Here is a 121896-nt window from a genome sequence, read left to right as displayed (position 1 = left end):
GAGTTAACATCGACACATGACTTGTTTTTTCAAATGTTGCTGTTTAAGGACTGAACCAAGGACTCCTGCTGATACTGATGTGAAACTATTTTATTAATGACGATGTAGCTGGATTGCGGATTTTACTAATGATAATGTAACTTTCATAGATAGCATTTTCAATATCACAATCTTGAAAAAATGACATTTAAAACTGGTTAAAAAAAGTTATTGGAGATGCAGTTGGGTAGTTAGCTTTCACAAAAAAATACTAATGGTAGGTCAGCACTAATGAGGGACACATTAGCAAAGCACATTTACTTTTGATAATTATTGAAATTATGAACTATGATTCAATCTCAAGACCGGAGCCATGGATTATGCATTTCCTTTGTCCATTTTATTAATCAGCAGCCTTTACAATTAGAAAAAAAACTTTATTTCACAGAAATCTTAGGGAAGGGGTATTCCACATAACCTATCAAACTCTAAATTCATAACATAGTCCATGTTTATGTCCCCTCTTTCTTCGTGAGATAAAAACGGTCAGTTCCTTCTTGTTCACTCCCGTTTGGAGCAGTCATTCCCTAGAAGAGAAAATACACCTTGTAACTATTCCATGCAGAACCAATATGACGTTCAAGTGGAGGGCACACAAATAGCAATGTCACCTTAAATCTCAAATACAGTATTCAAAAGCATGATAATGGCAAAATAGTCATACTACTACCATAGGAAAGTCCCAAATGTATCCTGCATCAACTTTGTCACCGGGTCAACAGAAACCTCTTGCTAAAGCGGGTGTTGTCTTCATGTCCTTAACCCCTTCACTGCCATGGACATAATGCTATTAAAGAACGAGTTACTTACCTTCGGTAGTGACTTTTCTGGTGGATACATTAGCTACCTGTGGATTCCTCACCTAATGAATACTCCCATTGCGCCAGCATTCGACGGAAATCTTCTTCCTAGCTTCTGCACGTCGACGAGGACGTCACAGTTGCCCACGCGACGCCGTCTGACATCACAGGCAATAAGAGGTCCTTGCCGACGTGCCGACGTCAGTACCAACATTTTTTACGTGCCTGAGAATAATAGGCCATTGAGATGAAAGAACAATAGTAATATTTAATGATATTCCTAACAAACACATCATTCTGAGAATTCAACCTACCATTTTTTTTTTTAAAACAAGTAAATAAATATATGAACTATATATATATATATATACATATAAACATATATACATAATATATACAAATCCTCAAAACCAAGAGGAGCACACTCAAGAATTACTTGGTTAGACCAAAAAGGCAACGGGGAGGAAGGTGGGACCGTGAGGAATCCACAGGTAGCTAATGTATCCACCAGAAAAGTCGCTACCGAAGGTAAGTAACTCGTTCTTCTGATGGATACAACTACCTGTGGATTCCTCACCTAATGAATAGAGTCCCAAAGCAGTACCGCACTCGGTGGTGGGTGCCTGAATGGTCAAACCAAGAAATCCTGCAGCACTGACCGTGCAAAATGGCCATCCCTTCTGACCTCAGAGTCCAAGCAGTAATGCTTCGCAAAAGTATGAAGGGATGACCAAGTTGCAGCCTTGCAGATGTCGACCACAGGAACACCCCTAGCCAAGGCCGAAGAGGCCGACTTAGCTCTGGTGGAATGAGCTCTTATACCATGAGGAGGATCCTTCTTTGCTAAAGAGTAACACATTTTAATGCAAAGAACAACCCACCTGGAGAGTGTTCCCTTGTGGACTGCCTTTCCTCTCCTCTTTCCCACGTATCCGATGAAAAGCTGATCCTCCAGCCTGAAATCATTTGTCCTGTCTATATAAAAGCTTAGCGCCCTCTTTGGGTCCAAGCGGTGTAGTCTCTCTTCTTCCTTTGACGGATGAGGCGGAGGATAAAACCTGGATAGAGTAATTGTCTGGGCCAAATGAAAGGGTGAAACAACCTTCTGAAGGAAAGCAGCCTTGGTCCTCAACACCACCTTATCCCCATAAAAAGATGTATAAGGGGGTTTTACCGATAGAGCCTGCAACTCACTCACTCTCCTTGCAGAGGTAATTGCAACCAGGAAAACCATTTTAAGAACCAATAAACTTATGGGGCAAGAATGCATAGGCTCAAAAGGGGACCCCATAAGGAAAGTTAGAACCAAGGTCAAATCCCATTGAGGCATAATGAAAGGAGTTGAAGGGAATTTATTCATAAGGCCCTTCAAGAATCTAAGTACTATTGGGGATTTAAATAAAGAAGGCTGGTCTGGAAGACAAAGAAAGGCTGACAAGTAACCCTTAACAGTAGCCACTGCACAACCCCTCTGTGCTAAAGACAAAGCAAAAGATAAAACATCTGACAAATGAGCACGTAAGGGATCAATCTGCCTCTCTCCACACCAAACCACAAATTTAGACCACCTATTAGCGTAGATAGATTTAGTGGAGTGTCGCCTGGCCGATAAGATAACATCCACTACATCAGGCGGGAGAGAGAAAGAACTCAGGTTGCCCCGTTCAATCTCCAGGCATGAAGGTGCAGGCTCTGGAGGTGGGGGTGTAAAACCTGCCCCTGCGACTGCGAGAGGAGGTCTGCCCTGAGAGGGAGACGGAGCTGAGGGCACAGTGAGAGTTGGAGAAGGTCCGAGTACCACACCCTCCTTGGCCAATCCGGAGCAATTAAGATGACTTGAGCCCTGTCTTGGCGAATTTTCCTCAACACACGAGGAATCAAGGGTATGGGGGGGAAACGCGTAAAGCAACTGGTCGCACCAGGTCATCTGAAACGCATCCCCAAAAGCTCCTTGTACCGGATACTGGAGGCTGCAGAATAACGGGCAGTGCGAGTTCTCCCGGGTGGCAAACAGATCTATCCCAGGAAACCCCCACATCTGGAAGATTAACCGGACTTGATCTGGATGGAGACGCCACTCGTGATCGGCCGAGAAATGGCAACTGAGATTGACCGTACGTACGTTCAAGACTCCGGCCAGATGATTTGCTACCAAGTAAATCTGATGGTCCTTTGCCCAGGACCATAGCCGTAGAGCTTCTCTGCAGAGAAGGTACGACCCTACCCCTCCCTGTTTGTTTATATACCACATCGCGGTAGTGTTGTCCGTCAGGACCTGAACCGACTGACCACGAAGGGATGGGAGGAAGGCCTTGAGAGCCAGACGTACAGCCGGTAACTCCAACAGATTGATATGAAACACCTGTTCTACTGGAGACCAAAGTCTCTTGATCTCCAGGTCCCCCAGATGAGCTCCCCACCCTAGAGTGGAAGCATCCGTTATTACTGTGGCCACAGGCGGAGCTTGCGAGAACGGCCTTCCTCTGGAAAGATTGCCGTCCGCAATCCACCATTTCAAATCCATGGCAGCATCTCTGGAGATTCTCACCGAGCCTTCGAGATCCCCTTTGTGTTGAGACCAGTGCCTTCGGAGGCACCACTGAAGAGCCCTCATGTGCCAGCGAGCATGCGTGACCAACAGTATGCAAGAAGCAAACAGACCGAGCAGACGTGGGACCTTGAGGACTGGACTGACCGCTCCACTTTGAAACATTGGAACCAATGCCTGAATGTCCTGAATCCGCTGAGGCGGAGGAAAGGCTCGGTTCAATGTTGTATCCAGTACTGCCCCTATGAACAGGAGGCGCTGACAGGGCTCTAGGTGAGATTTGGGCACGTTCACCGAAAAGCTCAGGTCGAACAACAACTGGGTTGTCGACTGCAGGTGATGCAACACGAGCTACGGAGACCTGGCTTTGATCGACCAGTCGTCTAGATAAGGAAATACTGCTATCCCCTTCATTCTGAGCTCTGCCGCAACCACCGACATCACCTTCGTGAAGACTCGAGGTGCTGAAGTAAGACCAAACGGGAGGACCGCAAACTGATAGTGCTGCGACCCCACCACAAAACGGAGATACTTCCTGTGCGACTTGAGTTTCGGGATATGAAAGTAAGCATCCTGCAAGTCGACAGACACCATCCAATCTCCATTGTTCAGCGCCAAAAGCACCTGAGCTAGGGTCAGCATCTTGAACTTTTCCTGTTTGAGGAACCAATTCAAGATCCTTAGGTCCAGGATCGGTCTCAACCGACCATCCTTCTTGGGAATCAGGAAGTACCTCGAATAACAACCTTGACCCCTTTCCTGCTCTGGAACAGACTCCACCGCGCCCTTTGAAAGGAGGACTTGAACCTCCTGTTCCAACAACAGGAGGTGTTCTTCTGAACAATAAGATGGGTGGGGCGGGATGGGGGCGGAAACTCCCGAAAGGGAAGGGTGTAGCCTTTTCTCACAATGCTGGTAACCCAGGAGTCTGAAGTTATGACCTCCCACTTGTGGAGAAAATTCAGTAACCTCCCCCCTACAGGAGTGGAGTGAGTGGGAATTGGTGGAAGCCTAAGGCTGCTTCCCCTGCTGCACCCCTCCAGAGGAAGAGGAAGAGGCAGAGTGCTGCTGAGAGGCTCCCCTGGTACGGACCCTACCCCTCCCTCTAAAAGATCTATAGGAGAGAGCAGAGGTAGGCTGCTGGAATTTCCCTCGAAAGGAGGAGGAGGAGGAGCCACTACCAAATCCTCGAAAACCTCCTGAACAAATCTGGAGGAGGCGGAAGAAGTGGCTTGCAAGTCCAGCGACTTGGCCGTGGCCCTGCTCTCCTTGAACCTCTCTAAGGCCGAATCCGCCTTGGCACCAAAGAGCTTGTCCCCATCAAAAGGAAGGTCCAGTAGGGTCGACTGCACATCCGAGGAAAATCCTGAGTTACGAAGCCAAGCCTGCCTCCTCGTAACTACAGCAGTGCCCATTGCCCTAGCAACCGAGTCAGTTGTATCCAACCCAGATTGGATAACCTGAGTTGCAGCTGCCTGAGCGTCCAATACTAGATTTAACAGCCCCTGTGGGACCTCCGTATGCGTTGATGCAATCTCGTCCATCAGGGCATAAATGTACCTTCCTAAAATACATGTAGCATTGGTGGACTTCAATGCCATGCTACATGAAGAGAACACCTTTTTGGATGCCATGTCCATCTTCTTGGAGTCGCTATCCGAGGGCACAGATGGAAAAGAGCCAGGAGCAGACCTTGCCGAGCAGGAAGCCTGGACCACCAAGCTTTCAGGTGTTGGATGTCTGGTAAGAAAACCAGGGTCAGCCGGTGCAGCCCGATACCTCCTAGCCACAGATCTATTGACAGTTGAAGAAGACCCTGGCTTCTTCCAGACTTCCAAAACAGGGTCCAGCAGCGCCTCATTGAACGGCAAAAGTGGTTCTGCCGATGTAGATGCCGGGTGCAACACCTCTGTCAACAAATTCTGCTTGGCTTCAGTTACCGGCAAAGGAAGATCCAAGAAGCTAGCTGCCTTCCTGATAACAGAATGGAAAGTGGCCGCCTCTTCTGTATACTCCCCAGGAGATGACAAGTCCCACTCGGGGGAAGTATCTAGGCCAATAGCAGTGTCCAGCCCATGGAGACCCTCACGAGAGTCCTCAATCTCTCCTTCCTCCAGGTTTTGTCTCTGGTACTCCTGCTCTTCAAGGAGGCGGAGAGCAAGCCTCCTCGAGTGCAGCCTCTCCTCTATCCTCGGCGTCGAAATGGCGTCAGCGGATGTCGAAGAACGACGCCGGTCCTCGGATCCGTCCGACGCCGGATCTACAGGCGCCATAGGTCCCTTCGGCGCCGAACGAGGAGTCGGATGGAGAGAAGACTGCTTCGGAGTCACAGGAGGTCTAGACGGCGCCACTGGTTGAAACATCGAAGCCGCCGGAGCCGAAGTCTCAGGAGCCACCGGAGCCGATACCGGCGCCGAGCCCACGTTCCCCAGGGGGAGAAAGGGCATAAAGGGTGCCGGTCGAAGCGGAGCCGGAGCACCCATGTTGAAGGCCAAAGGGCCCGAAGGACCAGCCGGTCCACCACCTGGAGCCATCTGCTGGAAGATGGAAAACATTGCATTTAAAAATGCGGTACTATCAGCTCCAGGGGCCGGGAAATCCGGGTACTGGGGTGCCTGGTTCGAAGGTGACACCGACGCCGGTCTCGACGTCTGCAACGACGGAGAAAACATTTGAGGCTGCGGAACCTCAAACACTGAAGGTGGTTGGCCCGACGACCCAGGCGAAGTCGGTGAGGCTGGAGAAGGCAACGGCGTTGATGGATGGGGAGTGACAGTGGGACTGACCTCCCAAGTCTTCCGACGTTGAGTTGATGGTGACCTCGACCGAGACCTCTCTTTACTCGACCGGCGCCGTGATTCTCGATGACGCCGGGAGTCCCGATGACGCCGATGAGACTTCGGTGACGAGGATTTTTGATGATGTCTCTTTGCCTTCCTTTTCGACTTTGCCAGAAAAAGCTTAGCCTCGCGCTCTTTCAGGGCCTTAGGATTCATATGTTGACAAGAATCGCACTTGTCAACATCATGATCGGAACTAAGACACCACAAACAGTCAGAATGTGGGTCCATTACCGACATTTTGCCCCCACACTCACGGCAGGGCTTGAATCCTGACTTTCTTTGCGACATTGTAATCTCAAAGAAAAAATAGATCCAAAAAACACACTGTAACTGTCGAACAGCAACAGTAGCTCCCTCGAAGATAACTGTTTTGAATGGCACGGAAAAAAGTGAACTGACGTCCGCGAGGACCTCTTATTGCCTGTATGACGTCAGACGGCGTCGCGTGGGCAACTGTGACGTCCTCGTCGACGTGCAGAAGCTAGGAAGAAGATTTCCGTCGAATGCTGGCGCAATGGGAGTATTCATTAGGTGAGGAATCCACAGGTAGTTGTATCCATCAGAAATAGGCCGATCTGCCCCCAGGGAGGGCAGAAGCCATTAGGCACCAGGGATGTTTTTATTTATATTGAGAACAGGAGAGACCCCTTAGGCAAGGGTTGTTCCCCCCCTCAAGCAATTTTTTTAAAAGACCATTTCTGCCCCCCCCCGGGGGCAGATTGACCTTTATTAATTAGGCCGATCTGCCCCTTTTGGCAGGGGGTTGGGTGCAGAAGCCACTAGAAACCATGTTTTTTTTTTTGTTTTTTTTTTAAACCTTTATACTGATAAGGGGTGCAACCCCTTATGCAAGCTCCCAAATGGCCTAAAGTACAAATTACTTACCTTTGGTAACGAAATATCTGGTAGAGACATATTCTAGTTGCAGATTCCTTACCTAAGAATTTCCCCCCAGGCGTTAGACTGTATCCGGAGATTTTTCTTCTAGCAATACCCTTGGGCGTCTGTAGGTGGCGTTGTTCGACTCCGCAGGCATCGGCTGATGCCTTGATGACGTCGGGAGTAGTACATGGACGCCGCCCTCGCGCAGTGATGTCAGTTTCTTTTAACGACTTTCCACGCCAGAGCGCAGAGCCGCTAAGAACACTGAGATTGGTGCGACAGAGCTAAGGACCTGAAAGGGGGAACACCTGTCCCTAGAAATAATTTCGCAAAGCGGGGAGGATGGGTGGGCGGTAAGGAAGCTGCAACTAGAATGTGTCTCTACCAGATATTTCAAATACCGAAGGTAACTAACCTGTACATCTGATAGAGACTTCTAGTTGCAGATTCCTTACCTTAGAATTGATACCCAAGCAATGCCACCCTATGTGGTGGGCTGCGAACAAAGATCATACTAGAAAGTCTTGCAGGACTGAACGACCAAAGTAGCTGCCTCGACGGACCTGACTATCCAGGCAGTAATGCTTATCAAACGTGTGCAGGGATGCCCATGTAGCTGCCCGACAGATATCCAGGACAGGAACTCCGCGTGCTAACGCAGTGGAAGCCGCAGTTTCTCTGGTGGAATGAGCACGCAAGCCTTCAGGAGGTTGCTTTTTAGCCAAAGTGTAGCACATTTTGATGCAAAGAAGCACCCATCGAGAGATGATATGCTTTTGCACCGCCTTCCCTTTCTTAGCACCCACATAGCCAAAGAGTTGATTGTCCACCTGGAAATCTTTAGTACAATGGAGGTAGAACACCAACACTCTTTTTGGGTCCAGACAGTGGAGTCTCTCCCCTTCTCATGGGAAGGGTGTGGGAGTGTGTAGAAGGTAGGCAAAGTGATGGACTGGCCTACATAAAATGGTGTAAATACCTTAGGAAGGAATGAAGCTCTAATGCGTAACACCACTTTGTCAGGGTGTACAGACAAGTTTGGAGGCATTGAAGAAAGCACCTGGAGCTCACTCACCCTGCAAGCAGAGGTGATAGCGACAAAGAAAGACAGTTTGAATGCGAGGATCCGCAAGGGACAATTATGCATTGGCTCAAAGGGGGTACACATTAAATGACTAAGTACAAGATTAAGATCCCACTGAAGCATAATAAATGGAGTGGGAGATAATAAGTGGGTGAGCCCTTTTAAGAACCTACTGACAATAGGAGATTTAAAGAGTGAGGGCTGATCAGGTAACCTTTAAGGGTGCCCAAAGCAGAGCCCTGCTGGGCTAAATAATGAACAGAAGAACCTCTGACAGAGGGGCACAAATGTGATCAACAGATTTGTTGGTACACCATGCCACAAGATTTATTCCAACGACAGGCATATACAGTTTTAGTCGATGGATGCCTGGCTGCCAAGAAACATTGCAGACTTTGGGTGGAAGGGCAAATGCATTCAACTGTTGCAGCTCAATCTCCACGTATGAAGGTGGAGGTTGGACAGGTGCCGGTGGAGAACCGTCCCCTGCTGCTGTTACAGAAGATCCGCCCGAAGAGGCAGTCTGAGTGGAGGATAGATGGACATGCTCAATAGCTCTGGATACCACACTCTTCAAGCCCAGTCCGGAGCCACCAAGATAACTTGGGCCCGGTCGTACTTGATTTTCTTGAGAACTCTGGGTAGAAGAGGGCTAGACGGGAAGGCGTACAGGAGGCTGGAGCTCCACTCGAGATGAAAAGCGTCTCCGAGCGAGTGCCGTCTTCGAAAATTCCAACGTGCAAAACAGCTGACATTGCGTGTTCTCTGCGGAGGCAAACAGATCTAACCAAGGCTCTCCCCACTTGAGACCTTGCGTCACCTCCGGATAGAGACGCCATTCGTGATCGACTGTGCGTCGGCGGCTGAGTTTGTCTGCTCTGGCGTTGAGAGCCTGCCAGATGTTCAACCATCAGCGTAATGCCCTGATATTCCAGCCATGTCCAGAGGCGTAGTGTTTCCTGACAAATGGTCCAGGACCCTACCCCGCGTTGTTTGTTGGAGTACCACATGGCGGTAGTGTTGTCTGTGAACACCTGCACCACTTTCCCTTTGAGAGAGGGAAGGAATGCTTTTGACCTAAGCCTGATTGCCCGGAGCCCGGAGCTCCAGCATTTTTATGTGGAGCCCCGACTCCGCCGGAAACCAGAGGCCTCTGATTTCTGCTTCTCCCATGTGGCCACACCAACCCACAAGTGACGCATCTGTCACTATAGAGAGATCTGGTTGGGGAAGGGAGAGGGATCTGCTGTTGACACAATTTGGATTCTAAAGCCACCACTGCAGGTCTTTCGCAGTCCCCTCCGAGATCTGGACCATGTCTGAGCGATTTCCCTGATGCTGCGCCCACTGGAACTTTAGGTCCCACTGCAGAGTGCGCATATGCCATCTGGCATGTTTACTAGCAGGAGACAGGAGGCCATGAGGCCCAGCAGGCTCACACTCACCGAAACCCAAGACCGAGGCTGAAAGAAAGATCTGAATCATAGCCTGAAGGTCTTGGACTCGCTTGTCTGGAGAATAAGCGAGAAATTGCACTGTATCCAGAACAGCTCCAATGAAAGTGAGCGTCTGAGAGGGAGTCAGGTGTGACTTTGGCACGTTTATAGTGAACCCCAGCTTGTGCAGGAGGTTCGCCATAGTCTGAAGGTGAGAGACGACTGTCTGGGGAGAAGGCGCCTTCAACAGCCAGTCATTGAGGTAGGGGAAAACTGAGACCCCTAACCTGCACAGATGAGCTGCAACCACCGCCATCATTTTTGTGAACACCAGAGGGGCGCTGGTAAGGCCGAAAAGGAGCATGGTAAACTGAAAGTGCTCGTGACCTACCATGAATCATAGGTAACGTCTGTGGGCAGGCAGGATGGGGATGTGAAAATAAGCGTCCTGCAAGTCCAACGCTACCATCCAGTCTCATGGGTCTAAGGCAGACAGAACCGGAGCCAGGGTGACCATTTTTAATTTCTCCTTCTTGAGGAAGTAGTTCAGGACCCGAAAGTCTAGGATTGGATGTAAGCCCTTGTCCTTCGTTGGTATAAGAAAGTAGCAGGAATAACAACCACGACCCACTTCTGGCACAGGGACTCTTTCTATAGCTCCCTTGGCCAAGAGCCATGACTTCCTGGTGGAGAAGCACAAAATGATCCTCCGGAAGATGATGGAAGGATGGTGGCATGTGTGGTGCTGCAGATTCGAAAGGAGGGTGGGGAGGAGTAGCCCTTCCGAATGATCTGCAAAACCCACCCATCAGTGGTGATAAGTTCCCAGTAGGGCAGGTGATGGCGGATCCTGCCCCCAACTGGGTAGGAGTGACGGGACGGACTAGGAGGGTTTGGAGACTGCAGCAGGGGGGGGGCAGGGAGGGCAGAGGTGGAATGGACAGACCTAAGGTTCCCTGTCTCACAGCCACGTGGAATTCCGCGACCTCGGCCATGCATAGGCTACCCAGCGTGCGTGGCACGGTGGCTGGGTTGAGGACATGACAGGGTGCCCCTTCCGTGTTCCACGAAATGGATGAAAAGCTAAATGCGGTGGGCGAGTGGCAGAGGAAAGACCGAGGGACCGGGCCGTAGACTGGGAATCATTGAATCTCTCCAAGGCAGAGTCCGCTTTGTCTCCAAAGAGACGGGTGCCATCAAAGGGCATGTCCATGAGTGACTGTTTGACATCCCCCGAGAAGCCACAAGTGCGTAACCAGGCATGGTGCCATAAGACCACTGTTGCAACCGATCTGCCCAGAAAGTCTGTCGTATCCCGCCCACAACGGATAGCAAACTTTTCTGCATCTCTCCCATCTTTCACTGCTTGGGAGACGATAGCACGGGCCTCCTCCGGTATCTGCGGCAGGACTTGCGCAACTGTAACCCACAGGGAGTGGGTATAACGTCACAAAAAACATGCAGTGTTCACAGACCGCAGTGCGAGGCTGCAGGAAGAAAACAACTTCTTGGCAAATTGTTCCAGCCTTTTGGATTCACTATCCTGGGGTACGGAAGGGAATGTGCCTGAAGAAGTGGAAGCCTGGATAACACGACTCTCAGGAGTGGGGTGTTGGGACAGGAATTTTGGGTCGGTCGGTGCAGGCCAATGGCGGCTAGCAATAGTCCTGTTCACAGGAGCCCCTGTGTTGGGTTTGGACCATGTACCCAAAAGGACATCGGTGAGGGCCTCATTGAATGAGAGAAGGGGTTCTGAAGTAGAAGCCCCAGGCTGAAGCACCTCAGTCAGGAGATTAGACCTGACTTCCACAGTAGGTAGCTCAAGGCTGAGGACCTCAGCTGCCCTACTGACCACCATACTGTAAGTTGCTCCCTCCGCCGTAGCCACAGTAGGAGGAGATAGCATGCCAGTGTCAGAAGTATCCAGACCACTGGCTTCGCCCAAATCCTGTTCCCAGTCCACAGCATGGTCATCCTGGTATTCATAATGGTCCAGGGATCCATCCAATTCCTCCCCATAGGAAAAAGGGTCCGAATCAGACCTTGGGTGAATAGGCCCCACTGAAGCCGATGGTGCTGTCGACCGATGCCTCTCCGAGTCGTCTGGGATAAATTCTTGTTCTCCTCCAGGGGAACCCACAAACTATGGGTACCTCTCGAATCCCTATGAAGTTGGCAAAAAATATAAATAAAAATAAATACGTTTAAAAAAAAAAAAAAACGCACATTTGGCATGGGTAGCTTATGTGGCCAAAAAGTAATGAAAGCCTAAGCACGAACTGCCCCGAATAGCCAAGAAAACGCCTGGCACCTGAGGGGGAAAGGCCTGGCAGAGAAGCAGTTAGTAAAATGTAAAGTTTGTTATTAAAGCTGGGAAATGTTATATTCGGTGTTGTGAGGATCATGCTAGCCGCAGACACCTAACCTTAGAATCGATACCCAAGCAATACCATCTCCGGTGGTGTGTTTGCAGACCAATTTCAAAGGAGTAAGTCCTGATGGTGCAAAGGGGCAAAATTCTCATTTTTATGGACCTGGGCCTACCTGGCAGTAGTGTCTGATAAACGTGTGCAGGAAGCAGACCCTACTGACTGGCAGAGGTCCAGTAACATAACTCTTCATGCCAACGCAGGGGTCGCATCTTGAGATCTGTTGACATGAGCCTGCAAACCTTCACATACATCAAAAATTCATAAATATCTTACCCGGCCTGCAGAGCGATTAGACCGAATCTACTTGACCTATCTGTAATATACTTGACCCTCACACTGTTGTTAAGTTGTGTGATCCTAGGCAATATTTTATTTAGCTGTCATTTTTTCATTATCGTATATGAGAGCACCTTCAAATATGAAAGTTCAGCATTTCTGCTGTACAAAAAACCCTTTTTGATTTAATAGGCCAAACGTTTGCTTCATGCATATTACAAATATAGCCCACATTAGGCTACACATGAACCCTGGCTTGCCTCTTAGTTCACTAATATCATTGTCATCAGGGTGGGGGCAGAAATTTGTTAATTCTTGATAAAGATCTCAGTTTAAAAAAATATATTGCTAAAAAGTGATATGGTTGTGCACTGTCATTTTCAAACATTTTCCATTGACATAATACATTTTCAGAATAACCTTCGGTAATAATTTATCTGGTAGAGACATTTTCTAATTGCAAATTCCTTACCTTTGGATTTCTCCCAGGCGTCAGACTAGATCCGGAGATTTTTTTATTATCGCAGTACCCTTGTGCACAGTCAAGTGGTGGCAATGCTTTTTCTGGTGGATACATTTGCTACCTGTGGATTCCCCACCTAATGAATTCTCCCCATGCGCAGCATTAGACGGAAACTTCTCTCTCTAGCTCTGCACGTCAGGCGAGGACATCACAATTGCTTGACTCCACGCGGCTCCGCTTGACGTTATCGTGGCAATAAGAGGTCCTCGCCGTCGTGCTGACGTCAGTTCATGCAATTTTTTAGGTGCCTTTGAAACATATAAAGAACATCGACAATCTACACCCTTTAAGATTAACAAGAATAAACTTTATAGAGAATCTTCATCTAAAAACTTTTGCACAGTTCTTTAAATAAGGGCACATACCAACATGAATGGTTTGCAAACTTGAAAATAACTTGAATGTGAACTATAAACATATATACATATGTAGAAACATTGAAACTCAAGTGCACACCCAAGGCGATCCTGGTATGACCAGACAGACAACGGGGAGGCGGGAGGGACCGTGAGGAATCCACAGGTAGCTAATGTATCCACCAGAAAAAGCGTTACCGAAGGTAAGTAACTTGCTCTTCTGATGGATACAACTACCTGTGGATTCCTCACCTAATGAATAGAGTCCCAAAGCAGTACCACCTCGGATGGTGTCCGTCTGGTCAAACCAGGAAATCCTGCAGCACCGACCGCGCAAAATTGCCATCCATTCGCACCTCTGCATCCAAACAATAATGCTTCACAAAGGTGTAGAGGGAAGACCAAGTCACAGCAGTGCAGATGTCCACCATCGGAACACCTCTGTCCAAAGCCGATGAGGTTGACTTGGCCCTGGTGGAATGAGCCCTGATCCCCTCAGGAGGATCCTTCTTTGCCAATGAGTAACATATTTTAATACAAAGAACGGCCCACCTGGAAATCGCTCTCTTGTGGAAGGCCTTCCCCTTCCTCACGTATCCAATAAAGAGTTGTTCATCCAACCGGAACTCTCTCATCCTGTCGACATAAAAACTGAGAGCCCTCTTAGGGTCCAAACAATGGAGTCTTTCCTCCTCCTTAGATGGATGCGGAGGAGGGTAGAACGTCAAGAGAGTTATTGATTGTCCCAAGTGAAATGGAGACACCACCTTGGGGAGGAAAGCCACCCTGGTCCTCAAAACCACCTAATCCTTATAAAAAGTGGTGAAAGGCGGGTGAGCAGAAAGAGCCTGCAGTTCGCTAACACGTCTAGCCGAAGTGATGGCCACCGTTTTGAAAAACAAATATCCTAATGGGCAGCAATGAAGTCAACACCAAATTCAAGTCCCACTGCGGCTTAATAAAAGGCCTGGGAGGAAATTTATTAGTAAGCCCCCTCAAAAATCGAACAACCAAAGGAGATCTGAATAGGGAGGGCTGATCTGGAAGATATAAAAAAAGTCGAAAGGGCCGAAAGATAGCCCTTAACCGTGGGCAAAGCACAACCACGCTGAGTCAATGACAACGCGAACAACAAAACATCAGAAAGATGGGCACTTAAGGGATACATTTTCTTCTCCCCACACCAACGAACAAAATTAGCCCACCTACTTGCATAGACCAACTTGGTGGAGTGTCGTCTGGCTGATAAAAGAACGTCCACCACCTCCGGTGGGAGAGAAAGGAACTCCGGTTGCCCCGTTAAATCGCCAGACATGAAGCTGCAGGCTTTGGAGGTGGTGTGTCGAACCTGCCCCTGAGAAAGGAGGTCTGCCCTGAGAGGGAGACGGAGCGGCGGGTACAGTGAGTCGGAGAAGGTCTGCATACCACACCCTTCATGGCCAATCCAGAGCTTTCAGAATGACTTGGGCCCGGTCTTGCCGAATCTTCCTCAAAACCCGAGGAATCAAGGGTATGGGAGGAAACGCGTAAAGCAACTGGTCGCACCAGGACATCTGAAACGCGCCCCCCAATGCTCCTTGCATCGGATACTGGAGGCTGCATAACGACTGACAATGCGCATTCTCGAGTGGCAAAGAGGTCTATTCAGGGAAAAAAAAACATCCGAAAGATGTAAAGAACTAGATCCGGATGCAGACACCACTCGTGGTTGTCCGAGAAGAAGCGACTGAGCTTGTCCGCATGTACGTTTAGGACCCCGGCCAAATGGTTTGCCACTACACAAAGCCGATGGTCCCGCACCCGGGACCAGAGTCGCAGAGCCTCTCTGCAAAGAAGGTACGACCCTACACCCCCCTGTTTGTTGATATACCAAATTGCAGTCGTGTTGTCCATCAGAATCTGAACTGACTGACCGCAAAGGGAAGGGAGGAAGGCCTTGCGGGCCAAACCAATCACCCGCAGTTCCAGCAGTTTGATATGAAACCTCTGCTCTACTGGAGACCAACGACCCTTGATCTCCAGATCCTCCAGATGAGCTCCCCACCCTACGGTGGAGGCATCCGTTATCACCGTGGCCACCAGAGTTGGCTGCGAGAACGGCTTCCCTTGAGAAAGGTTGCCTTCCACAGCCCACCATCGGAGATCCGCTGCAGTGTCTCTGGAGACCCTTATCGATTCCCCGAGATCTCCTCTGTGCTGAAGCCACTGCTTGCGGAGGCACCACTGAAGAGCCCTCATATGCCAGTGTGCATGCGTGACCAACAGAATGCAAGAAGCGAACAGACCGAGCAAAGGACCTTGAGGACCGGAACTACTGCTCCTTCTTGAAACATTGGAACCAGCGCCAGAATGTCCCGTATCCGCTGTGGCGGAGGAAAGGCTCGATTCAATGTTGTGTCCAGAACTGCCCCTATGAACAGGAGACGTTGAGAGGGCTCTAGGTGAGACTTGGGCACATTTATTGAAAAACCCAGACTGAACAACAACTGGGTTGTCAGCTGCAGATGACGCAGCACAAGCCCCGGAGACTTGGCTTTGATCAACCAATCGTCCAGGTAAGGGAATACTGCTACTCCCTTCCTCCTGAGGTGTGCTGCAACAACTGCAATCACCTTCGTGAAGTCTTGTGGTGCGGAAATAAGACCAAAAGGAAGGACCGCAAACTGGTAGTGCTGCGATCCTACCACAAACCAGAGATACTTCCTGTGCGACTTGAGAATGGGAATGTGAAAATAAGCATCCTGCAAGTCGACCGACACCATCCAATCCTCCTTGTCCAACACCAAAAGCACCTGTGATAGAGTCAGCATTTTTAATTTCTCCTGTTTGAGGAACCAATTCAAAATCCTCAGGTCCAAAATAGGCCTCAGATGACCATCCTTCTTGGGGGATCAGGAAGTACCTGGAATAACACCCCTGACCCCTTTCTTGCTCTGGAACCAACTTCACTGCACCTTTCAATAATAGGGAGAGAACCTCCTGTTGTAACAGCAAGAGATGATCTTCTGAACAAAAAGGAAAGATGGGGAGGGAAGTGAGGCGGAATCTCCCGAAAGGGAAGGGCGTAACCTCTTCTCACCAAACTGATGAAGTCTGTTGTTATGGACTCCCATATGGGAAGAAAGAGTGAAAGCCTCCCCCCTACCGGAGAGGTATAAGAAACAATGGTGAGAGTACTAGGGCTTCTTTCCTTGAGGTAACCCTCCAGCGGAAGAGGAAGGGTGCTGCTGCTGGGTGGCACCTCTTGTGCCGACTCTACCCCGCCCCCTGTATGAGCGATAAGGGAGGCTGGAGGACTGCTGCGATCTCCCACGAAAGGAAGAACCTCTTCCAAAAACATGCAGCCGTCTAAGAGATCGAAATGGGGTAGCAGCAGCCTGCAGACCCAAAGATCTAGCTGTGGCCCTACATTCTTTAAAGCGCTCTAGCGCAGTGTCCGCTTTTGAACCAAACAGTTTTGCCCCATCAAAGGGCAGATCCAGCAACATAGACTGGACGTCTGTCGAAAATCCGGAAGTGCGTAACCACGCATGCCGTCTAGAGGCAACGGAAGTCCCCATGGCTCTTGCAATAGAGTCCGTGGTATCCAGCCCTGTCTGAATAACCTGTGTAGCCGCCACCCGAGCGTCCGAAAGAAGACTACACAAGTCCTGGCACATGTCCGGAAGTACAGTCTTCGTCGCATCCATTACGGCATGGATATACCTGCCCAGAATACATGTTGCATTGGCAATTTTAGAGCCATGCTGCAAAAAGAAAACACCTTCCTGGCCGATTGGTCCATCTATTTGGATTCCCGGTCCGAGGGTACTCCCAGGAACGAACCAGGGGCCGACCTCGAAGAGCAGGATGCTTGCACCACCAAGCTCTCTGGTGAAGGGTGTTTGGATAAAAACTCTGGGTCCCCAGGCGCAGATCTATAATGCCTGGCCACCGACCTACTATCAGCCAAAGAAAAAACAGGCTTCTTCCAAACCTCTTCGATCGGATCCATCAGGGCTTCATTAAATGGTAAAAGAGGATCCACCACGGCTGTAGCAGAATGCAAATCCTCAGTCGAAAGGTTGGTCTTCACCTGCGCCGTCGGTAAAGGAAGATCCAGAAATGCTGCGGCCTTCCTAATAAGATTGGTAAGAGGCTGCCTCCTCTGTATATTCATCAGGGGAGGCCAGATCATATTTGAGAGGTATCAAGACCACTTGCTGTGTCCAACCCAGGGAAATCACCCTGGGGGTCAGTGATCTCCCCTTCTTCGAGGAATTGCTGCTGATATTCCCTCTCCTCTAAAAGTCTAAGTCATGGAGCAGAGCAACGTCGGTGAATGGCGCCGGGAAGGCGTCATGACAGGTTCTCCGGATCCACCGACGCCACAGATGGATCCATCAGCGCATCCGATGCCGACATCCGACCTCTCGGCCCCATCACCTCCAACACCAGCATCAAAGGTCTCTCCCTCGATGTCGAGGGCTGCACTGTCGGCAGAGGGGCCTGACTTGAATCCCCAGCCAAACAAAATGGCATAAACGGCGTCAGTTTATATGGAGCTGGAACGAGATTGAAAGCCAGGGGACCAGTGGGGCCAGCCGGCGCACCACCTCCCGGAGCCATATTTTGAAAAATCTGGAACATGGCATTAAGGAATGCCGCAGGATCCGTACCCGGAGCCGAGAACGAAGGATAAGCCTGTGGAGCCGGTGCCGGGCTGGACTCTTCAGGTTCAGTATGCACCGGCGAAGCCAGATGACTGAGGATCCACAACTTCAAAGACTGACGGGGCCGGGTACGTTTGCGGCGTCGCAGGTTGAGGGGGACACAGTCGGACTCACTTCTCAAGACTTTTGGTGCCGGGACGATGGTGACCTCGACCGACTTCTGGACTGACGTCGGGAGTCACAATGACGTCACTTCTTATGAGATGACTTTCCAGAAGAGGACCAATGGTGCCGCTTCCTCTCCTTCTTGGACCTTGCCAAGAAAAGCTTTGCCTCGCGTTCCTTCAATGCCTTCGTATTCATCTTTTGGCAGGATCCGCATTCTTGGAAGTCGTGATCGGAACTGAGGCACCAAAGACAATCATTGTGCGGATCAGTCACAGACATGCAACCTCCACATTCCCTGCAAGGCTTGAACCCCGACTTTTTCGGAGCCGACATCCTGGAAATACACAAAGTATACCTTCCGAAGAGCTAATGATACAGGTAACAGAAAAGTAACCGTTATCGAAGGCACGGAAAAAAGTGAACTGACGTCAGCACAGCGGCGAGGACCTCTTATTGCCACGATGATGTCACGCGGAGCCGGGCAATTGTGATGTCCTCGCCGACGTGCAGAGCTAGAGAGAAGTTTCCGTTGAATGCTGCGCATGGGGAGAATTCATTAGGTGAGGAATCCACAGGTAGTTGTATCCATCAGAAATGCAGTTTTAAGAATAAGGAGCCGCACAGAACAGCTGTGTAATGGCTCAAAGGAAGCACATATCAGCTAAGTAGGAACAACATTAAGGTCTTACTGAGGCGTGATAAAGTGGGGGGGGGGTTACAAATGGGTAAGACCATTAAGTAATCTACCCACAAGAGGAGACTTAAAAAGAGAATGTTGGTCCGCCAACATTAGGGAGGCTGAGAGCCGCCAAGTAACCTTTAAACAGTGCCAATGCAGAGCCCTACTGGGTGAAAGATATGATGAACCAAAGAACTGCAGAGAAAGAAGCGGGGGTGGGGGGAGGGAGTCGGTGGAGGAAATCAAGAGACTTGTTTCTACACCATGACACAAATTGATGCCGACAAGCGTATATCATTTTGGTGGAGGGACTCCTGGTTGCCAAGATAAACTCACAGACTTCGTGTGGAAGGTCAAAAGCCGTCAACTGCCGCCGCTCTATCGCCACATGGAAGGCGAAGATTGGACAGCTTCAGATGGAGAACCATCCCCTGCTGCTGCACCAGAAGTGCCTCCCTAATTTGCAGTCTGAGTGGAAGATCGGTGGCCATGCTCAATAGCTCTGGATACCGTACTCTCCGTGCCCAGTCTGGAGCCACAAAGATTACTTGGGCCAGAAGTGGTATTGGCAGGAAGGCGTAAAGGAAGCCCGAGATCCACTCAAGACTAAAAGCGTTGCAGAGCGAGTGCAGTCATGAAAACTTCAACATGCAAAACAGCTGACATTGAGTGGTCTCTACAGAGCCGAACAGATATAACCAAGGCTCTCCCCATTTATGAAAGAGACCTTGCACCTTTTCTAGATGTAGACGCCATTCTAGATCGACTGACTCAATGACTGCATTTGTCTGCTCTGACGCTTGGGGATCACACCAGATGTTGAACCACCAGTGATATGCCCTGATGTGCCAGCCATGTCCAGAATCACAGAGCCTCTTTATAAAGGGTCCAGGACCCTACTCCACCCTGTTTGTTGCAGTACCACATGCCAGTAGTGCTGTCTGTGAACACTTGCACTACTTTCCCTTTGAGAGAGGGAAGTATTTCAATGCAAGCGTGATTCCCTGGAGCTCCAGAAGGTTGATGTTGGGCCCAGAATCCGCATGAGACCAGAGGCCTATGATCTACGCCTCTCCTATGTGGCCGCCCCATCCCAGTAGTGAGGCATCTGTCACTACTGAGATATCTGGTTGGGGAAGCAAGAGATCCAGATTCCAAAGCCACCACAGCAGATCTTTCACAGTCCCCTCCGAGATCTAGACCATGTCGGAGAGATTAGACTGATGCTGTGCCCACTGGAACTTAAGTCCCATTGCAGAGCCCGCATATGCCATCTGGCATGTGTCACTAGCAGGATGCAGGACGCGATGAGGCCCTGCAGCCTCTGAGTTGTTTTCACCGAAAGCCAGGATAGAGGCTGAAACATCAGAATCATAGCATGAATATTCTTGATTCGCTTTTTGGGAGGATAGGTCCGAAACTGCACTGTGTCCAGAACAGCCCCGATTAAACGGAGCATCTGATAGGAAGTCAGGTGAGACTTTGGCATGTTTATAGTGAACCTCAATGTATGCAGGAGGTTCGCCTTAGTCTGAAGGTGGGAGACAACTTTCTGGGGCATGTCTGCCTTCAACAGCCAGTCGTCGAGATAGGGGAAGACCGAAACCCCTAACCTGCGCAGATAAGCTGCAACCACCGCCCTCACTTTCGTGAACACCCGAGGGGTGCTGGTAAGGCCCAAAGGGATCACAGTAAATTGAAAGTGCTCGTGATCTACTAGGAATCGTAGACAGTACCCGTGGGCAGGCAGGATGGGAATATGGAAACAAGCACCCTGCAAGTATAACGCTACCATCCAGTCTCCTGGGTCTAAGGCAGACAAGACATGAGCCAGAGTGAGCATTTTGAACTTCTTCTTGCAGAACAGAATGAGGGCCCGAAGGTCTAGGATAGGACATAAGTCTTTGCCATTTTTGGGCACCAGAAAGTAGCAGGAATAACAACTACAACCTACTTCTGGCACAGGGACCCTCTCTATGGCACCTTTGGCGAAGAGAGCCGTGACTTTCTAGCAGAGAATTGCCAGATGATCATCTGGTAAGGGGCCGTAAGATGGAGGCATGGCCGGTGGGGATTACCCCCTTTGTATGATATGCAAAACCCACCTGTCTGTCGTGATGGTCTCCTAGTGGGGCAGGTGAATGCGAATCCTGCCACCAACTGGTATATGAGGGTGGGTACAGACTAGGAACGTTTGGAGGCTGCACCAGGTTGGAGTGGGCAAACCTGTGTTTTCCTGTCCCATGGGCCTGCAGGATTCTGCATCCCCGGTGGCTGTAAAAGGGACACAACAGGAAGCCCGTTCCGTTGCCACGAAAGGGGCAAAATATGGACTGTTGGTGGTGAGGTGAAACAGAGAGGCCAAGGGATCGAGCCATAGCCCGGCACTCAAACCTCTCATGCGCCGAGTCCGCCTTGTCCCCAAAGAGACAGGTGCCATCAAAGGGCATGTCCATGAGGGTCTGTTGGACATTTCCTGGAAAAACAGATGCCCTCAACCAGGCATGGCTCCTCAAGGCCACCGTCAACGCATCCCATTTACCTGTAGAATTGGTTGTGTCCATTTCACAGGGAATGGTGAACTTAGCTGCATCTCTCCCATCAGCAAAGGCTTGGGAGATGTTAGCCCGGGTCTTCTCCAGGATCTGTGGCAGAACTTGCACGACCGTATCCCACAAGCAGTGGTTAAAGCAGCACAAAAGGCATGCAGTGCTCACCGACCGCAACGCCAGACTGGAGGAAGAAAACCTCATCTTCTTACCAAGTTGGTCTTTGATTCTCTATCCGGGGGAGTGGAAAGTAATGCACCAGATGACAATGATGCCTGGATGAAAAGGCTCTCAGGTGAGGGGTGTTGGGCCAGGAATTTAGGGTCGTTTGGAGCAGGCTGATGGGGGCGAGCGATTCTACTGTTTACAGGAGCCCATGTTCTGGGTCTGGACCAAGTACCCGGAAGGACATCAATGAGGGCTTCATTGAAGGGGAGGCTCGGCGGTAGAAGCCCCAGCTTGAAGCACCTCCGTCAGGAGATTCGTCCTGACCGCTATAGTGGACAGCTCCATGTCAATGACCTCAGCCACCCTACTGACCACAACAGAATAAGAGGTTCCCTCCGCCGTAGCCACGGTTGGAGGAGAATGCATGCCAGCGTCTGGAGAAGTATCTAGACCATTAGCTTCACCCTATTCATGTGCCCAGTCCAAATCAGGGTTATCTAGCTGGTATTCTAAAGGGTCCAGCGTCCCCTCCTATCCTTCCTTGTATTTGTACCCATAGTAATAAGGGTCCAAACCCAATCTGGGGTGAGAACCACATCGAAGTCAGAAGCAGCGTCAGCAGGCGCCGTTCTTTCTCCAGGTCATCGTGGGTAAGAATTGGGTCAACGTCGATCGTGTGCACCACCAATGTCGGAAGCACTGATGACCTAGCTGGTGTCGGGGAAGGTCGCGATGGCACGACCAGGGTCAGCAAGGATCCGGAGTGACCACTGGGGGCAGAGGCCAAAGACGCTGGCGTGGAACCAAAAGGGCCCTCATATGAACCCCTAGGCCTCGAAGGTGCCACAGAAGGGTCAGAATGCCCAAATATGAGGCGCATGGCCTCAAAACTCCTCGACTTTGGCAAGGGTCACCTTGGCTCACGGAAAATTGGGGAGGTGCGGAGCACAGCAAGGACACTCCTCCCACGTCGCATCGGCTGAGCGATGCGGTGAAGTTGGAAAACGCCTGGCCTTCTTTGACGACTTCTTTCTCTGACCTGAATGACACAAATATTATGATGATGAGTGGTGGTGACTCCGCGAACAGTCTCAAGACACTCCTCATGAGTGACACCATGAACGATGCAGAGTCGAGCGTCGGGCCTTCATGAGCTTTAGGGACCGCTCCCTCAAAGCCTTCGGGTGCATGGCCTGGCACTCAAAGCACAACTTCGGGTTGCACTACAAACACAAACGGACCGGATGCCGATCTGTCCCCGACATCATATGGTGACAGGCCTCTCAAGGCTTGAACCCGTTCTTCGGGGACATCATGATGCGCCAAGGGTCAACACAAAAAACAGACAAAAGGGTCCAATACACTTAAAAAATTAACAGGGTATCTCTTCTCCAGATCAGCGTGTGGCACAGAAAAGAACGGACGTCACTACGCCGATTTCCTCAAGTAGTGGAACTAAAATGTTGTGGATGATTGCATGGCAAAGTAGTGGCTTATGGAAGGTAGGTATCCATACACAGACTTTTGAAAGGTTTCCCTAATGGAAGGTAAACCTCAGTCAATTTCGAAGTACTTAACTTTTGTATGATACAACAAGATACAAGTAGGAAAATACAGGTCTGGTTGAGATGGGAACTGGGGGCAGCAAACAACACTCTACAGCCTTTTCCCCTGCTTAGGTCAGACTTTAGAATGACAACATGGTTGAGCCTTTTTTGGGCGTTTCAGGTATGAAATCACAAAGTGTCCTTTTCACCCTTGCTACGTTCTCCAGAACATATGAAGTGGAGGCTGCCGCTTCTGTAACAGTAAGACTTTCAATGACAGGCAAAAGAAAGTGAAGGAAAAACACAAGACTTCATGTGGTTGTCTGATGAGGAACAAAATAGGCAATGTACTTTACCCTCTGGATTTGGAGGATAAACAATTTCTAGCACCAAGAAGTTTTATGACTCACATTGTATGGATGAAGAAACTGGTTCTTATCCAGTCCGCCCAATGAAATCAGGTGATCAGAAGATGAGCTGGAATCCAAAGGCACCTAACAGTGAGCTGTAGCCTCGGAGTTCTGAGCAGTATCCACCAACTGATTGGGAGTAAGAACCGCAAGTCCTTAGGATTCACAAAACCTATTGGTCCTTGAGGTGGGCAGAAGACTTTAGTAGGAGTGTGAACCTCTGGGGCCATGTGTAGGAAGTTGGCTCTGTGTATACTATTTCAAAGTATGAAATAGTCTGCACAAATTCCAAGGTTTCCCCTTAGAGGTAAGATGGTGGCAAAATCAGATAATATTAATGCACTATTTGTGGTAGTGTGGTCGAGCAGTAGGCTTATCAGAGAGTAGTGTTAAGCATTTGTTGTACACACACAGGCAATAAATGAGGAACAAAGACTTACTCCAGTCCAATAGGTTTTTATATTGAAAAATATTTTCTTAGTTTATTTTAAGAACCACAGGTTCAAGATTTACAGTTAACACTTTAAATGTAAGGTACTTCACTTAGATACTTTAGGAACTTTGAATAAAAGCACTATCATATACAGTGTTTGTAAAAATGGCAATAAGCTATTTTCAAAATGGACAGTGCAAAAATCAACAGTTCCTGGGGGAGGTAAGTAAAGGTTAGATTAGGAGGTAAGTAAAACACTTACAAGTCTCAGTTCTGGGGCATAGGCAGCCCACCGTTGGGGGTTCAAGGCAACCCCAAAGTTATCACACCAGCAGCTCAGGGCCGGTCAGGTGCAGAGGTCAAAGTGGTGCCCAAAACACATAGGTGCCTATGGAGAACAGGGGTGCTCCGGTTCCAGTCTGCCAGCAATTTAGTACCTGCGTCCTTAGGGGCAGACTGGGGGGGATGGAGGAGGGCCAGGGAGGGAGGATTGGGCGCACAAGTAGGCATACAAAATACACCCTCGGCAGCACAGGGGCAGCCGGGTGCAGTGTGCAAAGCAGGCGTCTGGTTTCAATGGAGGGACCTGGGGGTCACTCTAGTGGTGCAGGCAGGCACAGGGGGGGCTTCTTGGGACAGCCACCACCTGGACAAGGCAGAGGGTCACCTGGGGGTCACTCCTGCGCTGAAGTTCGGTTCCTTCAGGTCCTGGGGGCTGAGGGTGCAGTGTTGGTTCCAGGCGCCGGACCCTTGTTGGAGGTCGCGGTCAGGGGGCGCTTCTGGATTCTCTGCAGGCATCGCTGTGGGGGCTCAGGGAGGGGTCGTCTCTTGTCACTCACTGGCTCGCAGACACCGGGTAGTCCTCCCTGTAGTGTTTGTTCTCTGGATCTTGAGCCGGGGGCGTCGGGTGCAGAGTGTGAAGTTTCACACTTCCGGCGGGAAACGTGAAGTCTTTGAAAGTTGCTTCTTTGTTGCAAAGAAGTAGCTGGTTTTGAACAGGGCCGTTGTTCAAGGCAGTTTCTTGGTCCTTTAGTCCAGGGCAGTCCTTTGAGGCTTCAGAGGTCGCTGGTCCCTGATGGATGCGCCGCTGGTTATAGGTTTTCGAAGTTGGAGACAGGCCGGTAGGGCTGGGGATAAAGCAGTTGTGGTCGCCAGTCTTCTCTGCAGGCTTGTAGGTCAGCAGTCCTCCTCGTTTCTTCAGGTTGCAGGAATCTGATTCCTGGGATCTGGGGTGCCCCTAACTACTGAATTTAGGGGTGTGTTTAGGTCTGGGAGGGCAGTAGCCGATGGCTACTGTCCTGGAGGGTGGCTACACCCTCTTTGTGCCTCCTCCCTGTGGGGAGGAGGGCACATCCCTAATCCTATTGGGGGAATCCTACAAACTCAAGATAGAGGATTTCTCAAGGCAGGGGTCACCTCAGGACACCTTAGGGGCTGTCCTGACTGGTGGGTGGCTCCTCCTGGTTTTCCTCATTATCTCCTCCAGCCTTGCCGCCAAAAGTGGGGGCAGTGGCCACAGGGGCATGCATCTCCACTAGCTGGTATGCCCTGTGGTGCTGTAACAAAAAGGGGTGAGCCTTTGAGGCTCACCACCAGGTGTTATAGTTCCTGCAGGGGGAGGTGTGAAGCACCTCCACTCAGTACAGGGTCCCCATTTGGCCAGCAAGTTGTCTGGTTTGTGGCAGGGACTGGTCAGCCTACCTCTAGAAGTCAGGTTGGCGTTCAGGGTGCATCTCTAAGATGCCCTCTGGGTATATGTTATAATAATTTGCACACTGGCATCAGTGTGCATTTATTGGCCTGAGAAGTTTGATATAAAACTTCCCAGATTTCAGTGTAGCCATTATGGAACTGTGGAGTTCGTGTTTGACAAACTCCCAGACCATATATTCTTATGGCTACTCTGCACTTACAATGTCTAAGGTTTTGCTTAGACACTGTAGGGGCATAGGGCTCATGCAGCTATTCCCTGACCTGTGGTAGCGTGCACCCTGCCTTAGGGCTGTAACGCCTGCTAGAGGGGTGACTTACCTATGCTACAGGCAGTGTGAGGTTGGCATGGCACTCTGAGGGGAGTGCCATGTCGACTTAGTCATTTTCTCCCCACCAGCACACACAAGCTGTGAAGCAGTGTGCATGTGCTGCGTGAGGGGTCCCCAGGGTGGCATAAGACATGCTGCAGCCCTTAGAGACCTTCCCTGGCATCAGGGCCCTTGGTACCAGGGGTACCAGTTACAAAGGACTTATCTGAGTGCCAGGGTTGTGCCAATTGTGGAGACAGAGGTACAGTTTAGGGAAAGACCGCTGGGGCCTGGTTAGCAGGGTCCAAGCACACTTTCAAATCATTACTTAGCATCAGCAAAGGCAAAAAGTCAGGGGGTAACGATTCCAAGGAGGCATTCCCTTGCAACTACCCTCTAATAAGCCTAACTGCTCGACCACACCACAAACCGAGCATTATTATTATCTATTAATGCCTCTGTCAAGCCTCTTGGGGAACCCCTGGACTCCGTGCACAGTGTATCTCATTTTGATATTGTACAGACAGAGCCAGCTTCCTACAGTAGGTTTGTAGGGGGCACCTCTAAGGTGCCCTGTGGGTGCATTTATTATTACATTCATCACAGGATTCGGTGAGGGTTTATCAATACAAGATGTTTGATAAGAAACATCCCTATCTTCAGTGAAGCCATCATGTAGCTGGGGAACACATAATTACCGGTATCCAGCACATGTACCTAAATGCTTCCCTGGTCACATGCTATGCCGGAGAATTAACAATGACATAATGGGGCATATCTGCTCACGCTGTCACATTTATTATAATGCACCCTGCCTTAGGGCTATAAAGCATGACGGAGGGGTGACTTGTATATAGTGCATGCAGTGTTAGGGGACACTGCACATATGCTGCGTGCCATGTAATCTTCTCATTTTAATTCCTCACCAAGCAACCAACCTGCAATGGCAGTGCAGTGTGCACTTGGTGACAGGGTCCTCGAGGGTGGCACAATCTGTGCTGCAGCCCTCCAGGGCTTTTCTTTAGGAACCCATGCCCAAGGTTCCAGAGGTACCGTTTACTAGGGGCTTAGAGTGATAGTGAAAGGTTCTGCCAATTGCAAAAACAACTGTGCAGTTTTATGTCAAAGAACACTGGCACCGAGGATCTTCTTAGCAGGAACATAGTGCAGGTCAGTCTAAGTTGCATCTAAAAACCAGGCAAAAAGTTGGAGGGGGGGAGAGGTGGTACAGCAAACAGAACACAGCTCCCTACAGCATGGTAGTCCCAGCCTCTACTTTACCAGGTGCATTCCCTTCTGCATCCCTGGACAGGGAATCCAAGATGATAGACCAGCTTGGGAACAAGATGTTTACTTCCATCAGCCTGGCATTGAAGTCTGTGCACACCCCATACTATTTGGCCCGTTTTTAAGATACCTTACGGGAGGATATGGTTGCACAAGGACTGCCACAGGTCACAGAGGCGGCCAGGGCCAACCTCCCCAAGCAGTGAAAGACTGGAGAGGTACGGAAGATAGGTGTGTACTGGATAGGACTGACTCGCTGGGAGGAGCAGTTTCGTCAATGCTGGACTTATGGTGCAACGCCAGGCTGACAACATCTGGCTTTCCGAGGGATGTCCAGGCAAACCTTGAACATACCCTTCGACTGGACTGGCTTGTTTGGAGAGAAGGCTGACTCGATGCTGGAGCGCTTCAAGGACTGTTGGGCTACGTCCAAGTCCTTGGGCCTCTAAGTAACCCCTCATACACAGTCTGCCTTTCATCCCTCATGGGAGGGGCGTACCAACACACCAGCCCTATGCCATCCACCATCCTGCGCTGGCTCTACCAGCTAAGGGAGGACATGGGTGCTGTTTCTTCAGAACGAGGGGGTCTGGAAGACAGAAGCTGTCTGCCACCATGCCCCTGGCAGCTGAAACCTCAAAGTCCGCCTAGTTTGATTCTGCATTACCATGCATGCCCAGTTCGAGGTAGAATTCAGCATCATCCCCTCCACTGGCAGTCTGTTACATCAGACGCTTGGGTTCTGCAGATAATTCGGAAGGGCTATGGCCTGCCTTTTCAATTCTTCCCTCAACAATACTACCGGCATATGAACGGCTGGTGAAGGATCATTTGTCTATGCTCTGACATGAAGTTACAGCTCTTAGCCAAGGGAGCTATAGAAAGGGCCCCATATCAGAAGTAGGCAGTGGTTGGTATTCACGCTACTTTACGATACCCAAAAACAACAAGGGTCTTCGCCTTATTCTAGACCTCCTAATCGTCAATCTCTTCCTCAAGGAGGAGAAATTAAAGATGCTCAGGTCTTGTGTGCCCTAGACCAAGAAGAACGGTTGGTAGCACGGGTTGCAAATTCTTTTTACATTCACATCCTGCCTTCCCACATACGTTAACTGTGGTTTACAGAAGCTCTTCAGGTGTTCACCAAGGTGATGGCAGCAGTCACAGCTCAACTGCGCAGGTCAGGGGATTCAGTCTACCCCTCCCTGGATGACTGGCTGTTGAAGGCATCCCTCGCCCCAGACTGTCCTCTCCCACTTACAGACTACAGCAGACCTCCATGCATTCGCTGGAGTTCACTATAAACATACCAAAGTCACACCTGACTCCCTCTGAAACACTCGTCCATCAGAGGTGTTGTGGATACAGTGAAGTTTCGGCCTAATCCTCCCGAGCAGCGTGTCCAGGATATTCAGGTTATTATACCGATGTTTTGGCCTCTATCTTGGGTTCGGTGAGACGGACTTTGAGGCTGCTGGGCCTCATGGCCTCTTGCATCCTGCTGATAAATCATGCAAGAAGGCATATGTGGTGTCTGCAGTGAGACCTGAAGTTCCAGTAGGTGCAGCATCAGGGGAAACTCTCGGATGTTGTAAGGAAATGCCTGCTTGGCATGGTTACCCCCTGACGTTTTGCCTTTGCTGATGCCAAGTTATGACTTGAAAGTATGCTGGGACCCTGCTAACCAGGCCCCAGCACCAGTGTTCTTTCCCTAAACTGTACTTTTGTCTCCACAATTGGCACAACCGTGGCACTGAGGTAAGTCCCTTGTAATGGGTACCCCTGGTACCAAGGGCCCTGATGCCAGGGAAGGTCTCTAAGGGCTGCAGCATTGTCTTATACCACCCTGGGGACCCCTCACTCATTGCTTCACAGCTTGTGTGCTGGTGGGGAGAAAATGACTAAGTCGACATGGCACTCCCCTCAGAGTGCCATGCCTACCTCCCACTGCCTGTGGCATAGGTAAGTCACCCCTCTAGCAGGCCTTACAGCCCTAATGCAGGGTGCACTCTACCACAGGTGAGGGCATAAGTACTATGCCCATACAGTGGCCAAGCAAAACCTTAGACATTGTAAGTGCAGGGTAGCCATAAGAGTATATGGTCTGGGAGTTGTTCAAACATGAACTCCACAGTTCCATAATGGTTACACTGAAATCTGAGAAGTTTGGTATCAAACTTATCAGCACAATAAATGCACACTGATGCCAGTGTGCAATTTATTGTAACATACACCCAGAGGGCATCTTAGAGATGCCCCCTGAATGCCAACCAGAATTCTAGTGTAGGCGGACTAGTTTTTGCCAGCCTACCACAGACCAGACATGTTGCTGGCCAGGAACAAAGCCTGTACTGGGTGGAAGTGCTTCTCACCTCCCCCTGCAGGAACTGTTAACACCTGGAGGTGAGCCTCAAAGGCTCACCCCTTTTGTTACAGCACCACAGGGCATCCCAACTAGTGGAGATGCCCGCCCCTCCGGCCACTGCCCCTACTTTTGGCGGTAAGGCTGGAGGAGATAATGAGGAAAACAAGGAGGAGCCACCCACCAGTCAGGAAAGCCCCTAAGGTGTCCTGAGCTGAGGTGACCCCTGCCTTTAGAAATCCTCCATCTTGAGTTTGGAGGATTCCCCAATAGGATTAGGGATGTGCCCTCCCCCCCACTGCGAGGAGGCACAAAGAGGGTGTAGCCACGCTCCAGGACAGTAGCCATTGGCTACTGCCCACCCAGACCTAAACACACCCCTAAATTCAGTATTTAGGGGCTCCCCAGAACCTAGGAAACTAGATTCCTGCAACCTAAACCAAGAAGGACTGCTGACCTGAAGCCCTGCAGACAAGACGTAGACGACAACTGCGTTCGACCTAGCCCTACCGGCCTGTCGCCTGATTCAAAGAAAACTGCAACAGCGGCGCATCCGACAGGGACCAGCGACCTCTGAAGCCTCAGAGGACTGCCATGAACCTAAGGACCAAGAACCTCCTGTGAACAGGGGCCCTGTTCAAAACCAGCTACTTATTGGCAACAAAGAAACAACTTCCAAAGATTGCACATTTCCTGCCGGAAGCGTGAGACACTACACTCTGCACCAGACCTCCCCGGCTCGAGATGCAGAGAACCAACACCACAGAGAGGACTCCCCGGCAACTGCAAGCCTGTGAGTAGCCAGAGACGACCCCCCTGGGCCCCCACAGCGACGCCTGCAGAGAGAATACAGAGGCTCCCTCTGACCGCGACTGCCTGTAACAAGGGACCAGACGCCTGGAACCAACACTGCACGCGCAGCCCCCAGGACCTGAAGGAATCGAACCTCTGTGCAGGAGCGACTCCCAGGAGACCCTCTGCCGAGCCCACCCAGGTGGTGGCTGTCCCGAGAAGCCCCCGCTGTGCCTGCCTGCAACGCTAGAGTGACCCCCCCCCTCTCCCCCCCCGGTTCCTCCATTGTTTTCAACCTAAAACCCGATGCCTGCTTTACTCACTGCACCCGGCCGCCCCTGTGCTGCTGAGGGTGTACCTTGTGTGCCTTCTTGTGTCCCCCCCCCGGTGCTCTACAAAACCCCTGTGGTCTGCCCCCCCAGAGGACGCGGGTACTTACCTGCTGGCAGACTGGAACCGGAGCACCCCTGTTCCCCATAGACGCCTATGTGTTTTGGATACCTCTTTCCTGTGCACGTGACCAGCCCTGAGCTGCTGGTGTGGTAACTTTGGGGTTGCCTTGAAACCTCAATGGTGGGCTGCCTATGCCCCAAACTTGAGACTTGTAAGTGTCTGTCTTACCTCCAAAACTAACCTTTACTTACCTCCCCCAGGAACTGTTGATTTTTGCACTGTGTCCACTTAAAATAGCTTATTGCCATTTCTACAAATACTGTACATGATATTGTGTTTATTCAAAGTTCCTAAAGTATCTACGTGAAGTACCTTGCATTTAAAGTGTTTGATGTAAATCTTGAACCTGTGGTTCTTAAAATAAACTAAGAAAAGCTATTTTTCAATATAAAAACCTATTGGCCTGGAGTAAGTCTTTGAGTGTGTGTTCCTCATTTATTGCCTGTGTGTGTACAACAAATGCTTAACACTACCCTCTGATAAGCCTACTGCTCGACCACATTACTACAAAATAGAGCATTAGAATTATCTCTTTTTGCCACTATCTTACCTCTAAGGGGAACCCTTGCACTCTGTGCACACTACTTCTCAATTTGAAATAGTATATACAGAGTCAAGGTCCTACATATATGTACTCCCTTAAACACACTGCAACCTGCCCATGAGGCTACCAAGGGCCTACCTTCGGGGTGCCTGACAAGTAGTAAAAGGGAAGGTTTAGCCTGGCAAGTGGGTAAGCTTGCCAAGTCGAATTGGCAGTTTAAAACTGCACACACTGACACTGTAGTGGCAGGTCCGAGCCATGGTTACAGGGCTACTAATGTGCTGCAGGCCCACTAGTAGCATTTGGTTTACAGTCCCTGGGCAACTCTAGTGCACTTTACTAGGGACTTACCAGTAAATCAAATATGACACTCATGGATAAACCAATCAACGGTACAAGCTCTATAGGGAGCACTTGCGCACTGATTAGAAGTGGTGAAGTGCACAGACAATAAACCATCAAAAACGGACCAGAAAAATATTGTAGGAAGGCAGCAAAACATTTAGGGATAACCCTGCAAAAAGAGCCATTTCCAATATCACACCTGCAGGAGCTGATGGTGAGCCTCAAAGGCTGAAGCCTCTTGTTACAGTGCCATGGGGCACTCCAGCTAGTGGAGTTGGCCGCACACGGACAAAGCCCCACTTTTGGCAGCAAGTCCATCAGGAAAATTATGGAAAGCAGGGAGGAGTGACCCCCCAAAACTCACCCCTCCCCCTGCCATCCAAAGCTAGGGCCATCCCTAGGGTGTCCAGAGCTGAGCTTGCCCCCCCCCCTTCCTGCAGAATCATCCATCTTAGTTTGGAGAACAGAAACCAATAGGGTTAGGTTTGCGTCCCCCTCCCCAAAGGGAGTGGACACAAGAACGGGGTGTAGCCACCCTCTGGGACAGTAGCCATTGGCTACTGCCCTCTGACCCCTGTAACCCCCCTAAATCTAGGATTTAAGGGCTTCCCTGAACCCAGCTCATGAGATTCAGGCTGACCTGACAAGAAAGAAGAAGGACTGCTGAGCTGAACCCCCAGCAGAGAAGACAACGACAACTGACTGCCTCAAAAAACCTGCACAAAAACAGTGAGGCATCCAGTGGGACCAGCCACCTCGACCAAGTTATAGAAGTCTGTCCTGCACCCAAAAGGACCAAGAACTGCAGTGGACAGTGGCCCTTTCCAAGAAGGAAACATCCAGGGACTCCGGCACACCTCCAGACAAGCAAGTCCTGACCACCCTGCACCAGACACCCTACGGCCGGTGACCACGTGGCCCAACCAGCTAAAGAATCATCAGGTAATTGTGAGCAAGTGCCCACCCTGGGTTGACCTTTCGACCCCTCCACAAAGATGCCTGCAGAGGGAAGACCGAGGACCCCGACCCCTGTCCGCAAAAGCACTGGATGAATATACCCGCACTGTGAGAGACTGGCACCTTATTGCATTACTCCCCCACATTTTTGCCTGGTTTCCGAATGCAACTTGGACTGGAGTGCACTGGGATCCTGCTAACTAGGTTCCCGGTACCAGTGTTCTTTCTCTAAAACATTTTAAAAGTGATTGGGTACATCTTTAGCTACCACTACAAGTCCCTAGTAAAAGGTACATAGGTACCCAGGGCATGCAGTACTTTGGATAAGCCCCTGGTGGCAGTGGCACTGATTGTGCCAACCTCAAGGGACATGCATCAAGATGCGTACAGCACTGTCATAGCAGACAGAGTCTCCTGCTGCAAACTTAAAATACAAACTCTACTTGGCACACTACCTGTGTGCCCGGTCCACCGTACACTGCATTAACTATGGGTAAGACACCCCTATAGCAGGCCTTACAGACCTAAGGCAGGATACTCCATACTATATGTGAGGGCACAGCTGAATGAGCAGTATGTTCCCACCGTGTCCCTGGCAAACCTGGAATATAGTGAGTGAATAGAGCTGCCATTTTAATGTATGTGCTGGACACTGGCCAACACGAGATTCCCAGCAAAATAATGGCTACTCTGAACCCTGGGTTGTTTGGTATCAAACCACTCCGAATGTTAAATTCAAACTGGTACCAGTACTGGATTTATAATAAAATGTACCCAGGGATCACCTTAGAGGTGTCCCCTGCAAAAGCCAACTATCCTGGCATATTTTCTGACTGGGTTCATCCAGCCTGCCACACCCACATTGTCCATATACAAACCTTGGTGGAGAGCCCCGTCTCCCTGGTTCGTTAACCAATGCCCTACCTTGGTGGAGGAGCTAACCACCCACTCCCCCAGGAATGTGCAAAACCCCGGTAGTGAGCTTCAAAGGGCTACAGCCCCTGAAACTCGAGCCTCCAGGCCTGCTGCTAGCATCTGAGGGGTTGCCACTTTGCAAAACACCCACTTTTTGAGTGAGCAAAGGTGGGAAACCACACAAAGATTAGGAGTGGCGGCCTAGCATGCACCACCTCTAAGGTGTTGTCTGCGAAGTGGACCCTCAAATTCAGTTTCCTCCATCTTGAAATGGAGGAAACTAGCCAATCAAGTTTAGGGAAGTCACCCTTCCCAAAGAAAGTGGACACTAAAGTGGGTGGAGCCACCCATAGGTAAGTGTCCCATTGGACATTACCAGGTTTCCCCTAGAACGCCCACTGAATTCTGTATTTATTGGACATCCCTAGAACAAGAAATCAGATTTCAAAATACAAAGAAGACCTGCACCAAAGAAGATCCAAAGCAAGAGAACTACGGACCTGTTGCACAAGAAAAGGCGCCAAGCCCTGCCTGCTGCACCCACGACCTGCAAATTGCTGCTGTGGAGGAGCTGGACACTGGACCGAGCCCAAGAAACCCAGGTAATATCCAGGCTTAAAGAATCACGCCAGATATCCCTTTTGAGTGGAGGCACCACTCAAAAACCAAGCAAGATCCAATAAGCCAGTGAAGGTCGCTTCACTGGCTGGCCGATATGTCCACAACCGGAATTTGCAGCCGGACCCCACGACACACTAACTACTGTCCCGGACGTGACCTACAAGTGTGCCAAGATTGGTGGCACTGTGCCCTCCAGTGGCCGAGTTACGCCAATTCCCTGGGACAACCTCAAACCAGCTCCCCAAGAGCTGAAAGGATCAGGAGGAAGCTCCTGTAGAGGGACTTTAATAACACCCTGGGACCTACCACCAGAATGCTCACAGTGTCCTGTAAGCAGCCAGAGAGAGACACCTCCAAAAGGACTCAGTTGCGCACAGCTCTGGATCTCACCCCGCATCTGGCCGCTCTGCGTCCGCAACAAGGAACCAGCTGTGCTCCACTGATCCCCAAACCCTTGCGACCTCGACAGCCCAAGGGGACCCCCAGAAACCATCTTTTCCAAGTGGGCCCTACAGGTGGCCCTGTGCCAAAAGCGTTTCCTACGCTCCTCCCGCCGGAAACGGGAGCCGCAAGAGGCTCTCCGGCTGGTGCAAGGTGCCTACTGACTGCTGCGACCACCCTGCAAAAAAAAAAAAGAAAAAAAACACAAAAGAGACTGGTATTATTATTGATATATATGTGAAATAATATCTATTGATGTAATTACATGCAAAGAGAATCTTGTGATTCTAGAAATAAACAAAATTTATTTTTCTATATAAAAACCTATTGGTCTGTAGTTCAGTCATTAAGTGTGTGCTTCTTCTATTGTGTCTGTGTGTAGAACAAATGCATTTGTAGTATCTACTTTAGCCTCTGTGGAACACCTGGAGTCTGTGCATGTCATTTTGATATAGTATATAAAGAGTGAGCTTCCTACAAAGGGGGACTGACTGAGTTGGCGAGGTAGCATGTTCAAGGTCTGTGCTGCGATGTAGGAAGAGGATCTCCCTCTGGCTGCATTGTTACCAATTCTAGGGGTGGCAGCAAGGGCAACTTGTGCAGAGCTGAGTTACCAGTCTCTGTTTGGGTCTGAGAGACTCAGTTGGTGCACGAGTCGCTGAGTCTGAGTGGCTCTGTGAGTGTGCGCATGAGTACCTCAGTGAGTGTGAGTGCTTGGGGATTCTCTGAGCAGGTCTGTGTGAGTTCATGAGTGCCTCTGTGGGTGTATTACTGGGTGCATGAGTATGTGAGTATTGTAGGAAGCAGCATATATAGTGAACCAAAACGAGGTACACTGCGCAAAAAGTCAAAGCAATCAGAGGAACAAATTACATCCCAAATGCTCCTTTTTTCGGTAGTGTGGTCAAGCGACTCCTACGGTAAGTGAGACACACACTGAAAGAAATCACACCAATTTATAGTAATAACATGTACTTTTATATAAAGTCTGATATTTTGATTTATGAATTTTTACAGCTTGCAAAACTTGATACAGTGCATTTTTCAGATGTGGTAAAGTTATCCTATGAAGGAAGAACTAGCACTGCATACAGGTATAGTAAAGCGACTTACGTGATCAATCTCCTGGACTTCGGCCACACGGACCATTCACCTCAGGCAGCAGGGTGCATGGGTACAGCTCAGCGTCAAGTGCCCCATGTAAGTCTATGGGGACCGGTTTGGTCACAAAGTTGCTTGAGGGATGGATTGGGAGTCCACATCAGAGGAACCCACGTGGGTTTCGAACCTTGAGACCCTTAGGCACGTAGGGACACCACCGATCCACTTCACCTCAGGCTGTGGGGTGCAGGTGCAGTGGTGTTTTATCGCATCAGGTCTGGTGCTGAAGTTCCTTGTGGTTGTAAGGAGCCCCGCAGAAACAGTCTATAGGCATCGACTTGGGGTTTAGTCCGAACAAGCCAACAAGTGGCCTCAGGTCTCACGAGGCAGAGAGATGTGGGGACAGCCTTGGTCCTCTTCTCCTAGGCCCAGGGCAGATGGGTGCAGAGGTGTCCTGAGACATGGGGTCTTTGTCATTCACTGTTGCTAGGGGTCTGCAGAATCAGGCTGCAAACGCTGTCAGGAAGTCCACATAGGGCAAGCTCTGGGTAGGCTGTGTCTGAACGGCCTGGGGACCATGGTGACACCACTGGACCACTTCAACTCGGGCTAGGCAGCTCAGCTGCAGTGATGTTGCCCAGTGTTGGGTTTTTGGCAGTCAAGGTCCTCATGGTTCTTCCTTGGGTGCCTGCAGATGCAGGGCAGCAGCTCCTGTAATCCAAAAGAGTTCTTCTTGGTGATTTGTGTAGCACGGACAGCGCTCCCTGATTTTTGGAACCTGCAGTGGCAGGACAGGTCAGATGCTCCTCAAGGGCCAGGCGCAGCAGGCTTGGCACCACGTCAGTCGTGCTTCTTAGGTCTATGGTTTTGCAGTCTTGTTGCACACTCCTTTTGTGTCATGGAAGAAAGTCAGAGAATCTGTGTAGGAAAGTGCCCTTGTTGGCATGGTTGCCCCCCACTTTTTGTCTGATATTGGTGATAACTTGACAGAGCGTGATGGGATCCTGCTAACCAGGCCCCAGCACTAGTGTGCTTTCCCAAAACTGTAGCATTGTGTCCACACAACAGCACACCCTTGGTACACAGTTAAGTCCCTTGTAAAAAAGTACCCATGGTACCAAGGGCCCTGTTAACTGGAAAGTCCCCAAGTGCTGCAGCATGACTTATGCCACCCTGGGGACCACTCACCTAGCACATGCACATTGCCATTGCAGCTTGTGCGCGCTAGTGCTGAGAAAAAGGCAAATTCGACATTGCACCTCTCAGTGTGCCACACCACAAACCACTGCCGATGGTATACGCAAGTCAACACTCAAGCAGGCTTTACAGCCCTAAGGGAGGGTGCACTATACCATAGGTGAGGGCATACCTGCATGAACAATATGCCCCTAAGTGTCTAAGTCCATTCTTAGACATTGTAAGTCTAGTGGGGCCATATTAAGTATATGGGCTGGGAGTTTGTCATTATGAATTCCACAGATCCATAAACTAAAGTCTAGAATGTTTGGTATCAAACTTGTCAGCACAATAAACCCAAACTGATGCCAGTGCTGGTTTTATTGAAACATGCACCCAGAGGGCATGTATTTACCCATTCCTTTAATGCAGGACTGACGGGTCTGCGCCAGCCTACCACGAACAGACAAGTTTCTGATTCCATGGGGTGAGAGCTTTTGTGCTCTCGTAGACCAGAAACAAAGCCGACACTGTGTCCGTGCTTCACACCTCCACCCTGCAGGAATTCTAACACCTGGTGGTGAGCCTCAAATGATCAGGCTTCTTACCTAGAAGCAGGCCTGATTCTGAGTGCCCCCAGTCTCCATAGGTTCCCACTGTAAAACCCGGCAGCAACGTTGACCTCTGCATAAAGCCAGCCCCGTGTGGCTGGTGGAGGGTGCTTGGCGCTAACTCAAACTCAGATCCATGGTATTATAACCCCCAGAGAATGGAACTGTAGGTCTGGTACTTACCGCCATAACTGTACTTTCTTTTATTCCCTACGGAACTGTTACTGAAAATTGCAGTGTGTCAACTTTTAAAACATATTTGCTATATTCACATAAGCCATTTATATTGCCAAATGAAAACAAATAGGTATTGATACATATTTTGGATACTTACTTGTAAATGTGCTTTCCTTGCAAATTGAATCTTGTGGTTCTAGAAATAAATGGACAAAAACAAGTTTTGGTATCTAAAAAGAACTGCCCTGAAATTAGGGCTTTGAGAGCATGCTTCATTTATTACCTGTGTGTACAAAAAATGCTTTGCACTACGCTCTGATAAGCCTAACTGCTCGACCACAGTACAACAAAACAGCATTAGAATCATATTTGTTGCCTCTAAACTCTGGTGAATCCCTGTACAGACTATGGGGTCATTCCGACCCTGAAGGTTCATGACCGCCAGGGCCGGGGACCACGGAAGCACCGCCAACAGGCTGGCGGTGCTTCCAGGGCTATTCTGACCGCGGTGGTAAAGCCGCGGTCAGAAAAGGGGAACCGGCGGTTTCCCGCCGGTTTTCCCCTGGCCCAGGGAATCCTCCATGGCGGCGCTGCTTGCAGCGCCGCCATGGGGATTCCGACCCACTTCCCGCCAGCCTGTTTCCGCCGGTTTTCACCGCCAGAACCAGGATGGCGGGAACGGGTGTCGTGGGGCCCCCTAATAGGGCCCCACAAAGATTATCAAGCAGACAGTGAAAATCGCGACGGGTGCCACTGCACCCGTCGCACCCCTGCAACTCCGCCGGCTCCATTCGGAGCCGGCTTCCTCATTGCAGGGGCTTTCCCGCTGGGCCGGCGGGCGCCCTTTTGGCGGTCGCCCTCCGGCCCAGCGGGAAAGTTGAAATGGCCGCCGCGGTCTTTTGACTGCAGTGCGGTCATACGGCGGTGACCGCATGGCGGGCGGCGACCGCCGCCCGCCGCGGTCAGAATGACCGCCTATATCTCAATTTGATATAGCATATCTAGAGCCATCTTCCTACAATCTTGTATCAGTGGTTCCCCTAAATAGTCAATTTAGGGGAACCGGTATTGAGAGTGAAGGGTAGTAATCACTGGAGTACTGTAGGAATCTGGCCTGGTGTGTGCTAACTACCTATGGTATGATCACCTTATACAAGGTCCATGTATCCCTTATGAGTGAAGTGGAGTTAGTGTCAAGGAAGCCAGACTCTCTAAAGGTAGCTGTGGATAAGTAGCCAAGGCTTATTTAGGAGACACGCAAAGCTCTCATGCAATACCACTGTAGTCATACAGCACTTACACAAATGAAAGAAGGCACTCAGTGCTACGAAAATAGAGGCTCTTTATTAGAGTAATACAAACACAAACACTAGTTATGCAATACTCTAATTGTAGCTAAATAAACATACTATACATGTACAGTAACAATCAGGAATAGGCTTAAAAAGCAATTGAGAACACTGAAAAACCGCAGACAAAACTCTAGACCAGGGGGAGTGGGGGTGGGGGTGGGGTGGTGTTGGTGTTAGGTGGATGCAGGAGTTGGTTGACGGTGGAAAGAAGACGGTCAACACTGGGGCAGGTGAAGAGTTCCTGGCTGATGCGGTCGAGGTCCCACGCTGGATGAAGGATTGCAGTCAGTCTGTGGAGTGAAAAAAAACACATACAAGACCTGAAAAAGGCAAATATCGCAGTTGCTAGCAGTGGAGCTGTTGGGGACCAGGAAGGCCAAGTGAGGGAGAGAGGGAACTAAACCCACAGGGGATGTCCGTAGCGACCCTCGGCAGTGCGGAGAGTCCAAAGAAGAAGATGCAGCCCACACAGATGACTCACAGGCAAGGAGCACAGGAGTCACGGTGAGGCCCATGCAGGACACTTAAAAAGGAGTCCCACATCGCTGAATAACCATGCAAAGGGCTGAGCGTCACAGGGAAGAGTGATGTGGACAGGAGCAACACAAAGACTGAAGTTCCCCTAGAGGCGGTGCCATCAAGCCTTGTCAGTTGCAAGAGACACTATGCATGGAGAAGGGAAGGTCCTACCTTCACCCAAGTTGGACAGCTGGTAGGGAGAACGCAAAGGACCACCAACTGTGATGCAGGATCCACACAGTTCCATAGAAGAGGAGATCCATGCAGCCGGTCATCATTCCACGGGAAGTTTGCTTCTTAGGGCAGACTGAAGACTCGCCACCCTCATATGATGCACAGCTGGGGAAATGTTGCAGTTGCTAGATGAAACCAGAGAAACAATGTTGGAGAGCAGAGGCGTAACTGTAGATGCGGACTGTAGGTCCCTGTGGAGTCCAGCTGCGGTTCGAGAGGCCAGAAGTTTCAGTAAACGATGCAGATGATTCCTGCTGGAGTCTTGCATGTCGAATCTGGGAACCCACCCATGAGGAAGACCCTAAATAGCCCTGGAAGGGGAACTGGTCACCTAACCACATGGCCACTAAGATGCCCCCAGAGGCCTCTGCCCACCCTAAGGTCAAGATGGCAGAATCAAAGGGCCATCTGGAGGAGCTCTGGGCACCAACCCTGGGGTGGTGATAGACAGGGGAGTGGTCATTCCCATTTCCATTGTTCAGTTCCAGGACAGAGCAGGGATTAGGGGTCCCTCAACTGGTGCAGATTGGTTTTATGAAAGGATGACACCAATGGTGGCCATCAAAGCATACCAGTGGCTTGGCGAGGCTACCCCTCCCAAGTCATTTAAGACCTTTTTTCTACCCAAAGGCAAAGGGTGTTGCCTCCGTCACCTAAAGGAAATTCTTTTGTTCTGCCTTCCTGGACTACAAGTCGGAAACGTTTGATAACAAACATGCCCATGTTCAGAGTTACCCTTATGTAGCTGGCAAAGGTAGTGACCTATGTCCAGTACACGCGTGAAATGACATCCCCGCACTAATGAAGTCCAGGAAAATGGAGATGAGTCTATGGGGGAATCTCTGCTCATGCAGGGGTGCCCTGCGACATCGGTACTTGCAGCAGGCCCTCTGGGCTAGGAGGCCCTGCCTTATGAGTGACTTACAGGGACCTGGTGCAGTGATCTTCAGTGAAAGGGTGCATGCACCTTTACATGCAGGCTGCAATGCCAGCCCTGCAAACACATTTTACATAGGTCCCCATGGGTGGCATAACATGCTGCAGCCCATGGGGAACCCCTGGTGTCTCCCCGCCCTGGGCACCATATACTAGGGACTTACATGGTGGCACCAGTATGCAAATGTGGGAGGTAAGAAGTCATAGCAAACAAATGTACATGTCACGGTTTCGGGCAGGGCTGATCAGGACTTTGGTTGGGACACCCCTTGAGGTCACCGAATATCCTACAGAGGTAGTGTACTGTGGCAGAAGAGCAGCTAAAGGCATACACGGAAAGGACAGCTATGGATAGGCACAGGAAACAGGAAAGTAAAAGCAGAGCAACCCTTGTGTGAACAAACAGGAAACGGATTACCAGTGGACAAACACGCTGGGGTTGTACACAGAGTAAGGCGCAGAACCTCCCACAGTGACAGGGAATCTCAATGCCTCTGTGCAGTTTGCTCTTACAGATAGTCACCCTGCCAGCCCCATAGAAAGGAGGCAGCAGAAGTGATTCTGTCTCTGGACCCTAGAGCACAAACAAGGATAGTACTTACATACACAGGACACGCTCTTGTGGGTCCAGCTGGAAACACAGTGGCGATTCCTGAGAAAACAGCAATAGCACACTGTCACTGTTAGGCACGAAATACAACGTATAACACTGGACAAGGATGGGGGCTGGAATTGCCTCCTGGAAACCCAGTACACAGGAGGACACGTATACACTGGTGAAGACTGATAGAACACTTACCAGACACAAAGAACCAAGAAGAAACAGAAACAGAAGGGAACAAACAAAGAGGCAGAGGCAAGAACTAGGAACAGGCTCAGGCTGAAGCAAAGGCGGGACTAGGACTTGAAAACAGGGCGCAAACTTCTGGCTGGTACAGACAGAGACAGGACTGGGAAACTGAGAACAGGCTCTGGCTGGAACAGGCAAGGACAGGACTGGAATACAGGGAGTAGGAAATGAGCAGTAAACAGGACTGGGAAACAGAGAGAAGGTTCAGGCTGAAACAAGGCAGGAGCAGGGCAGAGAAACAGGGAGCAGGCTTTGGAAGAAACAAACAGGTACAAGGCTAAGAAGTAGGGAGCAGACTCTGGCTGGAACAATCAGGAGCAGGGCAGAGAAACAAGAAACAGGAAACAGGATCAGGCTGGAACAGAACAGGAACAAAACTGGAACACCATCCGACAAGGGGTCTGTAACACAAAGGAATTGAAGTCCGATGCACGACAGGGAGCTTGAGGAAATGGCTGCTTATAAGCAGTTCCAAGCTGGGCTGCACAGGAGAGGTTTCAGGTGTGTGTAGTTTCGGACACTTGCAAGTCCTGGAGGAGAGGATCCAGTGAAAAGGAGCAACTGGACTTCTCCCATTGAAAACAATGGGAAACGGAATCCGGGTTTTCCTGACTACCAAGCTATGCATTATGGGATTTGCAGTCCCAAGAAGCAAATGTAGTCCTACACAAGTGTACCGTGGAGAAAAGAGAAACAAACAGGAGTCAGCAAGGGACTCTAGATAGGTGTTCAAGGTGATTCCCAGGCTTCTGACAGTCCCCTTACAGCGCCCCCTGGAAATGGGACGACCGAGTCGTAACAGTATACCCCCTCCCACCAGTCCGCTCAAGAAGAGAAGGCGATCCTTTGGCTGAAAAAAGTTGAAGAGGAAAAGCCAAAGCAAGAAAATCCAACACCAACCTTGGTGGATAGGTTTACAGTCCTGCCATAGGTGAATCTTCCAATGAGCAAAGCATGTATTAATCCCCATATGGGCTCCAATGTCTTTTCTCTTTATTGTTCGAGTGATATGGGAGGAGTGCATGGAGTTGGTTTCTGATGAAGTGGATTCAGGAGCAAGGAGATCTGGAATTGCATCATGGGAGGTATTCTTTAGGACTTTAGTTTCCTGGTCAGTACCGTCTTCCTTAGAGGAGATAATTGGCGTGTTAGTAACTGTAAGGTCTGTAACTCCTTCCGACAAGCAGGATATGTCTGTTTCTGCAGCAGTATTTGCATTGATTGTGGTCTGAGGCTTGCAAAGCATAGAGACTTGGGAGACATGGGTAACTGGTGTTCTCAAGGTAAACATGAAAAAGTCAGAATTGTCTTTCATCTTTGATGACATTGGAGTATCAAATTCAGGAGCAACAGGAGTTTTCATGTCTTTAGAAACTGGATTAACATATGAAAATGTAGAAGTTCCACAAACTAATTCTTTAGGGTGATCTTCAGACAAGACTGGGATTTCTTCATTGCAAGTGCTCTGTGGTGTGTTCATGGTATCAGAAATGGTTTCTTTGCAAGGCGTTTCTACTACAGGTAGTTGATCTTCAACTCTGTTAACACTGAAAGGTTGTTCTTTGGATTGAAATAGAACTGGAGTCTCTTCAGAAATCACCTTTACACTGTTACCTAACTTTTCAGCTCTAGCCTTTGAATTGATGATGGTTTCTTGCAATAAAACACTAAGAACAGTACTTATCATCAGATCTTCGAATACAAGATTCAAATTCAAGTCTTTAGTTTTAGTGGGAAATATTACATCTTTCAGCACTTGAGCTTCGGTTTCAGATTGCTGGTTTTCAGGAGTCTTTAGTTTCAGGGACACAGCAGGTGACGTTTGTGTGGCTGGTTTTACATCAAGATCAGATACCGGTAGCTCAGAGATCTGTTCTTCACTAATTGTGGAGCTGGAAACAGGATACACATTGGCAGGGATCAGCAGGTCAGGATCAGTGGTTGAGGCTGCAACTGTGTCCAGTTCTAGGAGAAGGCTCTCATTTCTTATGACAGGCTGTTTAGTTTCAGATTGCTGGCTTTCTTCCTTTTCTGAAATCTCCACGATTTGCTTTGACACAGAAGAGATTTTTAAACTTTCTGAGAAGTCCATTACAATCTTAGTAACTGCGGGTATTTCTTCACGGTCAGAAAAATCCATTAATTCTCTTGAAACAGGAACTGTCTCTTTATTGTCTGAAAGTTCTATGATATTGTTTGAAAGGGCAGGAGTATCCCCACAATCTGAAAATTCTGGTGTGTACGTCATTTGAACAGCACTATCTGCAGGTTTGTTCACGGCAAGGCAGGAACCACTGTCATCACTAGATTCAGATTCTTCAACACTGTTGCACAACTTGCCATTAACCTCCAGTAAAGTCATATCTTGGTTTCTTAAGGTGCAGCTATTGTAGTCTGTATCAGAACTCTCTTCTTCCTTTGGCTTTATTTGTTCTGATAGAGGGGCTGAGACACTTCCTTCTGAAGACTCTGATCCATCCTTTGAATCAAGAGGTGTCAAATCTCTCAGAGATTCAGTCAACTGTACAGGAATTTTCACTGGAGAACTACAGGCTGAGAGAGAGTCTGAGGAAGAGGCTGATATATTTATAACTGGAGCTGTCTTTTGACTGTCATAAATAGAAGGGACAATCTGCTCGATAGAAGTCTTTGGAGAGGCACACAAAGTAGCATACTGTTCTTTAAGCCAAAGCTAGTGATCATTTTCTTTTTTCAGGTTTTCAAATTGCCTTGCAGTAGTTTCCATCAGCTGCTCTGTTACTTCTTCTACCTTACAGATAAACAGAATGTCTGGTTCTGCCAACAGTGAAATATGCATTGATGAAAAGAGCCCATGTGCAAGATTTCTTGTGTATGTTACAACATATTCATCATAGAAGTCTGATATCTGCCTTTTAATCTGCCAAAACTGCTCTTTTAGTGTGTGTATGTCCATATTGTTATCAAACCACTCAGAATACAAAAGGGTTTAGCAGAGCTTTTAGGGATTGAGACTGGTATATTATCATCCAGTTTGGGAAGAGCACAAGCTTTTTGAATTGAACTAAGGAATCCCACAGTCTTTACTGATCCCTTAGATACAGGGTCTAGCCTGCTGACTTGAAAACTCTGAGGGACTGATAGGTCTTTATAAGAGTCAGCACTGCACTTTGAATTCTGAGAAACTGGCCTAGATGGGCTGAAGCACTCAACAGAAAACAAGGGAATCGGTAGTGTGGCTTCTTGAACAGTGTCAGGGTTCTTTGTTTTGGCAGAGTGCTGGAAGTGAATCTGGGATGCACTAGCATGAGGCAAGGAATTAACCAGGTTTTCTTGAGAGTAAATGTCTTGTGCAGAAGTAGCAAAAGCACTTTCACTGTTAGGAACATTCTCCCCTGTTTGAGGTAATAGAACCTCCAAAAACTCATTATTACTTTGTAATTCTTCTACAGACAGGGATTGGGGGTCATAATCACATATATTATAATAGCTGAACATTGAGGAATCAGCAAGCCACGCAATGTAGTACTGCATTTGCAATCTTTGATTTTCTTTAACAAGTCTATCCTTTAAACTAAGGCCTTTTTTAGAGGTCTTCTGAGAAAGTCTAGGTTTAGAAAGGGGTGTCTTAACATGATAGGAAAGCATTTTAGGTTTGTGTGTGCCTTTACTGCCAGGGGAGCTTGAAATGTTTGGTTCGTGCATTCTGTCACGGTTTCGGGCAGGGCTGATCAGGACTTTGGTTGGGACACCCCTTGAGGTCACCGAATATCCTACAGAGGTAGTGTACTGTGGCAGAAGAGCAGCTAAAGGCATACACGGAAAGGACAGCTATGGATAGGCACAGGAAACAGGAAAGTAAAAGCAGAGCAACCCTTGTGTGAACAAACAGGAAACGGATTACCAGTGGACAAACACGCTGGGGTTGTACACAGAGTAAGGCGCAGAACCTCCCACAGTGACAGGGAATCTCAATGCCTCTGTGCAGTTTGCTCTTACAGATAGTCACCCTGCCAGCCCCATAGAAAGGAGGCAGCAGAAGTGATTCTGTCTCTGGACCCTAGAGCACAAACAAGGATAGTACTTACATACACAGGACACGCTCTTGTGGGTCCAGCTGGAAACACAGTGGCGATTCCTGAGAAAACAGCAATAGCACACTGTCACTGTTAGGCACGAAATACAACGTATAACACTGGACAAGGATGGGGGCTGGAATTGCCTCCTGGAAACCAGGAGCCAACCCCAGTACACAGGAGGACACGTATACACTGGTGAAGACTGATAGAACACTTACCAGACACAAAGAACCAAGAAGAAACAGAAACAGAAGGGAACAAACAAAGAGGCAGAGGCAAGAACTAGGAACAGGCTCAGGCTGAAGCAAAGGCGGGACTAGGACTTGAAAACAGGGCGCAAACTTCTGGCTGGGACAGACAGAGACAGGACTGGGAAACTGAGAACAGGCTCTGGCTGGAACAGGCAAGGACAGGACTGGAATACAGGGAGTAGGAAATGAGCAGTAAACAGGACTGGGAAACAGAGAGAAGGTTCAGGCTGAAACAAGGCAGGAGCAGGGCAGAGAAACAGGGAGCAGGCTTTGGAAGAAACAAACAGGTACAAGGCTAAGAAGTAGGGAGCAGACTCTGGCTGGAACAATCAGGAGCAGGGCAGAGAAACAAGAAACAGGAAACAGGATCAGGCTGGAACAGAACAGGACAGGAACAAAACTGGAACACCATCCGACAAGGGGTCTGTAACACAAAGGAATTGAAGTCCGATGCACGACAGGGAGCTTGAGGAAATGGCTGCTTATAAGCAGTTCCAAGCTGGGCTGCACAGGAGAGGTTTCAGGTGTGTGTAGTTTCGGACACTTGCAAGTCCTGGAGGAGAGGATCCAGTGAAAAGGAGCAACTGGACTTCTCCCATTGAAAACAATGGGAAACGGAATCCGGGTTTTCCTGACTACCAAGCTATGCATTATGGGATTTGCAGTCCCAAGAAGCAAATGTAGTCCTACACAAGTGTACCGTGGAGAAAAGAGAAACAAACAGGAGTCAGCAAGGGACTCTAGATAGGTGTTCAAGGTGATTCCCAGGCTTCTGACAGTCCCCTTACAGCGCCCCCTGGAAATGGGACGACCGAGTCGTAACAGTACAGGGGGAGTGCACTGTAACTGGGGTCCTGGTTAGCATACTGACAAGCAAAAAGTGGGGGTAACCATGCCACAATAAGGGTACTTTGCTACAGCTACATACCCTGGAGTCACAACACCCTGTAGATGACCACTTTCTGTGGGGAGTGGGCAACACCATGTCCAGAGGTCCTAAATTCCACCAGACACAAGTAGAATTTCCTAGGCTGTGTCCATTTCAGGCTGGTCACCCTAGGGGTGTGTCCAGCCTCGAAATGCAAAATGCCTCCTACATAGCTAATGTTCCTGAATATCCAGGTGCCAGATGGGGTCTGGGGGTGGGCATCTCCCTCTCAGAGACTAGATCTGTCTTGGAATGCAGATCATGCTATGGGAAGGGGTGTCCAACACCTCACCCTGAGAAGCTTTGTGTCTGACCTCCAAAGAGCAAAGGATCTCACCCCTGGATCTCACTCTAGTCTGTTGGTGGCAAACTGGCTAGAACTGGTCAGTTAGCTCAGAAGCAGTTGTTATGTTTTCAGGAGGAAACTGTAAGGTACACTCTGGATGCGTGCATTAATAAATCCATCGCCAGGGCTTATAAAACATGAGAGGTTCAACATCCCTATTTTCATTGAAGACATCATGGAGCTGGGTAACTCGTATTAATCAGTGGCCAACACATCTATTTAAAATGGATTCCCTGTTCACCTAATATATCTAAGAAACGACAGACCTAGCAGGGGCATATCTTCTCTTGCAGATATGACCACGCATATAATAATATGCACCCTGCCTTAGGGCTATAAGGCCTGCTATAGGGGTGACTTACAAATATTACATGCAGTGTTTTGGGGACATGGCACACAGTCCATAATTTATGTTGCGTTTTCACTTTTAGGGGGCACCTTGTCAAGCAGTCTGCATGAGGTCAGTGCTGGGTCCCTTAGAGAAGAACAAGTTCTGCTACAGCTCTTAGCAACCCTCTGCAGTACCAAGGCACTCTAGGTAACACTTACTATGGGACTTAGAAGGGTGCTACAGAGCCTTATCACTTGGGATCAAGGGATCAGGTGTCTTGTTTTGGGGAAAGACTGGCACTGGGGACCAGCTTACCAGGAAGCCAGTGAACTTCAGTTAAAGCTGCATCAAAACTTGGCAACAAGTTGGGAGGGGGCAAGGGACGGACAGCTAAGTACAAGTGTGAGTATGACTTTTTTGTGATGTTCGTTAATTGGTTGCAATGTTACACAAGGAGGACGGGCTGGGAGTTGAGATGAATTTGTGAGTATGGCACGTGGTGCCAAAAAAATCTTGCCATTGAATGTATTATGACCTTGGCCTAAGTTGTTAAATATAGGGCTGCTCAGTTCCAAGGCAACCAAGACTTACTTGATTTCACCTTATCCCATTTTCTTCTACCGTCCTACTCTTCCTTTCTCCTTATTTTATCCTTGCAGGTTCATTTTCTTCTCTACTTTCTCCTGGTGATTGCTTCTCTATGACCCCGTTCCCCTTCCCATTCTGCCTTCTGCTCTTTGGCCAGGTCACTGGCACACTGGTCTACATTCTAAATGTTTTAACATCTCATTTTCAGGGATAGGCAGGTCTTTCCATTATTGTAACACGGGAGCAGCTCACTACTATTCATGGAAATAATATGTGTGACACCCTCACATTTACAATATATGAGGTTCTATTTTGATGTATGTAGGAAGTTGGCTCGGAATATACTATCTCAAAGTGAGAGATAGTGTGCACAGAGTCTAAAGGTTCCCCTTAGAGGTTGATAGTGGGAAAATTTGATAATTTGAATGCTCTATTTTTTGGTGGTGTAGTTGAGCAGTAGGCTTGTCAGAGGGTAGTGTTAAACATTTGTTGTACACACACAGGCAATAAATGAGGAACACACACACTCAAAAGACTTAACTCAAGTCCAATAGTTTGCCTGCAGAACATCAGGATCCCTCGGTGCCGGCGAAAAGTGAGGGCTACTTTGAGCGACCTCAAAAACTGAAGGGACCAGTGACAACTCCGGACTCTCCTGCTGAGGCGTGACAGTAGGACTCATCTCCCATGTCTTCTGGCATCGTGAAGATAGAGACCCCGACCTCGATCGGCTCCGCTCCGAACGGCGCAGAGAGTCATGATGACGCTGCTTCTTATGCTTTTTGGGAGAAACATGGAAGGAATCCTTTTTATGGGCCTTCTTTGCTTTGGCTAAGAAGAGCTTCGCCTCGCGCTCCTTCAGAGCTTTTGGATTCATGCTCTGACATGAAGAGCAACCTTCCACATCATGCTCTGAACTAAGGCACCAAATACAGTCCGAGTGGGGGTCGGTCACTGACATCCGACCCCCGCATTCTCTACACGGCTTGAAACCGGACTTCTTCGGAGGCGACATTGTAACCACCAAAAATCGTTACAGTTAACAACGAGCCAGGAAGAAAAACCATTGGCGTCGAAGGCACAGAAAAAAGGAAAACTGATGTCAGTACGCCGACAAGGACCTCTTATTGGCACGTTGATGTCAGACGGAGTCACGTGGAGCCATGCCATTATGACGTCCTCGTCGACGTAGACAGCTAGGAAGAAGACTTTCCGTTGGATGCTGGCACAAGGATCCAATTCATAAGGTGAGGAATCCACAGGTAGTTGTATCCATCAGAAATATATTTTAATTTATTTTAGAACCACAAGATTCAACTCAGGTTACTCACGTTATCGCAGTCGCCTGGGAGTCCCCTCTGCGGTATTTGTTTTCTGGAGCTCGAGGTGGGGGCATTGGATACAGAGTGAGAAGTCTCACGCTTCCGGCGGGAAAGGAGAGTTCTTTCAAAACTTGCAAAAATGTTGCAGTGTCCTCAGAGGTCGCTGTTCCCCGACAGATGCGTCGCTGTGCAGTTTGAGTCTGGGGACAGGCCGGTAGAGCTGGAGCCAAGTCAGTTGGTGTTTCCGTCATATCTGCGGGGCTTTCAGGTCAGCAGAACTTATTTGTGCAGGTTGCAGGAATCTGATTTCCTGGGTTCAGGGTCGCCCCTAAATACTCAATTTAGGGGTGTGTTTAGGTCTTGGGGCAGTAGCCAATGGCTACTGCCCTTGCGGGTGGCTACACCCTCTTAGTGCCTCCACCCTGAGGTGATGGGGGCACATCCATATTGCTTTTGGGGGCATCTTCCAATCTCAAGATTGAGGAATTATAAAAGTTAAGCGTCACCTCAGGGCACCTTAGGGGCTGTCCTGACTGGTGGGTGGCTCCTCCTTGTTTCCCTCATCATCTCCTCCAGCCTTGCTGCCTAAAGTGGTGGGGGAGTCCATCTCCACTAGCTGGGATGCCCTGGGGTGTTGTAACAAAAGGCATGAGCCTTTGAGGCTCCCCGCCAGGTGTTACAGTTCCTGCAGGGGGAGGTGAGAAGCATATCCACCCAGTACAGTCTTTGTTCCTGGCCACAGATTGACAAAGGTACTCTCCCCATGTTGCCAGAAACTCGTCTGGTTGTGTCAGACTGGCAGAAACTGGTCAGCCTAGCACTAGGAGTCGGACTGGTATTCCGGGTCCCTCTCTAAGATGCCCTCTGGGTGTATTTTAAAACAAATACCACAATGGCATCAGTGTGCATTTATTGTGCTGAGAAGTTGGATACCAAACTTCTCATATTTCAGTTTAGCCATTATGGAACTGTGGAGTTTGTGTTTGTTAAACCCCCAGACCTTATACTCTTATGGCTAACCTGCAATTACAATGTCCAAGGTTTTGCTAAGACACCGTAGGGGCATAGTGCTCATGCAGCTATTCCCTCACCTGTGGCATAGTACACCCTGCCTTAGGGCTGGAAGGCCTGCTAGAGGGGTGACTTATCTATGCCATAGGCAGTGTGAGGTTGGCATGGCACTCTGAGGGGAGTGCCATGTCGACTTAGTCATTTTCTCCCAACCAGCACACACAAGCTGGCAAGCAGTGTGTCTGTGCTGAGTGAGGGGTCTCCAGGGTGTCATACGGCATGCTGCAGCCCTTAGAGACCTTCCTTGGCAACAGGCCCTTGGTACCAGGTGTACCATTTACAATGGACATATCTGTGTGCCAGGGCCGTGCCAATTGTGGGTACCAGTTAGGGAAAGAACACCAGGCAGATCTTATCCTCCAAACCCACCCTTGCTGCCATCCACAGAATCAGGAAGAGCACATCTGAAGGCAGATGCTTTTCTTACCTTGTAGCCCAGTCAAACACGCTTCCACTCAAACTCAGACATGCAGACTCACTGAACCAGCTCACAAAGGATCTAAAGACATGGATCGCAGAGTGTGCAGCACGTCCGCAACAGCTATTTGAGCCTCCATGGGTGATAAGCCGCCCTTTAAAAGCGTCTGATTGCTCAAATGACTGATGTGTGCAAAAATACCTTTATTAAGAATGAAAAACTTGCCGAACAATAGCTTTACAAGTATGTCTCAATAAAAACATAAAAGAAAAGAAATGTTTTACCTAGAAGTTATTTTGAAAGATTAGCAACACATAACTCACCCACTGTTCAATATCAGTCATGTTTGGCCACTAGAAATGGCTGCCAATACTCTTTTTAGTTTTGTTAGTTCCAGAGTGACCTCCAATTAGTGAAGAATGTAACTTATTAAAAATGTGTTTTGCCAATTCTTCACCAACGATAACTTGTGCCTTCTTCCCCTTTCCTACAAAGAACACCTTTTCACCTAATTTTCCAAAAAAACATGAGAACGTTTAAAGGACGATTTCTATTTACTGCAGATGTTGCACGAGAGATACATTAAAAGCACGTAATATATATATATATATATACACACACACACACGCTAACAATCATTTAAAAAAATAAAATATAATGAAATGAATCAGACTAAACAATATTTGTTAACACATAAGTAGGTAGATCAATATAATTGAAAGGATCACCAATTCATGAAGCTTCATTCAAACAAGTACAGTAAATTGTATGAATGTATAACAATTTTCTAATTCCAAAGTAATTTGAAAAATAACTTACCATCAATGGTGATTTTTTTGGAAAGTCTCCGTAATCCATGCTTCATTATTTTACTGAAATCATCAGGGTACACATTACTGCGTATATAAAATTCAGAATCTGGTTGTACTTTGTAGCATCCATTGTTCTTTACAATAACAAAATAAATATAAACTGAAGAAAATCTAAACATCGTAATAGTAAAAAAATAAAATCACATGGATGAATATACGTTAACAAAGGTAAATAATGTGTTCCTCTGATTGACAATTTGCACCCACACATTCGTTTTTTGAGAATGGATACCATAATCATATCTCTCCACAGTTGCTGCCTCCGCTCTGGTGGGAGGAGCACATAAGCCATCAGAAGTCTGCTTCTTCGCCAAGGCATTGCACCTTTTAATAGGAAGAAAAAGATAGTTGGAGATGGTCCTCTTCTCTCATCAGCTTGCCTAATTTTCACAGCATTTAAGCAAATAAAAAGCTGATCATCCATTTAGCGTTGTTTAGTACAATGAATGACCGCTGTGGGTCAAATATATGTAAGAATGAGGAGGTAGAGAAAAAGTCGTCAGGACAATATTTAGACCAACGTGAAAGAGTGAACACTTTTGGAAAAAGAGAACCAGCTTGCCTCAATAGATGGTAGTTAAATGTGTGGCTACAGAGAGGGTTAGATGCTCGTTAGCCCTTATGTAAGAAGTAATTATGGGAAAAAAAGAATATTGTATCGTCAACAAACCTATAGGTCCTCATTACAACCCTGGCGGTCGGTGTTAAAGCGGCATAAAACAGCCAACAGGCCGGCGGTAAAAAAAATGTAATCACAACCGTGGCGGAAACCGCCAACATAGACAGCCACTTTAACACTCTGACTGCCACAGTGGTACAAACAAACAGCATGGTGGTCACCACCAACAGACAGGCGGAAGACAATGTATCGCCCACAGTATCATGAGAGGCCAATCCGGCACCTTTTCAGGGGCGGATTCAATGCGAACAAAAACACGGCGGAAAAAGAACTTGGAAGGAAAAATGCTCACCTCTACACACCATACGAGGAACCAGGATGCCATGGAGCCGGAACTCCATATTCTACCAGCCATTGTCTTCCTGCTCCTCTACCAGGAGCACGAACGCCAGCGGCGAAGACCACAGTGAGTACTGCACCTACGACACAGGGGAGGGGGGAGAGAAAAGAGTGACACACACACGCAACACCCCCACCCTCACCCACTACAACACACAAATACATGTTGATACATTACAGTTACACCCCCCAAGGCCCCCGGAAGAATGCAAGGACAATGGAAATGATTGTAACGATTCTGATCAATAAAAATCCAGTACTCATAAATATATATACACACTATTAACAAATATATACACCAAGAATTAAAGTCCATGTGCTGCACATACATTGTCCGTGGACCACTGGGCCCAAAATACATGGGCGAGGCCCACACAAGATATCCAATCAAAACGGAGCGAACACTGCAGGGGCATCAGATCGAAATACAACAGGCACCTCAAGGGGGAAGGGAAGGGGGGGCACCTCAGCCGGATGAGTGCACAACGCCAGATCCATGAGGGGGCTCCATGCCCATTGATGTATCCTGGGGAGTGCAACGCCACAGTCTCACAAGTCTTTTCAGTGGGTGGTTTGCCCACTGCTGCATCCTGGGGAGTGCAAAGCCACAGTCTCACAAGTGAATAACAGTCTCCACTGGTTCTGGAGGGGGGTTTGTGCCCAGAGTGCTTCATCCTGCCAAGGACTGAGGTAGTGGATGCTTTTCTCCACTGGTTCTGGAGGGGGCTTTGTGCCCAGCGTGCTTCATCCTGCCAAGGACTGAGGTAGTGGATGTGAATCTCCACTGGTTCTGGAGGGGGCTTGGTGCCCAGAGTGCTTCATCCTGCCAAGGACAGAGGTAGTGGATGTGAATCTCCACTCACGGTGGGCAATGGAAGCTGTCCAGGCCCTTGAAACTGAACACCAGCTTCGTACGACTGACCACGGAGGATGGCAGCCATATCTGCGGTGGTGCCACTGGCATATGTGGCGTGTCCACTGGCGGTGATTGTGGCAGCCTCAGTAGCGGCGGTGCTTGCGGCGCTCATTGGCCTGCAGTGCTGGTGGGTGGCTCAGTGAGCGTGCTGGTGGCGGCGGTGTCCTGGGACGCGGTGATGGTAGCGGCGGTGTCCTGGGAAGCGGTGCTGGTGGTGGCGGTGTCCTGGGAAGCAGTGCTGGTGGCGGCGGTGTCCTGGGAAGCAGTGCTGGTGGCGGCGGTGTCCCGGGAAGCAGTGCTGGTGGCGGCGGTGTCCTGGGAAGCGGTCTTGTCCGCCGTGCAGGTTGGCGCGACTTCCCTTTCTTTCTGTGCCCCTTCCCCACCTTGGATGGTGGCGCAGCTGTCTTCACACTCCCAACTGTAGTCCTGGGAGAGCCCTTGGTGGCAGGTGTTTTGCCCTTCTCCCTCCGGGCTGTGGCCAACTTCTTATGTTTCTGAGGTGGGGGACTGTCTGTGGTCTGGCTCCTTGGCACACTGGCTGCCCTGCTGCTTGGCGCACTCCAGAAGCCGGTTACTGCTGGCACCACTGTTCCCGTTGATGTGGTGGCTGAGGTGCTGTGTTGTGACCTGGAAAGGCGTGCCATAGGGGACGGAAGGGGTGGGGGAGGTGAAGGGGAAGAGGTCAAGGTTTGACAGGAAAAGTTTTAGACACACTGGGAAGGGTAGATGGAGGGGGTTTGGGAGTGGAGGAAGAGGTAGTGGTTGTAGGAGGTGTACATCTGCTGAATTTGGGTGAAGGTGCATGGGCTGGAGGCTGTTGTGAGGTGGATAGGTGTTGGGTGGGTGGGTGCCTGGGTTTGTGTACTTTGGGAGGAGGGCTCACAGACTCACTGGGAGAGGAAACTGGGGATGTGTGACTGGTAGTGGTGTGGTGAGTGCACATGAGCGGTGTGTGGTGATGGACGTAGTGGCTGAAGATGTAGTGCATGCAGGTGTGAGTGGAGACGTGACAGGGAGGGATGAGGGAGACGAGGAGGAGGGGGACACAGTGGAGGCAGTGGATGTTGGTATGTCTGCATGGGTATGATGCTTGTGTGAGTGCCTGTGGGATGTGTGGTGCTTATGTTCGCCAGAGCTACCCTTGTGTGTTGAGGTGTGTGCATGCTGGTCTGATGGTGTGCTTGGGATAGGCTGAGGTACAGGGGATTAGGTCTGGGTGGAGGAGGTTGGAGGGGGGGAGGCTGGACACAGGGACAATGGCTGCCATCAGTGCTGAGGCCAGCGTATGAAAAGCTTGCTGTTGGGCTGCCTGACCAGAATGAATGCCCTCCAGGTATGCATTTGTCTGTTGCAACTGCCTCTCTACACCCTGGATAGCATTCAGAATGGTAGACTGCCCAACAGTGAGGGATCTGAGGAGGTCAATGACCTCCTCACTGAGGGCAGCAGGGCTGACAGGGGCAGGGGCTGAGGTGCTGCTGTGAGGGCTGTGCTGGTGGGGGGGGGGGGTGGCGGCTGTACCTGTAGATGCAGGGGGCACAGAGGGGCCCGCCACCGCAAGGGAGCTCCCATCAGAGGAGGAGTCCGTGTCGCTGGTCTCAGCTCCTGTCCCCGGCGTGGAACACCCCTCGCCCGCCGTTTCGCCCTCCAGGGCCATGTGGGATGCAGCTCCCTCCTGCTCCGGTGCCACTGCTCCTCTGCCTGATGATGCTAATACACACAAGAACAGGTAGACCACAAAAAGGTGGGGAATACAGAAGAAAGCCATGTTCAGTGCATGCAATACCGCTACAGTTGGCGGACACTACAGACACAGCAGCCCTCTGCACTACGCCATGCACTTAGAGTTCCCTAATTAATCACAGGGACATGGGGTACAAGGCCTATGCCCGACTGCTGCACACATGAGTCACAGGAGCCTGACTAGGTGTAGATGGCTCTTAACACTGGTGGGGTGCCACATAGCCTGCCTTACAGAGGGAACATGCCTACAAAACTCTTCCTGGCCAAAGGGTACCCACAGCCCACCTCCCCCAACCAGACACCTCCAATGTGCGCTGAATCAGCTGAATGAGAGTGTACTCACCCCCTTGTGGCTGCTGTGATGCTCAAGCGCCCATCCAACTCCGGGTACGCCACCGCCAGGATCTGGAACATCAGGAGTGTCATGGTGCGACGGGCACCCCCTCTCCCCCAACGTTGGGAGGCCATCCCCAGATGGGCCTCCGCTGTCTTCTTGCTCAAGCGGCGAATGTCCTCCCATCTTTTCCGGCAGTGGGTGCTACGTCTGTGGTGGACACCCAGGGTCCTGACTTCCTTGGCGATGGCACGCCAAATATCCTTCTTCTGGTGGGCGCTGACCTACAGGAATAGGACAGGGGAAAAGGAGAAGATATAACCGTCTGCACAGTCACAGTCATTGGCCCGCATTCCTACCCTTGCCATGACACACATACACTCACTGTCGTTTCATGCACGTCTAATTCTCCCCTTCCATCTTCCATCCACACAGGCATTGCCCATACAGCATGCTCACAGTGTACTTACCTGTTTGTCTGGAGGAAGGTAGAGCAGCGTGTACGGGGGGAGGACCCCATCCACTAGTTTCTCAAACTCCTCCGTGGTGAAGGCAGGGGCCCTTTCCCCAGACACATGAGCTATTGTCTCTTCCAGACTGAGGTCACAGCAGCACTTGCAGTGTAGGTCATCTCCTGTTGAACATCAGGTATCAAGTGAGTGAACAGATAGAAAATGGCGGTCACGTCCGCTGCGGTGCGTACCGTCACCGCCAGCGTACATCGTCATTGGCTCCTGGGACCCATAGGGCCCAATGTTAACCAATGCAGGATTGCGATGCGGTCTTCGACCGCCTATTGCGACGGTGTACAACACCAGCGCAGTTACCTCATATCCCATTGTCCCACCTTACAGGTCAGGCAGCCGCCATTTCAGGGGGCCACATGGAATTATGTTTAAATGCGTCACACATACCTAGGCCTTACATACACACTACTGTAAGACAGGCACATATCGGATTGAAAAATAGGTGCAATAAAGTTGTGTTTTCATACGTCAGTGTTGGCTGACCCTCTGCTCGCTGTTCTCCTCCACAGAGTACGTCCGCTGGGGCAGGTGAGGAGATGGCGGCATCCTCCGGTGTACAGACTGCTGGTGGACCTGTTGACAATGGAAGAGCGACATGTAATTGTCACCTACAGACTGGACCGGGCCACAATCCATGAACTGTGTGCCCAGTTGGAGCCAGACCTGATGTCAGCTATCCGCCATCCCACAGGTATCCCCCCCCCTATAGTGCAGGTGCTGTCAGTACTCCATTTCCTGGCAAGTGGGTCTTTTCAGACGACAGTGGCCATAGCCTCTGGGATGTCCCAGCCTATGTTCTCCAACGTGTTGTCCAGAGTGTTGTCTGCCCTGCTGAAACACATGCACAGCTACATCGTGCTCCCTCAGATGGAGGATTTGCCTACAGTGAAAGGTGACTTCTATGCCCTGGGACATATCCCCAACATCATAGGTGCCATTGATGGGACACATGTGGCCTTGGCCCCCCCCGCAGGAGTGAACAGGTGTACAGAAACCAGAAGAGCTACCATTCAATGAATGTGCAGATGGTGTGTTTGGCCGACCAGTACATCTCCCATGTGAATGCCAAGTTTCCTGGATCAGTGCATGACGCTTACATTCTGAGGAATAGCAGCATCCCTTATGTGATGGGGCAACTCCAGAGGCACTGTGTGTGGCTATTAGGTGAGGACATGGACCCTATACATTGTGACTAGGTGTCTGGGAATGGGGTTGCCCCTAAGGGTAAGTGTGTGTCTAACAGTTGTAACAACATTTGCAGATGTCTCTGGCTACCCCAACCTGTCATGGCTACTGACCCCAGTGAGGAATCCTAGGACAAGGGCAGAGGAACGCTACAATGAGGCACATGGGCAAATTAGGAGGGTTATAGAGAAAGACCTTCGGCCTCCTGAAGGCCAGGTTTAGGTGCCTACATGACGGGTGTTTCCCTATTCTACGCACCAAAGAAGGTGTGCCAGATCATTGTGGCCTGCTGTATGCTGCACAACTTGGCTTTGCGACGACAGCTGCCTTTTCTGCAGGAGGATGGTCCTGAAGGAGGTCTTGTGGCAGCTGTGGAGCCTGTGGATAGTGAAGACGAGGAAGCAGAACAGGAAATCGACAACAGAAACAAGGTGATTCATCAATACTTCCAGTGAGACACAGGTAAGACGACATCACTGCCTGCTACATCTGATACACTTGTTCTACCTCTCATCTGTCTGTCACTTTCACCCAGTGTATGGACCCTGATTTGTCACTTTCCATTTCGATTTCACAGATGTGGGTCCCACTGTGTGACCTCTGCTATGTTTCCTCATGGACAAGAGCTGTGTGACATAGGTATGCTGACAATACAATGGATATTGCTATTTTCCTCATTTATTGCAAATACACATTTGTGAAAGCACAGACTGACTCCAGATTGTTTTGTGATTTAAGTGTGTTTATTTAAGTGCTAAATAGTGGAGGGGGTTGTAAAATGGTCAGGGGTGATGGTGGAGGAATGTCCATGGCAGAGTCCAGTCTATTTGTTTCACAGGTGCATTGTCCAAAGGGACATAGGAAGTGGAGCTGGGGCAGTTGGTGGATGGACAGGGTGGCAAAGTGGGACAGAAGGATGACAATCAGGGTGGTCTTATTTCTTGACGGGGGTCTTGGCATCGTGCTCTGTCTTTGTCCTAGATCTCAGGGACCGCTTGCGGGGTGGTTCTCCATCTGCAGGGGGTGGGGTGCTGGTGTCGAGGTCCTGTGGCGGTGCCTCCTGTCTACTAGCGCCGGCGGTGGGCAGTTCATCGTCCAGGCTAGTGTCAGGGGCCCCTTGTTGTGCCACAGTGTCCCTCCTGGTGTTCACGAGTTCCTTCAGCACCCCTACAATGGTGCCCAGGGTGGTATTGATGGATCCGAATTCCTCCCTGAACCCCAAATACTGTTCCTCCTGCAGCCGCTGGATCTCCTGAAACTTGGACAGTACTGTTGCCATCGTCTCCTGGGAATAGTGGTAGGTTCCCATGATGTTGGAGGGCCTCATGGAGAGTGGGTTCCCTAGGCCTGTCCTCCCCCTGTCGCCCAGCAGCCCTCCCAGTTCCCCTGTGTTCCTGGGCCTCTGTCCCCTGAACCGTGTGCCCACTGCCAATGCCCCCAAGTCCCTGCTGTTCTTGGGGTGGTGGGTTAGCCTGAGTTCCCTGAAGTGGTGGACACACTGCTGCTTGACGTGTCATGGGGACAGAGGTATGGGCCCGGTGGGTGCTGGTGTTTCCAGAGGGGGGAGGCTCTGTTGTGGCTTCTGCCAGTGTGAGGGGAACCGACTGTCCTGAGGTCCCAGATGGGCCGGGCTGGTCATCTAGATCCAGTTGGACAGAGCTGCTGTCATCAATGTGGGCCTCTTCTGTGGGTGGAGTGGACATGTCTGGAACATCCTGTCCGGTGACGTTGGTTAGGGGTCCTGCAGGGGGTTTAAAGGCATAGTTTATCTGTGTGTTCCATGGTGTGCAATGGGTGGGTGACCCTGTACCCCAGTGGTTGCATTCCTGTGTAGGAGCTTGTGTGCTTGATGTTTAGGGGTCTGTGTGGGTATGTGCAGTGGACATGCATTTATGATGGGTACCCATGCTTTGTTGTTGCATGCAGGGCCTGGTGTTGGGATGTGTGGTTTGTGATAGTGGGACATCTGTGAGGAGTTGGAGTGATGGGGGGTGAGGGTGAGGGTATGTGATTGCATGCAAGTAGGGTGGGGGATGAAATAGTGAAAGCTTTGACTTACCAATTCCTCCAGCTACTCCTGTGAGGCCCTCAGGATGCAGTATAGCCAAGACCTGCTCCTCCCATGTTAGTTGTGGGGGAGGAGGTGGGGGTCCGCCACCAGTCCTCTGAACCGCGATGTGGTGTCTTGAGACCATGGAACACACCTTCCCCGTGGGCCGTTCCACCTCTTACTGATGTTATCCTGTGTTTTTGGGTGCTGTCCCACTGCGCTGACCCTGTCCACGATTCTGCGCCATAGCTCCATCTTCCTAGCTATGGTGGTGTGCTGCACTTGTGATCCGAATAGCTGTGGCTCTACCCGGATGATTTCATCCACCATGACCCTGAGCTCCTCCTCAGAAAACCTGGGGTGTCTTTGCGGTGAACATGGGGTGGTGTGGGTGATGTCTGAGGTGATGTTTAGGGGTGTGTGGTGTTTTGTGCGTGGATGTGTGTGTGATGGTGTTTTGTGCCTCTGTATGGTGTTGTCATCTTTGCTGTGCTGTCTCTCTGGCCTTCGTCAATATTTTACGTAGTAAGGGTTTGTGGGTGATGTGGGAGTGGTGTGTGTATGTGTATAAGGCGCGTGTATTTGGAATTGTCCAATGTGGTTGTGTTTTGTAAGAGAGTGTATTTTGAGCGCGGCGGTGTGTTATCGCAAGTTTATCACTGACCTTTGGTGTTACCGCCAATGTTGTAATGAGGGCCATAGTGATTAGGCTCAAATGGAGTTCACGAGAAAATCTCCCAAAACAAATGTAAGATTTCAGTGTGCTCTAAAAAAACATGTTTAGGCTGCTAGTGAAACAAGCTGCTTGAAATACTATCGACAGCTGGTGACTAACATGGAAGATCGGTCAGGCACCCGCAAACAGGCTGGAAACACTGAAAGATAACCTTTGTTTGTGCTAAAAAATGACGATAGTTCCACGCCAATGAGCTGACACCACCATCATCAGTTTTGTGAATACACGAAAGAGGATCACAGTAAACTTAAAAAGCTACTTGCTCACTTTGAAACACAGTTAACATGTGTGAAAAATTCAGGATGCGGGTGTGTGAATAAGCATTGTGAAGGTCCAGCACTACTATAAAGTATCCTGTTTGAGCACTGACAACACCTCAGCCAGGGTGTGCATTTAGAAATGGTCTTTGTGGAGGTAGCTGTTGACTGACCACAAAAAAAAAAGGACCTTTTAGGTTTTTTTGTGCACAAAGAAATGAAAAAGAAAAAGAACCACAACCTATCTCTGGAGGTAGGACAACCTACTCTGCGCTTGTGCAGAAGAGAGATGGAAACACCCGCTGGAGCAAGGAAGATTAGCTCTCCATCAGACACTGAATGAACATAGCAACAGGTCATGAGCTTCGCAGGTTTCTAAACGTAGATGACCACTGCTGTTGCTTTTGCCATCTCCATTCCTCCCAATGACTCCCTCCCATTTCTGTTAGTCAGCACAAACCTTGGCACTGAAAAAATAAAAAATACCAAGCCAAAGGCACTTTACCGTCAAGTCTGCGAAGATCCACATCCAGAGCCGATCCCAAATAGCCTGCTCTTCCTTGCCAGCACCAAATGTTGCGGCGTTAGTCACACAAGCGCAGAACATTTTGATAGCTGCCTGTGGATCTTCCATGGTGTGTACAAGCTTGAACTTTCTGGTGCAGAGCCTGTGGGTGTCTAAAACTGAAACCTTATAACAGAGGGCACAAAAACGCAGAGACCTCAGCCAGATTATGTTGTGACTTTAAAGACTCATATTGACTAGCAGGCTGTATGTCACCAAACTAGACTGAGGAATAATAGTGGTTAAGAGACAAAGAGCCCACACAAACAGTTGTAGACTACAATTCTAAGAAAGACTATTATTTTGCCACACTATGTTCTATCTTGCGTGTGATGTTTAATTAAAAGACAAGTATTAAATGGAACATTTGTTGTACACACACGGGCAGTAAATATGAACACACACTCAATGACTTAACCCGAGACCAATAGGTTTTTTATATAGAAAAATATTCTTCTCTTAATTTACTTTAGAACCACAAGATTCTGAATTCAAGTAAGTACATAAATTGTAAGGTACTTGGCATAAGCAAATATAGAACTTGGAATGAAAACAGTAAGGTACACAGTTCTGGCAAATATGCAAATAACCTATTTTAAAAGAGGACACTGCAAAATTCAACAGTTCCTGTAGGAGGTAAGTAGAAGTTAATTTAGCAGGTAAGTAAAGCACTTACAAGTTCAGTCTCCAGGGCATAGACAGCCTACTGTTGGGGGTTCAAGTCAACCACAAACACCCAGCACCAGCAACACAGGGCCGGTCAAGTGCAGAGGTCAAAGTAGCATAGGCGCTTATGGAGAAAAGGGGTGCTCCGGTTCCACTCTGCTAGCAGGTAACTACCTGCGTCCTCTGGGAGCAGACCCGGGGAGTTTTGTAGAGCACTGGGTTGGGGGGTGTCCCAAACAGGCGCACAGGGCCAGCCAGATGCAGTGTGCAAAGTAGGTGTCAGGTTTTGAATAGAAATCAATGGAGGGACCCAGTGGTCACTCTGGTGATGCAGGCAGGGCATGGGGTTCTTCTTGGGCCAGCCACCGACTGGGCTAGGATGAGGGACGCCTGCTGGTCACTTCTGGACCGGTAGTTGGTTCCTCTTGGGCCTGGGGGCTGCAGGGGCAGTGCTTCTTCCAGGCGTTGGGGTCTCTGTTACCAGGAAGTTGCGGTGAGGGGGAGCCTCTGGATTCTCTCTGCAGGCTTCACCGTGGGGATGCAGGGAGATTGTCTCAGGGTGGCCACGTCGTTGGAGTCACCTGGGGGTCCACGCTGCAGTGTTGGTTTCTCTGGACACAAGCTGGGGCGTTGGTGCAGAGTGGTGGGGACTCACGCTACAGGAGTGAGGTGGGTGTCCCTTTAAAGATGGTTTCTTCCTTGTTGTTTGACAGAGCCCATATCCACTAGAGTTTTTTGGTCCTTTGGGTTGAAGGGCAGTCCCCCGAGTCGGCAGAGGTCGCTGGTCCCGCAGGATGCGTCGCTGTTGCAGGTTCTTTGAGTCTGGAGACAGGCAGGTAGGGCTGGGGCCAAGTCAGTTGTTGTCTCCATCTTCTCCACGGGTGTTTTGAGGTCAGCAGTCCTTTAGGTTTTCAGCAAATCTGAAATCCTGGGTTCAAGGTCACCCATAAATACTGAGTGTAGGAGGGTGTTAGGGCTGGAGGGCAGTAGCCAATGGCTACTGACCTTGAGGATGGCTACACCCTCCTTGTGCCTCTCTTTGGGGAGGGGGGCACATCCCTATCCTTATTGGGTAAATCCTCCAAAACAAGATGGAGGATTTTCCAAGGAGGGGGAGGGGGTCACTACAGCTCTGGTCAACTTAGGGGTGGAACTGGCTGAGGGGGTGACACATCCTTGTTTTTCTCATTATCTCCGCCGGACTTTCCGCCCAAAGTTGGGGCTGTGTCCAGGGGGCGGGCATCTCCACTAGCCAGAGTGCCCTGTGGCAGTGTAACACGAAGCCTGAGCCTTTGTGGCTCACTGCTAGGTGTTACAGTTCCTGCAGGGGGAGGTGTGAAGCACCTCCACCCAGTGCAGGCTTGGTTTCTGGCCTCAGAGAGCACAAAGGCTCTCACACCAGGAGGTCAGAAACTAGTCCCTCTGTGGAAGGCTGGCACAGACCAGTCAGTCTTGCATTGAAGGATTGGGTAAAATACAGGGGGCATTTCTAAGATTCCCTCTGAGTGCATTTTGTAATAAATCCAGCACTGGCCTCAGTGTGGGTTTCTTATTTGGAGAAGTTTGATATCAAACTTCACAGTGCTCAGTGTAGCTATTATGGAGCTGTGGAGTTCGTTTTGACAAACCCACAGACCATGTTCTTAATATGGACACACTATATTTACAATGTCTAAGAATGGACTTTGACACTGTAGGGGCATATTGCTCATGCAGCTATGCCCTCATCTGTGGAATAAAGCCCTAAGGCAGGGTGCATTAAGGCCTGCTAGAGGGGTGACTTACGTATGCCAAGGCAGTATTTGGTGTGCATGCCATCCTGAAGGGGATGCCATGTCGACTTTGCCTTTTTATCCCCACCAACACACACCAACTGCAATGGCAGTGTGCCTGTGTTAGGTGAGGGGTCCCTTAGGTTGGCACAACACATGCTGCAGCCCTTAGGGACCTTCCCTGGTCACAGGGCCCTTGGTACCACTGGTACCTTTTGCCAATCAATCAATCAATCATTAATCAATCATTAAATTTATAAAGCGCGCTATGTACCCGTTAGGGTTTCAAGGCGCTGAGGGGGGGGCAGCTGCTATTGGTCGAAGAGCCATGTCTTGAGGAGTCTCCTGAAGGTGAGGAGGTCCTGGGTCTGGAGCAGGGAGGTCAGGAGTGAGTTCCAGGTCTTGGCGGCGAGGTAGGAGAAGGATCTGCCGCCGGAGGTCTTGCGTTGAATTCGGGGAGCGATGGCGAGGGAGAGGTTGGCAGAGCGGAGTTGGCGGGAGGGGACGTAGAAGTTGAGTCTGTTGTTCAGGTAGGCGGGTCCGGCGTCATGTAGTGCTTTGTGCACGTGGGTGAGGAGTTTAAAGGTGATCCTCTTGTCCACGGGGAGCCAGTGGAGGTCCTTCAGGTGGTGGGAGATGTGGCATCGGCGGGGTATGTCGAGGATCAAGCAGGCGGATGCGTTCTGGATGCGTTGGAGTCGTTTGATGTCTTTTGCTGGGATGCCTGTGTAGAGTGTTGCCGTAGTCAAGTCTGCTACTGACAAGGGCCTGGGTCACCGTTTTTCTGGTTTCCGTTGGGATCCACTTGTAGATTCTGCGGAGCATGCGGAGGGTATTGAAGCAGGAGGAGGAGACTGCGTTGACCTGTTTGGACATGGTGAGAGCGGAGTAGAGGATGAAGCCGAGGTTGCGTGTGTGGTTGGCAGGAGTAGGTGGGGGACCCAGTGCGGTGGGCCACCAGGAGTCGTCCCAGGCCGAGGGGGAGCGTCCAAGGATGAGGACTTCCGTCTTATCGGAGTTTAATTTCAGGCGGCTGTTTCTCATCCATTCGGCGATGGATTTCAGTCCCTAGTGGAGGTTGGCTTTGGCGGTGTGTGGATCTTTAGTAAGGGAGAGGATGAGCTGGGTGTCGTCGGCGTAGGAGAGGATGCTGAGGTTATGCTGACGGGCCAGCTGTGCGAGGGGTGCCATGTATACGTTGAACAGCGTTGGGCTTAGCGAGGAGCCTTGGGGGACGCCGCAGATGAGGTTGGTGGCTTCGGAGCGGAAGGGTGAGAGTCGGACTCTCTGGGTTCTGCCGGAGAGAAAAGAGGAGATCCAGTTGAGGGCTTTGTCTTGAATTCCGGCTTCGTGGAGACGAGTTAGTAGGGTGCGGTGACAGACCGTATCGAAGGCGGCGGATAGGTCTAGGAGGATGAGGGCTGAAGTTTCGCCGTTGTCCATTTGCTGTCTGATGTCGTCTGTGGCGGCAAGGAGTGCAGTCTCGGTGCTGTGATTGCGTCTGAATCCGGATTGGGAGGGGTCTAGGGTGGAGTTGTCTTCGAGGTAGTGGGTGAGCTGTGCGTTGACGATCTTCTCGATGACCTTCGCTGGGAAGGGGAGAAGGGAGATCGGGCGGAAGTTTTTGAGGTCGTTGAGGTCGGCCTTGGGTTTCTTGAGGAGGGCTTGGATATCGGCGTGCTTCCAGCTGTCCGGAAAGGTTGCGGTGTCGAAGGATAGGTTGATGATCTTACGAAGTTGGCGGGCGATGGTGGAGTCGGCTTTGTTGTAGACGTGGTGTGGGCAGGGGTCTGAGGGGGATCCTGAGTGGATGGAGTTCATGGTCTTTTGGGTTTCGGCGTCATCTACGTGGGTCCAGGTGGTGAGGCGGTCGGCGTGGGAGGAGTTGTCGGGGGTGGGGTCTGGCGGAGGTGTGGTGTTGAGGCTGTCGTGGATGGCGGCGATTTTCTGGTAGAAAAAGGTGGAGAGTGCGTCGCAGAGTTTCTGGGATGGTGGGACGTCGTTGACGTTGGCGTTGGAGAGCTCCTTCACGATGCAGAAGAGTTCCTTGCTGTCGTGTGCGTTGTTGTTTAGGCTTTCTGTGAAGTGGGAGCATTTGGCGAGTCGGATAAGTTGGTGGTGCTTGCGGGTGGCTTCCTTGTGGGTTGCGAGGCTGTCGGGTGTGCGCTCGAGAAGCCATTTTTTCTTGAGTTTCTGGCAGGTGCGTTTGGAGGTGATCAGTTCGTCTGTGAACCAGGCTGCTTTTTTCTTTTCTTGGTTGACGGTGGGCCTCTTGAGTGGTGCGAGGGTGTTGGCGCAGTTGAGGAATCACTGTTGGAGGTTGATGGCGGCGGAGTCCGGGTCGGACGGTGGGTTCTTGGCGAGGGTGCTGGTTAGTTGGTCTTCGGAGACTTTTCCCCAGCGGCGGTGTGCCGGTAGTGGGGTGCGGTGGTGTTCGGTGTTTTTCTTGAATGTGAAGTGGACGCAGTGGTGGTCTGTCCAGTGGAGTTCGGAGGTGTGGCTGAATGAGATGTGGTTGCTTGCAGTGAAGAGTGGGTCTAGGGTGTGACCGGCGATGTGGGTGGGTGTGTTGACCAGTTGTCTGAGTCCGAGGTTGGAGAGGTTGGTGGTCAGTGATGCAGTGTTGGCGTCGTTGTTGTTCTCCAGGTGGAAGTTGAGATCTCCCAGGAGGATGTAGTCCGTTGAGGCGAGGGCGTAGGTGCTTGCGAGGTCGGAAATGGTGTCACTGAAGGGGGCTCTTGGTCCTGGAGGTCGGTACCAGGGACTTATCTGTGTGCGAGGGGTGTCCCAATTGTGGAAATAATGGTACATTTTAACTGAAAGAACACTGGTGGTGGGGCCTGGTTAGCAGGATCTCAACACACGTCAGTACTCAGTAGAGTCAGCATCAATAGCAGGAAAAAAGTGTTTGGGGTAGGTGGGGGTTGTGGACTGCAAAAAGGAGGCATTTTCCTACAGAGGGTGTGTAAGCTTGTTGAGGAGACAGCGTTAATTTGTTGTGTTATTGATAGGGAAGCCAAGGGTAAAGGCCAGGTTATGCAATTGGTTAATGTGGGTGGGGGCATTAACATGAGTGGGGGGGGCCACCAGGAGTCGTTCCAGGCAGAATGGGGTGTAGGCAATCACAAGCATTTCTTGTCTGAGTTGAGCTTGAGGCAGCTGACGTCCATCCAAGGGCAGACTGCTCTCCTCCCATTGGGAAAATGCATCTTGGCTTGAGCAGAGTCGTCCGACATGGAGAGGATCAGTTGGGTGTCATTGTCGTAGGAGACTATCTTTACCTCGTGTTTGATGATCTTAGCGAGCGAGCCATGTAGAGGTTAAAAAGCTTCTGGCAGTGTGTGGATCCTTGGGCTACTCTGCAGCAAGTGTCTAAGTTCTGATGTGAATGGCGGTAGTCTGACCCTCTGTGTTCTTCTGGTGAGGAAGAACCAGATCCAGCTCAGGGCTTTGTCTCCGATGCCAGCGTCGAGCAGCCTGTCACAGAGGCTGAAGTGGGAGACTGTCTAAAATGCAGTAGAGAGGTCTAGAAGGTTGAGTGCGGCAGTGCCTACGCTGTGCAGTATGATGCGTATGTTGTTGGTGGTGGCCAAAAGTGCAGTTTCGGTGCTGTGATTGCTTCCAGATCGGAAATGGGAAAGTTCTAGGATACGGTGTCTCTCGAGGAACTCTACGAGTTCCTAGTTGATGGTTTTTTCCGTTACCTTGGCTGGGAAAGTGAGCAGAGACATGGGTCAGTAATTCTTCAGCTCCCTAGGGTCGGCTTTGGGTTTCTTGAGTAGCGGGCGGATTTCTGCGTGTTTATAGTCTGAGGGGAATTTGGCAGTCTTAAACGATAGGTTGATGGTTCAGAAAAGCTCTGGTGAAATGATGGGAATGACAAGCTTGAGGATGTGATGAGGGCATGGATCGGAGGGTGCTCCCAAGTGGATGGAGTTCATTATTCTTTGGGTGTCCTCTACAGTAATGGTGGTTCGGCAGTTCGTATCTGGGGGGGGAGCAAGGTCCATGGTGCTGAGCGGTGAAGACGGGCTCTGTATGCTGAAGCCTTTGTAGATGTCCCAGATCTTACAGTGAAAGAAGGTGGGGAAGATCGTTGTGGAGGTCTTGGGAGGGAGGGATGGATGAGGTTTCTGCCCTGCGGTTCGTGAACTTTTTGACAAGGATGAAGAGCTCTTTGATATTGCGAGTGCTGGTGTTGAGGCATGCTTGAAATGCATCTTTTTGGGTGGCTCGTATGTTCTGGTGGTACGTTGCGTCAGTATTTTTGCAGGCGGTGCGGTTTGGTGGATTTGCGGAGGCTCCATTTGCATTACAATCGTCTGCAGGCGCGCTTGGATTGATGTAGGTCTTGCGTAAACCACTTGGGAGTTTTGCTATGTAGATTCCATGCCAATTTCCTTAGGGGGGCTACATTGGCTGCACATTCAGAGTCAGCGCTTTAGTTTGCCTGCGGATTCATTGCAGTGGTTGACAGCGTTTGGTGATCTGTGCTTCCGTGACTATACCCCAATGTTTGCCAGGGGGTTAGGGAATGTGGTGGCGTGCAGTGTTTGAGTAGGTTAAGTAGATGCACTTGGTCAAGCCAACAGTGTTTGGAGGTGTGGATGAAGGTGAGGTTGTCCCCTGCTGAGAGAATGGCGTAGAGGATGTGAAGGGGTTTGTGGGTAGGGACGATGACTAGTTGTTTGATGCCGAGAATTGTGGGGTCGTACAGGATGTTTGATGTATTGGGGGTCATTTAGGGTATCAAGCTGTAAATCGAGATCACAGAGTGGGATGTAACAGGAGGAAGTGAGTGCTTGGAGGGGCAATGAGGTTGACAATGTCTTGTAAAGACTGGGGTTGAGGTGCAGGTGGCCTGTAGATGAGGGTGCCACGTAGGAAGGTGTTTCGGTTGGTCAGGATGTGGAAATGTAGATGCTCATGCGTTGACAGAATGCGACTAGATGATGAAAGGCGGAGGTTGTTCTAGTAGATTATGGCAATGACACCTCCAGGAAGGTTGGCTCTGTCCTTGTGTATGATTTTGTAGTTGTGCGTAATGGCCGTGGCAATGTCCGTGGTAGCTGCAGGGGTGATCCAACTCATAGCGAGATGGTGACGTCCAGAGCTGTTGAGTCGAGGTCTCAGACTTGTAGTGCATGCTTGACGAGGGAGCATGTGTTAAGGAGCAGTGAGGAATCATGGGGTGGTACTTGGGAGTATGCTGGAGCAGGCGCAGCAAGAAAATGATCCATGTTTGTACATGTGGTCTGCTTGGTGGCATGCTGATGATCTTATGGGGTTGAGGGCACGTAGAGTGCTTGCGTTAAACCAGCAGAAGGGGTGAGAACCAGGGTCCCTGGTGCTCGGTGGCGTCCATGCACAAACAGGCTTCCCTGTGGCGCACTAGCGTGGTGGCCGTCGTTAAGGAAGAGAGGTATGGAGGCAGTGGTCCAGCGATAAGGAGGTGGGAGAAGCGCTTTGCATGGGGCAGGTGGGGATGCTGGGACACCAGCAGTGCGGGGTAAACACAAGAGGGAGAAAAAGAGAAAAGGACAGAAAAGCAGCAAGTGAAAGGGAAAAAAAGGTCCAATTATTATGCCCAGCGGTGCCTCTGAAATGGGGGAGACTTAAAAAAGAGGCCTTTGAAGAAAGTGCAAATAGGACAGGAAGTACAGTGACTAGTTGCAGACTCGCTAAGGGAGATTATGCATCCATGTGTGGGAAGAATAGCCAGCCGATTTAGATGTGCCAGCTGCACCATTTCATCCTGCCAAGGGTGGGCCATCAGGATATTTATGATCCAGTCACACCTGAGCTTCCTTGGCGTGTGCCTGTCTGGAGGGAATGCACAAGAGATGATGCGTCACCCACCCAAACATGTAGACATGCCAGTAGGCAGTAAATAATTAAGAAAATAATTCAGCCACACAAATTAATGTTAGACTTGACCATAAGTTGTGATTTTGAATTGCGAGTCCATAGACACCAAAGTCCAAATTTTGTTTTATTCAATACGAAATTAGACAGGCTGCTTCAAGGTAACCCTGATGTTAGCTTAAGTGAAAGTTAGGCCTTGCAGTGGTGAAAGACAAGTGTAATAGGTTTTGTATTACCACAACAGGTTAAAATTAAAAATACACGTCCAACTTGCCCCTGTCCTTTGATCTGTCCCAGGCCCACTAAAGGGGTTACATATGTTTTAAAAATAAAGGTTTGAACCTGGAAAGATTTAACTTGACAGATCAAAATGGAAGTTTAGAAGTGCACACACAGACTCTGGAATGACAAGCAAGTATGTTGACGTACTACTTAATTGGGATGCGCAATCATTACTGTGGGCGCACTAGTAGCCTTTAATTTAAAAATCCAGGGCATAGGTAAGTACAATTTATTAGGGACTCATAAGTAAATGAAATATGCCAACTGTGTTAAGCATACATCACCATATTTTAAGGCAAGAGCGCATGCACTTCAGCACTGGTTAGTAGTGGTAAAGTGCTCAGAGGCCCGACAACAAGAAAAAGTCTGAGAAACAGAAGGAAGGCCAACATTTGGGGGTGAACCTTAAGAGAAGGACATTTGACAATAAGCAAAACGCAAAATACATACAGATATTGTATTTGATTCTCATTTTTGAACCACTGTAACAATGTGTCCTGCAGAAAAAAATATAAACTAAGCAGATAGGATAGATGCTCGTACAATATACCAGTAGACTGGACTAACCAATTAACTGAAAGAAGAAATTGACTGCCCATACACAATTAAGTTCAGCTGCTAACTGTACATCAACTATATTAACAGGGGAGCTATACTATATGTGAGTTATACTAAGTATGATGATGTACCTCAACTAACCAGTACCTCACCTACTTATCTCAAATGTCCGTAATACAAATGAAGGTCACTCTTCTTTCCATGAAAGAAACAGTAATGGGGCAGATGTCAGACAATACAAGATCGTATAAATCCTCTGAAAAATTGCCATTTAATTTTGGAATCCTTGAGAAACACTGCACTGGTCGCCACCATACTCTACACCACTCTACTCTGTACTAATACATTCTGCACCAATACACTCTATTCCACTGTATTCTATGACACTGCTCTGCCCCATGCCACTGTACTCTACGCCAGTGCACTCTAAACAACTGCACTGTATGCCGCTGCCCTTTACTCTGCACCACTGTACTCTATGCCACTCCACATCACTCCACTGACACTACAAAACTGCACTCTACACCACACTATTCTTTACTACTGCACTCTATGCCACTACACTGCATCACTGCACCCTATGCCACTGCACTCTAGGCACTATACTCTGCACTGCACCACTCTACGCCACTGCACTCTGCAACATGAGTCTACTCTGCACTCTATGACACTGCACCACTCTGCATTACTGCACTCTCTGCCACTCTATTGTATGCCACTCTACTCCACTCTATGCTACTCTACCACATGCCACTGCACTCTAAACTACACTGTACACCACTACCTTCTACTCTGCAACATTGCACTCTCCGCCACTGTACAGCAATTTACTCTGTACTACTGCATTCTACGCTACTGCACTCTATGCCACTCTACATCAATCCACTCTACGCAACTGCACTCTACAGCACTATAATCAACTCTGCACTGCACCACTCAACACTACGCCACTGCACTCTCTGCCATGCAAGTCTACTCTGCACTCTATGCGACTGCACCACTCTACACTACTGCACTCTGCCACTCTATTGTATGCCACTCTACTTTGTCCCATGCCACTGCACTCTACGCAAATGCACTCTAAACAACTGCACAGTACCCCACTGCACTGTACTCTAAATGAACTTCACGCCACTATGCCACTAACTTATAGCCATGCTAAACAGCAGCCACTCTGGTCAAAACACATTGCCAAAGCCAATAACTCTTGCGTAGACAAGACCTATTGGCTTTGCCAATGCCTGTTAGTACTATGAGGTAGGAGGTCCCTGAAAGAACTGTGAATGTGTAAGTCCTTGTTTTAAACATGCAACTGATGCCTCGTCGGGGTAGTAAACGTTATATAAATACAATTACATCATAATATAGGCTGCTACAAAATGTGCAAATACATTCCAGTTAAATTTAAAAAAAAGTGTTTTTCAAATACAGATTTGATTAATATATAGTTTATACCTAGTACTAACATTATTTATAACAGTCTAATAAAACCACACACTCCACAGCTTACCTTGGAACACCATTACAGTATCTCTCTGAAAGAAAATATCTTTGCTATTAGAAAACTTCAAGTGACTCCTTTGGTTAAAGTCAATGCAGGTTTTCAAGCCCCTTTATGTTCGCAGATTTACCAGTTGCCCACGTTTGCATTTCTTCAGGGAAGGAGACCCCCTGGCAAGAAGGCAGTTTTTTATCTATCTGCCCCTCCCTGCCTCTGAGCACAGGAGACCCCCTGCCTTTCAGTCCAGTTGGGGAAACTAATCTGCCTGTAATTTGGCCCTGCCTCCGTTGTCCTTTTGGTGAAAGGCTAAAATTACGGACAAATACCATCCCTTAACTCTTTCATTGCGGACAATGGGCGGCAAGGCCAAATTACAGGCAGTCCGTGGAAATTACCGACAGGTGGTCACCCTAATAACAGTAACATTCATGCCTGCGCGCCTGGCCCCACCTAAACAGAGGCTCGCATTTCATAATGGTAATCGCGCTAACTGCCATTTATTTAGTGCTCACAAAATGCGTGCGGCGTCCCGAGCTGCTTCTAACGGCCCAATGCGGTGCCGCGACGCAGCTCGGGAACAGGTAACTAGTAGAAGGGCAGTGACACAAAAGAAAGTCAGTGAAAGAAGAAAGCCGAGATTATATATATAGAATATATAATCGGCACGAGTACTGACCTTAGAGAAGGGGTAGCGCCGCTCCGACGAGTCTATAACGCGGTACTGCTGCTCCGACCGCAATCTATTGTGCCCCTGCCAATGCCGACCGTTAGAATGAAAAACGCGCATGCGCATGTGCGTCATCTTCAATAAAATTCAAAGCGCGCATGCGCTACAGAAGTGCCCGTTGAGGGGAGCAGTTCCAGACGGCGAAATTGACAAAATCGCCGGTGCGCATGCGCACAGTTGTGCGCATGCGCACATAACAGAGCCGACCCGATTCGGACGGGGAGCGGCTAAAGACAGAACACCGGCCATGCTTGTGCGTGGAACTGCTACCGCCGAAAGCGAGAAACTAAAGAAGGACAAGCAACCGGATGTTTTTGCGGTTAAGGTGCTGTGACGATTCCTGTCACTCACTATAAAACTAAGGAGGAACGCCCCTCATTTGCGTTACCTGAGGGCTGTCACGCTTCTCCGCTTTAGCTGAACGGTTTAACGTGTTATGATCAGAGTTGCCACCAAACGTCCTTTTTAAGACCGCGGTATGACCGGTATCCTGAAATCCCAACTAGTACAAAAAAACAGGTAAATTGCAGAAAGGTGATATTTTCCCCTTATCAGTACATACGTGTACTAACAGCAACCATCAAAAGAAAGCACTTTAACCCCTTCGCTGCCAGTCCTTTTCCCCCTCAGGTGCCAGGCCTTTTTTTGGCTATTTGGAATAGTTCTCACTTAGGCCCTCATAACTTTTTGTCCACGTAAGCTATCCATGCCAAATTTGCGTCCTTTTTTTCCAACGTCCTAGGGCTTCTAAAGGTACCCAGAGTTTGAGTTCCCCTTAAGGAGACCAAGAAATTAGCCAAAATAGAGCGAGAATTTTGTTTTTTTCAAAAAAATGGGAAAAGGGCCGCAGAAGAAGGATTGTGTTTTTTTCCCTGAAAATGGCATCAACAAAGTGTTTGCGGTGCTAAAATCACCAGCTTCCCAGCTTTCAGGAACAAACAGACTTGAATCAGAAAACCCCATTTTTCAACACTAGTTTGTCATTTAACTGGGACATACCCCATGTTTATGATTTTTTGTGCTTTCAGCCTCCTTCCCCTTAGTGGCAGAAATGGATGTTAAACCAATGCTGGATCCCAGACAGCTAAACATTTCTGAAAAGTAGACAAAACTCTGAATTCAGCAAGGGGTCATTTGTGTAGATCCTACAAGGGTTTCCTACAGAAAACAACAGCTGAAATAAAAAAATATTGAAATTGAGGTGAAAAAAACAAAACATTTTCTCAATATTCTACTCTGTAACTTGTTCCTGCAATGTCAGATTTTTTAAAGCAATATACCGTTACATCTGCTGGACTCTTCTGGTTATGGGGATATATAGGGCTTGTAGGTTCATCAAGAACTCTAGGTACCCAGAGCCAATAAAGGAGCTGCACCTTGCAATAGGTTTTCATTCTATACCAGGTATACAGCAATTCATTTGCTGAAAAATAAAGAGTGAAAAATGGGTATCAAGAAAACCTTTGGATTTCCAAAATGGGCACAAGATAAGGTGTTGAGAAGCAGTGGTTATTTGCTCATCTCTGAATTCCGGGGTGCCCATACTAGCATGTGAATTACAGGGCATTTCTCAATTACACGTCTTTTTCACACACTGTCTTACATTTGGAAGGAAAAAATGAAGAGAAAGACAAGGGCCAATAACACTTGTTTTGCTATACTGTGTTCCCCCAAGTCTCCCAATAAAAATGGTACCTCACTTGCCTGATGCTTGAAACAGGAAACGCAACATGGACACATCACATTTTCACATTGAAATCTGATGTGTTTTTTGCAAGGTGCCTAGCTGTAGATTTTGGCCTGTGGCTCAGCAGGCACCAAGGGAAACCTAGCAAACCTGTGCATTTTTGAAAACTAGACACCTAGGGGAGTCCAAGATGGGGTGACTTGTGGGGCTCTGACCAGGTTCTGTTACCCAGAATCCTTTGCAAACCTCAAAAGTTGGCCCAAAAAATACTTTTTCCTCTCATTTCAGTGACAGAAAGTTCTGGAATCTGAGAGGAGACACACATTTCCTTCCACCCAGCATTCCCCCAAGTCTCCCGATAAAAATGCTACCTCACTTGTGTGGGTAGGCCTAGCGCCGCGACAGGAAATGCCCCAAAACACAATGTGGACACATCACATTTTCCCAAAGAAAACAGAGCTGTTTTTTTGCAACGTGCCTAGCTGTGGATTTTGGCCTTTAGCTCAGCTGGCACCTAGGTAAACCTACCAAACCTGTGCATTTCTGAAAACTAGACATCTAGGGGAATCCAAGATGGGGTGACTTGTGGGGCTGTCACCAGGTTTTGTTACCCAGAATCCTTTGCAAACTTCAAACTTTGGCTAAAAAAACACTTTCTCCTCACATTTCGGTGGCAGAAAGTTCTGGAATCTGAGAGGAGCCACGAATTTCCTTCCACCCAACGTTCCCCAAAGTCTCCCGATAAAAATTATACCTCACTTGTGTGGGTAGGCCTAGTGCCCGCGACAGGAAATACCCCAAAACACAACATGGACACATCACATTTTCCCAAAGAAAACAGAGGTGTTTTTTGCAAAGTGCCTACCTGTGGATTTTGGCCTCTAGCTCAGCCGGCACTGATGGAAACCTACCAAACCTGCGCATTTTTGAAAACTAGACATCTAGGGGAATCCACAATGGGGTGACTTGTGGGGCTCTGACCAGGTTCTGTTACCCAGAATCCTTTGCAAAGCTCAAAGTTTGGCCAAAAAAATACTTTTTCCTATCATTTCAGTGACAGAAAGTTCTGGAATCTGAGAGGAGCCACACATTTCCTTCCACCCAGCATTCCCCCAAGTCTCCCGATAAAAATGGTACCTCACTTGTGTGGGTAGGCCTAGTGCCGCAACAGGAAATGCCCCAAAACACAACGTGGACACATCACATTTTCCCAAAGAAAACAGAGCTGTTTTTTTGCAACGTGCCTACCTGTGAATTTTGGCCTTTAGCTCAGCCGGCACCTAGGGAAACCTACCAAACCTGTGCATTTCTGAAAACTAGACATCTAGGGGAATCCAAGATGGGGTGACTTGTGGGGCTGTCACCAGGTTTTGATACCCAGAATCCTTTGCAAACTTCAAAATTTGCCTAAAAAACACTTTCTCCTCACATTTCGGTGACAGAAAGTTCTGGAATCTGAGAGGAGCCACGAATTTCCTTCCACCCAGCGTTCCCCAAAGTCTCCCGATAAAAATGATACCTCACTTGTGTGGGTAGGCCTAGTGCCCGCGACAGGAAATGCCCCAAAACACAACATGGACACATCACATTTTCCCAAAGAAAACAGAGGTGTTTTTTGCAAAGTGCCTACCTGTGGATTTTGGCCTCTAGCTCAGCCGGCACCGATAGAAACCTCCCAAACCTGCGCATTTTTGAAAACTAGACATCTAGGGGAATCCACGATTGGGTGACTTGTGGGGCTCTGACCAGGTTCTGTTACCCAGAATCCTTTGCAAACCTCAAAATATGGCCAAAAAAGACTTTTTCCTCTCATTTCAGTGACAGAAAGTTCTGGAATCTGAGAGGAGCCACAAATTTCCTTCCACCCAGCGTTCCCCCAAGTCTCCCGATAAAATTGGTACCTCACTTGTGTGGGTAGGCCTAGTGCCGCCACAGGAAATGCCCCAAAACACAACACAGACACATCACATTTTCCCAAAGAAAAAAGAGCTATTTTTTGCAAAGTGCCTAGCTGTGGATTTTGGCCTCTAGCTCAGCCGGCACCTAGGGAAACCTACCAAACCTGCACATTTTCGAAAACTAGACATCTAGGGGAATCCAAGATGGGGTGACTTGTGGGGCTCTCACCAGGTTGTGTTACCCAGAATCCTTTGCAAACTTCACAATTTGGCTAAACAAACACTTTCTCCTCACATTTCGCTGACAGAAAGTTCTGGAATCTGAGAGGAGCCACAAATTTCCTTCCACCCAGCGTTCCGCGTTCCTCCAAGTCTCTCGATAAAAATGATACCTCACTTGTGTGGGTAGGCCTAGTGCCCGCGACAGGAAATGCCCCAAAACACAACATGGATACATCACATTTTCCTAAAGAAAACAGAGGTGTTTTTTGCAAAGTGCCTACCTGTGGATTTTGGCCTCTAGCTCAGCCGGCACCTAGTGAAACCTACCAAACCTGCGCATTTTTGAAAACTAGACATCTAGGGGAATCCATGATGGGGTGACTTGTGGGGCTCTAACCAGGGTCTGTTACCCAGAACCCTTTGCAAACCTCACAATTTGGCCAAAAAAAACACCTTTTTCTCTCATTTCGGTGACAGAACGTTCTGGAATCTGAGAGGAGCCACAAATTTATTTCCACCCAGTGTTCCCCCAAGTCTCCCGATAAACAATTATACCTCACTTGTGTGGGTAGGCCTAGCGCCCGCGACAGGAAATGCTCCAAAACACAACGTGGACAGATCACATTTTCCCAAAGAAAACAGGTGTTTTTTGCAAAGTGCCTACCTGTGGATTTTGGCCTCTAGCTCAGCTGGCACCTAGGGAAACCTACCAAACCTGTGCATTTTTTTAAAACTAGACACCTAGGGGAATCCAAGATGGGGTGACTTGTGGGGCTCACCAGGTTTTGTTACCCAGAATCCTTTGCAAACCTCAAAATTCGGCAAATGAAACACTTTCTCCCCATATTTCGGTGACAGAAAGTTCTGGAATCTGAGAGGACCCACAAATTTCCTTCCACCCAGCGTTCCCCCAAGTCTCCCGATAAAAATTATACCTCACTTGTGTGGGTAGGCCTAGTGCCCGCGACTGTAAATATCCCAAAACACTACGTGGACACATCAAAATGATCAAATACAAAACTACCTGGTTTTGGGGTGGTGGGGGACACCTGCGTTTTTGGTCCTGGGCTCAGCATCCATCTAGGGAAACCTTTCAAACCCAGACATTTCTGAAAACTAGACACCCGAGGGAGTCCAGGGAGGTGTGGCTTGCGTGGATCCCCCAATGATTTCTTACCCAGAATCCTCAGCAAACCTCAAATTTAGCTAAAAAAGCCCTTTGTTCCCACATTTCTGTGTGGGATCACTGCACCAGGACAAATTTCCTACCACCCAACGTTCCCCTCAGTCGCCCAGTAAAAATTATACCTCACTTGTGTAGGTGGGCCAAGTGCCTGTGACAGGGAAGAGCCAAAAACATGTTGCAATTGAGGGGGAACCAAAGCGGGTCCAAAAGGGCAGTTTGAAAAAAAACATTTCTAGGCTGACAGGTGCAGCAGAATTTTTATTGGTATAGATGGGACAATGTTGGGTGGTAGGAATTTTGTGGATTCCTGCAGATTCCGAAAGGTTCAATCACAAAAATGTGTGAAAAATGTGTGATTTCCAGCAAAGTTGGAGGTTTGCAGGGCATTGTGGGTAAGCAAATGGTGCAGGGTGCACGTGAAGCACACCACCCTGGAAGCAACCAGATGTTTAGTTTTCAGATGTGTCTGGGTCTTATGGATTTTTCTACATGGTAGCGTCCCAAAGTCAAAAAAGTGCAGCCCTCACCATTCCAAGTGGGACGATTTTGAGAGTTACCAAGCTCTCATGGCCCAAAAGTAAAACCAAAACCCAAAATAATCGAATGTCTTCTTGCTTGCTGTGGGATAAAATGTTTTAGTGTGCAGGGGGAGAGCTGAAAGACTGTTATCCCCTTCAATTGGGGTGGGGGCATAACCAGGCCCATACTGGTTGGTAGCCACCACCCCACTATTTTTTTTTATTTTTTATTCCATGCCATCTAGTAGACTTTCTGCCCCACCGGGGTGTGGATCGGGGGTAATTGCCCTATCTGCTCACTGGTGGGCAGAACAACTTTGGGCTCATTTATTTAGGGTGGGGTATGGCCATACCCCCACCCTCTTATTTTGAAAAAAAAAATCCCTGGTCTATGGTGGGCTTTCTGCCCCACCTTGGGGGCAGATGGACCTTCCAAAAATAGGCCGATCTGCCACCAAGGGGGGCAGATATGGCCAACAGTAATGTGCCTCCATGGGGAGCGACCCTTGCCCAAGGGTCAGCCCCCCCAAACAAAACACACATATCCATACACACCAATCCCTGGTGTCTAGTGATTTCTGCACCCCTTGGGGGCAGATTGGCATAACAAAAATAGGCTGGTCTGCCCCCAAGGGGGGCAGAAATGGCCTAAATACAATTTGCCCCCCAGGGGAGAGACCCTTGCCTAGGGGTTCGCTCCCCATACATAAAAACATAAAGTAAATACAAATATATATATATCCTTAGTGTCTAGAGGTTTCTGCCCCCCCTGGAGGCAGATCGGTCTAATTATATTAGTGTCAGCGAGACCGGATCCTCAGGGTTTGTGCCTGTTCCCAATATGTCCACCTCTTGGCAGCTCCAAACTCTACTAGCTATTATAGCACTGAGTTAAAGAATGGCTAAGCGGGGGATGGGGTTTAGGTAGGGAACAGCGGGGAAGGAGACCTGTGGAAGCAAGAGTTAGGAACACAATAGCAAGGTCATTCACATTAATCTTCATGAACTTTGTTTTAACTCTTTATGCTCTAATAACATGAGAGATCAAGAACTTTTCTATAACGTGACCTTTTTATAATCATACTCTGAACATTGAGCTTTCTCAAGTTAATCCTTAGAATAGCAATTACATCACAAGAGTCAATGAGTACATTCGTTCCCAAAGAATTAACTGCTATGGGATTCATGAATTATACTGTAGAATAGGCAAACTGACTAAACTTATTTTGTCTAGAAAGATCACACTCTGTTTGATCTAAGTTTCAAGATTCAATTGCCCAGAAATTATTGCGCACCTTATTGCCAGACTGCGCATCAAGACTCAAGTACCTGGAATGATCGTGCGCTCTGCCGATCTGAACTGCAAGGGTTAATTGCCAAGAATGAATCGTGCACACTGTTGCCGATTCAACCATCAAGATTCAAATGCCTTGAAATGATTGCGCACTCTGCTGATCTGAATTGCAAGGGTTAATTGCCAAGAATGAATTGCGCACACTGTTGCTGATTCAACCATCAAGATTCAAATGCCTTGAAATGATCGCGCACTCTGCCGATCCGAAATGCAAGGGTTAATTGCCAAGAAGGAATCGCGATCACTGTTGCCGATTCAACCATCAAGATTCAAATGCCTCGAAATGATCGCGCACTCTGCCGATCCGAACTGCAAGGATTAAGTGGCAAGAGTAAATCGCACACACTGTAAATCACAAAGCCAAAAACTCAAATGTTTCTAGAAAACGGAGTAGAGGCCTATCCCGAACTCCGCCTTACCGCCCTGCTTGAAGATCAGCAAGATAATGAGGACAGGGCCAGGAAATGTCCAAGTAGGCCTCCGGAACAGGAGCCCTGGAAAATGCTGCTGCTATGCATCGGGACCTCTGAATAGTGAGCACGTGGAGCTGGGCTGGGTTCCTTAAATAGACCCAAGCCCCGCCCACATGCCACACCCAGCCAGGCTGCAGAAAAGGCTTGAAAATGAACAAGCTTGAAAATGAACAATACATTACAAACATCATTAATGACATTTCAAGATAAATACTAGTAATGCAAAAAGTTAATATGCAATATCATCACACAATGCATGAATTATTACATTGCATAAGGTTTGTCGTTTTGCATTATGTTGCCCTTAGAGGGCGTACTGTCCTGGTGTTGACAGTACTCCCCCCTTCCGAATGCGCTCTAGGGCCTGGTTTGTCTGGGTTTAGGCAGTGAAAACGCCGCACTAGTCGTGGAGCATGAATGTCAGATGCTGAGACCCATGAGCAGTTCTCTGGACCGTACCCATTCCAAGATATTAGATACCAGAGAGTACGACCTCTAAATTTTGAATCCAGGACCTGTTTTACTTCGTATTCCAGTTCTCCTTGTACCAGTACCGGAGTTGGTCGAGAGCGAGTTTTCTGGAAAGCTCTTTTCAGGAGAGAAGTATGAAACACTGGATGAATACGTAGTGATTTTGGTAACTGTAGTTTATAGGTTACTTGATTGATCTGTTGAAGAACTGTGTAAGGACCTATATATTTGGGATTAAACATATGTCTTTTCTTGAAATCAATGTGGCGTGTGGAAAGCTGCACTCTATCTCCTGGCTTATATTGTGGTCCCTCACAATGTTTTTTGTCATAATATATTTATACTTTTGTTTTGCTTTGTTCAGATGTTGTTGGATTTGTTTCTGGGTTTGATGGCGTTGTGTTGTTTCTGACACTGCTGGTGTAAGTGAACTTTCTTGTGGAATTGTGATTGGCAAAGTATCTGGGTGATAACCAAGCAGACCAAAAAAGGGCGTAGCTCCAGTAGAAGTATGATACAAATTATTGTAGGCCAGTTCAGCTAACCAAATCATTGATACCCAAGAAAGGAGTGCTTTTTCAGCGTAAGCACGCACATATTGTTTCAATGTTTGATTGAGTCTCTCAGTTTGGCCATCTGTTTGAGGATGATGACTGGTAGATAATGTAGATGTAACTTGCAGTGTATTGCACCATGTTTTCCAGAAGTTAGAGGCAAATTGTGATCCTCGATCTGAAAGAATTATTTTTGGTAATCCATGATAACGGAGCACTCGATTTAAAAGTATTGTTGCCAATTCACTGGAGGTAGGTAATTTCCTGCAAGCAATGAAATGTACATATTTTGTGAGACTATCTACCACTACAAGGATTACTGAGTGATGTTGAACAACTGGCAGTCCTGTAATAAAGTCTATTGATATGTGTTCCCAAGATCAGAGTGGAGTTGGGAGAGGATGTAACAGTCCTTTTGGTTTTGAATGACTTGTCTTGGTACAAGCACAAACTTCACAGTTAGTTACCATTTGTTTGACGTCTTTTGTCAAAGTAGGCCACCAAAAATATCGTTGGATTAGTTCAAGTGTCTTAGGAATACCTGGATGACCTGTCGTAGGTATAACGTGCAACCAATGAAACACTAATTTGCGCAACTTGGTAGTGGGAACAAATATACATGCATCATGGAAAGGTAGGCTTTGTTTGATTAATATTTTTGGGGTCTGCTTGAGCCCATTTCTGCCATTTTTCGATGGTGAAAGAATTACGATTCTTTCCCCAAAATCTTCAGTTTTGAGGATACAAAGGATTTTGTCTGGAGCAGTGATCGCTCGTGGGGACTGGACTGTGGGTAACAAGGTAGAGTCTTGTCTGGACAAGGCATCCGCTTTGCAATTGTCTTTGCCGGGACGAAAGGTTACCACAAAATCAAACTCGGCAAAAAACAGCATCCATCGTAATTGTCGAGGAGTCAAAAGTCTAGCTGAACTCATGAACTGGAGATTATGATGATCTGTGTTTACTGTAATAGTGTACTTGGCGCCTAGCAAATAGTGTCTTCACTCTTTAAAGGCATCACGGATTGCTAGAAGTTCTTTCTCAGCAATGACATAATTTTGTTCCACTTCGTTTAGTTTTCGGCACATGTAAGCTACAGGGTGTAACTGACCAGTATCTTTGTTGCTGTGAAGAAAAGGGGGGAAAATTATAGGGATAGGCGCTAACAGAATATCACCAAAACATATCTTAACAATAGATAGTAAATACGGTGCTCCTGAACGGAGGGTCCTCCCAACACCTCCAGTGTTTCTCCAATAGGAAAAACCAAATTGATTCAAAAGGCCAGGGCACTCGTATGATAGTAAGATAAGAGTCTGTGCAGTTAGGTTCTTGGTCTTCAGAGAATCAATATATAATCCAAACAGAGTTAAAGTTCAGTGTCTTTATTCTTGTGCGAGGTTTTCATACATGTTCATCACATCAGAAAGATTCCATATGTGGTCATCACAACAACATCCAACAGCCAACACGTGTTTCGTCTCCGAGAAATTAATCTCATTGACTTCCTCAGGGCAAAGTATAAGTAAGGTGTTAACATGAATAAATGGCTTATCCTAATCAAGTAAAACTCTTCAAGCTAATGTACGATCAATAGAGAAAGAGAAGTGGAAATCACGTGACGGGGGCAGAACACTATTATCCCCGAGTCTTCGTGAGGGAGTACTCATAAGTCAGCAAGTATGGATCCAAAATCTTTTACGGTGCGATCTATAAACAAAACAGTTCTTTTGGGTAATTTCTTGTGTTGGGGGCGCTGTGACTTGCTCCCCGATAATTAAGCTGGCGTGTATGTAGATAAAAAGGACGTGTAAGCCCTCCGTCTCATCTAGAGGTATAAGGTATAGAAGAGACACAGAGTAAGGTCTCAGGAGTGTGTGTGAAACTCCTCGGCATGACGGCATGCGATAACACTGCACCGATTGCCACATCTGAAGCATCTGCTTCTACTATGAATGGACGTTCAGTATCTGGGTGAGTCAAGACTGGGGCAGTGGAGAAGGCTTCTTTTAAGGTTGAAAAAGCCATGTCAGCTTCTGGAGACCATACAAATGGTTCTTTCTTTCGTAGTAACTTGGTCTGTGAGAAGTGGTCTATGAACCTGCGATAGAAATTTGCAAAACCAAGGAAGCACTGAACATCTCGAACAGTTTTTGGGATTGGCCAATCGGATACTGCTTGCACTTATCTTTCTGCCATGACCATGCCTTGAGGGGTAAGGATAACTCCTAAAAATTCAACGGTGGTAACATGAATTTCACATTTGCTCAATTTGCAATATGAATGATGTTTCCAAAGTGCTGTGAGAATCTTTTGGACATGTTGTACATGTTCTACTTCGTTATCAGAATAGATTAGAATATCATCAATATAAACTATTGCAAATAGATCTAGATATTCTCTAAGGACATCATTCAGAAAGAATTGGAATGCTGCTGGGGCATTACAAAGTCCACAGGGCATGACTGTGTATTAAAATAGACCATGGTGATCATTACAACATTGGCGGTAAAAGCCGCTTACCGCCGTGCAGAAGACCGCCAACACACCGCCGCGGCCACGGAATTCCGCCACAGCTATTATGACCCACATCTCGGAATCCGACAAAATTCAGACACCCACACAACTCCGCCACACCAAAGGTCAGTGATAAACTGGCGAAAACAAAACCTCCACCGTCACGCCAACAGAAATACGCCCACACTATCACGACCCACGAATCCACTCAGCGGTCTTTCAACCGCAGTATTCCATTGGCGGTACACACCGCCGCGCTCAAAATACACACAGTTCTACAAAACACCGCCACATTGGACAATTCCAAATACACACACCTGAGACACATACACACACCACTCCCACACACCCAATACAATATAAAACACACACCCACATCACCCAAAAACCCCTACGACCACTATTGCAGAGAGAAGGCCAGAGAGAGACACCATCATCCACAAACTAGCATCCACAGGTACTCAACACCATCACCCACACAACTTCCACGCACAAACCACCACACACCACTACATATCACCATACTTATCACCACACACTCCACCCCACACATCACCTACACCACCCCATGGCACGGCAAAGACACCCCAGGTTCTCGGAGGAGGAGCTCAGGGTCATGGTGGAGGAAATCGTCTGGTTAGAGCCACAGCTATTTGGAGCACAGATGCAGCACACCTCAATTGCAAGGAAGATGGAGCTATGGCGAAGAATAGTCGACAGGGTCAACGCAGTGGGACAACACCCAAGAAATCGGGACGACATTAGGAAGAGGTGGAACGACCTACGGGGGAAGGTGCGTTCTGTGGTCTCAAGACACCACCAGGCGGTTCAGCGGACTGGCGGCGGACCCCTACCTCCTCCCCCACAACTAACAACATGGGAGGAGCAGGTCTTGGAGATTCTGCATCCTGAGGGCCACGCAGGAGTCGGTGGAGGAATGGACTCTGGTAAGACAAATCTTAACTATTACATCCCCCACCCTACCTGCATGCCAGCACATGCCCCCACCCTCACCCTCACCCCCAGCACTCCAACTCCTCACAAATGAACAATTATCTCAAACCACCCATCCCAACACCAAGCCCTGCAAGCAACACCAAAGCATGGACACCCATCACTAAAGCATGCCCACTGCACATACCCATACAACCCCCTAAACCATCATCACACAAGCCCCCAAACAGGAATGCCAGCACTGAGGTACACGGTCACCCACCCATTGCACACCATGACACACACAGATGCAATAATCATGCTTTTCCACCCCTGCAGGACCACTACCCAACGTCACCAGACAGGAGGGTCCAGACATCTCCACCCCACCCACAGTAGAGGCCCACAGTGATGACAGCAGCTCTGTCCACCTGGATGTAGATGACCAGCCCGGACCATCGTGGGCCTCGGGACAGTCGGTTCACCTCACACAGGCACAGGCCACCACAGACCTTCCACCCTCTGGTAACACCAGCACAGCACCCACCCAGCGGGCCCATACCTCCGTCCCCAGGACACGTCAATCAGCTGTGTGTCCACCACTACAGGGAACCCAGGATAATCCACCACCCCAACAACAACAGGGACCTGGGGGCAGTGGTAGTGGGCACACGGTCCAGGGGACGGAGGCCCAGGAACACAGGGGAACTAGGAGGGCTGCTGTGCGACAGGGGACGGACAGGCCCAGGGAACCCACTCTCCACGAGGCCCTCTCCTCTATCATGGGAGCATACCACCACTCCCAGGAGACGATGGCAACGGTCATGGCCAAGTTTCAGGAGACCCAGCGCATGCAGGAGGAACAGTATTTGGGGTTCAGGAAGGAACTCAGAACCATCAGCTCCGCCCTGGGCACCATCGTAAGGGTGCTGAAAGAAAAACACAACACAAGGAGGGACACTGTGGCACTCCAAGGGGCCCCTGACACTAGCATGGATGATGAACTGCCCACCACCTCCGCTGGCGCTAGTGGACAGGAGGCACCGCCACAGGACCACCACACCAGCACCCCACCCCCTGCAGATGGAGAACCACCCCGCAAGCGGTCCTTGAGATCAGGAACAAGACAGAGCACGATGCCAAGACCCCCGCCAAGAAATGAGACCACCCTGATTGTCAACCCACTGTCCCACTTTGTCACCCTGTCCATATTGGAACTGCCCCAGCTCCACTTTCTATGCCCATATGGGCAATGCACCTATGAGACAAATAGACTGGACTCTGCCATGGACATTCCTCCGCCATCACCCCTCACCATTTTACTACCCCCTCCAATATTGAGCACTTAAATAAACACACTTAAAGCACAAAACAATCTGGAGTCTGTCTGTGATTTCGAAATAGTGAATTTGCAATTACAGTTACAAAATTTCCAGGAAATAGTAATGTCAACATACCGTTGTCACACAGCTCTAGTCCATGAGGAATCTAAGCAGATGACACACGTTGGGACCCACACCTGTGAAACCGTAAGGGAAAGTGACAACTCAGTGACCATACACTGGGTGAAATCGACAGACAGGAGAGAGGTAGAATTGTAGTAGGCAGGAATGTATTCTCACCTGTGTCTCACTGGAAATATTACTGGATGACTGAGTCCCTGTTGTCAATGTCTTCTTCCTCTGCTTCCTCCTCAGCACTGTCCACAGGCTCCACAGCTGCCACAACACCGCCATCTGGACCATCCTCCTGCAGAAAAGGCACCTGGCGTCGCAAAGCCAAGTTATGAAGCATACAGCAGGCCAGGATGATCTGGCACACCTTCTTTGGTGAGTAGAATAGGGATCCACCTGTCATATGGAGGCACCTAAACCTGGCCTTCAGGAGGCCGAAGGTGCGTTCGATCACCCTCCTAGTTCGCCCATGTGCCTCATTGTAGCATTCCCCTGCCCTGGTCCTGGGATTCCTCACTGGGGTCAGTAGCCATGACAGGTTGGGGTAACCAGAGTCACCTAATAGCCACACACAGTGCCTCTGCAGTTGACCCATCACATAAGGGATGCTGCTATTCCGCATGATGTAGGCGTCATGCACTAAGCCAGGGAACATGACATTCACATGTGAGATGTACTGGTCTGCCAAACACACCATCTGTACATTCATGGAATGATAACTCTTCCGGTTCCTGTACACCTGTTCACTCCTGTGGGGGGGGACCAAAGCCACACGGGTCCCATCAATGGCACCTATGATGTTGGGGATATGTCCAAGGGCATAGAAGTCACCTTTCACTGTAGGAAAGTCCTCCTCCTGAGGGAAAACGATGTAGCTCCGCATGTGTTTCAGCAGGGCAGCCAACACTCTAGACAACATGTGGAAAACATAGGCTGGGACATCCCTGATGCCATGGCCACAGTTGTTTGAAAAGACCCACTTGCAAGGAAATGGAGCACTGATAGCACCTGCACTTGAGGGGGGATTCCTGTGGGATGGCGGATTGCTGACATCAGGTCTGGCTCCAACTGGGTACACAGTTCCTGGATTGTGGCACGGTCAAACCTGTAGGTGATGATCAAATTTCTTTCCTCCATTGTCGACAGGTCCACCAGTGGTCGGTACACTGGAGGATTCCGCCATCTCCTCACATGTCCCAGCGGATGGTGCCTATGAAGGACAACAGCGATCACAGAGTCAAACAACTCAGAGGTATGTACCCACAGTCTAGACAGAACACGATTCATACACAAATTCTGGCCTGTATGTGTGTTGAGAGTAGGCCTAGGTATGTGTGATGCAGTTGGTAATTAGGCCATGTGGGCCCCTGAAATGGAGGCTGCCTGACCTCTAAAGTGGGACAGTGGGATGTGAGGTAACAGCGCTGGCGTTGTACACTGTTGCGGTAGGCGGTCGAAGACCGCGGCGCAATGCTTCATTGGTTAACATTGGACCCTATGGGTCCCAGGAGCCAATGACGATGTACGCCGGCGGTGATGGTACGCACCGCCGCGGACGTGACCGCCATTTTCTAGCTGTTGAATCACTCGATACCTGATTTTCGATAGGAGAGGACCTACACTGCAAGTGCTGCTGTGACCTCGGTCTAGAAGAGACAATGGCTCGTGCGTCTGGGGAAAGGGCACCTGCCTTCACTCCGGAGGAGTTGGAGAAGCTCGTCGACGGGGTCCTCCCCCAGTACACGCTACTCTACGGTCCTCCAGACCAACAGGTAAGTACACAGGGAGCATGCTGTATGGGCTATGCGTGTGTGGAGAGGGCTGGCTGTAAGAAGCAAGGGGGCAGAATTCAGCGTGCATGAAAGACGGTGGGTGCATGTGCCACATGGCAAGGGTAGGGATGGGGGCCACTCACTTTGTCGGTGCAGTTGGTAATGACTTCTCTTCTTCCCCTGTACATTTCATGTAGGTCACCGCCCACCAGAAGAAGGATATTTGGCGTGCCATCACCAAGGACGTCCGGACCCTGGGGGTCCACCACAGACGGAGTACCCACTGCCGGAAAAGATGGGAGGACATTCGCCGCTGGAGCAAGAAGACGGCGGAGGCTCAGCTGGTGATGGCCTCCCAACGTGGGAGGGGTGCCCGTCGAACCATGACCCCCCTGATGTTCCGGATCCTGGCGGTGGCCTACCCGGAGTTGGATGGGTGCTTGAGGGCATCACAGCAGACACAAGGGGGTGAGTACACTCTCATTCTGCTGACTTTGCGCGCAGTGGAGGTGTCTGGGTGGGGGAGGAGGGCTGGGGGTTTCCCTAGGCCAGGGCGACTTCCGTAGGCTAGGCCCCTTCGTAAGGCATGGCCCTGTGGCCCCACCTCTGTAGAGTGCCAAGTACAGGTATTCATGCCCCTGTGTCATCTATGTGTGCAGATGTCGTCCATAGCCTTGTAGACCATTCCCCAGGAATTGCACTGCAGAGCCCAACAGCGCGACGTAGTGCAGGGGGCTGCTGTGTCTGTCTTGTCCGCCAACGGTAGCGGTAATGCATGTACTCAACATGTCTTTCTTCTCTTTCCCCCCCTTTTTTTTGCGGTCTCCCTGTTCTTGTGTGCATTAGCATCATCAGGTGGAGCACGAGAGAGCTGCATCCCACATGGGCATGGAGGCCCACACTACAGACTCAGAATACACCAGTGGGACGGAGGACGAGGGGAGCACCAGGGCGGTCACAGGATCTGCAACCAGCGACTCGGACTCGTCCTCCGATGGGAGCTCCCTTGTGCAACATCTGTGCCCCCCACTTCAACAGGTACAGCCGCCACCCCCCCACCAGCACCGCCCTCCCAGCAGCCCCTCAGCCTTCGCCCCTTTCCCTCTCACCCAGGAGGGTGGGCATCACCTTCGCCCCAGGCACCTCAGCCCCTGTCCCTGTCACCTCTGCTGCCCTCAGTGAGGAGGCCATTGACCTCCTCAGGTCACTCACTGTTGGGCAGTGTACCATTTTGAAAGCCATCCAGGGTGTAGAAAGGGAGTTGCAACACACAAATGCATTCCTGGAGGGCATTCATTCTGGTTAGGCTGCCCTTCATCGAACCGTTCAGACTCTGGCCTCAGCACTGATGGCAGCCATTGTCCCTGTGTCTAGCCTCCCCCCTCCAACTTCCTCCACCCAGACCCAATCCCCTGTACCTCTGCCTATCCCAAGCACACCTTCAGACCAGCCTGCACACACCTCACCACACAAGGGAAGCTCAGGCAAACATAAGCACCACACATCCCACAGGCACTCACGCAAGCATCACACACATGCAGACACACCAACATCCACTGCCTCCACTGTGTCCCCCTCCTCCTCGTCTCCCTCCTCCCTCCCAGTCTCGTCTACACTCACACCTGTATGCACTACCTCTACAGCCACTACGTCCCGCACCAGCACACCCAGCAGCACACCCCGCTCACGTGCAGTCACCACCCCAACTACCATACACACGTCCCTTGTGCCCTCTCCCAGTATGTCTGTGACGCCCCCTCCCAAGATACATAAACGCAGGCACACACCCACCCAACATACACCCACCTCATGACAGCCTCCAGCGCATGCACCTGCACCTGCACCCAAAGCCACAAAAGTTACACCTCCTACAACCTCCTCCTATTCCTCCACTCCCAAACCCCCTCCAGCTACCCGTCCCAGTGTCTCCAAACAACTTTTCCTGTCCACCCTTAACCTATTTCCCACCACCCCCCGTCCAACTCATAGGTCCCGTACTAGCACCTCAGCCACAAAATCACCGAGAACAGTGGTGCCTGTTGTCACAGGTATGTGGAGTGCACCGGCCACCAGGCCAGCCAGTGTATCACGGAGCCAGAGCACAGCCAGTCCCCCCGTGAAGCACCAGAAGTTGGCCAGTGCCCGGCGGGAGAGGGGGAAGACTCCAGCCACTCAAGCCGATCACAGGGGTCCCGGTGGGAGTGTGGACTCTGCTGTGACTCCTCCCAAGGTGGGGAAGGGGCAGAAGAAACCTGCAAAGTCTGGGAGGAGCAGCACGGCGGAGAAAACCGCCATCATCCCCGCTGGGCAGGAGGGCCCTGCCTGCCCCATTGTCGCTGCCCAGGAGGGCCCCACCAGCCCCATCGTTGCTGCCCAGGAGGGCCCGCCAGCCCCATTGTCGCTGCCCAGGAGGGCCCTGCCAACCACAGCCCAGCTGCCCAGGAGGGCCCCGCCAGCCACAGCCCAGCTGCCCAGGAGGGCCCCGCCAGCCACAGCCCAGCTGCCCAGGAGGGCCCCACCAGCCACAGCCCAGCTGCCTAGGAGGGCCCAGCCAGCCACAGCCCAGCTGGGCAATGAAGGACCGCCAGCCCCAGCCCAGCTGGGCAATGAAGGACCGCCAATGCAAGCACCGCTGAACAGGGCAAGGACCGCCAAGGCAAGGACCGCTGAACAGGGCAAGGACCACCAAGGCAAGCACCGCTGGACCGCTGAACAGGGCAAGGACCGCCAAGGCAAGTACCGCTGAACAGGCCAAGCACCGCTGAACAGGGCAAGGGCCGCTGAACAGGGCAAGCTCCGCTGAACAGGGCAAGGACCGCCAAGGCAAGCACCGCTGAACAGGGCAAGCACCGCTGAACAGGGCAAGGACCGCCAAGGCAAGCACCGCTGAACCGGGCAAGCACCGCTGAACAGGGCAAGGACCGCTGAACAGGGCAAGCACAGCTGAACAGGGCAAGGACCGCCAAGGCAAGCACCGCTGAACAGGGCAAGCACCACTGAACAGGGCAAGGACCGCCAAGGCAAGGACAGCTGAACAGGGCAAGCACCGCTGAACAGGGCAAGGACCGCTGAACAGGGCAAGCACAGCTGAACAGGGCAAGGACCGCCAAGGCAAGCACCGCTGAACAGGGCAAGCACCGCTGAACAGGGCAAGGACCGCCAAGGCAAGGACCGCTGAACAGGGCAAGCACCGCTGAACAGGGCAAGGACCGCTGAACAGGGCAAGGACCGCCAAGGCAAGCACCGCTGAACAGGGCAAGTACCGCCAAGGCAAGCACCGCTGAACAGGGCAAGCACCGCTGAACAGGGCAAGGACCGCCAAGGCAAGCACCACTGAACGGGGCAAGCACCGCCAACTCAAGCCGCGCTAGCCCATGAGTGGCAGGGGCAGTGACTCAACAGGGACCGTCACGGGGTGAGTGATGCACTCTGGGCACCAGTCCCCCTCCAGAACCAGTGGAGACCTGCATCCACTCCATCTGTTCTGCACAGGATGAAGCACTCTGGGCACCAGCCCCCCTCCAGAACCAGTGGAGACCTGCATCCACTCCATCTGTCCTGCACAGGATAAAGCACTCTGGGTACCAGTCCCCCTCCAGAACCAGTGGAGACTGTTATCCACTTGAGAGACTGTGGCTTTGCACTCCCCAGGATGGTACAGTGGGCAAACCACCCACTGGAGAGACTTGAGAGACTGTGGCTTTGCACTCCCCAGGATGGTACAGTGGGCAAACCACCCACTGGAGAGACTTGAGAGACTGTGGCTTTGCACTCCCCAGGATAGTACAGTGGGCAAAACACCCACTGTAGAGACTTGAGAGACTGTGGCTTTGCACTCCCCAGGATGGTACAGTGGGCAAACCACCCACTGGAGAGACTTGAGAGACTGTGGCTTTGCACTCCCCAGGATACATCAATGGGCATGGAGCCCCCTCGTGGATCTGGCGTCGTGCACTCATCCGGCTGAGGTGCCCCCCTTCCCTTCCCCCTGAGGTGCCTGTTGTATTTCAATCTGATGCCCCTGCAGTTTTCTCTCCGTCATGTTCGGGTATCTTGTGTGGGCCTCGCCCATGCGTTTTGGGCCCAGTGGTCCACGGACTATGAATAGTGCAATACCTGGACTACTAATCGTGGTGTATATTTTGTTAATAGTGTATATATGTATATATTTGCTTACTGAATTTTGATATATTACAATGGTTCCACTCATTTCCTTTTGCCTTTGCATTCTTCCGGGGGGGGGGTTGTGGGTGTTACTGTAATGTTTGGCTATGCATTGGTGTGTGTGTTGTAGTGGGTGAGGGTGGGGGTGGGGATGTTGCGTGTGAGTGTCCCTGTATTTTGCCTCCCCCCTCCCCTGTGTCGTAGGTGCAGTACTCACCGTGGTCTTCGCCGCCGGCGCTGGTGCTCCTGGTACAGGAGCAGGAAGATCAGTGTAGGAAGAATATGGAGTTCCGGCTCCATGGTGTCATCGTTCCTCGTGGAGTGTGTAGAGGTGAGCATTTTCCCTTTGAAATGGCTGTTTCCGCTGTGTTTTTATCCGCGGTGAATCCGCCCCAGAAAAGGTGGCGGATTGGCCTGTCATAATAGTGTGGGTGGTACACTGTCTCCTGTCTGTCTGTTGGCGGTGACCGCCGCGATGTTTGTTTGTACCGCCGTGGCGGTCTGAGTGTTAAAGTGGCTGTCTTTGTTGGCGGTTTCTGCCACGGTCGTAATTGCTAAATTTTTACCGCCGGCTTGTTGGCGGTCTTACCGCCGCTTTAACACCGTCCGCCAGGGTTGTAATGACCCCCCATATCTAGTTTTAAAGGTGGTTTTCCACTCGTCGCCTTTTCTCATCCTGACTAGGTGGTAAGCTCCTCTTAGGTCTAACTTGGTGTAAATTTTGGCTTTTTTAACTTGGTCCAACAGTATAGGGATCAAGGGTAATGGGTATTTATTCTTTATTGTGATTTTATTTAATCCTCTATAGTCTATACAAGCCCTAAGATCCCCGTTAGCCTTGGGAACAAAAAAAAGAGGAGATGCTGCAGGAGACTTAGAAGGGCGGATAAACCCATTAGCTAGAAATTGATCTAAATAGTTTCTTAGATATTGATTTTCGTGTTCAGACAGGGCATACACACTAGGGAGTATAGCACCAGGAGTGAGATCAATTTGACAGTCATAGGGTCTGTGAGGTGGCAAGTTTCCTGCTTCGTTTTTATCAAAAACATCAAGGAAGGATGAATACTGCAAAGGCAGCGTTACATCTTTTTCAGCGGCTGTGGCTATGTGGGATTTGTGGGAATCTGTGACACTTGATGTCTGGAGGCATTTTTCTTTACACAGAAATGAAGAAAACGTGATTTTCCTTTCTTGCCAATTTATTAAAGGATTATGGTAACTTAACCACGGCATTCCTAGAATAATTCCATACTGAGGAGCATGGATCACATCAAAGATGATCTTTTCTACATGTTTGGTGTCTTGATTTCCCCCTTTACAGATCACAGACAATGGGAAGGTCTGCAGAGTCACCGGACCTCCAGCTAGGAGTTTTCCATCTACAGCTTGTATTATTTCTGGTGTTTTTTTCTTCTTACATGGGATCCCCCATGTTTGAATCAATTGTGCATCGATAAAATTACCAGTAGCCCCGGAATCTACTAAGGCTTTCTTTAGATAAGTCTTTTGTTTTACCAGTACTTCTAGATCTAATTTGAAATGTCTTGACTCGAATAAAACCTTTTTAGTATCTTGTGAAGGGTCCACGGTTACATCCAAGAGCAACCCTTCCTTACATCTTGGGTGTTCTAGTTTTCCTTATTGATCTGTGTATTTGCTACAACCTTCTTGGTAGGGGTTTGTTTACTTTTTGGTTTTGCTGGACATTCTTTAGCGAAATGGCACTTTCGACCACAATACAGACATTGTTTGTTCTTTTCTACGAAGATCTTTCTCTTCTTTCATTAAGGGCCACCTGATGGTTCCTATTTCCATTGGTTCATGATTGTGGTCTCCATGAACTTGTGATTCTCTATGTTCATGAACACGCCAGGAATTTTTCTCAGTCTTTTTACGTGTTCCCCGTCATTCTTAAAACAAGATTTATCAGATCTTGACAATCCGTGGGTTGAGGATCAATCTGTGCAAGAATGTCTTTTAACTCATCTTTGAGTCCTTGATAGAACAGGGCTGATCTCTTTTCGTCAGGCCAGCCTGTTTCTGCTACCAGCCGATTTAAGTTAGCCAAGTAAGAGACAAGATCCTTATTTCCTTGTAGCAATTCTAACAGTTCTTGGTCTGCGGACAGAGTAACTGTTCTTCGATCGAAAACACTTTCAAATTCTCAGACAAATTCTCTCCAGTTATAAAGCAAAGGATTATCTCAACCCACAAGAGGTATTGCCCAGGTGGCCGCGTCTCCAGTCAAATAAGAAACCAAGAAGGCCACCCTAGATTGGGGTTCAGGGAAGGTGTTTGGTCTACAGGTGAAATGCAATTCTACTTGAGTCAAAAAGGATTGTACCTTCTGAGGATCACCTGAAAACCTTTCTTGGTGAGCCAAAGGAATTGGTGTGGGAACTGTGAGTGATAAGTTAGTTGGAGGATTCCCTCCTGAACTTTGAGGAGGAGGATTAAGCCAACCCGCACTCAAAGGACTTTGCTCCTTCTTTCCCACTCTGTCTTGTAACTGGTCCACCCTTTCTGCTAGATTGGTTGCTATGTTTTTAGATTTGACTACATCCAATCGAAGCTGCGTAATTACCTTAAGTAACTCATCCAATGTGGCCATATTGAAAACCTAGCACAAACCAGGAGGATAAAAATTAGTGGGCTCACTATTCTGTCAGGGAGACCGGATCCTCGGGGTTTGCGCCTGTTCCCAATATGTCCATCTCTTGGCAGCTCCAAACTCTACTAGCTACTATAGCACAGAGTTAAAGAATGGCCAAGCGGGGATGGGGTTTAGGTTGGGAACAGCGGGGAAGGAGACCTGTGGAAGCAAGAGTTATGAACACAATAGCAAGGTCATTCACATTAATCTTCATGAACTTTGTTTTAACTCTTTATGCTCTAATAACATGAGAGATCAAGAACTTTTCAATAACGTGACTTTTTTATAATCATACACTCTGAACATTGAACTTTCTCAAGTTAATCCTTAGAATAGCAGTTACATCACAACAAGAGTCAATGAGTACATTTGTTCCCAAATAATTAACTGCTATGGGATTCATGAATTATACTGTAGAATTGGCAAACTGACTAAACTTGTTTTGTCTAGAAAGATCACACTCTGTTTGATCTAAGTTTCAAGATTCAATTGCCCAGAAATGATTGCGCACCTTATTGCCAGACTCTGCATCAATACTCAAGTACCTGGAATGATCGCGCGCTCTGCCGATCTGAACTGCAAGGGTTAATTGCCAAGAATGAATCGTGCACACTGTTGCTGATTCAACCATCAAGATTCAAATGCCTTGAAATGATAGCGCACTCTGCCGATCTGAACTGCAAGAGTTAATTGCCAAGAAGGAATCGCGCACACTGTTGCCGATTCAACCATCAAGTTTCAAATGCCTTGAAATGATTGCGCACTCTGCCGATCCGAACTGCAAGAGTTAATTGCCAAGAAGGAATCGCGCACACTGTTGCTGATTCAACCATCAACATTCAAATGCCTTGAAATGATTGCGCACTCTACCGATCCGAACTGCAAGGATTAAGTGCCAAGAGTAAATCGCACACACTGTAAATCACAAAGCCAAAAACTCAAATGTTTCTAGAAAACGGAGTTGAGGCCTATCCCGAACTCCGCCTTACCGCCCTGCTTGAAGATCAGCAAGATAATGAGGACAGGGCCAGGAAATGTTCAAGTAGGCCTCCGGAACAGGATCACTGGAAAATGCTGCTGCTCTGCACCGGGACCTCTGAATAGTAAGCAGGGTGGGCTGGGTTCCTTAAATAGACCCAAGCCCCGCCCACATGCCACACCCAGCCAGGCTGCAGGAAAGGATTGAAAATGAACAAGCTTGAAAATGAACAATACATTACAAACATCATTAATGACATTTCAAGATAAATACCTGTAATGCAAAAAGTTAATATGCAATATCAGCACACAATGCATGAATTATTACATTGCATAAGGTTTGTCGTTTTGCAATATGTTGCCCTTAGAGCGCGTACTGTCCTGGTGTTGACAATTAGGTCGATCTGCCTCCAAGGGGGGGCAGAAAAGGCCTTAAAATATTTTGCCCACCCGGGGAGCGGCCTTGCCCAAGGGGCACTCCCCTTATGCGTAAGGATAATAAAAAAAAAATCTCCATGGTGTCTAGTAGTTTCTGCCCCTGGGGGGGGCATAAATGGTCTAAAAACAATTTGGCCACCCAGGGAGCGACCCTTGCTGAAGGGGTCGCTCCCTACACATAAAAGAAAAAAAAAAAAAAAAATGATCCCTGGTGTCTAGTGGTTTCTGCCCCCCCGGGGGAAGATTGGCCTAATTATATTAGGCCGCTCTACCCCCAGGGGGGCAGAAATGGCCTAGAAACAATTTTTGCCCCCCCCCAGGGAGCAACCCTTGCTGAAGGGATCACTCCCTAAACATAAAAGAAAAAAAACGAAAACAAAAAAAAATCCCTGGTGTCTAGGGGTTTTCTGCCCCCGGGGGGGCAGAAATGGCCTAAAAATTATTTGCCCCCCTGGGGAGCGGCCCTTACCCAGATTTACCACAGAGTTTTCCAAATTGTTTGACAGTTTCTGCCAAGAGGCAGCCATAGCCTGATCAACAGATAGTTGTATAAAATCATTAAGATTTCCCTTCAGAACGTCTTCCTCCTCTTCCTGCGATAAATGGGACAGAGAACTGTCCATGGTAGCAGCACAGCAAACAAGTACCTACACTGAGGTAGGGAAGGGTTAACCTTCTCTCACAGAGAGAGAAAAAAGTGCTGCTAGACTCCGCCTATGGGCGGGACAGGAAAGCTTGAAGCAAGTATAGGCAGGAGAATACACGCCTACCAAGGAGTCGGTCGAAAGGAAAACCAGCTTGGGCTGAGAAAAGTAAATAAATACCGGAATGAAGCGAAGGGGCTCCTGCTGAGAGAGGTACAGAGAAAGCTTTCTCCACACCACGCGACGGCAGAAATGCTGACGCGTGCTGAGGAGAAAAACAGACCGAAACGGCCGTTAAGCAGCGAGCGTGCGGTGCGAGGGGAAAGAATGTAATGCGGCTTACGAGCCGACTGAAAACAAAGGCATAATAACGTGAGAAAGTCATGAAAACACAGCGCTTGCACAAAACGCACTAGTGATAATATAATAATGTGACAGAAGGAAAAATAATACTTATCTTGACTGCGAGCAGCAAGAAAAGGGGGCTGTTCTCAGTCAAGATAGATATTATTACAGGGGATTTTAGTGATTGGTGCATTACTGGAAACTACTTTTACATTCCCATTGGCTGTTCTTTGTTTGCCTTATGGTATTTGTAGTTTATTCTTGACTGGAGCGGCCATGAAAAATAAAGAAAAGACTATTGCATAATAGGAGCCTCCGGTCTTGCCACAAAATTTCATCTTTTCCTGTCATATTTTGGTGGTCACTGGAGGCTGCTGACATGAGAAATCGCAAGTCTTTGAGGAGGGACGAGAAGATGATTGCCCTACCTCGAGTTGTGTAAAGGTCTGAACAGAAATTGGAAAATAAGGCTGGAAAAGTATTTTTCTTTTTATGTCCACTGAATGAAAAGTCTTGCAAGCATTTTTGCCTCGCATGTCAACAAAAATCAAATGAAGTTAATAATAGCAGAGCAGCCTGAGAAGATATATGGCCTCAATAAAGGAGATAAGCAATGCGTAGGATGTGTAGGATGTATCTGAGGGCTGGCAGGGAGGGGGCCTGGAGAGAGAGAGACTCCAGATGAGGCTCTGCAAGTTTCACATCATTGCGTCTAGGTTTAGCAACATTCTACAAGAAAGGGTATATTATGGCTTTCGTGAGCAGTGAGCTAATTGTTTAGGCACCAGGTGTTTTTTCTGTAATATAAGCTTATTTTTGGAGCCAGAGGTAGACGAGACCAGCACTGGAATAAAGTCCCAACAAATGTCAGTGATGTGATTGGAGGTGGGAGGAGCAGAATGCTGCAATAAAACGCAGGCAGCTACCAGCATAAAACACCCACAGTGAAAAATGAGCAACAAAGAGATGACAAAAGTACTCTGTCACGGCAACAGATAAAGAAACCAAAGTGCAATAATACAGTAGTTGGTCACTGATCCGAAATACAAGAAGGAGGGAGAAAAAGGCAGAACTGACCACTACTGAGCAAGAAATTTTAAAGGACACTGCAACCAACAAATGAAATTGCTTTAAGCCATAACAAGTTTACTAAAAGAATAAACGGGGTCGAACACATACGCTTGACCTATATAGGACCTCAAGCGCCTCTTATTTGATAGACATCTTGGTTAATTCACCCTCAACCAGACTTATTTATTTTCTCCAATGCATTCTGATCTGCTTCATTTAACTGTTCCTGTCCTCTGCCCTATTGTTGTAACTGTCTCCTGTGGTAATTCCTGTATACTTACATTGATGTAAACGTCCGAGTTCAATTATTATTAATGTAACCTGATGTAACTCAGTATTCTGTGTCTTGTAAAGCACTCTGATGCCTTTGTGCTATTTCTGCACAATATAAAATTGTAAATAAATAAATAAAAGCCTTTTAAAAAAATAGTGAAAACAAATTTCTTTATTTTCTTTTAAGTATCATGTCTGGGCCTTTTTCAGAATCTTGCAGCACCAACAAATGGTCCACATTTTTCTCTGGAAAAGCTGCCAAAAACTCCAGTCATAACCTAGGTATCAAGAGCTTTGTTTTTAGGGTGACCACTCATCATGGTTTTGCTGGGACAGTCCAGTGTTTTTCACAAGCTGCCCTAGCAGATTTCTGCAATTTTGGATCACGTACCGGTTTTCAGAGAGGGTTGACTGTAAACAGTGAAGGCATGTTTTTATGTGTTGCAAAGCAGTACTAGAAACATGTATGATACCGAGTATTAAAACGAACTTTTTATTTATTCCCCTAGTGCCTCGTCTGTGTTTCTATATTGATTAGTGATGTAATTCTGTGCCCCTTGGATCATGTTGAATTAGTCCTTCTATTTTTTGCAAAAATTCCCAGTTTTTGACTTTCAAAATCTAGTCAAACTATTTGTTTTTGTATTGTAACTGTGCTTATATAGTACAACATAGTACCAAGAGACCTGATTCAGATGGGAGACTCCCGAATGTTGAAACCAAAAAATGAGTTTTTTTTGCGGTCTCCCACCTGAAATTGCATCTGCTTAAATAGAAGCAATGGAGAAAATACATTCCCCAGATTTCTTTTTCAAAATTTTTCCCTTTGCTATCCTTAAATGTTGGTATGCTTGCTCACAACCCATGACGAGGCGTTGAAGGCCTTTACAACAAGTAGCACTCTAATCCAGAAACCAATTTTACATGCATGCCAACATTTGAGAAGAGAAAAGTGGGAGATGTAAAAAAAAAATAATCGGGAGAATGTATACCCCCACTGACTTGTATGGAAGCAGAGGCAATTTCAGGCAGGAGGCAGCTAAAAAAACATTTTGGCTTCAGAAAACAGGAGTGTCCTGTCTGAATTGGGTCTATTCAGGGCTGTAGCCAACGTGGGTGGCGGGGGGCTACAGGGGCTGGACCCCTCTGATTTGATTGTGGCCCCCTTAAATAGATCAGGTTTCGAGTTGTTTGAAAAACAGGACTGGGCTCGCTGATTCACAGATCAGTTTTTCCCTGGTATCCCAAAGATGTGCAGGCTAGTTTCACCTCTCCTCGCCCCCGCCTGTCATCTGTACATGCAATTAAAATGTTGGAGCGGGCTTTGTGTTTATCACAACATCCACTGCAGCATTTTAAATGCATCCTTACATTTTTCCACTCTTTAGTGGGCTTGGTAAATGAGGAAAGCTTGCATATCAGCACGTGGACAGAACGTAGTATTGTGCTGTGTGTAGATGGCCCACAACAACAGTTCTGGACAATGCGTGAGACAGTGAGTTCGTTTATTTTTGTTGTTGAAAGGTGAAGCCGAGCTCTCATTCCAATGGGATGAAGGCCCCCCAAGCATGGGAAGATTTTCACAGTTTAGTGGCCTGCAGCTACTTTCAAATGCATACCTGATTAAGTAATATAGTTTGCAATCATGACATTTTTCATAACTTTGCATTTTCCCTGTTTCATTAAGGGAATGGTGTTTTGCGACAAATCATGGTTCTTTTAAACAAAATTCAGCTTAAATTACATGGTTTAGCTTTGTAATGTTCCACTCTCCTTATATCTCTGTAAGACCTCCAAGCCATAAGTTATTATCTCGGCATACAAAGTCAACCTTCTATCCCTCTGAGTTTAATAAACTGAGTTACTGTGATACAATGTATGTACAGCACTTAGAGGTGTCAAAATTGCATCACTTAGAGCTGTACAAAACATGAATTTTATTGTGAGAGAAAAGCATCCTCATTAATACTTGAATACATGTGAACGTGACGTACCTTCTTCCCACCCTTGTTTGGGCGACATGTAGTTGGTAATTCTTAGTATTAGGTGTGTACCAAAGATTTGTGATAGTTGTACTTTCTTTGTGTGGCATGAGTACATGTGGATGGATGCTTGATGAAAATGACAAACTGCTATTTGAGCACCAGGCATGCATTTACTAAAAATTAAAAGCTTGTCTGTCAAGACAAAATGTTTGTGTTTCCAGAAAGTGATCAGTTACTTTTTGGAGAATTATATTTATTATTCTGAAGTTATGGACTTGTATTAGATAGCAAAATTCCTGTATTATCATGAACAGAAAACCCAATATTTTGGCACAAAAGTAATACATGTGTGTGTGTATACACATGAACACACAGTCAGACACACACAAGCAGAAGTATTTGTGGGATAATCAGTTTTGCTGTCTGCAGCTCTGCTTTCTTTTCCCTGACATCAAGGTATTTGTGTATTTTTTAATTTCCTTACCATGCACTTTCAAATAAGAACTTCAATTATAAGTGTAGAATTGAAGAATGTTGCCATGTGGAAGTTCATTACTGAGCTGCCTGTATTATGTACGGCACTTTAAATCTTTAGAAATTGTGCTGAAATAAATCACCACTTTAACACTATTTCCTCAAAATGTTTTGGAGTGGGTGAACGCTGAATATCACATGGGTAAATCATCCTTCTTTGTCACACTATAAAAGTAGTAGAATATTTCAGGAACCCACCATCTGAACCCCTGGCGTTTCATGTAGAATAGTGTTGTAAAAACCCCATTTGGTCTAAAGTTTTCTGAACTTTCTTAGTAGGAGAACATCCGCATGCACTTCAGTGGAACTCAGGCTTGTTTGCTCGCTCAGTCAGTCAATTTCAGAATTTATATTTACCTCCCAGCACTTCGAAAAATCACCACCAACACTGATTAGAGGTGATCCCCCAAAAACCCTGGACCGCTTTGGATGCACTCACTGAGCTCACTCGCTCTGCACAGTGTATAGCTGGTATACACATTTTTACCAGGGGTGATTTTAGTTCCCAACCTAGCCCTGCCTTCAGCTGCAGGAGGCTGCCAAGTGGTCACATCATGGTGTGATGATATACTTGCCAAGTCATCTTGAGGCGCGGGTAGGCAGATAGGGCCAGATGTACGAAAGTTTGGGTTTGCGACTCGCAAATTGCGAGTCGCAAACTCGGATGCAGGATGGTGTCTCTGACACCATCTGCGAATCGCAAGGGGGTCGCAAAGACCAACCTCATTAATATTAATGAGGTGGGTCGCAATTTGCGACCCCCTTGCAATTCGCAGATGGTGTCAGGGCCTTGGGACAGCAGACCACCATGTCTGTGACTGCTTTTAAATAAAGCAGTTTTTTTTTCTGTATAGCAGCCCGTTTTTCCTAAAGGAAAACGAGTTGCAATACAAACGAAAAAATGAAACATTTTTGTTTTTGTTTCATTTTTGCAGAGCCATTCACAAAGGGGAAGGGGACCCCTTCCCTTTTGCGAATGGGTTACCACCAGTGTGACACTGGTGGTAACTGCGAATTGCTTTGCAACCGCGTTCGCGGTCACAAAGCAATTCTACATCGCGATGCGAATCGCAAATAGGAAGGGGAACACCAGGTTACCGACTCGCAAAATGGGAATGAGCATCGCGATGTGCTTTTTGCATGGCGCAAACAGTGAAATTCGCTGTTTGCGCCATGCAAAAAGCTTGCTACATCTGGCCCGAAGCTCCTTTAAGACAGGAAAGCAAAGGCTAAAGTGAGCGGTGGAGGCTGAGTGCAAAGCAAGTGCTTGCCTGGACATGCACCTGCTGGCCTATGCAGACAGAGATATCTATCAATACTAAAGAGGCTGCCCATGCTCCCCCTGGTATGGTAAGATGGCTTTATGCACATAAATTCACTAGCTGGTTCTCATTAGCTAACTTTCAGCCTCCTTGGCCATTGCAATTTGTTGCACAGTGCTGCAGCTAATGCAGTAACCTTTCAGTTGCACAGATGCAGCATTCACAACCACCTACCAGTGTCCCCTGATCCAGTCTTGAAGTTTGTTTGAGCCAGTGTGTTCCACCTACAGAGATGCCAGTGTAACCCACACGTGGGTGCAGATGCTGACAGCTACCATCGCCCCTGACCAGATTCTATCTGCTCTGAACCATTATTACACCATGCCCAGTCCACAGTTGTAGACACAGGTTTATCTGCTTTGCTTTCAGACATCCTGACCAATAGCATGGCAGGATATACCAAAGGGCCTGTAGTCAGGCAACTCAAAGAGCCTGAACATCACCACCCCAGGAAGAAGGGGTGCTCAAAATTAAGGCTTGCCCTTTCTGCTTGCAGTTAAGTTCATGCATTTGAGATTTGAGTTGGAATGACTGTCACTCTCAATACATCCAGGCAGAACTGGAGACCACCAGGTAGTAAGTGACATGACCCAGTAACCACAGCCACCCCAGGTGAGGCTGCAAGTAAATACCTATGAATGAATTCCTCACTATTCTACTATTTTTGGCCCATTTCTGGCTCTCTGAATCCAGCTATGGTTTGTTTCACCACCCATCCCTTTCCTGATGCTACATTGGATTTAACCTACGAGTAAACTTTTTAAACTAGCCAGTTAACATGATTCTGCTGCTAGTGTGTCATGCAGAACTGCAGCCATGAAACGGCAGACCCTTTAAAAACATCCGCTATTAGGCAGTGCTTAATTTATGCAGTGACGTACAGCACTCATTTTTGGGCAGTGGAGCTTAGTTTTTTTTTTTATCAGAGTTTAACCCAAAACAAATAAGAAGGTAGAAAAAGGAGCAAAAAGCAGGAAGAGAACAATAGGCAACACCGACAAAGGGAAAAGCCAGGGATAAAAAAGGATTGGCTAGAGTGAGATAGAGAAATGAAGGGTATTGTGGTGGAAGAATATATATTAGGTGGAATAACAGAAGGCAGCATTGGTGTTTAGCAACTCTAGCATTCAGCAGCACTGACTATGAGCGCCTAAGAAAGCTCCTAAGAAAGAATTTGTGCCACCGCAATTATTTTGTAACAAATTAAACATTTTCACAAAATGTGTCCAGTTTTATGTATGGAGACCCTGCTTTTAAACACCCATTTCACTTTTTAGTGTTGTCCTTTGAATGTGTGGAAAGGGGGTGTGAGCCTGTGCCTACATTCTGCAAAACAGATCACTGTTTCATGAAAAATGAGAAACACCCATCACTCCACTGCCTCAGAGCCACAGGACTCCTTCTTATGGAAGTCACTAATTTGTATTTTGTGATGTCTCCCTGCATTACTGAAAGGTACTGCTTAGCAATACTTAATGCCGATGCAATACACTATGCACTTAGTGTTTCCGTTGAGTGCACGTATTTCCTGGTTTGTGCATACATAATGTTATGTTTATGGCTTTTGCATAGCATACCGTCTGGTGTCATTGCCTCATAATGCTTTCATTCATTTAGCTTGCCTTTCACTCCTCGCTGCTGTGGAGCAGGTATGCCCATACATTTGGAGAGTAGATCTAGAAAATGTACATTTTTGTTCCATTTATTAACATTTTAATGGGGGAGGGGGTAATCCAAATACCCCGACCATCCCCTAAGGATATCAGCTCACTTATTGCAGCAACACCATACAAATAAATGGACTCATGTGCCTTCAGTGCCATTGGATGTTACCTTCCAGAAGGGTCTCTGCTTTCTTTAGTATGCAAAGCAGACCAGGACCTTTAACCACCTGCTGCTGCCTGTGTTGTGTCTGGTGCTCAACTTGCACTTTATACACCCGATTAGTAAGGGGGAAGTGAAACAGCGTAAGTGAAGTAAGAGAGAAAAAGGTGGCAAATAATTTGATAATGTCTTGGGAGAGGATGAATATAAGGGAAAGAAGGAGTGAGGACTGAGTGAGAGAATCACAAGGAGAAACAAGTAAAGTTACATCAATTCAACATTCAGTCTACATCAGTTGTTTCCCAATAAATCATATTGTATTTCAGCACACAACACCTTAGACCACAAATCTTATGTCTGTAGTGACCTATCTTGAGCAACTTTAATTCTTCCAAGATCCTTCATGAACTTGAATCCCTAGCTGGGCCAACTCATCCTTTTATCCGTTGCAAGTTTATAAACTGACTACAATAACTGAATATTAATAATGTTTGTAATATACAATCAATTGAAGTGTTGTACTAACTACTATGTAAAAGGCAAGTTATTATTACAAGTTAGTATTATGACGTTTATGGATGGAATCACTCTGCTTGCTAAGTCATGACACTGTAATGTAAAGGGAACTGTTAGGCTCATGTTGTAAAAAATTCTGAGGTGGAGAACCTCCTCTCTAAGTACACTCCTAGATAACATTGAGCCTGCTTACCCGGTCCCCATTACTTGCAATCTGGGGCAAGAGTATTTACACCACAACCACTATGAATGATCAGCAGTGTCAGAAAGTGAATCACTAATTGGGGTGTATGTAGTAACAAAGTCACTAACTTGTTAGGCTCAGTCAGAAGTTGTAGTAATGTCATACTGATCTAAATCCCCAGTAGCTATGGCACAGAGCAACAACTTAGAGAAAATGTGTAAAGCATTTAGAAGTACTAAAACAGTTAAACAGTCTAAAGCATTAAACAATAAAAACTCCACACCAATTTATAAAAGTAGGGGACAAAATAATAAGCATAAATGACATGAAAATGACAAAAATCCAATACCAGAAATTAGAGATATGATTTTTTTCAATCTAAATGAAAATAGAGGCAAAAAGCACAAAGTACCAATGGTAGCCAATGATTGCAGTAGACAGTGACCTAGGTGCAATTTGAGGCCAAGCACAATGGGGCACGGGTCAGATACAACATGCAGAGGGGCCAAACAAGGGCCTGGAAGTACAGAAGATGAAAAAATGTCTATGTCCCAATCTGATAAAGGACTTTGATGTTTTTCTGAGGAAAAGCTCCCCTCTGTGCGATACAAACTTCAAAATTGAATCCAATGCTGTGAAACTGCTAGTTGGATACCTTCTGCGGTTGATCCCCTTGAAGCCCTGGAGAAAAACATTTGAAACATTTTACAAACTTCTTTTGGTGCCCAAACAACCACAGAAGTACAGTTCCAAGGCTCTCAGGACCTCTGCACTTTAAGACTCTCAGGGTGCCAGACAGAGGGCATCAGCAAAGTCCCGTCCAGGTCCGGTTGCCACTAGTTACCTGGAATTCTTCACAGGAATGTCCCCATCAACTTTCTATGTTCCTCGACCCACCCATGGAATCAGCCCTATGATCCATGGATTTAAAGTGGAAGGGGGTCCAACCTCCTCAAGTACTTCTCACAGATCACAAATGCCAATTTCAACAGGTTTAGTACGTCTGGAATCCTTTCCCAGTGTTCTGAGGAAGGCTGGGTGAATGCCTAGCTTTGTAGAGTTCACCACCTTTGGGTGTGTGACACTCCAAGACATTTGTGGTTCCTCTGTTACCAATGGACTAAAGGCTCCCAAGCTCTGGCCTACCTACTTTTGTAGTAGAGTCTGGTTTGCTTTACTGCAAACAGGAACGAAATGCAGTGTGTCAGGATAAATCCAAAATGGTGTCTTAGTGCACACTAAACTTTACTCTGGGGGTGTGAATGGGGAGTGTACTATGGTAATCATAGTGCCCTCCCACATCTAACACTAAAATCCAGTTGAAGCAGGTACTGCGCCGGCAACAAACTGTTAGGGTTTGTGCACAGCAAAGAGCATGTCCCCTCTCACTGCACTAGTGGGTTCTGTAATAGCTCCCTTTTAAACTTACTATTGAAAGCCTTTCTTGTCATCTCACCTTCCCCCCTAGGCTTCTGTGTATGTTGTTTAATATGCTGTTTTGTTTACACATTGGGCCTTGCTCTTACCAAGGCTTCTTTAAAACACTCCTCCCTAGGCCATGTGTTAATTCAACTCATTTGTATAATAACTGAAACTCTGCACACCTTTCAAGAACATGTGCAGCATGTGAGGACCACACCCAGCTCTTCAAACCACACCCAGCTCTGCACACCTTTCAAGAACATGTGCAGCATGTGAGGACCACACCCAGCCCTTCAAACCACACTCAGCTCTTCGAACCACACCCAGACCTGTCTATAAAAGGCAGCCCCCGAACCTCACCCAGTGCTTGTGCTCGTCTACCTCCCGCTTACCTGAGACCAGATCCCTCGGCGCTGGCACTCCTGCTCTCTACAGACTTTCATTGGCTTCAATGGGTGCAGCTGCTGGCTCTTCCTTCCTCCGGTTTCCGGTTCCTCCTTGCCTCAGCCTCTCTCCTACAAGCAACCTGCAAAAGGGAAAGAAGACAAGGTTAGACTGATCAGTATCTCTTGCCAGCAACAAGTAAGTGCAAAACTTTTATTACCTGAAAGAACTTTGACAACAATTTCTAGATTCGTGTATAGACAATTTGAAACAAGATACCTTCCACGAACATTGTGATTCAAACTCTTTGTTACAAGAATACTTTATGGAACTTTTAAGAATCGAACAGTGGAAACCATTAACAGCAAGACAAACAGTAAATCAAGGACTTGCACAAATTGCATGCTGTATTTTGATGTAAAAGTACAGTATTTGTTTTATAAAAGATTCTGGAAATATGGGAAAAGTGAGTCTGCTATTGGGAGTTTAGGCTTTAGTTATATTAAGATGAATGTTTGATATTGGTAATTCTGATAACGGTATTTGTTTAATGTTTTAGAAGCTTTACAGCAATAGAAAGCACATCCCAGAGCAGTAACACATTCCAAGCCTGGAAACTAGAGACCAGGATCCAAGAGGTACTTTTAGAAGAGAATTTCTAATAAAAAAAAGGGATAGTCAGGAACCCATTTAGGAATAGGTTGTACTTATCTGTTCTTTGTTTATGTTTCATTAGGCACCAGTTTCTACAGAAGTCAGAAAGGGTCGCAGATTTGTGCAGCACTTCAACAGTGGAAACGCAAGAACGGTGTTGTCTCTCTTTTTTTTATTTTATCCACTTCCCCCCTTCCCTTGAGCTTCTGTTCTTAGTGCACTGTTTTAAAAACTAGTGTGCTGGAACAAGCAGTTTCAGGGTGGGGTCGGATTGTCTTCAACCTCCATCAGAACTGAACAAGGACTCAGGTGAGCTGGGCTTTGACAGAAGCACAAGCCTTAAAAAAATATATATATTTCAGTTCTGGTGGACGATGAATACCGGGGAAGTAATAGAGGGCACTGACGTCACGGATATGGCGCAGGCCCTAAATGAGGACTTGGCTCATAATGAATCAGTGTCTGGCATCTTGCAACATATGCAAGAGGAAATAGAGAGATTAAAGATGGAGAATACCTCTTTAAAACAGGATTTAAGCAGGTATAAATTTAGGGGATCTCAGTGGAACACAGCTTTTACGCCTTTGTTGAAAATCTCCTCAGAGACAGGGGCGCCATCAAAACATACAACTTTGCCTCCCCCAGTTGAGGTTACTGTTAATGTTCCTAATGCTGTGCCCTTAGCAGCACCTGAACGTTTTCATGGAGATAGTAACAAATTCCATGTTTTTATCAATCAATGTCAATTACACTTCGTTTGTAAGCCACAACAATTCCCTACTGATGCTACGAAAGTGGCATTCGTCTTGTCTTATTTGGGTGTCACAGCAGCCAATTGGTCAATTCCTTTCGTGGAGAGAGATGATCCCATCCTCCATAATTGGAATCAATTTAAACGTACCATGACCAGCCTTTTTGCAAAACACACTTTCATGCAGGCAAGTGATAATGAGCTTTTAAATCTTAAACAAGGTAACAAGGATTTATTGACCTATCTCACTAGTTTTAATCGTTTACTCACCGAGACACAGTGGCCAGAAGAAAAGCGTGTCTCCCTTTTTTATAAAGGTTTGAGAGACGAGTTAAAAGACGCGCTGGCTCATATCGTTGATTTGCCAAAAGACTATCCGGACTTTGTAGATTTAGTTGTGAAATTAGAACATAGACTAGGAGAAAGAAAGGGAGATAAATACAAACTGGAATCACGGTTAACTTTTATTAGACACGAGAAGAAAGACTCAGATAATAAACTCCCTGAACCTGAGCCTATGCAAATAGGGACACTCAGAGGTCCACTCACATCAGAGGAAAAAGAAAGAAGGAGAAAACTTCAATTATGTTTATATTGTGGCAGGGCAGGTCACTTTGCCAGAGAATGTCCAGTAAAGCCTAAAACTCCACGAAAGGGTGCTGTTTCCTCCACCTCCTCAACTGAATCGGGAAACGATTAAGCTCGACAAGGGGAGAGGTTACTTGTTCGAGAAAACATCTTAATCAAACCTCTAATGCTGCAGCCTTCAGGGTACCGCACATACCTAGACATTTCATAATTCAGGTCGTTTTAATTGTTACTACCCAAGTGAGGCATTCTCTCCCTGTCCTACTGGACTCAGGCGCGACAGGAAATTTTGTAGATAATAAGTTAGCTGAAATCTTAGGACTTCCTATGTGCCTAAAGCCTTGTCCAGAAGCAGTATGTGCAGTGGATGGGTCAGAATTGACCTCTGGATTAATCACAAAACAAACAAGTCCACTTGTTATGGTCTGTCAGAACGGGCACACAGAGGTGATTAGCTTTGATCTGATAGATACTCCTAATTTTGGTTTGATTCTCGGGGTACCCTGGTTAACAACTCATAACCCAAAAATTGATTGGGTGAATAGAACTGTTACTTTGGATTCCTCTTTCTGTAGAACCAATTGCTATCAAGAAGCAGGTACAGAACAGAGCACAGTATTACACTGTGCTAGTGTTACACAAGATGAATCAAGTCTCCCTCCTGAATATTCTGACTTTAAAGACGTCTTTGATCCAGTAAAGGCTAGTGTGCTGCCCCCACATCGGTCTTATGACTGCCGTATAGATCTTATCCCAGGGGCCCCTTTACCTAATAACAGAGTATATGCTTTGACTGACGAAGAAACCAAATACTTAAGAACCTACCTAGATGACCTACTACAGTCTGGGTTCATCCGTCATTCCACATCTCCGGTGTCATCTCCACTCTTTTTTATCCCGAAGCCGGATAAATCCCTGCGCGCGTGTATCGATTATAGAGGACTAAATAAGGCTACAATAAAGAATAAATATCCTCTTCCTCTAATACCTGTGTTGTTGGATCAATTAAGACATTCTACTGTATACACTAAACTAGATCTGCGGGGAGCTTACCACCTGGTCCGAGTAAAAGAGGGGGATGAGTGGAAGACAGCTTTCAAGACAAAGTTTGGTTTATTTGAGTACACAGTAATGTCCTTTGGGTTATGTAATGCCCCTGCGGCCTTTCAGTTCTTTATAAATGAGGTCCTACACGAATTCCTGGACGTTTGTGTCATAGTATACATAGACGACATCCTCATTTACTCTAAGAACTCAGAAGAACATACCCAACATGTTCGTGCAGTATTATCAAAGTTAAAAGAAAATCATCTTTTTGCTAAGTTAGAAAAGTGTACTTTTAATGTCAGCAAGGTGGACTTTTTAGGATACTGCCTGTCACCTCAAGGAATAACTATGGATGTAAAGAAAATCAGTGCTATTGCTGATTGGCCAGAACCATCCTCTGTAAAAGATATTCAGAAATTTCTGGGTTTCGCCAATTTTTATAGGAGGTTTATTGCACATTTTGCAGACATTGCGGCCCCAATAACTACCTTGTTGCGGAAAGGGCAACGATTTCTTTGGACTGATGAGGCGGCACACGCCTTTCAACTCCTAAAACAAAAATTCACTTCAGCCCCAATTCTGAAACATCCTGATCCTGACTTGCCCTTTTTTGTTGAAGCGGATGCTTCACAAGTAGCTTTAGGAGGAGTTCTCTCTCAACGAGATGCAGTAGATGGCCAGTTACATCCTATAGCCTTCTATTCCAAAAAGTTATTACCAGCTGAACAAAATTACACTGTGGCTGAAAGGGAACTACTAGCTATCAAAGTAGCCTTTTCAGAATGGAGGCACCATTTAATGGGAGCCAAGTACCCAGTTACAATCTTTTCTGACCATAGGAATCTACAGTTTTTTGGATCACTTAAAGCACTAACACCACGTCAGATGCGCTGGTTAATTTTTTTTAGCACATTTGACTTTGTAAAAACCTATAGACCAGGTGCACAACAAATTCAATCTGATGTGTTATCTAGATACGGACATACCTCAGACATGAAACAAGATAAAATAGGAGAACCCATTATTCCTCCCCAAAAGTTTTTGGCACCAGTACAACAGAAGGATTTCATCACAGATCTATATAATGCACACATGCAAATAGCACCTCAGGATTGGTTAAAGGATTCCCATAACACAATACAACGAGGTTTATTGTATCATGACAACATGCTGTTAGTGCCCACCTCTGAATTACAAACACAGGTGATAATGTGGCATCACGCCTCACCGTTGGCAGGTCATCCTGGTTGGGTAAAAACCCTGGAAAATGTGCAAAAACACTTTTGGTGGGACACTATAAGAAAGGACATTAAGCAATTTGTCACTACCTGTCCAATTTGTGCAAGACATAAATCTTCTCATAAGGCCCCTGACGGCTTGTTAATACCAATGCCAACACCCAAACAACCTTGGCACACTGTGAGCGTAGACTTTATTGTAGGTTTACCACCTGTAAAATCTTTCACAACAGTGTTGGTTATAGTGGATTTTTTATCTAGAATGGCACATTTTGTACCATTACGGAAATTACCCACGGCGGCAGAATTTGCCGATATTTTTATAAGGGAAATTGTGCGTTTACATGGTTTGCCAAGCAAAGTGGTGTCAGACCGAGGGAGCCAGTTCAACTCTAGATTTTGGAAAAAATTATGTGAAAAACTGAAAATAGATGTGGCTTTATCCACTGCTTTCCACCCAGAGACAGATGGACACACTGAACGACTGAACCAAACCTTACTTCAAACGCTACGTTGGTTATTGGCTGATTATTCTAGTGAATGGTTGGAAGCTCTCCCTGTAGCGGAGTTTGTTTATAATAATACTGAGCATTCAGCTCTACTTTGCTCACCATTCTATTTCTTGCAGGGGTATCATCCAAGAGCTATACCCATTTTGTTAGAAGATTCCCTGTTACCTACAGTAACGGATAGACTAACAAGGTTAGGTGACATACAAGGCAAAGCCAGGAAACATTTATTAAAGTACAAGGAAAGCATGAAAAGGCAAGCAGACAAACACAGATCTGAGGCCCCAATGTATAAAATTGGTGACAAGGTATGGCTCTCCACAAAGAACCTAAACATAGAGGGATCCCGAAAGCTGCAACCACGTTTCATTGGACCCTTTAGTATAACTGCCATAGTAAACCCGGTAACAGTAAAATTAGATTTACCAAAAGAATATCCAGTACATACTACATTCCATGTGTCCTTGCTTAAGCCGTACAACCCAAAAACCCGACCTGAACCACCACCCATACCAATTAAGGGAAATCTAGAATATGAAGTGAAAAGCATAAAAGACTCAAAAAGAATTAGTGGACGTCTGTTTTATTTAGTAGAATGGAAAGGATATGATGAATCTGAGAATTCATGGGAACCAGCATCATATGTACATGCCCCACAGCTGATTAGACGGTTTTATTTAAAAAATCCAGGAAAACCCCGTCCTGTAGGAGGGCCTTTGAGGGGGGCAACTGTTAGGGTTTGTGCACAGCAAAGAGCATGTCCCCTCTCACTGCACTAGTGGGTTCTGTAATAGCTCCCTTTTAAACTTACTATTGAAAGCCTTTCTTGTCATCTCACCTTCCCCCCCCTAGACTTCTGTGTATGTTGTTTAATATGCTGTTTTGTTTACACATTGGGCCTTGCTCTTACCAAGGCTTCTTTAAAACACTCCTCCCTAGGCCATGTGTTAATTCAACTCATTTGTATAATAACTGAAACTCTGCACACCTTTCAAGAACATGTGCAGCATGTGAGGACCACACCCAGCTCTTCAAACCACACCCAGCTCTGCACACCTTTCAAGAACATGTGCAGCATGTGAGGACCACACCCAGCCCTTCAAACCACACCCAGCTCTTCGAACCACACCCAGACCTGTCTATAAAAGGCAGCCCCCGAACCTCACCCAGTGCTTGTGCTCGTCTACCTCCCGCTTACCTGAGACCAGATCCCTCGGCGCTGGCACTCCTGCTCTCTACAGACTTTCATTGGCTTCAATGGGTGCAGCTGCTAGCTCTTCCTTCCTCCGGTTTCCGGTTCCTCCTTGCCTCAGCCTCTCTCCTACAAGCAACCTGCAAAAGGGAAAGAAGACAAGGTTAGACTGATCAGTATCTCTTGCCAGCAACAAGTAAGTGCAAAACTTTTATTACCTGAAAGAACTTTGACAACAATTTCTGGATTCGTGTATAGACAATTTGAAACAAGATACCTTCCACGAACATTGTGATTCAAACTCTTTGTTACAAGAATACTTTATGGAACTTTTAAGAATCGAACAGTGGAAACCATTAACAGCAAGACAAACAGTAAATCAAGGACTTGCACAAATTGCATGCTGTATTTTGATGTAAAAGTACAGTATTTGTTTTATAAAAGATTCTGGAAATATGGGAAAAGTGAGTCTGCTATTGGGAGTTTAGGCTTTAGTTATATTAAGATGAATGTTTGATATTGGTAATTCTGATAACGGTATTTGTTTAATGTTTTCGAAGCTTTACAGCAATAGAAAGCACATCCCAGAGCAGTAACACATTCCAAACCTGGAAACTAGAGACCAGGATCCAAGAGGTACTTTTAGAAGAGAATTTCTAATAAAAAAAGGGATAGTCAGGAACCCATTTAGGAATAGGTTGTACTTATCTGTTCTTTGTTTATGTTTCATTAGGCACCAGTTTCTACAGAAGTCAGAAAGGGCCGCAGATTTGTGCAGCACTTCAACAGTGGAAACGCAAGAACGGTGTTGTCTCCCTTTTTTTTATTTTATCCACTTCCCCCCTTCCCTTGAGCTTCTGTTCTTAGTGCACTGTTTTAAAAACTAGTGTGCTGGAACAAGCAGTTTCAGGGTGGGGTCGGATTGTCTTCAACCTCCATCAGAACTGAACAAGGACTCAGGTGAGCTGGGCTTTGACACAAACCCAGAGACAGACGTCTGGTAAAGCATAAGCTGGGTTCTTCAGCAACCAAATAGGGGGATACACAGGAACTGTGTTGGCATCCTGTTCTTTCAAGTGTGCCCCAAATATTACATGTGGCAGACCTGTTAAGCAGGATTTGCCAGTATGGTGTCAGCATGTTGTCCACAGCACCCACCTGGCATATTCTGTTAAGATCAGAGGAGTCATTTCTGCCCATTCAGGTCAGCCTATTATTTGCTTGTCGGAGGCATTTCATACCTCTTTTGCACCTATTCCCAGGCTTAAGCATAGGCTGAGGCTTATGTTAATTAGCCTTCTCACAGTTCAGGCAGGTAAAGGGTAGGCTTCTTAAAGTTACTTTTCCTTTATATGTATTAGAAATCTGACTTCACCATTGGATTTTTTTAATAACTATTAAAATAGTTGTTTCATTATTTTTCTAGCTTATCCCCTTCCAGAGATAGCAGTATTAGTATTTTGTTCTGAATTCTGGCTTTCTGCATAGGACAGCTAGACCTGCCACAGTGAAAATCGTTTTATGGGCCTTGTAAGGCATTGTAAGGACATGGTAACATAATTTTCTACATGTCCCATTTTTACATACCATGTTCCCTTCCCTGTGGGCTACAAGGCTTGCATATTTAAAAGACAAATTTCTACCTTTCAAAAAAGTTATTTTAATAGGTCTCATTGCAGATTTTACACTGCAGCATTGAGGCTACTGCGTGAGGCCTAAAACCATGCACAATAAGTGCTGTGGTCCACAGGTTACAATCAACTTTCAATTTCATAGGTGTGTTTCCACACATTATATTATTTATAGAACAGGTAAATAAGCCAGCCAGCCAGTAGCCAATTTCAACATGTTGTAGGGGTCAGAGCACATACACTGGACATTAAAGACCAGTGCCCCAGTCTGCAGAGTCTTATAACCAGAAATCCATTTCAGGAGGAAAATGGGGATAACCATACAAAGAGTAGCATTTTTTCATAACCAGGTGTTAATTTTCTAGCATTTGGGATTTGAACATTTCTGTTTTCAGTGCCATCTTTAAGCTGCCTCCCTGTGTTGAATCTTTATTCCATCTATCTAGAAAATTGGTATATTGAGGTACTGGGTTGGTTAATCATTTTGGGATGCGTTGTTCACTGCAGTCAGGGTGATGGAGATCTTGGGGAAAGCTAAAAAATTAGAACATACAAATACTAGTTCTGTCAGGTTTGTGGTTACCTTGGAGCAGGCCTTAGGCCTTGCACTTATATATTTGCATAACAGGTGAGCTATTGGGTACTGATGAGGCTGTAATTTATCGATAAGTAACACCTTTATTTGGAATAATAGTGCGAGTTGCTGAAAAGCTCAGCATTATGTTGCTGTTTGAGGACTGGGAATGATTGTTGAGACTGTTTTTTTTTACAGACATATTGGTGGTTACTGATGGGACCACCAGTGGGCTGCTGGCAGTAGTGTGTATCAGATCCATACGTTTCATTTACCAAAAGCAAGGCTTAATATTAAACTATAACAATGTGCATTGATGTTTTTTGACAAAATTGCTTACAATAATCCATTTGACCTGCTTGGGTTCCTTGAAGTACTTACCAACTGAAACCATGAACCTTTAAAGTTATCTTTTAATTTTGAGTTTTCATTAGTGTTACTGACCTTTTGCATTTATAAATGTGCCATTAGCTTAAATATTCCTGAATACGCAGAGGATGGCTATTCTCCAGCTGTAAAGTTGCCTTTGAATTGATCCCATTTTAAATCATTTGAGTGCTCCAATGTGCTTTGTAATGTTCAATATGCCACTACTCATCAAATAATTATATTGCAAGAGAACTTCCAAGTACCATACAACATTTTCTGCAAATTCTGGTTAGTTGTACGCCAATATACTAGCTCACTGTGCTATATGTGCAATACTGGAAATTCCGGTTCTGACAGATTCCATGAGGGAATCTGATAATTCTCATGTTACAATGCCGTTAACGTAAATTCAGTTTTTACTAACATGTTTTAAAATGTACTATTTGTCTGCCATTTTCACCTGTTGGGAGAACAGCATCAAAGACAAAAACAAAAATTGGGGTTTGAAACATCACCATTTGCACTGGATTATTTCAAAAGCTACCACATCCAACTTACCCCTCCGCTCGAGAAAATGTTCTTATCTTTGCTGGGGGGCCATGCCCCCCAAACTATAAACTCCTGGCTACGGCCTTGGGTCTATTGGCATGCATGATGTTAGTATTTAATCCAATGGTCCTTAGGTATATAGCATGTTTAGTGGGGGCTATGTGACTTCATGCAAATGATTGGAGGGATGAGCAGATGGACTAGAAAAGATTAGGTACTATTAGGTGGCAGGGATACGGTTATCCTGCTTCAAAAGAAAGCACAGGTTGGGACCTATAGAATAAAGTGAGGGCAAATGCATACGAACATCATGGAAATGACTGGCAAACAGGCATGCAACTTTGAGTAGGATATGAGCTGGGGCAGCAGGGAATGCCAAAGGTGGTGGGTAAGGATAGGGATCACTCAGTAGAAAAGGAGGTGAAGCATGCAATAGTTCTAACTCAAAGTCATCTAAGACAGATACTCATTTGGGATGCCAGTTAAGACCATTGTAAGCTTACAAATTATTATGCTAATGCCTGACTTGTAACCTTGGAGTGTTTTTCATCGATAAACTGCCTCTCATCCCAGATATAAATAATGTGGCCAAATCTTAAATCTTCCCTCTGCTGCTACATTGGATAATTTTGTAACAGTACCGCACAGACACACACACTGACACACACAGACAGACAGACAGACAGACACACACACACACACACACACACACAAAGACAGCCACACACACACACACACACACACACACACACACACGCACAGACAGACAGACAGACAGACAGACAGACCGACAGACAGACAGAAACACACACACACACAAAGACAGACACACACATGTACACACACAGACAGACCGACAGACAGACACACACACACAAAGACAGACACACACACACTCACACACAGACAGACAGCCACACACACACACAAAGACATACATGCACACACAAACACACACACACACAGTATTTTAAATCACAAATAGGCTGCACCCGTTGCCTGTCGCAATACATGAGTGGCCAAAGAGTGTCTTTCTCATTGGCCAACCATTTTTGTGAATAAAACAGAAGGCTTGATAGAGCTTTATATAGGAAATGAAAGACTTCAATAAACTCGATGTTTAGAACAGCAGACCAAAACCATAATTCGTGTGCAGCATGACCAGCAAGTTCATTCACATGCTCAAGGGAAATATATGTGCAAACTCACCCTCATGTGGTGAGTGTTCATCTCTTTTTGCTCATATTCACTCTCTAATAGGATTTTTCATTCACTTTAATGCCTCCCTCCCCAACTTTTAAACCTCTGATTTCTTCATCCTCGGAGAGTCAATAGGTCGACAGCAATGGGACATTTATGTGAAGAGAGACAACAAACAACCAAATCAGAGGACGCAATAAATATACCATTGTGATCCGAGACACAGTGACTCTCAGAATACTACACCCAAAACAATAATTTCTGAAAACACAACCGCTTCCCAACCATATACAGAGGCCAACTTGTTCATTTCCTGGTGCTTGTGTCCAGAAGCACCAGGAAACGGAGAGACTCCACTTGGATGCTGAGAGGCATGGCTGTGCCCGGCAGAGCTCCAGTCCCATCAACTGAAAGGCACAATGCCAGTGTTTGTGCATTATTTGTGTTTGTCTTAAAGGATGCATGCGGCTGTGCAGCTGAGTCCATGTGAGTACTATGACCACAGCACACTGGCAACAAAGAGGTCCTTTCCCCCATGCTTGTGGCACCGATCTTTAGTTCCTACCAGTGCCCCTGCTGCTTCTGTGGCTGCTGTGCAGTGGCCCTGCACAACATCCTTGTAAGATATGTCGCTGCTAAGAGCAGAGAGGATGTCGCTGGCTTCAACGAGCTGGAGCGCCACCACTGCTGCAGTGCCTGCTGTGGCTCTTGCATTAGCACTTCATCCTCATTCTTCTTGGGTGAGGCACATAACCTATATCACTCCTGGAGCAGTATATAATAGGAATGATGAACGCAAGCAAGGGAGAAGTGATGCACCGCGTGAAGCTCAGCACAACAGGCTCACGCCCACACAGCGCTCCAAGACATCTGCTGTAATTGTTACATCAGATACAAATGTTGCCTATGGATGCTACATCTATTATTCTTCACACCAGAAGCTCGGCGAGACAATTGATTCCTCCATCACAGTCGCAAAGGCATCAATGAAATATTGCAAAGTCAATGAAGCCTTGAATTCTCAGGGTACTGTTGAGTGCAACTCTTGAACGTGGTGCTGCAGCAGCTTTGGAAGCTGGAGGACTGTGTGGTAATGGCAAAGATTGGTCAGTCCGCAGGTGTTCAGCTGGAGGTGAGGATCACTACAGGTATAGTGAGAATGTGAGTGCCACCATACACCGCATCAAGGGTGCTAAGACCTCAGCCATGGCTCAACCAAGAATTGCTTCTGGAGTGGCCATGATTCGCTGCATGCAGGAACATGTGTAGTATTCAGAAATGAAACAAGCATTTACAATGCGACGGGTCTCGCGTTTGCTCATGTTAGAGCTGTTGTAAACTCTTAACCCGACTTTTCACCTATCGGGCAAAAGTGCATTTATGTACATAACCTGAAAAAGTGAAATTAAGTATGTAAAGCGCTCGACTTCTGCCAAGCGAGATCGCACTCTAAATTAGAGAAAAAAAAGTCCACGAGCCCGATGGAAAACAGCGAGCCTCGCATGTTTTCTGTACTTGGTCGCTGCGCTCGAGGAGGGCTTGCCACCGGAAAAGGCATGACCTATGTGTGCCTTCGACTAATGAAAGCAAGCAGATTTTATTAGGGAAGCCCACAAACCAATTAAAAGCACTGACGTGAAGTTGACAGGGCTCCGAGCCCTTTTCTAAATACAAAAGAGTCTCCCTGCGATACGCATGCGCGAGCGCATGCAACGCAGGCTCGACCCTAAAAAGAAAAAAACAGCACATAGAAATATGACATGCGTTTAGTGCAAAATAGCCAGCAAGCATTCACAAATCAAGCAAGGCAATTACAGTTTCAGTGGACCAGAGCTTCGTCCCAGATCAGTTGGAGTATGTAATGCTGAAATCAATACATTTGTTTCCTGTTACACCTACACACGTTTTTCTCAATACAAGGGAACTGAAGCAGAAACACATGACAGAAGTGAAGCTAACTGATGCGCAGGAGTCAGGATCTTCTTGTGGGTAGGAATGTGAGAAGACCTTGGAACAGAGATACAGTTAACATTAACAGAAGCTTAAGAACTAGGTTACACTTTCAGGGGTGTAACACAGGCACCTGCAGCTCCTGTGGTGCAGAGGGGGCCCCAACTCTTCAAAGGGGCCCCATTCAGCTCAAGGTCAATGAGTATGTGTGAGATATGGGAGACTCCGGGGCCCCCCATCACATTCTGCAGAAGGGCCTTATACTACTGTACGCTTTACTGGCATATGTGGAGTATACAACATGGAGTAACAAATCTATACTTTATTTAAATGCATGTAAATGTGCAACAATACTAATAGTAGTAAACATAAACATTAAGGTACATACTCAAGTCAATTCGCTTTCACAGAAGCATGTGTTGTGGACGAGGGTGTCGTAGTTGGACTCTTGCTCTTAGGCAAGGCTGCTGATCTAAGGATGACAGTGCTTCTGTTTGTAGGTGACTATGCCTATCCTAGAACAAGTCGCAACTGTAGTCCCAACCCTTCCGGGTCACTAGCAGTACCTCAACAAAAAACCAAACTGTTAAAGGTGATTTGTGGCAGCCTTTACGCATGGACTCAAGAGTATGACATCTCAGGGAGTGTTGTGGTTAAACGGAGATTACCCGTTTCTCACAGATACATCATGTCTCAACCAAACACAGGCAATAACGAAGATGCAGTAAGGTTTTAATAGTTTTTATTCAACACAATCTGCAATCAGAGACACAGTGTCATCTGAACAGAATACCAATGAAACAGGTAAGGCAGTGGCCTAGTACTTTAGAGGGATGCATTTTACCATTCAGCAGCAGCTGGTTGGATAAAAAAATTATAATTTATCATTATGTTCATAATAAATTATAAGTGATTATAAAGCCTGTCACTGGACCCATGCTATGCGTCTCCCAAATCGTCCCAACCTTAGGATACAGTCTGAGTGTCAGATCAGGATTTGCGTGGGCTTGAGACAGCCCTGTCTGACCATAAATAAGGAGAGACATTTAGGCGGTCATTCTGACCGCGACGGTCGCCGCCCGCCAAGCGGGAACCGCCAGAAGACCGTACCGCGGTCGAAAGACCGCGGCGGTCATTCTGGGTTTCCCACTGGGCTGGCGGGCGACCGCCAAAAGTCCGCCCGCCAGCCCAGCGGGAAACAGCCTTCCCACGAGGACGCCGGCTCAGAATGGAGCCGGCGGAGTGGGAAGGTGCGACGGGTGCAGTTGCACCCGTCGCGAATTTCAGTGTCTGCAGAGCAGACACTGAAATTCTTTGTGGGGCCCTCTTACGGGGGCCCCTGCAGTGCCCATGCCATTGGCATGGGCACTGCAGGGGCCCCCAGGGGCCCCACGGCACCCCATACCGCCATCCTGTTCATGGCGGGCGAACCGCCAGGAACAGGATGGCGGTAAGCTGTGTCAGAATCCCCATGGCGGCGCAGCAAGCTGCGCCGCCATGGCGGATTCCCATGGGCAGCGGAAAGTCGGCGGTACACCGCCGGCTTTCCGCTTCTGGCCGCGGCTGTACCGCCGCGGTCAGAATGCCCGGCGGTGCACCGCCAGCCTGTTGGCGGTGCTACCGCCAACCTCCGCCATGGCGGTAATTACCGCCAGGGTCAGAATCACCCCCTTAGTATTCCTTACACAAGGCCGGATGCAGCAGGTCATTTACGCTCCAATCTTCTACTAGTTTGATCTCAACAAGCGCTCCTGTCAGATGAAGTTAGGGGACCTATTAAGATACTGCAGAGCTTTTGTAATTCCCAAGAGCTTACAATAATACAAATGCCTCAGCTTTTTGTGTTGGCCAAAAAAAAGATGTTTGATGTGATTTTCAGAAAAGTGTTACAGGTAAGTCCAAATTACAGGTCTTTGGAAAAAACTCAGAGAACACATTGAGACTGGCAAAAGTCTGCAGAGCAGTTGCAGAAATTCTCATTCTCAACAAAGACCAATGCGACTTTTGCATGGATATCAGTTCACTAAAATACCAGGGGTACTGGAAGTGACATAACACACTGTTTGACCCTAATGACATCACATGACCTATGATCCCTAAACTTCCCAGTAGGTGATGTCACATTACCTTAACCCTAATAACATCACAATTATTGACATTACTGAAGTGCTATAATAACTACACAGATAGTATATTAACACTTAATAGATCAATATCTATTCTAGATACCACTTATCTCAGGGTGCTGACATGATCTTTCAAAACGGTGGGGTGTAATACAGAATTGTCCTGATTGAAGGAGCAAAGTGAGTGAGACATACCTCTTCTTGGCAGGTTCCGAGGGGGGAGGGTAGGGACTGGGGGGAGTTGGATTCCCACCGAGTTCATTAAAAAAATCAGGTCACAGTGCATTTTAAAGCATACTTTTTACATACATTTACTAGAAAGCCATAGGCTCTGAAAAGGCATTCATTAAATATTTAAGCCCTTTTATGGTGTACGATACTTGTGAAAATTTACGCTCCCCAAGAGTTGACGCCATTTTCTTAAAATGTACTATGGTTGCCCTTATGTCATACCTCCATTGTGCCAATATTATGTCATGGGTGCCCCTTATATACCATGGTTGCAACTTATGCCAAAATATATGTGCAATATGCTAGCATTTGGCCATTAATGCCATCCATGCACCATGGCCAACCCTAAAACTACCGGTAGTATGCCAGGGCCAGCATTTTGTCATGTCTCTGATATATCACTGTTTTCCTCCCTTATGACAAGAATTAACTCTAGCATGCTCCCAACATTTAGCCATGAGTGTTCTCTGTGTCAAGTGTACCCAATGAACAGCAGCACTAAAAATGGGCAGATAGCAAGGAGAGCTGAGTCCTGTTGACCACAAGCGTGAGCTGCCCAAGTGTTTTTGGCACTGGTTTTGCCACCTCTGAGACCAGCGATCACCTGAATGACATCCATGCATGATGAGTTATTGTGCCTGTACATTCAAAACTTTGTGTCCGTCAGTGCCCTTTTAAGAGCCCTCACAAAAACACAGCAGCCCTATTCCTGGTCATGGTACTGCCAGACAGTTTTTCATGCCATCATGACGAGCACTGGAAAGGTGAGTGATTGCAAACCAGGACCAAGTGGTATCATAATGCATACACATAGACAAGATATGGACAAGATCTGGATTTTGCTAGGCACATCATTGCATATGCTATGCCAGTCTGATGAAAGTGGAGGCGGTGTACTCACAAGCTGAAAAACAGTCTCACAATTGTGTGATCCTACAAACATTCCCACATATTGTTGCACTGTAAAGCCCTTACTGCTGTCAGTGACCACAATGCTATTGCCAACATCTTCTGTTATGTTATCCTGCCTTCCACCACAGCAGTTAATTGTATTGCAAGACCAGAGGCTCCTATTATGCTTTTCTAATCTTGCATTCATTTC

The 121896-nt window shown here is 47.9% G+C and overlaps 1 long non-coding RNA gene across 1 annotated transcript; it reads right to left on the bottom strand.

The window, feature by feature from the left end:
* Positions 1-357: 357 nt before the first annotated feature.
* Positions 358-72385, bottom strand: LOC138297213 (uncharacterized). Its single transcript, XR_011203936.1, has 3 exons — positions 72356-72385; positions 51156-51340; positions 358-566 (listed from the first exon to the last, which is right to left on the bottom strand). It is a non-coding gene; the product is annotated as an uncharacterized lncRNA (long non-coding RNA).
* Positions 72386-121896: the final 49511 nt, after the last annotated feature.

The sequence above is a fragment of the Pleurodeles waltl genome, chromosome 5 (assembly GCF_031143425.1).
Source record: "Pleurodeles waltl isolate 20211129_DDA chromosome 5, aPleWal1.hap1.20221129, whole genome shotgun sequence".
In the NCBI taxonomy this organism is placed as follows: Eukaryota; Metazoa; Chordata; class Amphibia; order Caudata; family Salamandridae; genus Pleurodeles; species Pleurodeles waltl.
This window is presented reverse-complemented; position numbering and strand designations above follow the sequence as displayed.